This window comes from Vidua chalybeata, chromosome 9 (genome assembly GCF_026979565.1).
Source record: "Vidua chalybeata isolate OUT-0048 chromosome 9, bVidCha1 merged haplotype, whole genome shotgun sequence".
NCBI lineage: Eukaryota > Metazoa > Chordata > Aves > Passeriformes > Viduidae > Vidua > Vidua chalybeata.
The window spans coordinates 9304327-9426222 of NC_071538.1; the positions used below are offsets into that span (position 1 = coordinate 9304327).

Here is a 121896-nt window from a genome sequence, read left to right on the forward strand (position 1 = left end):
TATTTTAGTTGTTCCCTGCATCCTCTTTACCCTTATGAAATTAAGGATAAATATAAAAGAGCTTATTAATTGTAACTCATAGGTACAACAGGAAGCAAAGAATTCAGAACTATTAAGGGAGCAGAACAAAGATGTGTAATTCACTGCAGGGTAAAAAGGCATCCTTAAAACTGTTGCAAACTCTTCAATTAATATCCCTATTACTCTGAATCTCTTCTCTCTAACTGTTGGGTAGGTGCCAGCACAGTTTTTCTGAGAAATATGAAGTTTCAACCTTTACCCCAAAGTGGTAAAGGTGACACAGTATTTCAAAATTCTGAGGTTCAGAATCAAAGATCTTGGGATCCTGAAAACTGGCAAAACAAGAAATAAAATGCCACTCCTTACAGAAAGTGGAAGGACATTCATGTCCACCAAGGACAGAATAGCAACAGTCTAAGAAACAGCTCAAGGAACATTTATTAAGGAATGCTAATTTACTGAAGTCTGTAATAGTCCCAGGCTCTGGACACAGAACTTTTTAAAAATTAAGTACTGCATTTAAAAGCCACAGATGATGTTTGCAATTTTTCTATTTTTTTTTAAGTATCTGCTAAGTGCTGTTTTTACAGTGATCTACTAGCACAGGAAAAAGAAAAAATCAAAGTGTGCCCCTGTCTCAGGACTGAATTCTCACTGCACATGGAGTCAGTATGAAATGGTTTGAATCCACAATGTCCTGCTCTCTCTCACAGCTCAAACCCAACATATGCTCAAAGGAATGATTTAGTGGGGATAGCCTGTCCCACTGCTTCTGCATGAGCTACAGGAAAGAATTTCTAACACAAAAGGAGAAAATGTAGCCCCTTTACTGGCTCTTGATAATAATATTTTCTTTTATTTTCTATAGGTTCTTAGCTTAGCTACCTTTGCAGATTCATAAACCACCAGAGGCTGTGCTGGCACAGTTGCTGACTGGTTTTAAATGGATGTATTTGCCATGCATATCCATGTAACTTCATTTAAATAGCCTGGAATTGGTAGTAGACAGCTAAGAAAAGTAATGGCCCTATCAGAGAAGATGCTCCATTAATAGCAAGGTGACACTTCATATTTTGAGCAGAAGAAATATTTAGGGCCAGATCCAGCAAACCACTTAGCTACCTACAGTTCAAGCTGGATGTGTTACAGATATCAGAGTCCAAGAAGACAAGACACAAACCCCGTGTAACCCGACAGTTTCTGAAATTTGCATTAAAGACACACAAAATAAAGTATGCATGGAGTTTTAAGACCATTGGAAAACAACAGAATGCCTTCTGTGACAGGAGTAATGTTCCTTCTGGTCTTGGCACCTTCAACAGGAGAGCTGAAGAATCCCCTTCCCTCATTCTAAGTTGTCTTCCAGTATGAAATTGGAAGAGGTGGATCAGAAGGGCTACAGGGGGATTAAAGAAGGTTTAACCCTGGGCAAAAGAAGGTTTAAAGTGTACCTCTCCCACTTCATCAGGTTTTACCCTTGTGGTCTGCTCCAGAGGAGCTGTCCCTGCTGTGACCCCCTGGCTGCCTTTAGGAACAGGCCTGGCCAAAGAGCAGAGCAGCACCACGGCGCTCCGGGACACTTTGGGCTGTGGAGCACCTCAGTGAGCTGGCTAAGCCCAGCCTGCAGGAACCCTGAGAATTCTGAAGTAACAAGAAGGGGAAATACTTCAGGCATCCTTTCCTCTCTGCCATTTCTCCTGGCAGCCTTTCAGAGGCCTCAGCAAGCTGGCTGAGGTCAGTGCTGGGGTTGAGTGACCAGCTCTTCTCTCAGCACATAACTCAGTGCCCCACACACGCTAGAAACAGCAACACAGGGGTACTCACTACGTTGATAAATGTTCAGCTGTCACAAATAACCACTCATCCACTCACATCCAAGCTCCATTTCTTCCTTCCAGGGCACTGTCAAGGTTGCATTACTGAGGGGTGTCTAAAGATGGGCTGCAGGAGCAGAAGGACTTTGCCTAACAGGACATAGGAGGCCATTGAAGTAACAGTCATTGCTGACTTCAGTGTACTTAAGTCAGACTTAGCCTGTGGTTAAATATACAAGTCCTTTGCCCTTTAAGGCTTTAAATAAGTTTGCCTGAAACTACTGAATTGGCTTACATTACAAGATAAATTATGAAAAATAAGTTGGCCTCAAAGCATAGTTTTGCTTAGCTGCTCTGGGCATGAACAGTTTCACTTGGCCTCTGTTTTCCAGACCACCTATGTCCCTCACCAGGAGGATGAAGAGAAAATAATCAAGAGGGGCTGGAGCCTATTTAGACAACTGGTCAGCTCCTTGCAAAGGGCTCTTTCTCGGGTAGAAGACAGAAGATCCACCACAGAGGCAAAACAAAGGCTGCTAAAGGCTGGTCCTGGTGCTGATTGAATGCTCTGATGTTACTGGACAGAAAGGACCAGGTTCATGGGTCTGACCAGGAGCACGGTGTATGGTCAGGGTCTGTGCCTCCCTTTTCCCTCTCTCCTCCTCCTCCTCTCTTCCTCTGGCTCTCACCTTGCCTTCTCCCTCATCTTTACTACTACTTTTATGTAAGTGCTGAACACACACAGCGTCCTGCACACTACAACTCTCATCACACCAGTCACTTGACAGTGATGATCCCAGCACCCTTTATGAGATCTGTAACCAATTACAGCTGAAATCAATATGAATCCATCAATATAAAGCTCTTAAGCTTTACAGCCGTGGAACAGTGACAGGCACAGCCTGCATCTTTTCTAATAACACGATCTAGCTGACTCAAAAGGGGAACTGTATTAAAATACAGTACTGCTACAGTATGTCATATATAAAATGTCGTATATAACATGTCATATACAACAAGGGGGAACGAACAAACTACAAAGACACCTCTGTAAAGGTATTATTGCATTGCTATTGAACCGTGCCTTTCAACAGCAAATCAATCACCAGTTCCCTTAAATGTACTTAGCTGCAGAATTACTGCGTTTCTAATTTCTGTTCCCAATATTGGCCCAGGATTGCGCTGCCTGCCCAAGCTTTATGTCAGCTCTGCAAAGGTGAGCCACTCCTCCTGATCTCATCATCAAACCTTCAGTGGCTGCCTTGCTGCTGCCTCTGTTGGTCAATCCAGGCAGCTCTGAAACAGCAGGCGGGGCTGACTGCGCCTCGCTCACATTTCGTGTGTGCCCCGCACTGGGTTCATGCCTAGACTTGAACTATGAAAAAAAAGAAAAATTAAAAAAGAATTTATGATCTCATGAACCTTGAGAGCAGAGGCCCTTGAGCATCTTGTGAATGACAGCAGCACTCCTAAGTCTGGATCCCAGCCCACGTTTTCCATCCAAGAGGACTGAGCGATGTTTGGAATTACATAGCGAGGAATCTAAACTAAACCAGGTGTCTTCCCAGTTTTGCCAAAAAAATAGTTTGACACATACTAGCTTATAAATAGATGGTTCTGCCAGATCAAACAATGATATATTACACTGACCACTCAAACAGCCCAACAAAGAAGCAATTTTCATGAGGATGCAATACTTTTTTACATTTTTTAAATTGAAAATAATAAACAGATTGGTTTGTATTATCATGAAAAATGTGCAAAAGGGTAAGGTCTGTGAAGAAAAATCTGACAAGTCATAGGTCATAAAAGTTTCAGTTCAAGCTTGTTCATATTATAGTGAAATAAATTATTGCTGAAAACTTCTTTCAAAGAGTTCCTTTTTGATTGGCTCTTGGTTTTAAGATGAGCAAGCACTTTAAATGTGAGCTATTTCCATTGTTTTGAGCAATAAATGTCAGGCTGAATAGAAAAGCAGAGACCAGAAGTTATTCCCACTGGTGTAAAAGAAAAGCTGCACAGTGTCTCCTTCCAACCACAGAACACCCTTTAGCTTTTATCTAACTATGATTATCCAGATCACCTGTCCACACACGGGCACCTGGACAGGGAGTTCTCAGCATCATACAAGGCTTTTCTTTCTCCTACAAGTACAAACCATAAACCCAGCTGGCACTTGGGAAAATTCAATTCTGATGTGACTGACTCCAGCACAACCTGACTCCATTTCTAAGATTTAATTCCTTCTGCTGGAACCGTTTGTCATTTAATTCTCATTTTGTTCTTTCTAGAATGAGACTGTTTTGATCGTGATGAGCAGGGTCTCGCTCAGGACAAAAGAGATTTTGAGGGCAGACGTGATGTAGAACAGTAGAGCTGCACAGGACCAAAGGGTGTCTTGCAGAGATGGTGTCTGCAGCAGAATTACTCAGTGTAAATGATTCATGGAGAATCCTCTTTTTGCTGATAGGCTCTGGAAAGATGCCTGGATACAGTGATGAGGAGCTGACAGGGAACCAGCCATGCTCAAATGCCTTTCAGTTCATCTAAAGCTGCAGAGAAAATGTCCTCCCACATTTAAGTCTTTGGGACCCTTCCAGTCATGTCTTTTCCTTCTGACAGTCTTCCAGCTCCTTGGGACTTTCTGGCCCTCCTCAGCATCCTCTTTTGTCTTCTTCTGCTCCCCCAAGGACAGTTCTGTTCTTTTTTCAGCTCATTCCACTTCCACACAGGAAGTTCCTGAGGAAGAGGCCGCAGGTGGAGCAGCCTGTGCTGGGACAAGCTGCCATCAGTTGTCCCTTCTCCTCACTCAGGACCCACTGGATCCTTTCAGAACAAGGTTTGGACCTTTTAGAAGCAGGTTTAATCCAACACAGCAGACTCAGCTCTCCCCCAGTGTTAGTTTCTAGAAGAGCTCTGTGCTCCAGCACGTGAAAGTGCTCTAACACACATCACATATTTTTCCAGGCTCCACCGCAGTGTCAGGCTTAATGAAACACTTAATTATCAGACCTCAGAACTCGGGATTCCCCAGCCAGACAAATGCATCTGGGCCTGGCTGTGCAATCCTTCCTCTGCCCAGCACTTGCTCCTGGGGACAGGTAAAACGAGCATGCTGAGAAGCAAAGAGGCTGCATGGCTATAGATAGGAATGAGCTCACGATGGGAACTTGTTCTGCCAGCCCAAGGAAAGCCTGGTTACAAGATCCAAATAGCTGCTTGGCACCTGAGAAGCACGGAACTAAATCAGAGGCCAGACACCTAAACATTAGTCCAAGTTAGAATAGGAAATACCAAAATCATTGCATTCCTTGACTGAAGCAGTCTTGCCTAGAAAAGGCAGGTCTAGCTGGAAGGGGACAGTCTGGTGCAACAGGACACAAGCAGAGGATGGAGACGAGAAGACACCACTGAAATGACCTGAAACTTTGGGTTTTGTCCCTCTTTCCTCTTTCAGAGCAGCTCAGTGAAGTCCACCACCAGCTCTACCCTAGCTCTGAGACATGGCACCAGCACTTTATATTCTCAGGTACCACAAAAATTTGCATCTTCTGGGCCAAAGAACAAACTCTAGTGGCAGCATGAAGGTTTCACAGTGCCCACATCACAGAGAAACGCAGGGGCTTCTGCAGCACAGATAATTTATTTTGTATTGAGCACAACAATTCACCCAGGAGTCGGTTTCTCCCTCCCAGCCTGCCAGGCACAAATTATTCACCAGCTTCCTTTCCCATTACAGATTTAAGATCTACCTAGAAAACATAAAAAGCCTGCAGCATGACAAACACACAGAGTAAGAGGAAGAGAGCTTTTGTCTGTCCCCACTGTCTGTAAATCTCTTTGGCAGCTGGGAAGTTGTGAGGTGGCAGGTTTTCAGCACTGATTGACTGTTATCTGACATGGATTGTATGCCTCTCTGGATTTTTTTTGTCAGATCTCTAAAGCCATTGAAACAATAGTTCTGGTTATAAGAACTCTTTCAGGGTGGAGTGGAAAACAAGAAACTGTTGCTGGAGAGTGTCTGGTGTTGATCACAAAGAGAATAAGTACTGTTTGCCCAGAGAAAACAAGATTTTTTTTTTTCCACTAACCTCTTATTTTGCTTTCTCAGCAATTTTTTCTGTTTTCTCTAGTCTGCAGCCCTTCTCTAGCCAGTAAATTCAATATCTTGTGAGATCTAGAGAGAACAAAGTGAGTATTAGGCAGACAAACAAGGAAGGGGTCAATTATTGTATTAAAATCCCCAAGTGCATTGTTCTAGCACAAATTTCACATTGGCTTGTGCATGCTTTTAACTGATTCCTTACTTTGTATCTTTTAAATGGGCACCAGATGCCAGAGAGAATGATCAAAATTGCAGTGAAACTCAAGATCAAGTAAGTTTTTCCCTAAACTAAACCTATTTTTAAAATATCCTACATGCTTTCCCTTCCAAAGATTTACCAAGAAAAAGAGCTTTTCTCCCAATCTGTCGCCTTAAGAGCTGTGCACACAAGTTGCAAAATCTCAAAGATTTTGTGACTCCCCTCTTGAGGCACTGGGAGGACTGGAATTATCCTTGTCTCAAACTCACGAATCAGCTTTCCTTTCCCAAACATCCAACAGCTGTAAAAATGGCATCCAATCAACTGCTGACTCTGCCAGTTCTGCAGTGCTCCTGCTCACGTCCATCTGTCTCCTCCTGCCACGCTGCAGCACATCAGAGAGTGCTGAGGAGGTAGGGCAGAACTTGACTTGCTGCCCATGTGTGTGGGCCAGTAGCCAAGTGATTGCACCTTACAAGCTGGCCACAGATCCACCTTTCATGTGGAAACATGGGGAGAAATAGGCAACTTCTTAAATTAAATAATTCTTCAATCGATGTTCTTCTGTTGTTTACTTATTTTCCTCTTGAAAACTTCTCTTTTTTCAATTTTATAATTAGAAACACCTTATTTCTCTCCTTTTAAAACCCTCCTGGATTGAGTTAGGTCAAAGAACAGCAAGTTCTGTACAAGTAAGATCATGTTAAGTTACTGAATCTTTCTGTGAGCTATCTGGCTGCCTGCAGTGTGGCCAGAATATTTTTTTCCCAGCATTTGAACAGAAGAGAGACTGCAGGTCTTTCATCAGACACTGCCTTTTAAGAAAAAAGTCCTTTTAGATATAATCTGTTGCCTCAGATTTACTTCATGCTCCTTCAAAGTTTATTCCTAGCTATGTTTTTAAACATTTGGGATGTTAGAACCAATTTTCTGCTCTGAGGGAGTTCTGTCAGGAAGCTGAGCCTGTCCCAAGCAAGTCCTACACAGCTTTCTAGAATGTGTCACTTCTGTCTTCCTGTAAAGCAAAGAGACACAGGTTTCTCCTCCCTAGAATGTTGTCGGAGTTTCCTTTCCCACACCTTGAACCTTAAAGACTGTTTTTTCTGATTTTTCTCCCTAGTGTAATAGGAACTGAGCCCCTCTTTACAGTCCACTAATTGTAAACTTTAAACCAAATGTGGCAGTTTCAGAACCTGGATTTGTTTGGCTGATCATAAAGTCATCTTCCAACTGTGATCCTCCTTGAAGGACAGGAGCATCCAGTGGTTGAGTGAGCATCCATCCAACCCTTATGGACATGAACAAAAGCTCCAAATTGCAGACTGTGCTATTCCAAGCTGAGAGAACGTGCAGAAAACCACCACCATGGGTCTTGTTCCCTTAGGAAAATGGGATACAGCTCATCTTCATCAGTCAGGAAAACGGGAAGAAGAAATGGTATATGGGCATCAAACTTACAATTTCAGTACTGGCCTATGACAGAAATCTCCCCTCCTTTCTGTAAGGGAAAAATTAATTGAAAGAAGGGAACAGAAGAATCAAGACAAGTTAGAGGAGATGGAAATTGCTGTATCTCAGAACTCTGACTCAGAAATCATGAGTGATTGCAACAAACTACCACAGAGCAGCTTCCCTCAGTCCACATACACACTCATGTCCCTGGGGAGCCTTTTTTTTTTGCTTTCTCATGAGTTACACACTAAAACACTGAATCTAATTGTTTCCCTTTTATTGTGGACTGTCACAGGGTCAGAATACAAGTTATTACTGGGCAGCTGACAGATGCTTACTCCTGTGTCAAACCCTTTAGATCCAAAGCTGAGCTGAGTCCTGCTCCTTTTTAAGTCAACAGAACTCCTCTGAGATCTTTCACTATGTCCTAAACAACACTGCTCCTTATGGCAGCTACGAAACACCAGGGACTGCCTAAATTAGACACCTGGCTCTATATGGATTTCTAGTGGGGTGCTTAATGCCTTTGGAAACCCTGCTCCACGTTTTTCCATATATTTTGATAGTGCAGAAGCACAGGGAGTAAGTTTGGAAAGTCACTTGTGTGATGTCTCACTAAAACTCCAAAGTACTATTTAATAATCCAGCCTTTTGGAAATATTTGCATGCTGCTTACAGGACACTAATCATTCTTTTGACATAAATAGGAAAAGTTTTTTGCATCAAAGCTTGATAGGTTGGAAATTTTCTTCTTTCTCCATATAATGCAGAATAACTTCCAGAGCTGAAGTTGCTGTGGGCCAAACCCTATCAGTGGGAGCTTTGCCATTTGTTTTATTAAAGCCCCAGTGTGGTCCTACAAGAACAGTATATACTTTATAACTGCAATTTGAATTCAGTGTTGTTGCATAAAATATTCTCTCTCCAACTGGCAACACCAGAAAATTTTGCCCTCTGTTGCACATCAATATTTGTATTCTACATGAAAGTCCTTCAGGCACACTGCCTTTGTCGGCTGGTGGGCTCAGCCCACAGCTGGGCCCAGCCCAATTTGTCAGCCCACAATTTTGCAGGTGAGAGTGACGGATTTACCACTCAATCTTAACAAACGTTTGAATTCCACCCCCTGTTAAAAGACTTCTTTATTCTCCTCCTTTAAGTTTTGGAGAGGTCGTCTCAGGATCAAACTCCTCCACCTCTTTGATGACTATTAATGGTGTGCACCATCAGAAGCTGAATTTAGCATGGAAAATGTCCTTGGATGACCCAGCAGCAAGAGGTCATCACTGTTTGGAGAGCACTAAATCCAACACTACACCTCCTATATGCCCTGAACTTGGCATTTCACTCCAGCGTGTAAAATGTCCGGACTCTCTGGAATTCAGACCATTTAACTTCAAAGTTCAGGCTCATTTGGCTGGTGATGGGTAGTCTCACTGAGTCACTCCTGTTTATTCCTAAACTGTCTGCTCCATATCCTGTTTTCTGGGGTGTTTATAAGCACTCTTGGGATGCTGATTGTGTCTCCCCCATTCAGACAGAACAACCTTCCCTGGGCTGACACACTGGGGACCCAAGGCCTGAGCACCTCTCCTATGGAGACACACTGAGTCGTTCAGCCAGGAGAAGAGAAGGCTCTAGGAGACTTTAGAGCACTCTCCAGTGCCTAGAGGGGGTCCAAGAGAAGTGGAGAGGGACTTTGGATAAGAGCCTGGAATGACAAGACAAGGGGGAATGGCTTTGAAGTGACAGAGAACAAGTTTAGATTGGATATTAGGAAAAAATTCTTGGCTCTGAGGGTGGAGACACTGGCACTGCCCAGAGAAGATGTGGATGCCCCATCTCTGAAGTGTTAAAGGCCAGGATGAAGCCCTGAGCAAGCTGGGATAGTGGAAGGTGTCCCTGCCCATGGCAGCAGGTTGGAATGAGATCATCTGGAAGATTCCTGTCAACCCAACCATGATTCTATGACTTGGAAGCTGGACAACATTACAGCTCTGTGGATGCACTTTAAACTCCCTGATGACCAAAATATTGTAGATTAATTGTAATTGACCGGGCTTTTGGTGAGGATTTTACTACATGCTTAACCCCCGCAGTACCACAGCTGGACTGCTACCAGCCCCCAGATTTGTCCACCTGAAGCTACTCCCAATATATCTGCAGCCACAGCCCAACTCCCAATATATCTGCTGCCACATCTTGCTGTGATTGGATCAGCCCAGACTATAACCCTAATGCAAATCAGCCACTGCAAATAATTTCATTCTCCAGTTAGCCACAGCACCCCACTGGTGTTTATCACCAAGACCAGTGTAGGCATTAGCAAGCAGGCAGGTTCCTATGGCAGTGCTCTTCTGAAGGGAAGCAGAATAGTCTTTGCTCCCTGTGGCTTAATTTGCCTGTGTGGAGCCCTGGAAAGCCAGGCTGCTGGAAAAGGGTAGGGATAAAGCCATACTGCAACAGCATTTTGAATGGATTGAAAGGAGGGAGGGAGAACGGGGGTCTGAACAGCCAGAGGCAAGGAAGCTGCAGCGCTCGGATGAGTGAATCCTGGACAAAGGTAACCACCAGGAACAGTTAATAATAATCCAACACACACAAGGGCATGTCAGAGGCAAGCACTCCCATCCAAAATCCTGCTCACAAAAATCTGCAAGTGAGCTGACACTAATGAAAACAAGGGGCTTGGAAGCTGGATGGTGGCGGGAGGAAAGGAGAGGCTGTTGTATAACTTGCCCTTCCTGCCCAGACCTGCCAATGCAGCTGGATTCTGACTTGCAGCATCATCACTTTTCCTGTCTTGGCCTCCTGAACCTGCGAGCAGCCCCTCTCAGTGACCTGCCAAACCTTTGCTATCCAAACTTTTCTCCCTTTGAACAGCTTGATATGGGGCCAGCCTGTGCAGTAGCTTCACACTATGCCCCGAAGGGAGAATACAATGAGGCCTAAAAAGCCAATTGCACTTGTTACCCGAGGCAGTTTTTGAACTCTGCACGGAGAGGCTGGAATGCCCCCTTCCACTAAACAGAACAAAGGGCAGCCAACCTGCAGGGGTTTAAATCTGAAAGTTAAACATGAATGTGATTAATGTGCAGCTTTGAATTTCATGTATTATTGAATTGTATACATTACTCCAGGCTCGGAGGTTTTCCCCTTTTATTCTGCAACACAATTGTAAGTTCTGTTTGGGAGAGGTGCAGAGCAGAGAACACCAGGCAAAAGTATTTCCATATGTATTCCACAAATTCTCTGCCTGAAGGACTTGAGCGAGCTGGGATTTATACTGTGTTCCACTGACCCCGAAAAAACAGCTTGAAACAGATTTAAAGAAGATGCACTGGAGCTCATTGCAATTGAAGCACTGGATACTTACTTGACAGCCTCCAGGAATCCTTCCAGGTCCACCCTTTCCTGTGAATCTCCTAAAGCTCCGGAAGATTATCAGAGTTAAGCGAGTGTGCGGGATGCCGGGTTTTAGGAGATGGGTTGCCTCTCTTAAGACCCATAAAAATGATCATCTCATGTAACCAGTGCTCCCACTCCAAAGTCTGAGTCCTTGATCCCATTTAAGTCATAATCTGCTGATAGGAGCCAGAAGGCTGGACCACACCACTCCTGTGTGATCCTGTTGGTTTTGGGGAAATGCTGCATGACCAGAGCAGCGTCCCAGCTCTCACTGCTGGGGAAACATTTAGCATATTTTTACAAACAGTTAATTAACCCCATTTGTTGCATACAAGGGGCAACTGTATGGCTCTTGGGCAAGTTTCCTCACTGCACCACAACATAACACAAGGCTAACAAAGGTCCTGAGAAAACCTTGAAAGTTTTGTTTTAGGGAATACAGTTCTTCTTTGATTGGAGGGTTTCCCTGGGGAGATCTTAAATAGAGTGTCAAATGGTCAGTATCTGACAGGCACTACCTGCCTTTCTGTGGCATGGATCTCCTCCTGCAGGTCCTGTGCATTTCCACTCACCTGTCCAGTTTGTGCTGTGCTGGGTGCAGCTCTCGTTGCGCTGGTGCTTCCCGATGGAATTGAACAACACACCTGCATAAATAATGAACCGACACAATTGGCCTGGCACTGTTACTCAGTGTCACAATTTTGATGTCCTGAGAAGCACCTTCAGCTTTGCCTCAAGGACAAGGCACTGGTTTCTCTCCTAATGTCTAACTTGACCAAACTCTGTTGAACTCGTCCAGTGCAACCACAGGCCCCAGCATGATGAGTTTGTGGAGAATATTCTTCAGCATCCAGACAGATCTTCAGAGGACTGTTTCCACTTGGATCAGACCATTAAAAAGAGGGATTTTCTATTCTGTCACACACCACCACTCAGCTCACTATGATTACTTCTACAAGGACCACCATTAAAACACCCTGTGAGCCTCCCTTCCATGGCACACCTCTCACATTGGGCAGGGAGGATCTGGAAGGAAATGAGAGATTATATGAAGAGTTCTCATCAGATCTAGATTGCTTCTCATAATTTTCCATGCCAATTTGCATCTGGAACTTCATTTGCTTGTGGAATGGAGCATGACCACTGCAGCAGGAGAGCTCTCTCTTCAGGAACAATTTCTGGATCAAGAGGATGACTGACCTTTGTTTTGGATAGGAATATGAACTCTCTTGCTGTTGGACACCTTTGAATCCTTTCCTCCTATGCTTTAGCCATTACTTTAGCCTATTACTAGCCAGGACATGGATATAGTTTCTCTTAAGAGCACTAATAGCTTCCCTGGCTTGCCAAGCTTGTTACAGAGTAATGCTTCTTTAATTCTTTACTTCCCCACCAAAAGGTCCAGACAGTGGATATGGGAATTGCAGCAGTGATTCTTAGACCTGATATATGTCCAGTCCTAAGTTTCCTAGAGTCTCTCTGAAGTACATACAGAAAAATTACTGACCACTGAGGACATTTTGGGAGCAGGGAAGACCAGAATATTTACCATTATCCATGGCCAGAGACCAGCCCTGCAACTTCATCCCTACTCTGAAATCTGGAAATGCTGTGCACTTTCACTTGCATGGAGTTGACAGAATCCAACTGCAGCTTTGAGCTCTGAACTGCAAAGACTAAACCTGCTGCTTCTCCTGCTCATCTTGGTGCAGTACAGATACAAACCAGACAAAACACAACAGCCACATTTCTGTTAAATGAGTGAAAATTCAATTAATGCTTGGGATAGAAGAACAAAGAAGTTTTGAGCAGGGGGCTGGACAGGGATACTCTTGCAGTTCTGTGATTGTCAAACGTGCCATAAAGCACATCCCCATGTATCAGTCAATAATAGCAAAAAATATCAAATACCTTTTGGGCCAGCCCCCAGAAACAAAATTTTAAAAATCTCTGTATCTCCTCTGCAAAATGGTATTTACAACCCTCACATACTGCTCCCAGCCCAGAGAGCTGCTGGTTTGCTGGGCACACCTGCATCACTTTTGCTATTGCCTGGCAGCAAGGCCTGACCCACATCTGAACTCATTCAGATATTTCAATAAATCTCGGTTTCCCTGTAAGTCCAAAAGTCCTTGGTCAGGACACCCCTGTCCTGTGCAAAATAAACCAGTCCTCCCCGTTTTCTTTTGGCTTGGCTGGTCCTCCTCCAGTCTCTTAATTAACACAAGAGGAAAAAACAGAAAGCGTGACAAGAGCCACCAGTGGCCTTTCCCTGTGTGCTCATGTGTCTCCATTCTTGGGGGCTGACCCAGGGCACAGCTCTGCTCTTCTACATGTATTTTCCAGTGGAAGCATTTCTTCTTTCCTTCCTTGGATTTATTCAGACTCCAAACTCCAAATTCATCAAAACTGTCATGGACCATTTGCAGGATGGGAAGATATTGTGGGTCCAATCAGTGTGGGTGTCACAAACAATTATCCAATGTGGAATGATCCCAATTAGTAAACACCCTGCTAACAGGCCACCTCCCCAAGGACACTGATTGCCTGTGACAGTGTATTTTCAGGATGTCTGCTGGAAAACTACGACTCAAGCCTTTGTGGCCTGGCTCCTGGCAAATTCCTTGTTAACCCTACAAAAGAATCTACACATGAATAATTAAAAAGAGATTGGAATAGAAATTTAAATTACATTTAGCTTTGTCACCCAACCCCCTTTATAACAAGACCTACTTCTCATCTGGAATAAAATGGAAATTCTATTCCCTGTCTTGGCTTGTATGAGGCACTCTGTGTTTTGATGCTTTGCTCTAGGCTTTTGGATTTAAATAAAGATTTCAATATAAACACTCCCTTCCACTTTCTCCTTTCTTCTCTCCTTTTCCTTTGGTGCAACTCAAAGAGTTGCCTGAAGGACCAGCTCAGTGAGTGTTTGAAACCCTGCTGCTTACTCCTTGCTTAACAAAGGCAGCCTTCAACAACCTGATAGTTGTTTTTAGGGAATGAAATCCCAAAGACAGGAACAAAATAAAGACACAAAACTAAGTCTTTTCAAAAGTAACTTTTTGACCACCCAATTGTCTCCTGGAATGGACTGGCTGTGATGCTAGGATGAGGTAGGAAGATAGATTTGGTCAGCCAGGCTGCCTCCCAGCCAGCCCTCTTGCTCCCAAGGAATGGGCTTTAGTGCCATACTCCACTTCCTTTCAAGTGTGCCAAGTCTTCCCACACTGCTCAGTAATACTCTCACACCTCAGAGATTTTGGCAGGCTCCTGCACAGCCTCTCTCCTTCTCCTCTTGCCTGCAATACGGAGACTCCAGTCTTTAAAAAGTGGGGGTAAGTAGACTTATTTGACTCGTCCCTCATACTTTCAGCTCTGATTTCAAACCATTTCATTGCTAATTTCTTGTCAGTAAATTCTACCCCAGCTGTATCTTCAGCAGGGATAAACTGCCAAATCTCTATAATTTCCATGGATCTATGCCACTTTTCCCAGTCCCAGTCCAATAGCCCGACTCCAGTTATCTTGCTGTCAGTCTGTCACACACACCCAAGGGCTCACTTTGCTGTCTCTCACACTAAAGCATTAAGGGTTCCTCCTTCCTAAAGAATTTTGCTTTCAGATGTTTCTCTCATATAGAAAAAGTACTTTTCCTCCTCTAACATTCCATCGCTTTCCTACCAAAATGACCAAACTTCCTGTTTTCTGCCATGCTTCACGTACAAGGTACTCAGTAACGTTTGAAAAACATCACACCTAAACCTGTCATTAAAATGCTTTTTACTGCTATGCTAATGCTCAGGAGGAGCCCTCAGTGAAATGGATGAATCAAAAACTTTCATCAGCCACATTGGTTGAAAATCTGCATGACCAGAGCCATGTATCATTTGTCATTTCTACTAATCCGCACGACTGAGTTTCTATTGAAAACAAGCCAAACAACCTCGGAGGGAGGGCAAGATCTTGTAAGACCCTGCATCAAATGCTCTACCAGGCTCCAACTGCAATATATCTAAGGCAATCCCTTTTTCCAGTGCTTTGCCTTTGCATGATTGAGGGTGAAATTGCATAACCATTCCCTCCCTGTCTCCCTCAGGCACAGCACCCTGTGGTTTGGAGAAATTTAAGTCTTAGTCCAAAAATTTGTCTCACTTTTCTCCCATCTTGGTGGTCCACACTAAATCCCAACTCTTTCTCCTTTGCTTTCTCACTCCTTTCTTCCTGACCCGTTATGGTCCCAGCATCCAGAGCTTCACCATTCTTTCCCTTCACCTCCAAACTGCAAAGTCACAGAGACAAAATATTAGAGAAAATCTCTGGTATCACCAACTCCGTTTACAAAAACCTCAACACTGGCACTATTGCTGTCCTATCCACCACCCTCTTTCCAAAAGAGGTTAATAAATACTCCAAATTCCTGTCTCAGTTGAAGAGACTGTTCAGCCCTCTGTAAAACTGCAAGAGGTATGGACACTTGTGAATTTGGGAGAAAAAAGAAGGCTGGCTCCCTCCCAGGGGAAAGGCTTTACACATCAAGATGCAGACAGAGAATCTGGCCCTGCTTTAAAGAGGAGGGACACAGTTCTATTTCTAGCAGGGACATTGTGTGAGCAACTCCCTCTGAAGCCAAAGGATTTTTGCCCTCAGATATCCAAGGGCAGAAACCAGGAGCCAGAGTCAGTCCTGGTGCCAGCTGATGGAACAAGCACCCTCCAGCTGTAGAAAAATAGCTCCCAACACTAGGATAAAGCTGGAGCCACTGGAAGTGTCCTTGCAGATGCAAACAGATTTATGACCCAAAAATTCAAACAGAAATTATCATGGCAACCACTGCTAATGCCAAGAGACATTCATTCCCTGCCTATCCATCCTGCTTGGCTCACAGATCCCAGTGGTCCTCCCTAGGACAGCCACACAATCTATGTGAAAGCACTTGGCTTCTGGGGATGCCATGAATTTTCTGCGTTCCCTACTGCACACACTCGCCAAGCAAGTCTTGATTTAGCTACAGTAATCTCTGATGCCTGTTCCCACAAAGAGAACTGTTTATTTTAGAGGATCTCAAATGGATGGTAATAAATTGCTTGCATCTGCATCAGAACAAGGTCACTGACCCAATCTGCTGCCCAGCAAATGGGGATAAATTCAGCATGCCCCAGGGCTGCAGTGAGAGCCAAGCCTGCCCCATCACCCTGGGCTGCCTTGTGTTGGTGTAGCACGGGCAGAGAAAGCCTGGCCTCTAAATGTGGCTTGAGAGAGGATGGAACATCAGGGAATCACACCCTTGGAAGGACAGCAGGCCCTAAATGCAGATCCAGTATAAGCTACACAACCAAAAGGGAAAGATTTCACTGCTTGGCCAGCAGCAGTTTCCAGAGTTTTGGAGGAGGGAGGAGCAACAGCACGTTGACCTAAGAGAGAGGTACCCACAGACGAGTTGGAGTGGCTTGAGGCTCCTCTCCTTCACAGGAAAAGGGCACTGACTACGTGCTGCACTGCAGACTAGCTTGAGGAGCAGGAATGCTCTGGAGGAACCCACTTTCAGACCACGACACTTCCAGGCCAGAGGACTCTGATGAATGTCTGAGTTGGTCTTGAAGTATTTTACTGCAAATGGCCACTTTGACACCGCTGCACATGCACAAACTGACAGGTTTTACAGGAGGGCTCGTGGCACTTCCAAAGCCAACAGCTTCCCAAAGCCTCACATCCAGCCAGCCAACAATGTGGCACGTGGTCACTGTGCCTTCAGCAGCAACTCCCTGACCACAGAATCCTGGGATCTTTGGGGCTCTGCTGTGGGACTGTGGTCTCATTTCTGCCCACTTAGCCAGAACTCAGGCAATGGAATTTTGACCAGTTTTATGAGCCTGTGTCACAAAGGAGGCAGGTGACACCTGGCCCAGCATAAATCCTACCACTAACAAGGAAGTCTTCCAGGATGGTCTGAACCAGCAGGGAGAGCTGATATCAAATCAGCATGATCTCTCGTGTGGCTGCAGTGTTTTGGATTCAGTACTAACACCCTAAAGACAGTTTTATGGTATCGCTGTGTGAGGACTCTGTTTGAACTCCTCTGGTTTAAGCCTTGATTTAAGCTAATGCATAATTCATAATGGGGATGATAACAGATGGCAACTTGTGAAGCCACAGGAACTCAATCAGTTGTGATCACATGACAACACCCTAAATAATTTAAATCACATCTTACTGCAAGAGCTGCTCTGCTGGGGCCCTGTTACAGAGATGCTGATGCCACACTGTGGCAATCATCCTGCAAGGCAGGATCTGTTACCAAATCTCCCTCTTGGCAAAGGGAGAAACTGAGGCTCAGAGTGAGGGCCTTCCATGTGCTTGCTCCATGAAAGCAGATCCCTGCTGTCCTCCTGCTCCTCTGCCCCAGATCTCAGCCATGAGGCCCTGGTCTCTCTTTCTCTATATATTGCACATGTTTACAAAGATACTTGCAAAAGGTCGATTCAGACAAAAAGTGTTGCTTTAAAAACCAGCCTGTCTTCCACAGCATGGTTTCTAACTCCAAGAAAACTCTCCAGAGAAGTTTATCCTCAGAGCAGACACTCTCACATCAGAATATCTATTTCTTCTTTAACTACAGGAGGAAACTGCCTTTCCAACACATGGCTTAAACCTCAGTGACATGGAGACCCTTCAGTGTCTCTGAGAGCCAGGAGCCCCTGCCAAACACCTTGGCCACTTCAGGAAGCAATGTGGGATGCAGGGAAGCAGGGGTGCTTCTCTTATGAGTTTCAGCACCTTCCTTTTCTTTCCATCAATTTCCAGGTTGCCACATGAGCATGAAATCTGGGGCTTTGCAGGAAAGTTTCGCTTCCAGTGACTTGAAACAGTTTTCTGAGTGAAAACACTCTTTAGGAAATAAATGTTCTAGGAATAATCCAACGTGCTCTGGATTACAGAAATGCTTCTACCGTCACAAGGGACAAAGCACCATGAAGAATATAAAACTTTAATGAATTGTTATCATCATCTCAGCATACTTTGAGAAGACACACTGAGTTTGAGCCTTCTCTGGAATTTCAATCAATCATAATCAGCACAGTCAGTCCCAGCTGAAGCACTGGCTGCTCACCATAAGCATAATTAACAGAGACTGCTGCCTCCCACCTCCTGACATACTACTGGGGAATAGGGAACATTGCCTACACCACATTCATCCTCAAACATCACTTGACTGCCAGACCATTTTTACTCTTCATTTCTAAAATCACCTTCATTTCTTTTTAAACACTTCAAGTATAAAAGCACTCATGAGCTGAAATTCTCCTACAGTAATTGTTGTGGGCACTTTCTGAAGAGAACATCTCCCAAACAGAAAGGAAACTGACACCTAAAAACAATTCCCAGAGGTGCTTGAAGCCCTGTTGGTCTATGCACAAGGCATGGAGTTCTTCAGCACGCTGGTTCTCACCAAAGCACAACTATGGATTTTCTCTCTGGTGCAATATTGGCACTTGGCAAAGGTGTTTGGAGAAACACCACAACATAAAACAAACACTACACTACAACAAACTACAAACACACAAATCCTGTGTGTCCAAGATGGACCAGATTCTCAGGTGGACTAAAGTCTGAATTCAAGGCAAATATGCCAAGTGACATGAGCAGAGATACAGAATTATATTTCCTCTAAACATGTGTGTTAGCAGTGAGAGACAGAGCAGTGGATGGTAACAACACTGTCCTGATCTTCAGGCAACAATGCAAATCAGGAGATATGCCTTGGAAGATCCTGGAAAATAAGGAACATCCTTTCCAAGATGATAATAATCCCAAAACTTTTTACAGACCAAGCAGTTTTACACTCAGAATGAGGTCCTGCAAAATGTTTCTGTGCTGCCTGGAGCAGGGACAATTCTCCATCACTTTGCTAGGTGGCTCCAAAGGCCAAGAGTAGCTGCAGCCAGCACTGAGGCAGGTCCCAAGCAAAGTTCCAGCCACATGTTTAACTGAGACTCAAGAGTGGTTTTGTCCATTTGAGTTTGGACCTAAGGAAGCCCTGCCTTCGTAAGGAGCAAAATCCATTTTTGCCACCATGAGTGACCAGCCCCAGACATGGCTCACAGTCTCTCCTCCATTCCCTTCTCTCCAAGGCTGCCTGTATGAGAGCCAGCACAGAGAAACTGCTCTTCCTGGGGTGGGATGCTGAGAGAAACCTCTTCCCAGCATCAATGGATGCTGCCCTCCCTACGTGACCTTCCCTGAGAGGAGGCACTTTAACACACAAATTACCCAACTTGCTTTTCTCAGAAGGAAGAGAACCACAACGCTCACACACACACCCACCTGCTCAGGCTCCTTACAGAATGCCTCTTTCCATCTGAAAAAGCAATCTGACACCTTTTTTTTTATTATTATTATTTATTTCAAGCAAGTAAGGACATGTCAGTCTTATTGCACAAACCATCAAGGCACTAACTTCAAAAGCAATGAACCTTACACTTCACGCTTATTACAGGGAATAGAATTATAGAAGTTTTTATTTTTTTAACATGGAGAACTGGAGTGATCTGAACCCAGACTGAACTTAATCTCCTAAACAGGCCCATACCCAAATCTCTACTCCGAGTGCTTCCAAACTTCAGGGCAGGTTGTGTCTGGGTTATGTCTCTTGGTCCCGAGCGTGCCAAGTGCTGCAGCTCCGAGCAGGTCCTTGACACAATCCCAGCAAATTGGCGACTTGGCTACCTGCCCCTGGGGACAGAGACAGAGCAAAGCACCAGATACAGCAACGCGGTGACCTTGGGCGATAAAACTGCCCGAGGAAAATGGCTAGTCGGGGCTGCAGGGAACAGCTCCAGAGGAACCAGAGCCAGAGCGAGGAGCGCCAAGGACAGCAGACCGAGGGAGAGAGGGAGCCTGGGGTTGGGAGTGCGGGATGATGAAGCTGAGACCAACCGGAGTGGGGAAAGCGCCCTGCCGCGCTGGGAGGGATCCTTAGGCTATCCAAGAGTGTCCTCTGGTGGCAGCAGCCACAGCAGCCGCGGTGGCAGGGCTCCCGCCCGGGGAGCGCACCTTCCCCTATCTCCTAATTATGGAGTGACTCGTGGAAGTGAATAAACAATCCTTGCTAAGTCATTTTGATCTTGCCCGCAGCTATAAGGTCAGGGTATGGCTTTGGTCAAGCCGAGGCGTGAGAACTGCAAATCAAATTGTCTGGACTTGCCCGAGGTTACCTGGGGGCTTGACCAGGCTGGCACCGACAGCCGGAGCTGCACAAGCCCATCCCGCTGCAGGGAGGCGGCCGCAGTGTCCCCTGTCAGCAGCAATCCCGGGCTGTCTTCAAATCCTACCTGGCTGCACCGGGAAAAAGAAAGAAAAAAGAAAAATAAGAAGAAAAAGAAAAATAAGAAGGAGAAGAAGAAAGAGAAGGAGAAGAAGGAGAAGAAAGAAGGAGAAAAAGAAGAAAAAGAAGAAGAAAAAGAAGGGGGGAAAAAAAAGAAAAAGAAAAAGAAAAAGAAAAAGAAAAAGAAAAAGAAAAAGAAAAGAAAAAGAAAAAGAAAAAAAAAGAAAAGGAAAAGGAAAAGGAAAAGGAAAAGGAAAAGAAAAAGAAAAAGAAAAAGAAAAAGAAAAAGAAAAAGAAAAAGAAAAAGAAAAAGAAAAAGAAAAAAGATGAAAAATATTAAAAATAAAGGAAAAAACCCACACCTCTCTGATTGTTTTTCCTTTTCATTACAGTTTTAAATAAAGTTCTGGTTCAAAGGCCCAACCTTAGAAACTGTAAATCACTAGAAAGATACCAAGTGAGATTTGGAATGATCCCAGGCTTGGAGAGTGCCTTTCCCTCACGCTGGCACAGCCAGGCAGCACCAGCACAGAGCAGCTGAGAGCCAGCAGTGAGTGTGCAAGGGCACAGGGAGAAGCACCAGGGTTGGAGATGGAGGCAGGAACTTCCCACTTTCACACAGCTGCTTCCTCACCAGAATGGGAGGCAGGACATCACCACTAGTACAGGTGAGCATTCTCTGCATGGCAAACTCCCAAAGAAGATGTCACAAAACTTACAGAACACCGGGGTCACTGCCCAAAAAGGAGGGATGGAGGAGCAGAGGCAGGGAGGTCTAGTGAGACAGAAGGCATTTCTTCTCATGATGGCAAATCTGTGCTGAAATTTTTTTATGGCACTTTCCCTTCCTGGCACTTCAGCTCCTCTCATCATAAACTGATTTCTGGTGGACCACATGGCGAGAATGCCAGGCGTAGGTGCTGGCTTGAGAAAACCTGCAGGCTGCCAGGGGAAAAGGCAGACTCCAGAAAAGGCCATGGGGTGTCTCTCCTGCTCACCAAACCCACATGCCAAGGGTGTTGCCAGTCTGACTGCCCCGTGTTCCCCAGCATCATGGAGGCAAGCACCAGATGAGCCCTGTTAGCCAGCATAGGTTTTCATACCTAATTCTGTGGTTTAGCTGACACGGGACAACAGGAGTGGGCCAGGTAACCAGTTCCACGTTAACCCAATGTCTCTCTGCACCTACCAGCCCCCCAAGATTGCCAGAAAAAAAAAATAGGCACAAATAATATGTTTTTTTGAGAAGAAATTGCCAAAGGTAAGCAAACTGAGACATCATTTGAATGCCCCTTGTTCTGAACACTGTGTGCAGTCAGGCTTCTTTACATCTGGGGCTGGGCATGCTCTTCAAGGACAGGCACTCTCTGCTGTGTGATGCTGTAGATCAGAAGTGATTTTTTTTTTCCCCCCTTTAAAAAGCATAAGAAAGAGTTCCAGCCTGGCAGAGTGCTGAGCAGGTGTCCTGTACCTCAGGACAGTGAGTTTCTAACAGAGACATGTCAGGATTTTTTTCCAAAGCAAGCTGAGAGCACACAAAACTTTCTCATGTGGGTAACTCTGCCCTGCTCTTCCCCTCTGCTTCCAAGGGAGAGTTCCCTGAGCCCTCCCTCAGCCTTTTCCAGCAGCTCATGGATCCAGGCAGTTTCTGGGAGATGTGTATGAACTCCCCAGCAGCACCAAACACCCAACCCTCCCACTGCCTGTGTAGCTGTTAAGATTTTGACTTTGCCCGGAGTTGGACACACTGTGGGCGTAATCCCTGGAGGCTTCCCAGAGCTGCAGGCACACAGGGTGATTTGCAGCCCACAATTGTGTGCACAGTGAGGGGACCTGACCCCATGAGCAAGGCAGGTAAGAGAGCTATTTGGGATCACAGTTTCTTTTTTTTTTTTTTTATTTTTTAGAACTAGCCCTGTGACTCCGTGTGAATATGGAGATATCCATCAACTGGTGGCTGTTCTGAGACACTGTGACCCAAGCACTGCCTGTTTCCAGCTCCTACTCTTCCAAGGGTATGTGCTCTGAGTACATGCACTTCTAAGTCACAGAGAACTTTCTTGCTGATAGTAATTACTTTGATAAGAGACAAAACATAAGAACACTATCATACTGAAAAACAGCTGACTTTTCCTCCCCCTCACCTCCATCTTGCTGTAACATGAAATTTCAGTAATCTAAAAAAGAGATAGAGAATGTTAATGAGGTTCTCCAGGCCATGAAAAAGGTTGAATAAAATGTCAGACTCTGCCAGGACAACATAACCCACACAAGGGCAGGAAGAAGAACAACAAGTAGCAGAAATGGGAAAATGTGGGACCATTACATCCCAGTTGTTAGAACACCTGTATGGACCAGTGCAGAGCTCAGCCTGACACTGAATCACAGCACCAGGGACAGGCTCTGAGCGAGCATAACCTCAAAAGGGGTAAGTCAGAGACGTCTCTTTCAAACAAGTCTCTCTTCCCAGATTGCTCCCACATCTCCATTACATCTGGAAGTACAAATTCTCTGAAAAGTTTATGTCATAATTATGATTTTCTAACATTTACATAAACCTCTCATTTATAAGCAAAACCAGATGAAAGTCTTCCATTGCATGCTCAAGAATCAGTCTAGCAGATTTCTGTGGTTTCTTACATCACTTTCTTGCATACAACGATAAAAATCACTCCTAAGGTATTTTTCTCACAGTTGATTTCACACAGTGCTGAAGCTTCACATAAATCTTGTCATGGACTCCTGGAGGGAATGTTGGAATCACCTACAAAGTCTGCACCTCTGACCGAGTTTATAAATCCCAGCACATACCGGGTTCCAGTAATCTTCCCTTGGCCACAGGGATGCTCAGGAAAGGCAGGTTCCTCAGCCCAGATCCACAGCCCATCCACGGCCAAGGGAGGGCAGTGTGTCCTGCAGATCCAGCCAGCAGGCCAGGAGATCTCAAGGAGAGGATCTCATTTCCTGAGCACAGCCACATCACATTAACCTCCTTACAGCAGTTAGGCTGTTGGGATGCATCCGTGTCTGTGTGATCCCACCTGAGCCTTTTGGATGTTGAGATGCAGGCCTCAAAGGTAGATAATTTCCCTCAACTATATAAAATCACAGAATCACAGAATCTTCTGACTTGGAAGGGACCCACAAGGATCGTCAAATTCCAGCTCCTGGTTTTGCTAAAGTTTCACATCAAACTGATGTTAACAGGGAAACTTCATAATAGGTATGAAAGGAATTTTTTCTGGAAATAACATTAATCAGCATGCTTAACCTGAATGCAAGTTATTTCCAAACAAGTTTATGAAGGCAAGAAAATACATCACAAATAACACCTGGGAGTCAGGAAGAAGAATTATGTTCCCACTCAGGACAGGCTGAGAAGCTTCTCCGTTATATAATAACTCTGTTATTATTCTCTGTTATTAGACCAACAAGTCTTCATGTGGAAATGTAAAAGACACTAAAGGTAAAAGGCACTAATAATCCTGCTACATTAATCTTGCTCTTCAGGAAACTGCATGCTTTAAAAGGGGAGGTCATTTGCAGCTTGCAGGAGAGGAATAATAGAAGCAAATAGCTGTATCTACTTTCAGAAGAATTTTTGAGAAGTACAGACATTAACTCCTGCGTGCCTGTGACTGGACTTCTCCAGGAAAAGGACCATTCCCTCCTGAAAACCAGGGTGAATCTGCTCCAGAAAGGAAAAGTAGAAGCAAGTGAAGGGTAAGGTTGGATGCAGCCCAGGAGAGAGCAGAGTGCTTTTGCTGTTTGGAATAGCAGAGAACAGGAGAGGGGGCTGTGCAGCAGGAAAAGTGCTTCTCTCTGCCCTGAGGACGGGAGATCACGCTGGAGCAGACAGAGCTACTGGGGAAAGAACGTGCTGCTTCTCCATTTCCTCACCTGCCCCCAGAAATCCACCCCATCCTATAGGCAACCCTGAGGCTCACAAGTGGTGGATTATTTCCAGCTCTGCCGTTAACCTCCTTTGCAGTACTGGACAGGTTCTCCCCTCCTGGTGAGGGTTACTCTTAGATCACAAGCTAGAGATGTAAAATCTCTCTGCACGTTTATAAATAGCTCACCTGCACATTTCACAGGAAGGCAAATGTCAATAAGCAGCTTTAATGGCAGCCTTGATTATGACAATGGCAGCAGCAAAAACACTGCCACCTTTCTCCAGCGTGTCCTTTCTTCCCACATCCATCATATTAATAGGGACAATTAAAACCTGGGAGAAGCCCCAGGACACTGACAATTAGTGACTGTAGGCCAGGCCTGAAACATAGTCAAGGATCATTAGTTACAAGTCTGTGAAACAGGCTGGGCAAGTCATGAACTGAGCACACAAATGACGCCTCAGGTCCTCGTCTCGTCCTCCCCACAAGCCTGGACCGCATCTCACACATTTTCTGCACCACGCTGTGTCCTTCTCCTGCCCACGCAGCAGGCAGAGCTTTTAACTTGCCAAACAGTTTGGCACAGATCACAGCATGGGGGGGAGGAGAGGTTTCAAGGCATAAACTAAACAAGCCCAACCTGGCCAATGGAAGGAGAGGGATTCATCACCTAAATCACACCAGGACCAGCGCGCCGTGGTCAGGACTCCAGCGTTTGGGACGTGCTGCAGATCAGGGCTGTGCCACTTGGCTGGACCCCATGAGCAAAGACACAGCCACAGCCTTCCCTGTGCATGAGCTAGTGCAGCAAACACTTCTGTCTGTCTGTCTGTCTGTCCATCTGACTGTCTGTCCTCTGCCCCACAGCACAGCCAAGGCCCACCCCTGAGTGCAGGGACAAAACGAGTTGGATCACTGATCTGCAACCACATCAGCAGGAACTGGCTGCTCAGAAGGCTCTCTGAGGAATGTGCTTGTTATGCTGGAGTTTCTGCCCCAAATCCTACAAGCCAGCAAGGTCTTGCTAGGTCATCTGATAAGCACCATCTCCAGCAGAACCAGCTCAGGTGCTGCTACTGGTTTCTTCCACAATTACTATTAATTTAGCTGATTTTAAGCAAATACATTTTAAATTATTGTGTGTCTCTGCCCATTTGCCACTCTAAAAAAAAAATCAGCTGTAAAATACAGAAAGCCCTTTCAGTCCTTCAGCACACAGAGCACCTTTCTTTCCACTGGGGTCTCTAGTTTTGACAGAATCAGCCTCAAATTAAACTAGATCCAGCCTGGCCAGCAAAAAAGGGACTTCTGCTGGAAGACAGGATTCAGGACTGCTCAGTAACGTTAGGATTTACGGACTGGTCGGAGCCTGGAGCACCAGGTGCTGTAAGGATGAAGTAAACAGCCTCTGCTCCATAGGCTTTTAAAAGCAGTAGCTAAATGCAGCAGGGAGAAGCAAGGGAATAATTAACCATATCATTACACCACCATGGAGTGTCTGATGGAAATTGCCATCTTGAAGCAAACTGATTTCCACCGTGATTGTTTGAGGGCTGAGGGTAATAAGTTTTATTTCATGCTTTCAAGAAAAAGCCTAGATGTACTTGTGAGAGCAGCGTGCAGGCAGCAGAGATTGCAGCATTTGGGGAGGGCTGATGGCCCTGCACAGTGTAATGAAGCATTAAAAAACAAGAAAAGCTGTTATTGCAGTTCGGGAACAGATCAAAGGCCGGGAGCACCCCAGGAGTGAAAAGAGTAGCTGATAACAGGGTACAGTAACAGGGCTGATACATGGGTGCGACTCAGCCCTGAAGCACCTTGCTGGTGCAGATAGGGAGCCTGGGAATGAGTCACTGACAGATCAAATGCCTTGTAAATGGGACAACATGGCTGTGCGTGCCAGCAGGCAGATGAGGCAGGAGAAATCCAGGGCTTTAGGCTCTCACTTTAGCCTTGAAGAACCTCTTAGTGCTTCTGAAAAATTAAGCCTTGTGATGGAACCAAAAATATTCACGTTGCTTGCAAGTCCCACCTGCAGATCCCGAAGCACTGTGCTGAGGCCTCTCGCTGGCACAGGACAGCTGCTGCTTCCCATGCTGAGCCCCAATTCCAGCTGCCCTCTGGCCAGCACTTCATAATCTGCATGAAATGTCAGAATCTGCCTGAATGAGAAATGGAGAAATCCTGTGAAAACGCAGCCGAAGCAATTGTAATGTTAAAAACATTCAAAAAGGGAAAGAGGTTCTTCCATCACAGCCTCTCTGCCTAAATACCTCCAGATTTTTAGTCAGGATAATGGCTTTCACCTCTCTCACCTCCAAACTCCTGCTGGTGCCAAGCAGCTGCAGTGTTCTAGTACAAAACCTTGGCTCCAGGAGCACAACTTTGGGTTTCCAAATCACTGAGGGCAAATAAGGTGGTATTTTGATCAAGAGGCAGAGCTACCCTTTAACAGCAGGAGAGGGTTAGGGACCAGTCTTTAATATCAATCATTATTTAGTGCTGATTTAAGCCCAGCACCACACAAGCCCACACTGTTGTGGAATGGAGTAAAATAAAAAAATAAAAAGGCACCAGATCTGTAAAATAGTTTCCATTTGGTGATTCTCTCCCTCAGACTCCTTCCAACCTATTATGTGTTTTACTAATTAGAGCTTTTAAAAAATCCTGCAGCTTCACAGACTTGTTTCTCAAGCTTCAGTGCAGAATTCAACGAGAAACTGAAGAAGCAGGCTTGGCTTTAAAGGTCAGCACCTAATTCAGAAGGAATCTGCAGAGGGCAAGAAGCCAGCAAGGAGTTCCCTGTTGCTCTATCACATTGCACCACGTTCCAGTGTACACCAGGAAACACCAACTGCTTTTGTTCCTGGATATCAGACACACACACCCCATGGGGAGCAGCCTTCACCCTCAGAGCACTGCGTGTCACTACAGGCTCTGTCACCACACCACACACCCTTAGCCAGACTGAGGGAGTTTTTGAGTACATCCCATCACAGTTGGATTTGCTGGGCTCTTTCTACCTGCCTAAACAGTCTCCGTGCTGTTCCCCACCACAGTCAATGTGTGCTTGCAGTGATTTCATGCTCCTTATTCACATCTTTATTGATTTTAAGACTGCAAAGTCTGTAAGTGTTGGGCTCGTATCACAACACCCAGGACATTCACAGTGTCACAGGTCCCCCTACAGCAGTGTGTTAACACCACTGCCTCTGTGACAGCATTGAGGGACCCCTGCAGGGGGACCAGCAAGCAAGGCTGGGACAACTCGAGCACAAAACAAAAGTACCCAAAGGCTACCCTGTAAAACTGTGTGGTGCCTCACAGACTTGTTCAGTGCAACTAAAAGGTTCCATTTCAGACTGTTTCACTTCTAAAATGTCACTGCCTGAGCTCATCCCTGCACAAACAGGGCTCTACACTCAACTATTATGTCAAGTTTCCTCAGTTAACTTGGCTGCAGGAGAGAGTGAGCATTCATGTTCCTGCCCCTGGGTGGGTCTCTCAGGGTGCTGCTGCAGCTTGACACGGAATATCCTGTTTGTATCATTTCTCCCCTTCACCAGCAGCTCAGCCAGAGCCTCTCCAGCATCAGAAATACTTCTGTACTTGCAGTCCATCTGTAAGTGAACTCACGTGTCAACACATCATTTATCTAAAATGATGGTAAGGAACTGTAACCAATACAGGGAGAGAAATGATCTTTTAAAGAAGTGATTTTACCTACAACCACACACATTAAAAATGGATTAGTCATAACTGCAGGTTTTTTTCAGGGCTCTGTTCCAAATCTGACTCTATTGAACAGCTTCACTCTGCACTTCTGCATCTGAGTATTTTCAGCTTGTTTTGAAGTTCAGCCTTAGCTTTCATTTCCCACAGGCTGCGAAGCTTGTTTCAGGAAGAAGGAACAACCTCCTTGCAGTTGTTTCATTTTCCAGCCCAGAGCTGTGGAGATGTGTTGCAAGACCCAAGATGGTCTGAGCTGAAAACAAACCCACACAGTGAAGCAGAAGGGGCAGATCTGCAGCCCCTGGAGTCAGCTGTTCTCTCCTTTCAGTCCTGTTTCCCTTAACATACTGTTCCACTCTTTCCACGCTCACGTCATGCTGTTTCCATTCAAGGGAAACAGTATGAAACTTCATTTTTGTATTCAGGAGGTCAGCGGGTACCCAGCTTCTGCTACAGTCATGGTTCAGCTCCTGTTCCCTTTGGACACTGGAATAACAACAGGAACAGACTTGCTGGAGGAGGCACAGCAACACAAGATCTGTTCACCTTCTTTCCCTTTCAGCCCCACCGTGGTTTGTAGCTGTTGCAAAAATTAATACATGTTGAGGAGCTAATGGTATCCCTCCATCCCCCAAAAGGCTTGTTAGATACCCATCTTAAAAGCACCGTGTTTGAGCTAAATATTGTAATTATGATTACTAGTTTGCATCCCCCAGCTTGAAACCACGGGAAGCTGCCTCTGTGCAAATCATTGCTGACAGCAGCTTGGTGGCTGCCCCAGCTCAAATCTCCTTTCTCAATGGACAAAAGCTGTGAAGGCAGCAAAAAATCCTACCACAGACCAAGTCCAGAAGTGTATTGCAGGAATCTGTCAGCTGGTGCTTGTGAACAGACTCACACACTTCCTATGCTTGCTAAAATCTGTTTTGAGCAAGGCTGCACAGCTACCTGAGGAGTCAAAAGCATTTGTGCATCTACTTTCTCATTTCTCCACTGCAACTCTGCTTTGGAGGGGGGTTATGAAGTTTTTCTCTACACAAACACTTTGAACCTCTCTGCTAAAGGCAACCAAACACAATTCATTAATACCTACATATAAGAAATGTGATTTTCAATAACTCTGGGGGATTTTCTCTATCTAGTTCCCAAGGCACTTGCTTAAAATCCACCTATTACATTAAGCTATAAATAAACTAGAAACAGGAAACTGGAAGAGACTGGGTGGGACAAGGAATACAAGGAAGGAAGGAAGGGAAGATAAAATCATTCAGCAAACCCAAATTAATTCTTTGCAATGCTGTACAAATACTTGGGTCTGCAATATCCCAGATACTCTTTTTTCTAATAGTAAAGGTATCCTTTGCCCCAAAAGGCAGCAACATTAAACGAGTGCCTTGCCTATCCAAAATATAAGATTAGGGAGACCTCTGTAAACACTGTTTACAAATGTTCCTCTTGTCAGTGTTTGGTGTCTTTAGGGGTACAGGGACAAGACATTTCTCCCCAGCAAGTTACTTCTTGCCTCCAGTGGGTGATGAGATTTCCTGCAAGACATCAATTGCTCTGCCATCTCTTTGGTTAATCTAATTCAAGTCTACAAAAAAGCATTTACCCTGCAGCCTGTGGAGAGTGTTTCTGTTCATCTGGCAGACAGGACAGAAGCCCCTTCTTAAAATCCTGAGATTCAACTATATTAGCATCCCAAACCATTAACATCAGTCAGAAAAAGAATGTTCTTCTCTTCCAAACAAGGGAGGTTGGATTCATCCAGGCTCACACACTCATGCAACAACTGCAAAGGAATTTTTTTCTAGCTACTATAGCCCAAATTTTCATACAACTCCTTCTGTGCTTATGGTAGAATCCTGTCATTAAATTTAGTCCTGACTTCCCATATTTATGCTGAGTAAAACACACATGAAATTGAAGATTTGGTGGCAACATAATGAACTTTAGGTCCCTTCTATAATAATTTCTGAGTATTTATGTAACAATCATGGCTAGGACAGTACAACAAAAAGGGAAACAAAATCAGGGTGGCATTGGTGTTTTCCAAGTACATGGGATTTTGGCTGGAATTTTACAACAGCTATAAACAACAAGGAAACCTCCAAGTTCAATAAGGCAGGGTCGCTTGTTAGTTTGACTGTGAGTGTATGTTCCACCAGAACAATAGAGTTGTTTCTCTGAGGGGAAACACTGCATTCACAGTTTAAATAGCAAAAGAGCTGTAAATACAGGAATGGATTTAAAACAAGTTTATGGAGAAAAGCATAGAAGCATTCTCATTAAAAAGACAAATTATTCAAACACACCTACTGTAACATTGCTGCAGAAGTCATTGCAATTCTCCATCACACTCTATTTTTATTCTACCTGGCCACACCATGATCAAACCAAAAGGCCAGGTTCGATGTCACAGCATGACCACCTCCCAAAACAGTGGTTTATCTTCAAAAAAGTATTTTTTCTGTAACACAGAAGTTTCTTATGTCTTATGTAACACAGAGGTTTCTTATGTCAGACATGCCTCAAGATACACAATATGACACAGTCAGTAGAAAACAACTACCTTCCACATGGTAAGGCAATCAAATAACTTGTAACTGTGTGTAATATCTAACTGGCAACTACACAAACTCCAAGTTATCTAAAGGCAGATCTTAGGGATATTTATTCCCCCTCTTCAGTTTATTTCCTTCCCTTTTCTCCTTGCAGCTCCTGGTGCCCCACAGAGAATCACTCACTGTTCCCTTTCGTTGTTCTCAGACAAGTTTGGTCTCCTTCTCCCTGCAACTTTTCTAGACATGGCAATGCATGAAAAACATTTGCAAACTGGGACTTCCAGGCTGAATAATGTCCAGAAAAGGATGTGCCCATTCCTTCACCAAGCTGGAATGTGTGATCTTGTCCTTCAAGCAGTCTCAAGAGAGGTGCTGTCAGTGAAGTCTGTAAAAAATGCTTTGAGGACCAGCACCCTCACTGTCAGTTATATTCAGCTGCTGTGTCCAGGTGTTATTCTCACCTACTGGTAAATTCAAATTTCCCCCAAACTTCTTTCAGCACAGCTGGACTACAGAGCATGAGTAATTTAATGGCAAAGCATCCTCTTAGTCCTTTGCCTTACTTAGGATTACAATTAGTTCTGCCATCATTTGTGCAGTTTTCATTAATTAGCTCAGCACAAATTTACAGGAGCACTTCCTTGAAATCATTCTAAAAGCAATAATGACATCTAATAAATTTCTTACTTTTTCCTACAAACTTTTTTTTTTTGCAATAGTAGGGGAAAATTATGCCAACTGACTTCATCAGGCTGTCAGGATTAAGCCATCATTTATAATACCCTTTAAAAATGAGAAAGTGTCATTTAAATGTTAGTCACATGAGTAAGCAGTGAGTCAATATTCTGCATATTAACTGAATGCATTTGAAGTGCTGGAGTTTTTCTGAAGCCTGCCAAGATTAAGCCATAACAATTTCTTTTGTAGTTGGAGATCAGCCTAAATAAAAGACCTTCCTAAGATCCAGAAAGTAAAGATGAGAGTCACATGCACATTATCTTCATTCCACTGAATATCAGCTCAGAGAAAAAAAAAAAAAAATCAGAAGAAAAAGGACCCGCGATCACTTTTCAGGAAAGTAAATAAGGAAAATGAGATCACTGGTGCCATACTGCAATCTGGAAATTAATCCAAAATCTGCCAGTCCAACAGACTGATCTATCAGTTTGTCTCTTTCAAAGACCAACACCGAGCTGTGAAAGATCATGTTCTAGACCTAAATACTGCTTGTGTCCCCTACAATTGAAACTTTCCTTTATGCTGAATGTGATTTGTATCTGAGACAACAGACATGTGTTTCTGGATTCCTAACCCCAGAGTCAGTCACTGTTAATAGAAAATAGTTTGCCTGAAAACATGAGCCTCCGAAACCAAATGTTTATATGCAGATACCAGCACTGATCTTGACAAATCTTTTATCTGTTTCCTCCTCCCTCCTCTTCTCTGGACACAGAAAATACATTGTTACAATGAGGTAATAAATTTGGCCTGGGAGAGTGCCAGGAGATCCAGATCTGCTGACTTCTGTGTAGTACAAGAGCTCACCAAGTGTGTTTAAGGAATATATACAATTTCTCTCTGCTTTGGGCACTAGAATTTTAATTTTTCCTGATGTACTCTGTTTCATTGTGTATATACAGAATGGTTTGGGTTGGACAGTACTTTAAAAGATCATCTAGATCCAACCCCTGCCACGGGCAGGGACACCTTCCACTGTCCCAGGTTGCTTCAAGCCCTGTCCACCCTGGCCTGGGACACTTCCAGGGATCCAGGGGCAGCCACAGCTGCTCTGGGCAATCCTGTGCCAGGGCCTCACCACCCTCACAGGGCTGAATTTCCTCCTAATATCATATACTTAAAGAAGGTAATTCCAGTAACTCCACGACGTGCTCCCGGGAGCCAAAGCATCCTCCCAGCACTTCCACTCCACTCCCACCCGTCCCTCCAGGGGCAGGAGCTGCCGGCGGGGCCGGGAGCTCGCCGGGCCGTGGAACCGACCCCATTCCCTCAGCCAAGGGCACAGGTGCCCCCGCCAGCCCCGCCGCTCGCTCCTGCCCTCAAACTCCCCCCGGCTGCGCTTTGCCGCCCCTCCGGGCCCGTCGTGCTCCGCTGTGACCGCGCCGGCCGTGCCCCACCGGCACCTGCCCACGGACAGCAGCCGTAATTACCGGCGGCACCGGCGGCAGCGGCAGCGCCGGGAGGCCGGGCCCGCTAGCCTATCCCGGGCTGCCCATCCCCGGCACCCCATCCCGTGGAGCCCAACCCCGGCAGTCCGTGAGATACCGCCAGGTCCCGGCGCCGGTCCCCGCCCTGATCTCGACCGCAGCCCCGATCCCCGTCCCCATCTCCATCTCGGGTCCTAACTCTGGTCCGCATCCTCGGTCCAATCCCCATCCCCGGTCCCGATCCCGGTCCACATCGTCGTCCCGCTCCCCATCTCCGCTCCCGTTCCCATCCCCAATCCCCATCTCCGCTCCCGTTCCCGTTCCCATCCCGGTCTCGGTCTCGGTCCCGGTTCCCCGTCCCCGTCCGCGCTCCCCTCACAACGCCGCCCGCCCTCACGCGCCCCCTCAGCCACGCCCCCTTCCCCCGCCGGTCCATTCATCCCCCCCAGCCTCCCCCGTCACGTGACGCGGGCCCGGCGGGCGCTCCCCGGCCGCGGCTTCGCCGCCGCTTCCGGGCCGGGGGCGGGGCCGGGGCGGGCGCGGGGGCGGGGCCGGGCGGGGCGGGGCGGCCGCCGCGGCGGCGGCGGCGGCGGGAGGGGAGCGGCGCTCCCGGCAACATGGCGGCGCGCGGGGCGGGCAGCGCCTGAGCCCGGCGCCTCTCGGTCCGCGGGGGTTTCCCCCCGGCCCCGGCCTCCTCTTCTCCCTTCTCCTCTTCCTCCTCCTCCTCCTTCTTCTCCTCCTCCTCCTCCTGCTGCTCCTGCCCCTGCCCCGCTCCCCGGCGCGGCCATGGAGAGCGAGGAGGAGCAGCACATGACCACGCTGCTCTGCATGGGCTTCTCGGACGCGGCCGCCATCCGCAAGGCCCTGCGCCTGGCCAAGAACGACATCAACGAGGCCGTGGCGCTGCTCACCAACGAGCGGCCCGGCCTCCACTACGGCGGCTACGAGCCCATGGAGAGCGGGCAGGGCCCGCCGGGCGGGCACGGCTCCCCCGCCGGCGGGCAGGGCCCCCGCGACGGGGACGGCGGAGGCGGCGGGGGCGGCTTTGACCCGCCGCCCGCCTACCACGAAGTGGTGGAGACCGAGGTGAGAGCTGCGGGCGGGCGGTCCCGGGGCCGTGGGAGCCACCCGCAGCCTCCCCGCTGCCGGGGCCCGCGGGCGGGGGTCGGCCCGGGCGTGGGGCCGGCGGGAGGTGCCCGGGGACCCTCCGCCACTCCCCGGGCCGGGGGCTCCTCATCCTCCCGCATTCCCCGCCTGCCGCCCGCCCGGCGCGCTCCCCAGCCCGTTCCTTGCGATCGCTGCAAGGTGAAGCGCACCCAGGGTTTTCCTTGGCATTTCAGGAATGTGTGGCTACCGTAGGGCTCTGCTTTTCGCTCCCCCTCTTGTGCCTTCTTGCATAATCCCGGTGACTAAGGGCTGTCTGTTTTTTTTTTTAAGCTGTTTGCACAATGTGAAGGAAAGCGCAGTGTGGGTATGAGTTTACGTAGAGTTTTATTTGGGTAAGCTGAGTGTAAGTTCTGAAATAGGAACCCAGTGAGGTCAAATGTTTTTGAGAACAGAGCTTTAACTCATGACTTAGGGCTGTGATATAAAATAAAACTGAAGTAGATAGAAGTGCTGGAGAATGTCAGCCTTTCCCAGGTTCTTTCCCTCTTCCTTGTTTGCCTTTCTCTCTCTTCCATCCTCTTCCAGAACTCTGAACCCTTTAGCCAGCAGATACACTCAGGGTGCTCTCCTTGCTGTCTGGAACAGTCTTGTAGTGCTTTCCTGTAAAAGCCTTCTCCCCCTCCTGGTCTTTTTCCCAAAACTTCACAGAGTGCTCATAAGAAAAGAGGCAATTAGTAGTGTCCAGACTGTGGGACTCATGGGGGTGAGAACAGCAGAAAGCCCCTCTGTGTGATACCAAAGGGCCACCTTGCGCAGTGTCTGTCTCAAGAAGTGGTCAAGAGCAGATGCTTATCTCATTAATAAAACCGGGGAACCTCTTGTGCCCCCTCCCAGCCTCCAGCAAAGAGTATCCTGAGGGTTTTCTGTGCCAGAAAAGTGCTCCCTTTCTATGCATGCATGTGTATGTGTCCATAAATAAATTCATGCCGAATCCACGGGCGTATCTGGTGCGTAACTACCCTTGCACAGATCATCCGTATCCGTAGCCTCGGCGTATTGACGTCCAGCCCTGCGGGATAAAGATAGGTGATCCTGCTCTCTGAATTAACTGGGTTAGATCCTGAGCTGCTCTGAGCTGCTGATGTGTGCTTGTGGAGTAAGGTGATCCATGGGATGGCACGTGTGTCATGCAGAAACGGAGCCGTTCCTTAACTTCCCTGACCGAAGCACCCGGGAACTGGTTTCCAACCTTTCCTGTGAAGGATTGAGAGTGAATGAGAGTTCTTGTTGGCATTTGGGTTGGATGTAGTTAGAGCTGGGACAGTCTGGCTTGTCAGTGTGACATTTCAAGTGAAGCTGTCAGTGTAAACTTCAGAGAAGCACTTTTTTCCCTGCTCTTGTTCCCGTTACAAATGGCACTTTGACAACTCTCAGAGGATTCTCCCACCTCTCATTATTTCATCCTGTATTTCTGATCAAATTTACTCACGCTTTATAATAGTTTCCTTTGCCACTCACATTCTTGTTTGCTCTGACTTGTGTTCTTTTTAACCCACAGGAGGGAAGTCAAAACATTTCAATGTAGGTAAATCGCTGCACAAGAGCCGGCATTTCAAAAGGATTGTGGTGCCTTGCTACATGAAATTTTATATAAATTCATGCCTCAATTTAGTATTTGGATTCATTTGCATGTGAGCATCTGTCAGCTCCTGCACGTGTATGCAAAACAGTAATTTTGTAATAAAAGAGTTACATCTATAAAGGTCCTGAGACTAGAATTGTTGCCTGTGCATATTTGTCTAACACTGCAGTACAATTTAACAGCTCTTGATGTACATTTTATGAAGGGGGGAAAGTGATTTATGGTCAGTTCTTGGGTTTTTTTATTCTTCAGCTGTAATCTAACATTACATTTAATAAGCTACAGCTATTCTTTAAGTGGTTAATCAGTAATTAATCAGGTTAATCAGTAGTTTTCCATTCAGCAGAAGCTTATGGCATATGAAGCTGTACAGAAAGCTATTGCAGAAGCAGCTATATTATTCATTGTAGTCATACACATTATGGTGAAACATATTGTACCCCATGCTGTCTTGTGGTAATTCAGATGTTATTTCTGGTTTTCTTCCTCTCACTATCATTTCTCTTTCTAACAGCTCTTCAAGTGTGTATTCTTCCTTCTCTTCATAATACCACTTTTAACTTTTATTCAGTGGGGAGGAAGTGGTGTGTTAGATTTTTGGATTTTATATATCAGCAACAGGAGATAAAGAGAAGATAAATCGCAGGAGAAGAATTCTTAGACATTTTCCCCAAGTAAAATGTTCCAATCTAATGCTTCATGAACAAAAGTTAGGATTAGATGTTATAATTTAAAAATAAAAAGAATGCTTCAGTCATTTTTCAAAATGCATATAACAGGTCTGTACTTTGAATTTATGTGCTTTTTTTGGGTGAGCACACTTTAGCATGCATATAAGAATAGGTCTATGAATGATTAAACACTTTACATTTTTCCTAATCAGTAATGAATCCATTATGTGTGCATATGCTTATTTGGTCTCTATTACATAATGTTAAAATCTGTTCAGCATTCATGTGGATCAAAGAAAGGCTTGTCTAGTGGTTTTCTTTGAGAGGAGCACAGCAACCAAATACATATCATACCAGTTAAAACATGTTTTCTTTAGATAAGATTTTAAAAATCAGTGTGAAACTTTTTTCAGTGGTCCAGGCTGCTGGTCTTCAGGGCTGTCTTGAAAGTGTTAAAGAAGCTTGAATTTGGAGTAACTGGCCCAGAAGCAAGATATCTGCTGTGAGCTGGCTCGACATATGCCCTTTGCTTTCTTTCTGTATGAGGCTTGAGGTGAAGGTGTGCATAAATTTCAATTTCAGCAGGGTGGTGTTTCCCAATTGCTTCAGTTTAATTCTGATAGCTGTGGTGTGCCTTTTGGCATTGCTGCTGTTAGCATGACCACACTTAACTGTCAAAAGGAAAAGACCAGACAAACTTGGAAATGCAAAGGGGGCTTTAGTTCATTTGTGCAGTCTTCCTGAAACCACGTGAAGTTCACCTTGAGGTTTACAGCTGCTTGGAAGTTTTACCCTTTGTAGCACCAAACCACACTGATAGACTGAGGTCACCTGCTTTTCCAAGAGGTGACTTTGTGTGTTTGACATAACTTCTGTGTTTATGTCTGTTGACAGAAGTAAATCTTGCAATTTGGCAAGAATGTGGGGTTTCTGTGTTTATTCCTTAGGCAACATGCAGATTGTCACAGTGTGATTCTGTGCTGAGGGAGGCGGGTGAAGGATGTTATGCTCATCTCTTCATCTGACTGACAGATAAGCTGCTTTATGAACTGCTGCTGAATCCTTATAATTTAAGACAAGACTATAAATGAGCGTGATGACAACGTCTGTCAGTGTGTCCATGAATTGCCACAAGTGCCACAATTGCTGGCTTTAATGAGTTTCAGAGGAATGGGGTGGAGAAGAAGCAGGCTAAACAAATGTGGGGATTGTGACTAGAGGACTTGAAATTGTGGGGAGGGACAGGTAAAAATATTAAACATATACCAATGGTTTGTATAACCTTCAGTAAAACAACCTTAATTTGCTTTTAAAACAGCTTCTGAGAGCCATTACGATGACCTTTTAGCTAAATTGTGATGAACAGATTATATTACCCTCGGGCTATTCCTGTCCCCTTCAGCATGTGCTCTTTTGATTTATGTTTTTTAGTTGAACTGGATCAAAAGCTCATACATGCCAAATTTTACTAGGTAAGGTTTATTATAAAACTTGTCCAAGATTGTTTTTGAGATGCTGTTTGACTGCAAGAAGAAGGGATTTTGTGAAAAAAAAAAACAGGCCAGTGACCGTAGTGAGTGCCAGTGCCAGGAACATTCTCACTAGTCATGCTGCAGAAGTGTTGTGTTCAAACCCTACCTCTCCTCATTATTAAAGCTCAAGACTGAAAGCAGTTCTGCCACAGATGTGCTTTAGCTTTTAATTTGTAAAATGAGGATAATGGGGTGTGCTTTATTAGGAGAACCATGGACGTTAGGCTTGTGGAGTTCTTTGATCTTTGAATGGAAGGAGCTGTATTTATTTAAAGACAAAGAAGGTATTTAGCCTTCAAGGAAATTAGATGGATTTCATGCTACAATTCTGCACATTTAAAGTCAGTCTCCTCTCTTGTAAGTAGTCTTGAGCTTTGCAAAAGTGAGTATTTCTTGCATTCTCATGTGGAAGTTTTACAGTGTGGCTTGTCTACGAATTGGCCTTGTAAAACAATTAAGCAATCAAATAAAGCTCTGTGGTGGATTCTGGCATTGAGTCCCTGGCTGGATGCCATCAGAATGTCAAGTGGAATTAGTATTTTAGCACTCTTGGTTTTCAGCATCGCTGTTTTCAAAAATGAGTGGCCCTGGTGTGGAACCTCTTTCTATATTCTGATTCCATTAACACTTCCTTGAAAGCATTTGAAAGAAAATACTCTGGGTTTCATTCTTGATATAACACAGACTAATAGGGATTCTACATGAAGTTAGGGAAGTGGGGGTGATACTGAGAGATGCAGCTGGTTAATTTTAAATGTAAGCTTTGTTTTGAATAACTCACAAAGTCATTATCATGTAATGTGATCGTTAGAGTAATTGCTGGATTGAGAGGAGCACTCTGTAATTACTGGTTCATTGGTGAAGGTGATGCCTGCAGGGTCAGTGAAGGTGGGAGACAGCTCTGTACAGCCAAATTCTCAGCTGGGCAGGAAGTGTTTCTGGTATAATGTCCTCTGGAAGCATTTTTTGGTCATCTTCCCAGTTTACAGTGCTATTCTGTGGCAGCTGTTTAATAAGGAAGTGAAATACTGAGGAAGAATGAGAATAAAAACAAATTAGCCAGTGTTAGAAGTTAATTCCAGCAAATCATTTGGATTGCTTTTGGATTAAGGAACAGTAGCTCTTTGTATGAGGAGGGCAAAGAGGAAGTGCCTGTTTCTTTTGTAAGCTTTTGTTTTGAAAAAAACACGTATTTGTGCTGCTGTAGGAATAGCTTTTGTATATGTTTCAGGTGCCAAATTAAAAATTAATTTTAAAAGCCAGTGTTCCCAGTGTTTTTTGCCACTTGATCTTCCTGCCACTACTTTACAACAGTTCTGGCCTTTCTGATGCCCAGCAGAACGATCTTGAGAGGCATTTAAAGATTTTTTTCATATTAGTTAGTCACAATTTTGGAATTATGCACTGTCAAAATCAGCTGCTTTGTCAGTTCTGGTTTCTGTCTCACTATGCATCAGTAGAACAGAAGTATAGATGAGTGTTTAGCAGCATTACTGAATTAATTTTCCTTTCCAGAGCCTGACCTTTGGTCACTAAAATGTTACAGTAAATACTTTATGTAGTGGTTCTGCAGCACTTCTCTATTAATTCCTGGTGTTTTGTCAAAGGAGGATACAAGTATTGACTTAATTTTAAGTACTGAAATGTTAAGCATTTGTGATTCATTGTTTTATTGTTTTTAAGCACAATGTTTATATGATATCACACTAAGTTATTCTGAGTTATTTGGAACAAGCATGAGGTTTTGTGCTTATGAAAACTCAAGGGTTGGGAGTAATAATGGTGTTGACTCCGAGTCTGGCTGTTTGTAGTTACACCAATGGAGTAAGTTTTTAAATATATCTACGGACAATAGTGAAAACACATGGAAGATAAGTGTTTTCCTTGGTTCCTTATGAATGGCATTCCTAACAGTGCTTTCCATGACCTCTCCCTCACCTACAACTGATCGGACTTCAAAATACATTGCCAAAAGGGATTGTAGTGCATCTCTGCCTCAGATTTCGATGAATACGGTGGTGATAGCAGTATAAAAGGGCAAAGAAGCTCCTTGTATTTTTGAAGTTAAATGGAGGTTTTAATTCAAGTGCTATTTTTACAGAGCCTTGGTTGTTTTTGTTTTGCTGTGATGCTCAGGACTATGTTTATCTTTGAGCCAGCAGGCAAGTACAGGGAGTATTGTCTGGTAACATCACACCATCACCCTGGAAATCAGAGAGAGTACAAGCCATGTTTTCAGAAACTCTTGAGTTAATTCTCAGTTTTGCTGAATTTATTTTTATTTTTCAAATTCATATTGTCTTCTTATTCCCAGTCTTACACAGTTCTTGGTTGTGAGAGATGGGGGACAGAGGGAAGGTGGAGCCATAGGGTTTTTGTAGTTATAATTTGTTATAATCCTTTACAGCTACTAAGGGTTCAGTCTAAGCATGCATCCTTGATGGTGTTCCAGTGCAACTCTCAGTTAAAGTCAGTGTCTAAAACCTTCTGTGAGAAAGTTCACTAAATAAATTGGGTTTTTCTATGATGGGATGAGAATCAAGCTCAACTTCAGTTAGGCGGAGTCTGTAAAAGAGGATTTATTTTCCTTTAGTAGTTGATTAGTATCATCCTTTTATATTGGCATGACAAAATACTACCATTTTTTTTCTTGTGACGAGACTGTATTTGTTTGCATAAAGTAGTCCACAGTAGAAATTTTAAGAGCTTCATTTCTATGAAAAAAGAACAAAACATCTGTGTATCTCACCAACAAGCTTATGTTCTCTTAGCAGAACATAAACAACAAAAAACATTCCTGTCTGTTGCTGCACTTAAAATTTTTGCATCCAAATATGTTTCTCTGGATGAAAATGCAAGGGTGAGGTGCTGTATCTCTTTAGGACTTAAAACATTTTAAAGCTGTGACAATACTTTGCAAGTGAATGTCTGTTTGTCAGTAAAACATTCAGGAAATCACAGTGGGTTTTCTTATTGCCAGATAAGAAACATATATGGAAATTCCATACATGACACCATTTTTTGAGTCTTACTAATACTGACATGTTCACAGGAGGATTCCAAGCTTGCTTTTAGCAGTGTGGGTCCAATGGATTCAATCTGAGCACAGGCACAGGCAGCTAGGAAATGCTCTCCAATTTTGTTCCCACATCTGCCACTCAACAAGAGATGAAAGTTCTTTAACCATCTGGAATACCAGTTTATAAAAAGCAAACAGGTTACAGGTATGAAAATGTGACAATTTTTTTAAACATTGAATACCTTGTTCTTAGTGTTTATGTGTAAGTGCAAGGTGGTAGCTTTGAGGTTGTTTGAATTCTTACACTTGTGTTTGAGTTCTAGGTAACAGAATATCCCCCTTTTAGCAGTTAATTAACAAAAAAAAGGTTTGACATCCAGGCGTGAAAGGAAAAAGTGCTTTAATCAATAGTCTGGCAGGTGGAGGGACTGTCAGGTCATGACTTCAGGATTCATAGCTTCTCCCACATATTGATGGGCACAGTACATCAGAACAGAGAAATGCTCTGGTTTTATGGGTGTTTGATGTATTCCTCTCACCTTGCCTCCACCTGAGCATTGCAGTGCTCTGCAAACACTTGTGAGTAGTACAGCAGTGCTGTGGAGAGGGCAGCATCCCTGCTGACACTTGGCAGCTGGAAAAGCTGAAGCACTGGAAAATTGATTTCTTTATGTTGACTATGTCTGTGATAAAAACTGAAAGGTGGACCTAAAATTTTTGTCAGCTTGTTCTGGCTTTATGCATTTTTTTCATTAGTGCTTTTCAGAGCAGTTAAACTTCGTCCTGTTTGTAGGTACATGCTAACAAGGTTTTGTGGTTGTTTTTTTTTTTTTTTAACAATGCAATAAAACTTTAAAAATCTCTTTTCTTGGCTAAAAAATGATGGTTATTTTTTGAAAATGACTTATTAGAGAGGCATGAGGTAGAGGTAGCTGCTTGGTCTGCTGGTGTCTTAGAAAGTCTGATCCTGTTGCTTGTTGAAAGAAACAAGACTTTGGGGTTTTGTTTCCTGAGTTATACTGGATTCAAGAGCACATAATGTGATTTAGTTATGGTGAATAGATTCTGTTGGTAGCCTCTTGTCAAAATCAAATTAACTAATTTAAATTATGATTTGACTGTAATTTCATTACTAAGGCTGCCAATTAGAATCAAAACAAGTCTTAAACTCCTTGTTATTTTATGTAAAGTGACTGGTATGGGGACTGTCAGTGGCTTTAGTTAAACAGTGTTTGATGAGTTAATTAGCTGAATACTGCATGAATACATTTTGAAGCTTTAAACTGTGACCTTTTGGCAATTAAAGTTAATTCATATATCACTTTTTGTGCTAGTCTTTGTTCTGTGTTACTCTTCAGTAGAAGGTTTTATGCTACAGATTTAAGCAATTCTTTATTGATCAGATGTTGAACAATTTTTGTTTATTCAGCCTTGCAAGCAAATCTAGGAGGTGCCAGGTCCCCAGAGAGGGTATCTTGAATCAATGCTTGAGCCTGTTCCTGTGAGGGTATTTCTCCTGGGAGCCTGTGTGTGTGTTTAGCCATAACTGCATTTTCACACCTTGAAAATAAGCCAGAAGAGTCAAGACTGTTAGAACGTGGGGATCTTCAGGGCTTTTGTGCAGTAAGAGATATATCAGAAGTCATGGAAAACCATATTAAAGGTTTGTCAGCAAAAGTTCGTTAGTCTCACTATTTCAGCTGCAGAAATATTCGCAGATTTATGATGTGCACTATGACTTCCTACTGCAGAAAAGAGTGATTGTAACAGCCTTTTAGACAGTTTATGTTTGGATGACCTGTTGGTTACCAGGAATAGAGTTGGGTTTTTTTTTGCTATTCTATGGAAGAACATCTGTACAAATCCCTACCATGCTGGGGGCCAGTCTAAGTCTGTTCAGCCAGAATTGCAGAGTCCTGATATAGATCATCATCAACTGGCAGACAGCATTCTGAAGTCACCTATTTGAGGGGAGGAAGATAGCTCTTTTTATATATTTATAAACAAGCAAGCAAACCCCATGTAATTCCCCAAAGCCAAGACTGAGAAATCACTTTTTGGGAGGCTGACATGGCCTTGGATCCCATTTACTTCCGCATATACCATAATTTTTCTTCAAAATCCTGTATTTCCTCCATGGACCTTTGTCGGTCGAGTTTGCAGTGACATTTCCTGAGCTCCTCAGTTACAGAGCATTAATTGTGGATATGTGTTCAGGGCTGTGTTGCATTTGTGAATGTCAGCAGAGAAGTGAATTCTCCAGGCTGTGTTGGAGCGTGAGATCTGTGTGCAGATCTCCAGCCAGCATAAGATGATGCAAGAACTGAGCTGATGTTTCACCTTGCTGCAGCAGCTGCTGGTAATAAATCCCTCACTTTAAAGACCAGTGCCCAAATTGATTTAAAAATTGGGTGGTGAACAGTCTGGGCTTTTTCATGTGCAGAAAGACACTAATTATGAAAGAGCAGCAGTAAGTCTTTAAAGAGACTGTTTCTTGTAGTGGATTTGATTTAAGAAACACAACTCAGTCTGCACTAATATAATGTGAACATAGCTGTAATCTCCCAGAAATGCAGAGTGTTAAATTTATTAATGGCTTGGAGGGGAATTTGGGTTTTAAACTGCCTGGGGGTGTGTTTGAGGCTGTCACAGGTTTCACAGTAGCTGTGAAGCTATGTGGATGAGATGTGTTCTAAAATTAATAAATGAACTTGATACTTTCTGCACATGGTTTTAGTAGCAGAGCACTGTCAAGCAAGAAGCCTCATTGCCTCTGATTCCTGGAAAGTGCCAAAAGCATGCTCCTTCAATGCAAATAGTTCCCATTACTATTAGGGCAATATTCCAAATACCACACTCATTTTTTGTGTAAAACCATCTTTTCACTGCACTATTGGTAGACTCAATCTAGCAATAGTCCAGATGTGTTCTAAGCATAATTTAGGATAATGTGGGAACTGAATGTACAGTGAAGAACATGTATTATTTCACTTTCCATATGAATTTCTGTGTCATGGACCCTGGCAATCACTTGTGTGGAAACAGGCAACTAATGAGCAGCATTGCTTGGATGCAGATGGGAAAGCAGAACAAGAAGTGGAGTTTTTCTTCTACAGCTGAAGGTCTGCATTACTATTCTGCACCTCTTTAGATACCAGTTGCTGTCGCAGCGTTTTGTTAATGTGGACACTTTCCTCCAGGGAATGAAGCAGCTATTGCTCTCTTTCTGTAACATTTGTTGAAATGTTGCTTTCCTTGGCTACAAGTGGAGGCTGAACTGTAGACCTTAAATGCCCAGCAATTGGGTGTTTAGGTTATACTCAGTCTGTCTTTACTATACTAAAAGTTCATTCCTGCTCTGTTACTGTGAGCACTTTCTTTATAACTGCACACTTGTTTTCTATAGGAAATGGTTTTGTTTTCTGCATGGGTGTTCTTTACAGCAGCTTTATAATTAACAGTTTAATTCCTAAAAAATGCTTCTGAATAATTTCAGTGTCTTTTCATGTAGAACTTCAAACAACCCTTCTCCAAAACCTGAAGTATTTAAACAGGGTGTGATTTGCTAGATGGGAATTATATCAGCCTTCCATGCACAGTGCTGGATCAGGTGACCACAGTTTCTGAAGCTGACATTCAGGTCTGCTAAAGTACAACCTCCCATAAAGACAAACTGAGGACAAAGTGTTTCGTAGGGGATTGGAGAAAGGCAGTGCTTTATTTCCCCAACACCAATATGTGTTTTTTCTAAGCAGTGTTCTGATCCTATAAATTGTCCTGCTGCTCTGTGGAACATTAGTAAGTCCAGCCTGCGTGCTGTCCATGAACTTTAAAGGTTAAGCTCTGCACAATTGCTGTTCCCTTGGCTTAATAGTTTTGAACCATTATGAAAGTGAATTACACATTTACTTTTTTAAAACGGGTCTAAGCCTACAAATAGCAAATGCAGTGAGAGAGCTGGAAGCACACTTGTGTGCATACCTTGACTTTGTTCTTGGTATACCATCTCCTCCAGAGTTCAGTTCTTTCTTTTGGTTTATTCCTTTCCAGTTGTTCCATTCACTTTCCTGACACTGTCTGGTTTTTACTTTGGAATGTGTTTCCTGCTTGTCCTTTCTCCCTCCATGTCCCTGGCTTCTTTCTCAGTGGGTTCTTGTTAACCATCACTGCTCTTGTTTTCCACTGTCTGACAGTGGCTCCTGCTCGCTGCCAGGCCTGATCCAGACATTCTGTCCTTTCTCCTGCTGGCTTTGCCTGCTGTTGTGGAGACAGGGAAAGGTAGTCCTTGTGAACTCTTTGACACATTGGGTGCCTGGCATCTATGGGAGGTTAAAAAAGAAAATAAATGAATAACTTGTCTACTCTTTCTGTGGCACTGCTGAGGCAGTTACCTCATATGGCACTTAGTGGAGAGCAGGGGTAATTCTGTGTCCTGTACACAGAAATAGCTGCTCTTTAGTGCCACGAGCAAGGAAACCTCTAAAGCTTAGCTGCAGTCACCTGCTTGCCTTTTTCCTCTTACCTTCCAGAATATTTGCCAGTAACTCATTATGACTTCAGGAGAAGGATAATTATATTAACTTGTTGGACAACTATATTTGATGTAGGTTTTTCTTTAGATTATTAGTTAGTAAAAGAAAATCTTGATGTACTGAAACAGTATCCTGTATTTCTGGTGTGTTGGGGTGCAATGAACTTCCCTTAGAGTAAACTATTCCCGTATTTTACAGGAGTTGTTGAACAGAGGATTAATGTGCAGATCCATGGAGATCAAAATTTGTACTCTACAGTCTCCCAGGGACTGAAAATACTTATCACCTGGTTCTAGGATCTGATATGCAATGGAACAAGATTTGCTGCTTAAATAGGCAATTAGTTAGCAATTAGTTATGTAAACACAGTAGTTATCACCTCCTTGAAATATATCCAGGTATGTAATCCCTTCAAATTGAAATATTCAATTCTGCTTTGAAAAACACAAGCAGCCTCGGGGTTGAGAATTTGACATGCTTGTTACAAGCACAGCTGCCTTTTCTAAACCCTTTAATGTGTCTAGGAAACTGTTTTGCTTGAACATTTTTTTTTTCACCCGCAGAAAAATGATGAAAATGGGAATTGCTCTGGTGAAGGGATTGAGTTTCCAACAACCAACTTGTATGAGCTGGAGAGCAGAGTTTTGACAGATCACTGGTCCATACCCTACAAGAGGGAGGAGTCTCTAGGCAAGTGCCTAATTGCATCCACCTACCTGGCAAGACTGGGTAAGTTCCCTTTCACAATTACAGATTATCTGTTCAGAGGGTGTTGCAGACAGAATGTTGGGCAGTTGTGTCTTTCACTTTAATCTTGCTGCTGTTTACTTACACCCTGCACAGCAATCACATCTCTGGGCAAGTGTTTAACTAAAGTTTTTTTTCAAAAAGTGGTACACATGTTTCTTTATGTTCTAATAATTGTGGGAATTACATATTTTCTGAGTTAAATTACTGACTTTTTTTTTCCATTCATAAAAGCAAGCTGTCATCTCCATCCCTACTGTACCATTCTTGTAAAAGTGGTTGCTTTTCCTTGGTGAAGTGCTTATATTGCATTAGATTGATTTTGACTCTTCTTATTCAGTACTTTGGCTGGTTAAGAGTGTTATGGAGGCACCACGCCCAACAACTGGTGTATAATGAGAGTACAAGATAGTTTTTCAGTGGAGCCTGATGGCAGACTAAAGGAATGTTGTCATCTCTTGGAAGAATAGAAGTTGTTAAGTGGTTCTGGTTTGCTTCTCTGTTTCCAATCTGTGATAAAAGGCTGTGCTTTAATTTGGTTTTGGAGGGAGGCTGTGAAGCATCAGTAATGTATGAATTGTAAACTCTGAAGTTTACAAGTTACTTATGGTGCTGATAATGCTTGAAAAACCTGTAAAAGGTATTGGGAAATTAATTCTTACTTCTGAAAGGCAGGTTCTCTGAAGTCATGCTTTTTGTGGCTTAAAAAGCATGCTAGTTATGAAGGAACAGTAGCACATTTACTACTGCTAGTTTGGCTTGGTGTTCCCTCAAATTTGCAACAAGGTCTCTGAGGTCATCTTCAAAAGTAATTTTTTAAAAATACTGTTAAAAAGCACTCTCTCTCCTGTAAAGGTCTTTCTGATTCTGATGAGAATTGCAAGAGGTTTATGGACAGATGCATGCCTGAAGCATTTAAAAAGGTAAGTAGGTACAGTAGGCCAGTTCAGTGTTTCTTTGTGTTGTTCGTGGTGGAAACAGTGTTTTGTAATCCAGACTTCAGGCAACTACTGAATGGGTTGTTAGATTAAAATCACACTCAAAATATTTTCCTAGATTAAAATCACAGAAATTTAAATTTAAATCATACAAGGTCCCAATTCTGTAACTCTGTCCAGCTTCAGCACTTAGCTTTTTTCTTTTTTTTTTTCTTTTCTCTTAAATGAAGAGCCCTGTAGTAATTACTAGAGCCCAAAGAGAGGTTTAAAGACCCTTGGATATGGCCACTGGTGGCAAATTCATGGTCAGATGTCCACTAACTATACTTTCTGTTATTTCTTCAGAGGGTTGCTAAACTCTTTTCACAATCCATTTAGAATTTTATCTTTCACCTCAGTTCTCAATGCCCTGTGTTTCTCTGGCTGTTCTGAATTTGTTCTACAGAGCTCCCCAAGCTAATTGACTTCCCACTATTCCATCCACTTTAGGTGCTGCCTAAATTTCCTGCCCAGTATTTAGACCATAAGTATAAAAACATGTACATACCCTTTAAAAAGTTGCTTTGTCCTATTATTAAAATACTGAGAAATATAACTTCATTTAAGGAAGGCAGAAATTTAAGGGAAAAATTAATTTTCCTTTTAATTATCAGAGTACTAATATTACATAAAATAGTTTTATATCACTTGGTATTTTTTGCATATGAAATAAACAATGTAGATTGTTCTTCCAGAAGGATAATCTGTAGAAATCTAAGTTCAGGATGTGCTGAATTACACTTGGCGGAGATGTTTACAAGAAACTCTATTAATGGTACAAAAAAGTGACTGTATTTAAACTATTAAGATTTTTATCTGCTTCTGTTCAGACACAGCAGAAATTAAATGAAATTTGCAGATGGCAGCCAAGTGTCCTTTATAAACAACCATGAAACCAGATTTAAAGAACATGTTTCAGTAGGTGGAAGCAGCATTAAATACCTCTTTCTCCTGGTACATGTGCTTTGTTTTCCAATAGTAGCTGCTCAAAAAGTGTGAATTGGTAAATGGTCGCCTCAGCTGAATCAGTGCAGCTTTATGGCTGCCTCTTTCAAGATTTAATAGTTGTGTGTTCAATCTGCAAACAGATTTGTTTCATATTAGCTGTTCTTTGCAAAGGTTACGATCTCTCCTAGTGCATGCAAATGGAAAACACTTCAATAGATTTTATTTTCTGTCATAAACTGTGATTTAAGGTGTTCTTCCACAAAATTACAAATTGAGTTAACTCTTAAGCCATTAGTGCAGAAAGAACAGCTGAAAAACACACCAGATAGTGATGAGTGCATTCCAAGGAAACATTTACTCTGAAAAAACAGTCTCAGGAGTTGATCATTGTGTCCTTGTTTGTGATTGTGCTCAGACTTTTAAAAATTGCTTTTTTTTTTTTTTCCTTGCTAGCTGTTGACATCCAGTGCTGTTCACAAGTGGGGAACCGAAATCCATGAAGGAATCTACAACATGCTCATGCTGCTGGTGGACCTGGTTGCAGAGAGAGTCAAACAAGATCCTATCCCCGTGGGCCTGCTTGGTGTGCTTACAATGGTATTTGACCCTCTGATGCAGTTTCTAATATCTGGGTATTTGGCATTTTGTATTCATGCAGTTGATGCTTTTTCCAACTTTTTAAGTTGTAGTTCATTATCTTAAAATCTGCAGCCATTACCTGCTGCAGATATTTTACATCCAGTTTGCAATTCAAAGGAGTGGGTGCTGTTCAAAACTTCTGAAAATTAGCAGTTTAAAAAATATATCACATTTTTGTCACTTTGCTCTTTATTTTTTAAAACTGATACTTTGAGTTCAGTTCTCTGTTTTATGGACCTCTGGCTCACATGGTTATTGGATATTGTCTATACAGAACAAAGGCTTCAAAATGCTTTATATGTTGAGAACTGAGAGGCAGGAACAGGGGGCTTGTATTCAACTTTATTTTTTGCTAGATCTTTAACTGTCAGCCAGGAGAATGCTTAGCTGAAATGATAAGCAAGATAAGTTCTGAAAGTGGCATAAGGCACCTGTTCATTGCCATGGGCTTTTCTTTGAAGGCATTTAATCCCGACAATGAATATCATTTCAAGAATCGAATGAAGGTGTGCCAGAGAAACTGGGCAGAAGTCTTTGGGGAGGGGAACATGCATGCTGTCTCACCCATATCCACTTTTCAGAAGGTAAGCATAGCCATGCCCTAAAAATTAATTTTAGGGTGGATGTCTTTGTCTCAGATAATATTATTTGTTTAGTAGGTATTTGTAACACAAAGTTTAAATGCATCACCAAGAATTACTGCAAATAGATGTGGTGTGTATGTTCGCCTGTAGACATGAATTTGTGCTCTCAAGTTGTTCCAATTCTGTGTTAGAGGCTGCATTTAGAAATGGGTGAACTTTAATGTCTAAAGTAGCACCACAATCTGTGTGTTGCTTTAGACATGAAGCACACAATGTGTGGATCTGTGTATCTAAGGACTGACATCTGTGTGGTTGTTGAGTGTGAAATGACCAGGATAACTCCCAAGTGTTTGGTTCTGGTAGAGAATTCAGGCTTTTCTGACAGCCAAGGATAAAATATCTTCAACTCAAACACACTGGCAAGGAGGCAGTTTTTGAGGTTTGCACTGTCTTGTCACAGTTGTTCCAGATGGGTGGGTCCAAAACAGCATCATGATTTCTCCTTCAGAAAACAAGTTTGTGGCCATAGAAAGAAAATTCTACATCCACTGCTTTGGGAAAGTAATGTTCCATACTGCTACAGTGCTATAAATACAGTTGCTTGTGAGTCAGCAGCCACAGTGTGATCTGTTGCCACAGCACATGGGCAGTGATGTCAGGCAGAGTCCAAAACAGGATGATGCTCAGGAGAGCCAACCAGAGCTCCAGCTACACTTAATACAGGAGCTGTTACAATCATTGTTTCATTTGTGTAATAGTGCATCCATTTGAGCTGTGGGTTAATGGGCTGAACGTGTCTGTCCAAATGTTTGTTTCAGAAGACAAATGTTTAGCATTGCTGTTGCAGCTGCTAATTTGTTTCTATTCTTATTGTTCAAGGAACCTCATGGGTGGCTGGTGGATCTGGTAAACAGGGTAGGTAAATGTAGACCAGAAATGTTGTTTGTCACTTGAATTCATTGGTATTTGGAGATAATTTCTTCTCCCCTCCCTCACCTAGCCCTGTCTTGTTTTTTCACTCCTCACTTTTCTGACAACCATAAAAAAATTAGTTTGAGATTTTAATCCTGCCTTGTAAAATATAGCTTGTTGAGTTGCTGCCTTCTTCCTTGAGCACCTTTACCCTAACGTGGTATCTATGACTAGGGGAATTTGAGAGCCCAGCTGAGGCTGCAATAAAAGGTTTCCCAAGCAAAAGTGCCAGTCCAGTCAGCTGTTGCTGTGTGTGCTCTGCCTTTCTTCCCTCTGTCCATTTTTACTCAAGACAGAGTTTCTAGCTTGATGCTTACCCTGCTACTGTGTATAATTGCATTGCATTCCCCAGTGTGCCCCTGCATTCCCATGAAAATATAAAGCTTTGTTTGGATGGGATGTTCCATGGTAAAGGACACTTGTTGGCATCTCAGGAGACGTCAGTGGAGTATTTTCTATAATCTCTTATTTAAAAGGTAAATACTGTCGTTCACTGTGTAATACTGATTATTTTATTTCAGTTTGCAGAGTTGGGTGGATTTTCAGCAATTCAGTCCAAACTCAATTCTGAAGATATTGAACTTGGGGTAAGTCCATCTTCTGTCATGAGACTTCTCCCTTTCCATTTTACCCTTCATGTAGAACCAGCAGTGTCCCTTTTGGCAGTGCTTTTACCTTTTCTTTGGTACCAGAGCAACACTCCCACAGAGCCCTGGAGAAGTGCTGTCAGGCTGGAGGTCAAATGAGGTTGTACATAAGAATCCTGACTGAAGAGCAATTAAGACTTGTCAGAGAAGAGGAGAAATTAGTGTACCTTTCTGCTAGCATTCAGCCTTCTGGTTAGACATCAATCAAAGTAGTTTTGTTGTATTTTCACCAGTATGTCCCTGGTTTTCTGTTTACTGCACCCATAGCTGCATTTAGCTGCAAGTGAATTGACTTCTGTCATTTATTACAGAAATCACTGTTTAAGGAAAAAAATCCTTAGGAAGACAGACAGTGTCTAATCCTAAACAACTTTTCAAGAGCAGTGTCTTAAAACTGACTGGTTCAACAGAGCTAAGCTATTTTTGGTGATGAAGTCTAACTTGGTTAGTTTTAGCTTCCTAACCTATATTCAGGAGACTTCCAATTCTTTCAAGCTTTGGAGAATGAGGAGGCTAAAGGAAAACTATGTCATCTGGAACCTTGTCCTCCAGTATAAAATCAGTCTGCTTTCAGTGACATGCCACTTGGAGGGTATTCAACTTCTTTTCTTGGGGTATTGATATTTTCTGCTTTATAAAGAGATAGGTTCATATGTGAGCTTGACAGAGGAATAAGGAAAACCTTGATTTACATGCCAGTTCTGTAATAGAAACTTTGACTTGACATTGTTTAATGATTAATAACTGTTTGCTTAGGAAGGAAATCTGGGTCAGCGTCACTTAATTTGGGCCTTGGATTGCACTGCTGCACGCTCATTTCCACAAGTCTTGATCCAATGTGAAAAGAAACTGATTTTGATATTATTTATTGGCAAACAAATGCTTTTATAAATTTAATTTATTGGTGATAGATACCACTTTAAAATCATGCATTGAAGAGATCTTGACACGTATATGACACATTTACAAAAGCTTTCTCCCACTTTTTGCTTTGGGAAAGAAATTTGCCATATGGCTTTAACCTTAAATTTTGCATTCACACTTCTGATTGCTGTAGAGAGCAAGCAAAATGTGATATGTTCCTTTCCGTCTGTTTATTTCTGTGACTGAAACAGGATCTGTCAGAGAACACTGAACAGAGTGATGAGAGGACCAAGATTAGTGAAAACTGGGAAGGCATTTTTTATTTCAGACAAAAATATCTAACACATACTGTATGCCATATATAATATATAGCACATACTCTACTGTGTGCCATAGAGTAAATCTTTCTTAAACCATGTGTTGTTGTAAAGGACTTGCACATCAAAAACAATCCTTGCAAGTGACTGGAAACACATAAGTGATATTTGATCACCTTCATTTGCCTTTTAAGCTATGGATTACTAACTATGAAAAGATTCCTTAAATATGCACCTAAATATTTGCTCTCTTTCTTTCAGGCAATCTCTGCATTAGTTCAACCATTTGGAGTTTGTGCAGAGTATCTTAACTCTTCTGTAGTACAGGTAAAATGTCTTTATTATGACTTGTAAGAGGACTGAAAATTAATTTCCAACTGTGTTGGTGTGAAACTGGTGACTAATTTGAAAAGCCTTCAAACCTCACGTTGCAGAAAGTACAAGAACCATTTTGAGCATGCTGAGGTGATGAGTAAAGGGCTCAGACAATGTTCAGATTCATTTTCCAAGCAATCATCTGTAGTCGTGTATCTACATCTGCAGCAGTGAGAAGCTTTACCACTGCTATTAGTAAGCCACATGGGGAAAGAATCCAGCCTGAAGGATGAATTTTGCTTTTAGTTTAACTTTCTGGCTGAGATCAAGGACATGGATATGAGAGTTTACACTGCAAAAAATGTGGCACAGGAAAAAAATTCGCCAGGATCTTTTCATATATGCAAACGTACTCCAGGCTTCACTCCTGCCCTCACCACCAAAAACTGTTGACTTAAGTGACTGAAAGACTTTATTTGAAGAGAATGTAGTTTAGAAGCCCCTGGGAGTAAGAGAGGCACATGTACCTAATAACTGATGTGTTTTTAGAGGGCAGTTAGTCTGTCTCTTTTTGCAAACCTGCATTTCAGACCAAACAGTGGTCTGAAATGGGTTCATACTGTAATTGCTTTTTATTTTCCTGGACACAACTACCATGATAGCTTTATCTTTGGTGTAGGTGTTGCTTTATCTCTATGGTAGTGGTGAGCTTTCAGCTAAATATTTCCTTTTGCTGCAGTCACGTCCTTCGAGTAATGCAATTGATTTCAGGAAACATTAAAATGATTGTCATGCCTTTTCTCACGTTCTTTAGCCCATGCTGGATCCAGTCATTCATAAAATGATTAAATATGTACAGAATGTAGAAGAGAAGGACTTGAAAGACAAGGTAATGTTTTACATGTTAAATATTTAGGAAGAACTTCTGCGTGTCTTGGAAGTGCTGTCAGTGTAAATTAGAACAATAGCTTTCTTCTCACTGGCAAGAATACAGCCTGTTCTGAATTCTGACTGAATGACATAATGAAAATGCATTTATCCAATTCCATTCAATACCCTTTTCAGTAAATATCTGGTTTATGACTCTTTTTTAAATATTTTGCCGCTGTTGCTATGAAATTTTTGGTTTTGTTAGGCCCCTTGTGCAGCATGCTGAATGCTCACTTCTTTGACTCAGATATTTACTGACTTGCCGTCTGTTAAATTCATATTACTGTTGCATTAGCTGTTTGCTTCTGAGAATTTGGTAGTAAAGTGTCTGTGTAACTTGTGGCTACTTCCTGCGTTACCCTGAATTTGGCATTCAGTTCCATTAAATTGTGTTGACTTTTTACTTAGTTATAAATCGTTAATTTTAAACAAGAAAGTATTCATATGTTGTCGAACCAAAGGAGAGCAATTTACCAAATCTGAAGCTTTAACCAAAGGTTTCATTGTCTTAAAATTCCTACTGTACAAGTAATACTTTCAGATGTACCAGGTACTATGTTTTGATTAACCAGTCTGTTGGGTCACTAAACCTACTCTTTGTGAATCACTGACATCCGTAGTAGAATAGCAAAAATACCAATGCCTCTGTTTGTCCCTTTTTTGTTGTTTTGTTTCAAACAGAGACTGGTGAGTATCCCTGAGCTCTTGTCTGGGATCAAACTGCTGTGTATGCGCTTCCAGCCTGACCTGGTCACTGCGGTCGATGACTTGCGGCTGGACATTCTGCTGCGCATGTTGAAATCCCCCCACTTCAGTGCAAAAATGAATTCCCTCAAAGAAGTAGGTTGGCTTTTTGTCTGTCTGTGTGTGTGTGCATGAGAGCATGTGTTTGGGTAGGATGAGTTGTTAATAAGCCATTGAAACCATAGCCTTTAAAAAAAGAGATGGCGCAATATCTCCTTGCAAGCTATGTTGCCTTAGCAAAAGCTCGGTTCAAAATAAACACCAAAACAAGTTAATATAACAGGAGTTGTTTATAGCATTGGTAGCCACTGCAAGGCTTCCCAGTTAGACACAGTTTGAGAAGTGCACTATTCTAAGAAATGCAATTTTAGATTGATTTATAAGCACTGGTCTATGCTATTCATTGAACATTCACTCTGGGATAATCCTGAGCATCCTGAGGTATATCCCATTTTTTCTCCTTTCACTGAGAGGAAACAGAAAAAAAACCAAATGGGACTTAAAATCTATATTGATGTCTCAATCCACTCATATCAGGTCACTGTACTACATAATTGTAGTATTTTATATTGTATTTTTTATTACAATTGTATGTGGACAATGTAGTGTTTTAGAGTCCATCTTTGCTGCTTTTTTCCTTCTCTATTTATGAGAATATTGAGATGTTAAACCTCAGTGCTGTTTGGTTCTTAATCATAAATGCTATGTATCCTTGGTGAATTTATAAAAGTGCAGCTTTTGAAGATGTTAGCAGAAATGTGCTTTTTCTCCCTCGAGTGAGGAGCCTGTATCAGTTCAGTACTGGATTAAAAGTAGGACACTGATTTGAGTGTAACAAGCAGAAGCCTGAGATAACCTACTTCTGGCATATCTGTAGAAAGATACCTGGCAGCACAGGCCAGCTTTTCTATGTCAGACTGAGAATAAGATTCTGCTGCATCAGAGGCTGATGACATGGTGTTTCTGGTTAGGAATTTGCCTTTAAAAGGCTTATTAAAAAACCAAAACCCCACAAAAAAACAAACAACCCAAAAAATCCCAAACCCCTTCTGTACTCAAAGTATTTCAGGATTCACACTTGAGCTTCATCATGAGCCTTTTTGAATAGATTTCACTGTGTGTGTGTGATGCAGGTGGGAATTTTTTGTTAAAATCTTGCATTTTGCAATTTTTAGGTAACGAAATTAATAGAAGACAGCACTGTGTCCAAGTCGGTGAAGAATGCAATAGACACAGACCGACTGCTGAATTGGCTCGTGGAGAATTCAGTCCTGTCAATTGCTCTGGAAGGTAAGAACTCCCCCAAAGCCTTTTGGCACATGCTTTGAATGACTTAAATTGAAAAATCTCATCTCTCCCTTTCAATAGACTTTAATGAGAACTATTAACCAAAGAGTTCAAGGTTTTTGTTGTCTCCAAAATAAAGTAAAATCCTGCAAATTCTGTAACTATCATCTAGTCCTCTGTTTGACATCTGTGCAGATGTCTTCTGCTGTGCTTGGGGTATTTTACTCACAGTTTGTATATTGTTAGCCTCTAAAAAAGAAAGAAAAGAGGGTTTTTCTCCTCAAGTAGTAACATTCAGTAGATGTGCTATCAGATGTAGGAAGCAAAAAAAATAAAAATAGAAACAGCCTTGTTCTTTTTCTTTGTACTGATACTTGTGTGTAACAGTAAAGAAAGATCTTCCAAATGAAGATAGCTTTGTTCTCTTTTAAAATAATTACTTCTTTTATATAAATTTAATGTATCTAATACTGTTTGAAATGTATTCATTGAGTTGCCTTTCTTTGTTTCACAGGTAATATAGACCAAGCACAATACTGTGATCGTATAAAGGGAATTATTGAACTACTGGGCAGCAAATTATCATTAGATGAGCTCACTAAAATTTGGAGAATTCAGGTAAGCAGTCAAGACTAGGCAGGTGCTTTTAGACTCCTTACAAACAAACATTCAAATGAAGGGATTTTTTAAAAATAAGCTGTACATCTGTATTGCAATGTGGAGGTGTTGAGATTTTAATTAATGCAAAGACTTCCTTCTTCTTTTACCATATGAAATCAATTGTTCTGGCAATTTCTTGTATCACAGCTGCTAAATCCTGTGATGAAGTTCAATTCTTTGCAACAAGTGTTAAGGGACTGCAAAAGTATTTGACTTGGCATAAGAGGTTGGGAGCCTGAAACAGGTGACAGGAATATTTGTCTAGACCAAACTAGGATATTAATGTTTGTGGCTGGAGGTATGGGTTTAAAGTCAGAGTGTGACTTTAAAGAGAGTGGTCTCCATCTGTATGAATTCCAATCTACCTTCCTGTACAGACATATAATTGACTGACAAGTCATCTTTTGGCCTTCAATTTAAGTATATTCAACTTATTACTGTGTGGGGAAGGTGGTTTGAGTGTTTATGTAAGTGACACATGGAAACTTTGACAAGAAACTAATCTTCCACTGCAGGAAATGGTTTTCTTCTCTGTGCAAATGTTGATATTTTAGACTAAACTCACTGAACACTGTCAGCTCTGCAGTTTGTGTGGCATGGTAGCAAGTCTTTAATGCTTATCAAAACTGAAATGTGATTCTAGTTCCCTCATTTTTATTCTTTAATAAAAAGCAATACTTCCTCCCCCTCTCTGGCTGTTGTTACCATGGTGCTCCCATCCGTGTGGGAGGAGATTTTGTATTGCTCATTTTTGAGTAAAGCCTGGAAGAGTTTCAAAGATTCAGCACCTCACACATGAACCTCACCAAGCAATAGAAAAGGTGATGTTTGTACTGCTGCCACTGCAGCAGCTTGAAGCTGCTGTAATCATGGCAGACTTGTAGTTTTCTGCTTTAGAATGAATTCCAAAGACTTCACAGCCAGGGAAATGAGGAGCACAGACAGTTTACTCTGAACTTGTGTTTCTACCATGTCAAAAGCTGCTCTTCTCACTCATTAGTGTGAATAGTAGGATAATGCTTATATGAAGGTTTTTCTCATGAAAAGGCTCATATGAAGGCTTGTTTGGGTTGAAGACTTACCTTCTGTTTTCCTCCTTTTCAGTCAGGGCAGTCCTCCACTGTGATTGAGAACATACACACCATTATTGCTGCAGCTGCTGTGAAGTTTAGCTCTGATCAGCTCAATCATTTATTTGTTTTAATCCAAAAGGTAAGTTTTCACATGAATTTACATTTCTTAGGAAGAGAATTGGTGAGATGTACTTGTGCATCCAGCCTACTGAAAGGCAAATACCTTGAATACATTTGTATTTTCTATATAAATGGAAAATTTGCAATTAAAAAAACACTTTTACTACTAACTTTTATGTTAACCCAGAGCCTAATCTGCTACTATATTGCTAATTGGCTTGGATTTTAAGTACATTGGGTAGCCAGTCCTAAGGGACTTAAAGTGAAATTTTATTATTATATTTAATCCCTAATGGTATTTGAAAAAGAGTTGAGCAAATTAGTGCTGTAACTCCCAGCAAGAGAAATAAGGAAATACTTATGGTGGAAACATACTTGTTTATATTTTGATTTTCCTGCAGTAAAGTAATTGTGGATTGTATTTTTGTGTACACTTGAGATGTAACAGCCTGACAGAGGTGCTCTAACATTGATTTCTTTGCTGTCCAGAGCTGGGAGACAGAGAGTGACCGAGTGAGGCAGAAGCTGCTGAGCCTCATTGGGCGCATTGGCCGAGAAGCACGAGTGGAAACAACCACTGGCAAGGCAAGTGGATGGTTTTCCTTTGGAATTTTGATTTATTGAATGTAGAGTTGTAGCCACTGTACTTCCTAGGTCCTGACTATCTTTGCCCTTCTTCCTCCAGGTTCTGGAGGTACTTTGGGAGCTGGCTCATCTTCCAACGTTACCGTGTAGTCTTATCCAGCAGGCCTTGGAGGAACACCTGACAATCCTCAGTGATGCTTATGCAGTGAAAGAGGCAATCAAAAGGAGCTACATCATCAAATGCATAGAGGATATTAAGAGGGTTGGTTTATTATTTTATCTTTTCCACAATGAAATCTTATCTAGCCTCGATGTTGCCCTTTTCTTTCAAGATGCACAAATTGTGTGTCCCATCTGTAAGTTCTTACCTTGGGGAGTCCTCGAGAGGGGTAGGCTTTGTGTGAGCCACTTTGTTGATCATGAGACTCATAGTAAGTCTCTTGCCTTTGTTTTAAGCAAATTTTCAGCACAAGGAGTGATCAGTTTATGGGAAACTACCAGGATGGGCCCAAGGTTAGAATTTGCAAATGGAACCACTGTAAAGGTATGTCAGTATTTTAACTGTCCCTTTCATGTGAAAGCCTAGATTAGTTTATTTTTAGTAAAGCATGTGTTCTGGCATGACTGTTAAGTCTCAAAATGCAAATCAGTATTTCAATTGTAGTAGTTTTGTATTTTAGTTAAATACTTAACTCTTTTCCTGTAACATAAAGAAGCCATTCCAAAAGCTGTCTGTACTGTTTCTTGGTAGCAGCAGAGATGTGCATGGCTTAAAAGACTGCGTATATTCTCTCCTGCACTGTTCACATAGCAGGCAGTTTTTCTTCAGGCCTGCAGGAATGCTCCTGTCTTTTTTTCAGCCTGTAGTATGCTGTAAATAAAGAAAAAGGCTTGTACTTGTTTTGTTAATTTCTTTAATGATAAATTAGGTTTTGTCTGTGTTGCAGCATCTGTAGAGGATTTAAGATGTTTAGGAGGTATCATATGTTGATTCTTGATACTGATCACACTTCTGTGTGTGTGTTCATGGATATGAATTTCAAATCTTGGGTTCTCAATGTCTGTAAAAGTTATAGGTTTTTTTCTTTTGGATCTTCTCTTATGCTTTCTTAATCTCATTCCTTTTCATTATATTCTGGCAAGGGCTTTTACATAGGTGCTGCAGTGGGAAACACTAACAAAAGCTGTAATTGTAAACTAGAAGGCATTGGGGTAAGCATACAGCAGACTTGTAAAATACATAGTGTTCTTATTTCCCTTCATTAGGGAAATGAAGACATAAACTGGGAGGGAATGTAATGTCAAGGCAGCTTTCTCATATTTGTGAGGGAGTCTTCAGTGGACAGCTCTCTGTTATGGTTAGGTTCCTTCAGCCTCTCTGAGTGTGTAGGTGGTTTTGGGTGTTGTCAGTATTTAAATCAGACATCACTTCTCTGAACAAGCAACCTCAGTACTGGTCTGTGTGGTCAAACTTTACAGAAAATGAAGCCTCCCAGAAAAGTGATGAGCAGTTCTAAAAATGAGGTAGGAGGGTTATTCTTTGTAGGATCTCTTTCAAAATGCAGCTTAAGTATCCTTTGCTTCCTATCAGGGAGCTGCTTGCAGCACCAATCAGAAATTTCTTGTCTCTTAAGCCTCAGTAGCGTTTGAAATTCCTCCTTCTTTTGCTCTTGCTTTAGCAGTAAGTAACATCATTTGACTGGATTTGCCCTTTTATGCCCTTTTAGACCTGTTTCATATCCCGTAATTGAGGAAGGTGGTGGTTATCTCTCCCTGGTGCAACTGAGCTCTTTTTGGCTACTTAATTTGCATGTTCTCTAGCAAGGAGCTGGCACTTTGGGCTTAATCATAGGGATAGCAAAATGACATATGTGTGTATCAAGGGACTTGTTGTAGAAAGTGAAGAAGAGCACTTTGAGTGTGTTTGAAAAGGGAGCAAGAACAAATACCTGAAGCCAGCAGAGGTGGTAGCTGTTCTTTTGAAACAGCAGCCTTAACAGATATCATTAGGTTTCCAGAAGTCTGAGAGGAAGGTTAATCTGTTGTTGAGCATGTACCAGATGTGTAATTGTTTTTACCTTTCCTGCTACCAGTCATCCCAGCACAATAATCCTCAGTTTGTGTGGGTGGTGCCAGCCTTGCGTCAACTCCACGAAATCACGCGTTCATTTATTAAGCAAACTTACCAAAAACAAGACAAGGTAAGGATATATGCTGACAAGATTGTTGAAACTTTTGTTGTGTCTGTGTAGCTCAGCCAAACATGGAAGTTTGAATTTAGGAAAATAAAAATTAGCTAATAAACAATTTTAAAAGTAGTTTAGTGATGTAGCATAAACAAACTGTTGGAGTAGAGGTGCTGTGCTGTCCCTTTGTGAGAGTGTGTGTGTGTATGTATAAATCTGTTTGCTGTGTCAGGACTAATTTGTTTTATTCTCAGCTTTTTGTAGAATAATTAACAGGCATGTTTGTGTTAAGAAATGAACAATGGCTAATGTTTAGACCAACTGCTTTGTAATTGAATTGACATTGACTTTTGGAAAACAAACTAAACTACCAGCAATCATGTGTGCTGTAGAGTGGCTGTGTGGAGGTGTGGGACGTTGCAATCTGCTGCACTTGTGTTTCAACACATGCTGAAAACACCAGCATCAGGGGGGCTGGGTGCTTGGGAGGGAGCAGCTGACTCTGAGTGGGGGTACATGACTCCTTCTGGTAAGACATGCATGTCTGTAGAAAAGCAAATTGCTGTACGCAGGCACCTGTTTAACTATTGTTTTTAAAACTTCTTTTCTCTCTTTTATTTTATTGCCAAGAGCATTATTCAAGATTTAAAGAAAAACTTTGAAATAGTGAAGTTGGTGACAGGAAGCTTGATATCCTGTCACCGTTTGGCTGCATCTGTGGCAGGCCCAGGAGGGCTGGTGGGAGCAACACTGGTGGATGGCCGATACACTTACCGGGAGGTACCGGATTTTTCTACCTTCTTGTTTCATTTCTGAAATTCACTGGTGAATAATGATTTCTAGTTCTACTACTTATACATGAAGGCTTGTTTTACCCTTGTTATTATATAGAAGAAAGCTGTGTAAACATTACACAAAATTACACAAGTTCCTTAGCAATATCTTTACCTGGTGAAGAGTAGATCTCCCCATCCTAGGATCTGTTGTTGCCAAGCCTGTGCAGCTTCCAGCTTCTTCACCAGCTTCAGTTCCTGGTAGAGGTGATAGCCTTGAGTGTGTTGTGAAGCTCTTAATACCTGCAACAGATTTCTAATTAGCACATAGAAGCCACACACACAAATAGCAGTTTGTTGCTAATCCTTTGATAATTATTTTTTCCACGCTGGTTTTGACTTAGTGTCAAATAATATCACCACCAGCAAAGTAAGAGCAAATCCAAGGAGATTTCAGTGTTTATTTTTAGAAAGGTAGCCACAAAGTATGTTTCAAATAGACATAAATCTCACAGTTTCTGTTTCTAGGCTTTTCAAAGTGTACTGTTGTTTGACAACTAAATTTGCAAAAAAAAAAAAAATAGAATGCTCAGAGCACTTGTTTCAGAAAGAAAAGTCCTAAGCTTGAGTTTTTGTTTCCTCTTTCTCAGTATTTGGAGGCACATCTAAAATTTTTGGCATTTTTTCTGCAAGAAGCCACCCTTTATTTGGGCTGGAATCGTGCCAGGGAGATCTGGGAATGCCTTGTAACTGGCCAAGATGTTTGTGAGTTGGACCGAGAGGTAAGAAAAACTTGAAAAGTTGGTTTCTGTGGTTGCAGAAGGAATTTTAATAGATCATGAGCAGCATGTGTGTTTGTTGAGACATGTGGAGTGTGAGTAGCAAACACAAACTAGTCATGCATTTTATGCTTTGTGTAGGCTACAGCAGCCACTGTTAGGAGTTCACTTATGGCAGGATGCTCTTTTAACATTGACAAGCATTTAACATTTTTTGTTAACATTTAACAAAATTTGACTGGAAGAGGGACATTGGCTGGGAGATTAGTTGAAGATGCTGGTTTGAAAAGGGGTACCTGGAGGTTGGTGCAGACATAAGGATACATTCATTATTTGGGTGAAAGATGACTATGAAGTACCCTGAAGCTGCAATGCAGCCTCTATAACGTGTGAGGTTACCAGGAGATGAGATTTTGAACCTCTTGCTGTAGATAAAACTTTTGCAAGATGAGTTCCTGTGATATCTGACATAGTTTGCTGTATAAAACTAAAATATTTGATGTGACAGCGGGGTAAAAATTATGTCTGCCTTTCATTCACAGATGTGCTTTGAGTGGTTTACAAAAGGGCAGCATGATCTGGAGAGTGATGTGCAGCAACAGCTCTTCAAAGAGAAAATTCTTAAACTGGAATCATATGAAATTACTATGAATGGTAAGAAAATGGATTTGGTGAACAGATTTGGGGTTGAAATATATCCCAGAAATTTGCTTCCTAAGCCTTCAAATCAAACATCTAACCAGTTCTATAAATCAACGTAATAAAGGGATCTATAATTTTGAGCTTTATTAGTTCTAGAGGGAAAAGTTCATCTCCTGTATTTGATAACTTTACTTTTTGAACATTGAAACTAAGCCTGACCAGGAAAAAAAAAAAAAACCAAACCACCAAAAAAAAACCTACACTTTTTTTTTTCACTTTCAGGTTTTAGTTTATTTAAGACATTCTTTGAAAATGTGAACCTGTGTGACCATCGGCTGAAGAGGCAAGGAACTCAGCTGGTGAGTGTGTTCTGGCAAGTTTGTTCCTGTGTCCTACCTGTGTCCTCTTAGGGACAGGAGGAGGTGGGACAAGGATTGTGCAGCAGCTGTTTGACATGGTCATGTTTGTATTAATAAGCAGATTGTCCTTGTAGCATTAACACATTAAATTCTGAAGCTAAAATTCTGACAATTTGAACAGTTAAAGTTCAGCAATTGAAAGCTGGAAGCTGGTTTGTAGCTTGTAAAACTTTGCAGGAGGAAGGGCTGAACTATTTTTTTTAAATAATCATGGATTCTAGTGTGCAATTTTTTTCTTCTCCCTAGCAGTGAAAGTCTTTTTTTTTAATTATTTTTTATTTTTCTTCTTTTCATGGGAGTTAGACTTAACATATTTAAATTCTAACTACTATAATTTTTAACTATAATCCTTCAGTGGTTTTGTTAAATTAATGGTTATATGTTAAATAGTTTTCTGTAGGCATTTTAGATCTTTATCACAGAGAACTTACTTCAAATGCAGAATTTTTTGCCAAGTATCATAGCAGGTTTTGTGATGGTTTATTGTGTGGTTAGTTACCATGTTGACTTTTTTGAAACTAATTCCATTCCAGATTCAATTTCTCCATGCTTTTAATTTTTTTAATTTTTCAGTTGGCTTGACTGAGATTGTTCTTTGGAACTTGTTTATCCATCAGTAAACGATTTTTTTTTTCTTGTATAAATACACAAATCTGCAGCAGTTGGTTTAACTTCACACTGTGCCAAAGTTTGGCAGCATGTTGGAAAAGAAAATTTTTAAGTTTTAATCAAAAGAGGCTTTTCCAACAGTTTTGTCCCTGTAGTTCTTGTGTAAGAAATCCAGTCATGTTTTACTGTTGTTCTTCCTTGTGTAGAGCGTAGAAAAACTGGAATTAATAGGAATGGATTTCATTTGGAAGATTGCAATGGAGTCACCAGATGAAGAAATTGCTAATGAAGCTATTCAACTGATAATAAATTACAGCTATATTAATCTAACTCCCAGATTGAAAAAGGTAGGCATATATTTGTACATAAATGTGCTTTGACATTCATAAAGTCTTGATACTCTGCATGTTCAACTGTGTGATTTGTTGGGTTCTGTCAGTTTATGAGTAGCTCCCATGATTTTAGTTTAAGTTCTAATTAGCTTTGTACACTTTATCTTTAGGATTCAGTATCACTGCACAAGAAATTCATTGCTGATTGCTACACACGATTAGAGGTAAAGGATAAATTTTAATTATTCTCGTGCCTACATCCTTTTGGTTCTCTTTCTTAGAATAAGAATACTTGTCTATGACAGTTCCATTTAAAGAAAAAAATTCTTTCCACAAATATTTTTTTGTCCTCTGAGCTTTCCAGGACATCCTGACTGTCCCTTGCTCTGCTCTGTGTTGCAGGCAGCCAGCTCTGCACTCGGCGGTCCAACATTAACACACGCTGTCACAAGAGCTACAAAAATGCTCACAGCAACTGCCATGCCTACAGTGGCAACCTCAGTTCAGTCTCCTTACAGGTAGGCTAACCTTTTAAGGAATAAATATGACAGTAGATATTTGCTCCCAGCTGCTTCCCACAAGATTTTGAGTGCTAATTGAAATTCTCGGTAATTGTACACTCTGGTGGTTCCTCAACTGAATATTCCAATTGCTATGCAATAGGAGTTCCAGAGATTTTTGGGAAAACTGTGTTTAAAAACAAAAGAACAAGGAAACAAAGAAAACCAAAGCCAAATAGACATTAAGAAACCCCAAAACAACGGGTCAAAACCAAAAAAACCACCCTGCCTCCAGCCTGCCAAAAACCAAAACCATCCAACAAAAACAAAACAAAAAACCCCACAGGTTATTACCAGCCTATTAACCATGAAATATTTCTGAGACAGTGGGATTTAGGTGTGGTTCTTCTTAAATTAGGAAAGAAAAGGTTGTTTTTTCAACCTTAAGCTTAATTTAGTCATACATGAATATGTGTAACTTAAATATAAGAGCACAGGGTGGGACCTTTAGAAACATGAGTCTTCCTCTGAAGCTGGCAGCATCTCAAGCAGTACAACAGGAGCCTCTTGGCCTGTTTTCCTAGTTCATTTCTGCTGAATTAACTCCCAAGTTTAAGGAGGTACCTTCAAAACCAGACAATTCATGGTAGTTAACCGTGGGCGTTGGAAATTAATCTGCGAGACAAGTTACTCTTGTTTTCAATGTTTATCTTTAGGTCAACTAAACTTGTAATAATTGAGAGACTGCTGCTGTTGGCAGAGCGTTATGTGATAACAATAGAGGTAAGATGTGTAATTTCCTACTAGGCAAGGCTAAGAACACAACTTCCAATTTTATTAAAAAACAGTACAAGTTATTTAAACATGCAGTTCTAGTTGCCCACCATCACAGAAATGTCTTTGTTTTCAAGAGTGATGTTTACTGTCATCCTTCTCTTCCTGTAGGACCTCTACTCTGTTCCCCGAACTATTCTACCTCATGGTGCCTCTTTCCATGGACATCTTTTAACCCTTAATGTTACATATGAGTCTACCAAAGATACCTTCACCATAGAGGTAGGTGTGCCCAGCCTGTGTGTGCTGTGGACTGTTGGTTATGTAGCCACTCTTGGTGGGTTTTATGCCTGGACTGAATAGAGTAAGATGGTTATAAAGATTCCAGTCAACCTGAAAACTCTTCTTGAAAATGTTAAAAATATATACATGGAAGTGTCTGTGGACCAAATATATTTAGATCATTAAATTCCAGGATGGAAAAAGTAAGTTTTTTGCTCACTATGGGTGTTGGAGCATTTCTGTGCTGTCCTATCCTGACATTCTTATGAACAGCACTTTTACCACCCTATGCAGGAAGACTCTTTCAGAAGATTTTAATTTTTCTTGGCATTTACTGCTCAAGCAGACTTACTGAACCAGTGTTGTTTAATTTCACAGGCTCATAGCAATGAAACTGTAGGAAGTGTCAGGTGGAAGATAGCAAAGATGTTGAATTCACCTGTGGAAAATATACAGATATTTGCCAATGACAGCCTGGTATGTTAACCACAAAGAATTCCCTTTCTTTATGAATGAGTCTTTTCCAGAACTAAACAATAAATATTTTCTTGCAGCTAACAGTAAACAAAGATCAGAAACTACTCCACCAGCTGGGCTTCTCTGATGAACAAATCCTTACAGTAAAAACATCAGGAAGTGGAACTCCATCAGGGAGCTCTGCAGATTCCTCAACCAGTTCCAGCAACAGCAGCAGTGTATTTAGTTCATCTTATGCAATGGAACAGGTACAGCAGAATATGACCTGAAGCCTTCCCTCAGATTTTTCCTGAAGCAGGGACAGAGGGAGGAGAGAGTAGGAGCTCCAGTAAGATCTTCCAATCTTTAGTAATCTGATTTTGCTTTCAATCTGCAATTGAAGCAAATCATCTGAACACACAACTGCCTTGTGCATGCAGGTTGGATTTTATAATCTCTACTGTCACCTATGGTGTTTATTCATCTCTCTAGGGACTTTTAAACAAACAGGACCCATCTGGTTTAGTTTTGAGACTGTGTATTTGTTGAGGGTAAAGATTTCCACATTTTCACTACTAAAAAGCTACAGTATGAAAGTAAATTAAGAAGCATCAACTGGCACGTTCAGAGCACTCTTGGTCTCCTTTGTATTTTGCTTGTCATAACAGCTGACTTCAAAAACTGACTGTTAAAAGGGAAATGGAATGATGTAAATGGTGTCTCAGCCTCGAAAGTGGCTGGGATTTCTGTGGGTCGGGTTGGCATCTGAGCCACTTGCTTCCGTGAAGAACTCTGTGAAATTTACGTGTAACAGAGAAGGAAGAAAAAGACCTTTGTATTTCTGCTTAATTCTCAGGAGAAATCCCTCCCTGGAGTCGTCATGGCTCTTGTGTGTAATGTGTTTGATATGCTTTACCAGCTTGCCAACCTGGAGGAGCCAAGGTAAGCAGATTAAGTGGTTGCTAAATATTAAAGAATTGCTCCCAGTGCCCACTTGGAGTACTCACTCCACTGTGTGCAGGCATCCACCAGGCCAGCGTGGCTGAGCCCTTGTTTTGTGCATGTAACTTCTGATTTCTTTTCAGGATAACACTGCGAGTGAGGAAGCTTCTGCTCTTGATTCCCACTGACCCAGCTATTCAGGAGGCTCTTGACCAGCTTGATTCCCTGGGAAGGAAGGTATGGATTAAATAATTGATCATGGTGAGCTACACAAAGGATTTTACTACCAGGTTCCTTAAATTTCCTGTCAGATTATTATACACAGAGGGTTTGAAACTATAGCAAAATAATGTTCATTAAGTCAATGTTCATTATTGACTATTTCCAAGCAGCCAGAGGTGAGAGGGTTATTACAGAGGTTGTAGGAAATGGATTCCCAATTACAGCAAAACGGAGGAGTCTCAAAATATTTCTTCTGTGGCTTTTTCCTCCTAGAAAACACTGCTCTCAGAATCCAGTTCTCAGTCCTCAAAATCCCCATCTTTGTCTTCAAAACACCAACATCAGCCCAGTGCCAGTTCAATTCTAGAAAGTCTTTTCAGATCTTTCGCTCCAGGCATGTCCACGTTCAGAGTGCTCTACAATTTAGAGGTAAGAAAACAAATTTGCTGCTTTCTGTGTTTCTGAGCAGCAAGTGTTAAGTATTTCTATTTTTTTTGGGCAGGAGTCCACTGCGATGGGGTCATTATGAAAAATGCAAATATTGTGACACATTCTGCTTTTATGCATGTGGTAAATTTTACACAGAATGAAAGGGACAGAAAGTTTTCTTTCAGAGACTTTACTGAGAAACCAGGCCCTTCTTTGTGTGATTTGTAAGGTGGAAGAAGTGTTTGAATTAAGTGGAGAGGAGCAAAGGCACATCAAATTCTTACTGTTTAGATAAAATTCCTGCTTGAATCTCTAGATCTCTGAGTATGCAATTTTTAGTTTGTGTGTATATAAGTATATATTTTTTTTAAGTTGGCCCTTAAAAATTAATGGCAGCTATTATAAGTTGGATTGATTATACTTGATTAAATTTGTCAGAGCTATTATAAATTGGATTGATTATGCTTGATTAAATTTGTCAGAAACTTCTGTGCTGTGTAAGTTTCCCATGTTCTGTCTAAGGAGGAATGTTTTTACAAAGCATTCAGCTGGGAAGAATTTTCACTATCCAAATGTGCAGGGCTTTTGCCAAGAGGCCTTTGGCCTGTTTTGGCTGCAGGTAGAGTGGAGTACATGGATCTTTTTTACCCCTAAGCATTCTCCTAAATTCTTTAGCCAAAATCCTGGATAGGGCCCTGTAAAGATTTTTTCCTAGAGTTCAGAGAAGAGATTTTATGGATTACAGGAGTCCAGCTGGTGTTGTTGGTAGGACACAGTAACCTGCACACTAAAAGCTGGACAATGTTTAGTTCTGCTTGCAGGTCCCACTGTTTACAAGGACCCACAACAAATGTGATTTGAACAACTTGAGGTTGGAGGACCAATTACCAACTGCTTCCAGAACATTAGATAAAATTATTCTTTCCTTCATGGTGTGTGCCAAGATGACTGTAGGGATTTTCTTGTGGTTGCTTCCCTTTAGGTTTCCACAGTCTAATGTTAGCTCTTCATCTTCCTACACTGTCATCACACTCCTGCCTTAGGATTCCCCCTTCTCTGTACAGCTGGAGTGAAAAATACTTAATTATGTCTTTGGAATATGTTGACAAGTTCTACAACTCGAAGCAAATGGTTTAGGGTGTCTTGTTGAGCTGACAGGTTATATAGCAGTAGGATGGGACAGTTATTTGCTGCTTCTGTGCCAGAGAAAATAATAAAAGCAAGTAATAAATTGCCTGCTTTTCTGGCAAGGGATAAGAAGTAATAAATTGGATTAGATGTGGAGATTATATGAGTGGACTTGTTCCTCAATTCCAGTCAAGCCAGTTGGAAGATTATTTTTCTCAGGAAAAGGAATATGTACTTTTTTATCCTCTCAGCTGGTGATCTGGTGAAAATATGAGAACCAGTCTGAACTGCATTCTGAAAAAAAAAATGTGCACAGGAAATTTGCAGAACATATGAAAGAGATGAAAATTGAATGTTGCAGATGTCCAGGGGGTGATAAGATTTCATGCCTGGAACTCTATAAAATATTCTTCTGATCTGTGAACGTGGAAGGAGATGTACTTTGTTGGCAGCATTGTTGGCTGTACATGCCAAAGAGACTTTTCAAGAAAGTAATAATATCTGTGGAGTTTTCTGGGATTTTGGGAGGGCCCAGGGTTTGTTTGGTTGATGGCTTTGGGGTTTCTGTGGGGTTTTTTTTTTGGTGGGTTGGTTTGTTTGAGTGTTGGGTTTTTTTAATGTGAAGTGAAACAGATTATAAACATAAATGAGAGCTGACCCACAGAGACCACAGACTTCCTTCTGGCTGTGTTTCTGAGTGTATTTGCACTCTGAAATTTAGTGCTGATTTAAAACAGGAGGCATGATAGAGTGGTGATGTTCATAAGGCCTCTAGAATTGCCTGAGCCATCTTTTACAAAGAAACACCAGAATAATAGTAATACAACTATATTTCAGAAGGTGTGACTAATAAGTAAGCCATCTGTAGGATGTTTTATGGGATACTGTGAATTGAAAATCCAGAACCAAGAAGAGTTTGGGCTCCTTAGCACCAAGTGAACCAGAATATGACATTGCATGTACTTCATCCCTTAACATGTAAACTGCAGTGAGAATAAAATGCTTTGATTCAGAATAAACATCTGTAGTTGCCATGGTTGTTCTAAATATTTGAGATTTATTGAGTATATGAGATTTCTCTTACTGACTACAGTTTTGAGTTAGTATATTATTAATTGCTTCATTTGTAGTGGATTTTTATTCTGTTACACTTTCAAACTTCAGCAGGTAAATAACACTAAGAGGAGTGGTAGTTTACATCTGCTTATTTATTTATTTATTGTAGGTGCTGAGCTCCAAGCTGATGCCAACTGCAGATGATGAAATGGCAAGAAACTGTGCCAAGTCTTTCTGTGAAAATTTCCTCAGAGCAGGAGGTTTGAGGTTAGATTTCAAAACCTTGACTCGATTTGTAGCACTTTATTTGGTTAGCAGTTGTGTGTGGTTTCCTATTTCCACACTGTAGCACACTAATACACCTGTCAGCTTTTTTTTCAGAGAAAAAAAATCCACCCAAGGCTGTTTTACCACTGCCCGGTAGCTGTCATATTTAAGAGAGTAGATGTTGTTAAATCTCAAAATCAAGCTAGGCACAAATAAGCTTGTGAGGTGTAGCTTGTACTAAAGTAGTTGATATTTGGGTAGTTCTTGACATTTAAGTGCTTCAATTCAAATTTGCAAGTGTCTGCTTTGTACTCTTCTGTGTAGACACCAGTGGACATTTTAAGCAGTCACAGTATAGGTCATGCAGTGGGAACCAAATTAAATTTGTAATTACAGTCTTGAAAATTCAGACTCTTCAGATAGGAGTTGAGGTACAGTGTGAGTGGTTTGGAAGACCTGACAATACTGATTGTATGAGATTTATCAAGTGTACTTTGCTCTTCTGTCCAATTCTGTCCATGACACTCCTCTACCCAAGAGATCTTGAAGCATTTTCCAGCAGGAGCAGAAAGGTTCCATCTGTAGATATAAAAGGAGAAAATGAGGATGTTGGCCTCCAAAGAAGTCAGTTTGAACTGGGACTCAGCTGAGTGGATAGAAGGAAGGAAAGATAGACACAAATTAATTGAAACATTTCCAAATGGAGTCTGTCTTATCGATTTGTTTTTAAGTTTGGTGGTGAATGTGATGCAGAGAGATTCCATCCCATCAGAGGTGGACTATGAAACAAGACAAGGAGTCTATTCCATCTGCCTGCAGCTTGCAAGGTATGTAATTGCTTCTCATTAGAGAAAGTGCTGCTTTCTTGGCTTTTAGCATGCAGCTTTTAATATTTAAGATTAATTGGTACTTTGAGTTCTGTTTCATTCACTCTGCGAGCGTTCAAATAGAAGCCTGATGTTTTTACTGTGTGAATGCAGGTTCTTGCTGGTTGGGCAGACAATGCCCATGATGTTTTTACTCTGTGAATGCAGGTTCTTGCTGGTTGGGCAGACAATGCCCACTCTGCTGGATGAGGATTTCATCAAGGATGGGGTGGAAGCTCTGTCCTCGCGGCCCTTCCGCAACGTGAGCCGGCAGGCGAGCAGGCAGATGTCCATCTGTGGGACTCCTGAGAAGTCCTCCTACCGCCAGCTCTCCGTGTCTGACAGATCCTCCATCAGGGTAGAAGAAATCATCCCAGCTGCAAGAGTTGCCATACAAGTAAGGAAGTGTTGGGTGGTTCTGATGTAGCAGTGTCATCTCCAATGACACCTGTATAACTCTGAGGTTTTTAATCAGTCTTTTATACAGGATTTTGCCCTGGCTCCTTTTAAAATCTTGACCATCAGTGTGTCTTCCAGTCTTGATTTGAATTTTAACATATTCTCATAAATTATTTTGGCACTATAAAAGGAAGCAGTACCCCAAAAGTGCTTACAAGAAATAGATGTACACAGAAGTCTTACTTGTGATTTCTCTTCAGTCACGCTTAACTCTTAAGGTCTTACTCTTGTTCATTTTCTGTGAATTGAAAGGAGGAGGTTCCTGCTTGAACTTGTGGCTTTATAATCCATGATACTTTGAATTAGAAAGAATTGGACAAACTTCCTCCAAATAGGTCATTAAAAATTAAATTTGCTTGATGGTATTGTGGAGAAGAAGGAAATTTTTTCTTTTCAGTACCTTAAAAAAATGTTGTTTGAAAACCCATTGAGTCCAGATGAAAGAAACTTCATAGTTAATGTGACAAGTATGCTGTGTTAGTTTGTTGGGCAGTGCTTCCCAAATGGATTGAACTATTGAAATCAGCATGCCTGCCTCCAGATAGGTGGCAAGGGTATCTATCCTTGTGGGGAATTAAAAAATTAATTACTTCTCCTAAGATAGCAATACCAGTCTCTCATTGGGAACAAAAAGACTCTTGAATCCTTGAGCCTGTGTAGAGAAGAGAGAGGAAAACAAGTGTAAATGTCAATTTGACACAGTCCAGAAAATACATTCCTCTCATCCCTGTGATTAACAAGGATTGTTGAATATCACAGAAGTGACTGCTGTTTCTTGTTCCTCCAGACCATGGAGGTGAATGATTTCACCTCCACAGTGGCTTGTTTCATGCGCCTCTCGTGGGCTGCTGCTGCAGGACGCCTGGACCTCGTGGGAAGTAGTCAGCCCATCAAAGAGAGCAACACTCTCTTCCCTGCTGGGATTAGAAACAGACTTAGCAGCTCAGGTGGGTTAACTGTGTCCCTAAACCAATCTAAAAGCATTTTGTTTAATCTTAACCGAACACTTTTAGGAGCTTGAAGCTGAATTGAGTGGATGTTCATCCTCTTGGGTGTCCCCCAGCTTGGGACATTATACAAATAAATTAGAAAAAATCTGAGCAAATTTATGTATATTCATCAGGCATTCAGAGAAGTTTTTAAATTGCAGAGAACTGACCAAAAGCTGAAAACATCTGAGTAAAATGTAGTGAATTACAGCACTTGTTCTTTTTTTTTCTTTTTTTTTTTAATGCAGGAAGTAACTGCAGTTCAGGAAGCGAAGGGGAGCCCACGGCGCTGCACGCTGGGATCTGTGTGAGGCAGCAGTCTGTGTCCACCAAAGATGCTCTCATTGCTGGGGAAGCCTTGTCTCTCTTAGTAACCTGCCTTCAGCTACGTAGTCAGCAGCTAGGTATAGAAAAAAAATTAGATTATTCAGTATTTGGAGTATAAGCCAGGTGGGAGGAGGCTTTTGGAAACAGTCAAGTGAAAAAAAAATAATGAGGAACTTGTAGCTTTGTTAGCTGAGACAGCTCAAGCTAAAAACACAACATTCCATTAAAAATTACAGGGATTTTTTTTTTCCAGGACTGAAATAAGGCATGTAGTGCTATTCTTTGGTGAAATGTTTTGGGGAAACTGACTTACTGCCAGAATATAAATATTTGCACTGCCTTTGAAGTCTGTAATTCTGTAAGTGCTGCTGTTTGCATAGCTCCTGTTAATACTTGAGTCTTTGTACAGGAAGTGTAAACACTGGTGGTGCAGGAAGGCAAGGAAAATGCTGTTATATCATGGTGGCAGCCTCTAGTGAGGAAAAGAAATCAGGAAATAGCCTTTGCTGTTTTTCTGTATTGATGTCCTCTAGGTCCTGTGGTATTTTAATGCAAGACTGTCACTGACTTCTTTTAAAATATTATTTTTAATAAGATAGCCTGGTACTCTTCCATTTCAGGATCTTTTTACAATTTGCCTTGTGTTGCTGATTTCATCATTGATATTCTGCTTGGATCACCAAGTGCTGAGGTGAGGATCTTCCTCTGAAAACTTTCTAAAGGCTTCTTCTGAAATGTATATGTTTTGATAATTTCATATGGTCTGAACATAAAATTGTTTATTGCAAGTATTCCCACAGATTAGTATTTGAATAAATAACCTTTGTATAATGGTTAGTAATTCCAATATCTGCTGATGGGTTGATAGAAAATGCTGTAGTATTACATTTTCTAGGCTTGTTTCATCATGAGATGCACAGGACTGTGCTGTGATTAGTCTATAGAAAACAGTCTCATTTTGGTGACACAAATTCTGTAAAGCTAGTACATTAGGGAAAGTTTCAAGTAACTTTGATTTGGGTAAAATTTGATGGATACCTGTGAAATTTTGAAAATTTATTCCAAGTGTCAGAACCCTCCTAAAATTCATTCTTCTTAAGTTTATCTTGAATATTCTAAAACCTATTGACTTTTATGCTTACTTCATTTCATCATGTGTCATCTATCTATTTACTTTGCATCTTACCCCTTTATCTGGATTTATAATTTGTGTTTATCAGAGGTTTTCACTCAGGGATGAGCAGGGTTTGTTAAATTTCTAGAAACCAGCTCATAGCCTGGATTGCACCATTGTCCACTTTTTCTGTTGGATTTCTAACATAACAGGAGTGTGGGGATTTTTTTGCAACCTTTGAGTAACTGCTGGTGTTTGACAATGACTCTGTTGCAGATCCGTCGCGTTGCCTGTGACCAGTTGTACACCCTGAGCCAGACAGACACATCAGCTCACCCAGATGTACAAAAGCCAAACCAGTTCCTCCTGAGCGTTGTTCTTGGGGCCCAGCTGCCTCTTTGGTCACCAACCAGCATCATGAGAGGAATCAACCAGAGGTAAGTCACATGTGTGTTTATTGAGGAAGAAAATCTGACACATTTTTATATGAGCAGCACTACAGAAGCTCTAGGAAAAAGGGATTAGCACTTTGCAGGCGTTGGAAGCAGACATCCTGCAATTTCTAGAGGAGTAACTGAGAAGTTAAAGCATGTTGTTATTTTATTGTCAACTGATAGCTAACTAGAATTGCTATAAAGTGAGGGAAGAAATGAGGATTAAATATGATTCCTAACATTCAGAAGTAGCTGTTGGAAAGGAATATTTTTTTAAAGCTGCAGCATGCAGAAGCACACCTAGATGGTTATGCTGCTTTGGGTTAGATGGACAGAGCACACAGACTTTAAAGACAACTGGTTAGAGTAAAGTTTATGATTTTAAGTATACCTTTCTTCTATTTATATCTGTTTCAGACTTTTGTCCCAGTGTACAGAATATTTTGACTTGAGGTGTCAATTACTGGATGACCTGACATGTAAGTATGTGCAGACTCCTGATTCCTTCATACTGATGGCAGCTTCCAAGCTTACCTTCCTTCTGTAGAAAAGATGTAGAATTGCCTGCAAAAGGGGATTACTACAGCTTGAGCTCAGAGTGACCTGCCAGTGTGCTGGCTGTCCTGTGCTAGTGCCTGGCATGGTCTGTTCTTGGCATTGGGTAACTGCAGGCAGCTCATTCCTTCTGGAAAGTGAACTGAGCTCCCTGGTGGAAGGTTTACTTGATACACATGGGGGCAAAACTAGACCATTACCAAACTGTTTGAAATCCTTTGTATTTACATTATACATTTCCAAAGCTGCTGTTTTTTACTGTGTTCACTTTTTTTTTTCCTTGCAGCATCAGAAATGGAGCAGCTGAAGATAAGCCCAGCTGCCATGTTAGAAGATGAGATCACTTGGCTGGACAATTTTGAGCCCAACCGCACGGCCGAGTGTGAGACTAGTGAGGCTGATAACATCCTGTTAGCAGGACACTTGAGGCTCATCAAGACTCTCCTTTCACTCTGTGGGGCAGAGAAGGAAATGGTCGGTGAGTATTCCTCTTTAAACTGACTAGAGTGCTGTGAATTCTGCATTAACACATGACTAGACAGTCATGTGAAGACAGCAGTAGAAGTGATACAGAGCTATAAGGACTGGTTTTAGCACTACCTTCAATATTTGATAAAATATTTGTTGATGTGGTGCTATGAAGTGGTTTTGTTGTTATGAAACACCTTTTTGACATTTGCAGTGATAATGTAAGTATTTAACAGCAGATGTGGATTGCTGTGTTGCAGGTTCATCTTTGATTAAGCCACTGTTGGATGATTTCCTGTTCCGAGCATCCAGGATTATTCTGAACAGCCATTCCCCAGCAGGCAGTGCTGCAATCAGTCAGCAAGACTTCCACCCAAAGTAAAAACTTTTTTTTTTTTTTTAATGTTGAGTTTTGTCTTCAATGTCATGAATGCAAATGTCAGTATTAAGTCCTGCAGATAGTAGGATTTAATACCAGTGGTGGAGCATTTCTCCAGTTTTCTACACTTCCTACATAAATGCCCAAATGGCATTTTCTGTGTTTTTGTGTGATCCAATATCCTTGCATTTCTGTACTTCAATGGTAGATCAATTATGAATTCAGGCACAACCAAGTGCTGATTTCATGAGTCCAAAGAATATTCCTTTAGCTCGTTACCACTTGGGAAGTTGGCTAAATTGGAGCATGAGCAGGAAATTAACTTCCCAAGCTCCTTGTAAAAGAGAATCTCAAAAGTTCCACTACTTCCTTTTTCCCTTCTCCCTGCTTGTTTTGTAAAAAAAACTGACACCAAGCAAGTCTCCTTCCACCTGAGAAAGCTGATATAGCCCAGAAAAGATCAACTGAAGAAAAAAGAGTGGGCTTTCTCCTTCCTGTCACAGCTGTTATGGCCATACAATATCTGAAGGGGTGGGTGTAAATTAGCTCATGTGGATTTCTGAGCTAATGCAGCTGGATTGTTTGTGTTGCACTGAGTAGTTGGTGTTAGATCAGGCATATCCTCACTGCCATTCCACAAACCCAAAAGAAGGTTCCAGTGGAGTATTTAACAACCCCTGAAATGAATGGGACTTGATCCACCTTAGTGCTTTGTTCCATTGCAGTTCATCCCAAGCTTGCTCTTTTGCTTGCCTAAAGTAAATAAAGCCTTTTCTTTGGCCTTCAGAAGAAAGGGCTGCTGTGTTTAATTACTGCTGAAAAGAGCTGAGTTGGGAGGGTTTTGTACTAATCAAGCCCAGGTCTAAGCTCATCTCTTGTAGCAAGGATGTTGTCTGGTCTAGCTCTTCCCACGTTTCCCTCCCTGTAAAAAAGTCATTTTGTCTCCATCAGTGTTACATGATGGAGAGTGTCTGCTTGTCCTCAGACATGCAACCAGTTCTGTGTCTTCTTTCAGAGCACCTCCTTTTCCTTCTACTGAATGTTAGCAAGTGTATCTGTGTCAGTAAAGGAGGCTTGTTTAAAGGAGTATTCCTCTTGCCACTCTTCTCATTGGATTCTTCCCCATTCTCCTACCCTAAGAAAATAAAAAATAAATAGCACTGTGCAGTCCCTCAGGAGTGTTTGATCACTCAAAGCGTTCTTCAGAACATTAATTGTTGCCTGTTCTGAGTAATACAGCTTTCTGGAATTAGAAATAATTGAGTCATCTAGCCAGTAGACCTCAATGTGTTTTTCTTTGCAGGTGCAGCACAGCAGACAGCAGATTAGCTGCTTATGAAGTGCTGGTAATGCTGGCTGATAGCTCACCCTCCAATCTCCAGCTTATCACAAAGGAGCTGCTTTCCATGCACCACCAGTGTGACCCTGCACTCACCAAGGAGTTTGATGTAAGCAAGAAGCCTTTTTTTATTTGTGTTAGCATGGTTTGGAGTGCTCTGCGTGGTTTACTTGGTTGCTTCATTCATGAGATTTCCATGGTCTTCAATTTAAAATGCCACGATGCAGCTATGGGTAAATGCAGATACATTTGATCTTCCTCAGAAGCACATACTCCAGTGTGTCTTTGTCTGTTATTATCTGAGTAAGAAAGAAGTATTTCCTAAATAGCACAATTTTTTTATTACATTTTAGTCCATTTTCAACACTGTTGTGCAATGTGTTAAATATTTAAATGACTGCATATAGTGGTCTTGCAGTTTTTCAGAATTTATATTCCTGGTTCTCCATTAAATTGTTCTTAACAGCTCATATACAAGGAGGGGTGGTTTCAAACTGAAAGAGAGTAGTTTTAGGTTACATGTCAGGAAGAAACTCTTCCCTGTGAGGGTGGTGAGGCCCTGGCACAGGCTGCCCACATCAGCTGTGGCTGCCCCATCCCTGGAAGTGCTCAAGGCCAGGCTGGATGAGGCTTGGAGCAACCTGGGATAGTGGAAGGTGTCCCTGCCGTGGCAGGGGATGGAGTTGGATTAAGGTCCCTTCCAACTCAAACCATTCTGTGATTCTACAATACAAAGGTAGTTATAAAAGCTATAGAATGTTGTTGGAGTCTGATGTTTTTTAAAAGTTATTGGGACAAAAAACGTATTTGTCGTTCTAGTACCTTCCACCAGTGGACAGTCGCTCCATTTCTGGATTTGTAGGACTGAAGAATGGTGGTGCTACTTGTTACATGAATGCTGTTTTCCAGCAGCTGTATATGCAGCCTGGTCTCCCAGAGGTAATTAGCTCAGCATCCAATAAAATCCTCTTTTGGAATTACTTTCACTTGAACCACGCCATCTTAGCACCATTTGTAAATAAATTGTAAAATGAAAAGTCAACTGTGTATGTATAAATATGCACAATAAATGCATAAAATTTAAGTTGTAGTGCTGTGGGCCATGACAGCTTATAGTAATGATTTTTCCAAAAAACAATTTAATAAGGTTATTTGTTTCCTTCCAGGCCTTGCTTTCCATTGACGATGATACTGACAATCCTGATGACAATGTGTTCTATCAAGTTCAATCTCTTTTTGGTCATTTGATGGAAAGCAAGCTACAGTATTATGTACCTGAGAACTTTTGGAAGGTATTGCTTTTTTTTTTAGAATCTATAGCTTTTCTACTTAAAAAGTAATCATTTATTCAGCCTTTTTCAATTGCAGAATTTATAGAGTAAGCTCTAATTCAAAAAAACCCAAAATATGTTAAAATAAATTTATATTAAAACTACTTTTCTTAGTCATATATATATATATATGAAACAACAACCCTTTAACTTATATTTTATACAGATTTTCAAGATGTGGAATAAGGAACTTTATGTTAGAGAGCAACAGGATGCTTATGAATTCTTCACCAGTCTTATAGATCAAATGGATGAGTACCTCAAGGTAAAAACCTTGGCAATTTCTTTTCTGGTTCATATGCATATCCTTGGTACCTTTTTTTCTCTTTTTGCTTTGATCTTTAGAAAAGAAGGCAGAGAGACATTTGGCTTATTTTATAATCTGCACAGTATTCAGGAGTTTAAAATTCCTACTGATTTCTTCGTCTTCCACCCTGCAATATATCCAACTGATGTCTAACTTTTCATCTCCAACAGAAAATAGGAAGAGACCAGATATTTAAGAATACTTTTCAAGGAATCTTCTCTGATCAGAAGATCTGCAAGGACTGTCCTCACAGGTAATGTCACATTTAGTGTATCAGTTACCAAATTATGTGCTCCCAGAACTATTAAAATATGTAGGTCATAGTAGCACTGGAAAGTAGATAAATGCCCTTGTGAGCATCACAGCTTTGATAGCTGTGGGGCAAATGCAATATTCTTTCCTAAACATCTGTCTGGTTCCTGCCAGTTGGGTAAATCCTAATCTGTTTTTCTTCTTGAGTTTAGGTATGAGCGTGAGGAAGCCTTCATGGCTCTCAACCTTGGTGTGACTTCATGTCAAAGCCTGGAAATATCTCTGGATCAGTTTGTTAGAGGAGAGGTTCTGGAAGGAAGCAATGCATACTACTGTGAAAAGTGCAAAGAAAAGGTATTGATTCTTAATTTTTGTGAAAGAAGATTTGTGTGCAGTTTGATGTTTTCTAAGCATTACATGGTCATGGCAGCTATGCTTAGTTGCTGCTCATTCTTGCTACACTGAAGATCAATTCCTGTAACTCATGTTGTAAACTAAAAATGTAGAGGGATGGCAGGATGGTAAAGTTCTGTGTAACATATTGAGATGTATCCCAAGTCATCCTATGGACACCCTGCTTCCCATGGCTGGATTTTCACTGTGAATCTCTAGAAGGATGCTGCAGATTGCCTGGGGTATCAGATAGAGGTGATATTCTTGTTTCTTTTCAAGAGAACTACAGTGAAGCGCACCTGCATTAAGGTCTTACCCAGCCTGCTGGTGATTCACCTGATGAGATTTGGCTTTGACTGGGAGAGTGGCCGTTCTATTAAATACGATGAACAAATAAGGGTAAGAAAACTTTATGGTGCCTTTCCCAGCTACTTCGTGTAGTGGACTCTAATTCTTTCTGCTCATTTTTCCTTCTTTTCCTCAAATTTTGAGCAGAGATTTTGAGTATGTCATACACTTGCAACATGGTAGTGCTACAGAAAATAATTGTTTTTCCTTAGAGTTTTCCTTGTTTGCAACATTCTTGGGGTTCTTTCAGAAAGCAAGGCAAAAAACCTCCTTAAAAGGAGTTTTTTATTTAACATCTGTGTAACAGGCATAAGAAGTTGAAGTTCCATATTTTCCTTTGGTGTTCCTAATGTGGGAAGTATTGATACCATTCTCATAAAATTACATGAAGGATGTACACACTGCAGTGCCTTGATTAATCCAAACTATCTCTTCAAACAGTTTCCCTGGATGCTGAACATGGAGCCTTACACTGTGTCGGGGATGGCTCGTCAGGACTCGTCCTCAGAAGTGGGGGAAAACGGCAGGAACACAGACCAGGGAGGAGGAGGAGGCTCCCCGAGGAAGAAAGTTGCCCCTACAGAAAACTACGAGCTCGTTGGTGTGATTGTCCACAGTGGCCAGGCTCATGCAGGGCACTACTACTCCTTCATCAAGGACAGGAGGTAACGGGCAAGAAGGTTCGTGGGGGAGGTTTGAGAGCTGTCTAAAGGCTTCTTGTTCTGGGAAGATGCATGGAGCCATCCAGAGCTCCTCTGGAACCACTCTTCCCTTTCTCAACACCTACCATGAGGCAATGACACAGTGATATGGGACAACACAGAATAAAATCCTCATTCATTCCTATGTACCTTGTATTGCAGTTTGAGGGCTTCCTGACTTGCAGGTGATGTGCCTCTCACAGTTTTAATCAAGGTTATTTTTTAAAATGCAACTTTGACATCAATTGAGCTAAGCTTTCTTCTTACTGTCAAAACAAATGTGAGTTCAAGCTTGTCACTTCTAGGCTATTCAGGGTGGTTTGTTTTTTTTACTGGGACAATCAACTAACTTTTTTTCTGTTGTGTTTCTGTTCTGTTTTGATCACAGAGGATGTGGAAAAGGAAAGTGGTATAAATTTAATGACACCGTTGTTGAAGAATTTGATTTGACTGATGAAACCCTGGAATATGAATGTTTTGGTGGAGAGTATAGACCTAAAGTCTACGATCAATGTAAGAAGTGCAGACTGATTTACAGTAGCTTCATATTTCATACTGATTTCAGTAGCAGTAGAGCTTAGACCATTATAGGTACTTTGAGTTACTTGAACCTTTTTTCCTTCTGAACCATTCTGAATCCTTCTGAACCATTTTTTCCCTAAAGCCTTCCCTTTACTGAAGGATAGAACAGCTTGTGGATGGCCTAATATGAATGGAGCCATATTCACTGTTATTCAGCACTTTGTAGACTTTATAGCAGAGGTTGAAAAGCAAAATGGCACCTTGTTAATATAGTTTGGAAAAAAACCCCAACCAAACATAAACCAGCCCTTATTTTAGGCTAGTGAGAATGACTTCATAGAACACTGTGTGGCATCATGTTGTTGAACTTCTCAATGCTTTAGGGAATTTATTCCGAGTACATTTCCAGTATTCACCTGTTTCATAATTCAGACACTTCTAATCACTGACACAGTCTGATGTTTAGATCTGACAGATTTATCCTGCTGCAGTTCACATTATTTGTACCCCCGGTTTTGCTTCCATACAGGAATGGGAAAGGTATTAAACCTTCAAGGGCCTTCATGGGCTGCCTTTTGTCCCCACAGCAAATCCCTACCCCGACGTGCGCCGGCGCTACTGGAACGCCTACATGCTGTTCTACCAGAGAGTGTCCGACCAGAACTCTCCTGTGCTGCCAAAGAAAAGCCGAGTCAGTGTCGTTCGTCAGGAAGCTGAGGACCTCTCCTTGTGAGTTCCTCTTGTATCCATGAAGGTTTTTCTCATATTGATATCTAGACCTCCCTCTGTTGGAATACCAGGCTCTTTGTCGCTCCAAGGTCAGGGCGAATAAAACTCAGGAGATGTTGTTTTTGAAGTCTCACTCTGAAGTTTATTATCCTTATCTATTACAAACTCATGAGATGTAAGCTCTCTCTAACAAGTCAAGAAAGTGAGCTAAAGTGGTGTCTATTCAAGGCTTTTTAAGTCTCAGTTATCTAATGAACAGTTGACATCTATATTATTTATGCTTCTAACCCAATTATGATCGCCTGAAACCCACAACGTGGACATCTTTCACCCAATTAGAGAAAACCACCCAGATTCATGAAGAAGGAGGAAGAAGAGGGTGCAAAAAAGACAACTAACCCACACCCAAAATTCTCCATCTTGGCTCCCATGTATCACCATATACTAAAATCCCAAATCTAAGCTTTTTCACCCTGTGAGATAACACAATACTATCCAAACTACACACACTGTTTCTGTCCTATCACTCAATTTTTGAAGCCTTTTCCAAGGTCTCAGGTCAAACAAGGTGTTTACTTGACGGTTGGCACCCTTAAATTCAGAAAGCTCAAAGTTTTCAGCCATCAGAGTTCCAACATCTCTCCACAACTAAGAATTGAGTAATTCCTGTTCAGCAAAGCAGTGTATTGCTGTTTTTTTGGGTTGGTTTTTAAGCTGCTTGTTTAATATTGTTATTGCAGCAAGTTCAAGCTGACTGACAGCCTCAAGAAATATTCAGGCTGTCTTTCAAAATTGCCATAAGATCACTCTGACTGCAGTGGTATTTGATACCTAAACTATAGATTTGTTATAGGATTTCTTTATTCACCTTCAGCTTGTTTATATTTCAGATCTGCTCCCTCTTCACCAGAAATTTCACCCCAGTCATCACCTCGACCCCACAGGCCCAACAGTGACCGTCTCTCCATCTTGACCAAGCTGGTTCGAAAAGGAGAAAAAAAGGGACTCTTTGTAGAGAAAATGCCTGTGAGGATATATCAGGTAGAGAGCACCCTCAAAGTGGCAACTAAATTCTGCTCACATAGAATTTGAGCATAGTGAGAGAAACATGGTAACTTTTAAAGGTTACCTTGAAGTAATTCCCTTGTAGCAAAGCTAGGAAGCAATTCTGGATTCTGACATAAAGTTACTAACAAGCTCTTTAGTAATACTTATTTAAGTTTCACTGTACCTTCTCACAAAATTGGCCTATCAATTCTTTGCTTTGAAGAAACTGCAGGCAGAAGAATCAAACATGAGATCTGGCAGCAGTCAGCATACAGGCAGGGAGAGACAACAGCAGAGAAGGTGCTTCATTACACTCGAGGAGTAATGGAGATGATGGCAAATTACAGTGATCCTCAAATTCTTGAGTTCACAAGAATGTAGAAAGAGGAGGAGCAGTGAAGAGAGCCTGCATCACACACACAGGGAGAATAAATTCTGCAGGCTGTGTCTGGCCCTCCACATGGGCTGTTTCAGGGCATTAACAGCCACTTTGGGCATTTGTGGATCTGGGATTGTCTTATTACAATGAACAGAGCTCGGCTCAAATTTATTGAGAGTCTTTCAGCAAAATCTCATTTGAAAAAGGAAGGGCTTGGCATTTAAATACCTTATTGTGGCTGCAGCTTGTAATTACACCAGGACTCCTTGCTCTCTGCATCTAAATTTCTTAGGCAAGCCTTTTGGTTTGAGGGGTGTTCTCTTGGCTTGTTTATTAAAAACAAGTGAAAAATAGAACTTATCTGCAATTTCTTCCTTTTCTCCCTTAATGGCCAAATTATTAAATCCCTCATCTGTTGTTTTGTAATGTCTTTGAAAGTAAATCACTGGTTTTATACCAGATCTTCTAAATCATACATCAGTATGTATTTTTCCCTCTGCTGAAATAGTGAGTCAAAAGAAAACAGAGTAAGTTTGACACTGATTTTTAAACACCACACATTTACATAAAAGATGAAGTTGTAGTTAGAGAAGTGTATTTTGACAACATTTTAATTTTTTTTTGCCTTCTTTTACTTTTATAGATGGTGAGAGATGAAAACTTGAAATTTATGAAGAACAGAGATGTATACAGTAGTGACTACTTCAGTTTTGTTCTGTCATTGGCTTCCCTGAATGCTGTAAGTACCTGGATTTTAATCTTAGAATGTTCAAAGCATATTGGGTAAAATGGCCATGGAAAATATTTGGGTCAAACCAGGAAAACTGTAAGAAAAGAGTTGACATGATTTTGCTTTTCCAGACAAGCTATTCTTTGCCTCCAGTAATTTTGGATGCTGATGGTAACATCTGCCTCAGAGCAAACTTCAGCCTCCTTTTCTAGTACTGGGAGAAACATCATTTTGCCCCAGTAAAATGTATTTAATAAACCATACCTTTAATAATGATGCAAACTGAGCCTCTAGAGGGATAGAAATCCCTCTCCATATGGAAGGTCCAAAAGTTGGTGTTAATTACTTCAAAGTTGATAGAGCTTAATTGGTTATAGTTTCTTAATTAAGTTTTTCTAAATGGAGTCATAAACAAAGAGCATTTATTAAATTTTTGAAATCCACAGATCTAGTTGGCCTTAAAGTAAGTTTGCTCCTGTTTTAGCATATTTATTAAGTAGCAAAGTCAGCACTGGAGACTGACTTAGCACAGAAAAATGTAGTGGTTCTTTTTTTCCAAGTGAAGCAAATCACTTGAATAGAACATGTTGATGTATTTAAGAGACAGCATGTGTGCTGCAGGCCTCCTTCTGCTGTGGAGTAAATTTGATATTTCTTTCAGACTAAGGTAAAGCATCCCTATTATCCCTGCATGGCAAAGGTGAGCTTACAGCTGGCAGTCCAGTTCCTCTTCCAAACCTATCTCCGAACCAAGAAGAAACTCAGGTATGCACACAAGAAACATGGTTTTGTTTTGGGAGGTGTTTTTTCCTCCTGGACTACTGATAGCTGTCCCTGTTTTGTTGAAGGGCTGATACAGAAGAGTGGATTGCCACCATAGATGCACTGCTCTCCAAAAGCATTGATGCTTGCCAGTGGCTGGTGGAGTATTTCGTTGGGCCAGAGGGCCGGGAGCTTGTAAAGTAAGTCCTGGTATTTCTGTCTGAGGTGTTTTGTGTCTCAAGTGTGGATAAAGCTTCCTCAGAGCATGATCTGGCCTGTACTGATGTATTCCCAAAGAGTTGACTGTGCACATTCTTTAAGCAGACACTTTAGATAATGACTTGGAGTTTTATTTCTAGTATTTTCTCTGTGCAGCTTTCTGAGAATGTTGAAAATTAAATTAGATAATGCAATGTGCATGGAGGAGGATGCAGGTGATGAATTCAGTGAAGAGACTTGGAATGTGCTTAAGTTTGTGTGGTCAGCACTACAAGTGGTGGGAAAGGAGAATATGGTGAAAGTGTTGGGGTAAGTTAAATACTTACCTGACGAGGATCACAGATGGACTGGAAAGATGTTCTTGGTAAGCTAAGGATCAGCTGATAGGTGCTTTGAAAACAAATTATTGGAGATCTGACATGCTGAAAGAAGTGTGTCAGTGTAAAGAAAATGTTATCTTTTAATTTGCATTGAAAAACAACATTTTATAAGAGCTTTTAGAGCTTTTTTTTTTTTAATTAATAAATATATTGATAGGGATATTACAGGCCTTACTACAAACAGGAATGTATGAATGTAAGTTAAAACCCACAAAATTACAATACAAAATGTATGTGGACTGTTAAAACAATAAACACTAAACACCACATTTAATCACAGCAGCTGTGTGTGCATGTTGATTCCAGTTCTCCTTGCAGCTTCACCTTTTATCTTCCAGGACTTTCCTCCTGGAATGCAGCGTGAGGGAGGTGCGAGTTGCTGTGGCCACTATCCTTGAAAAAACCCTCGACAGTGCCTTGCTTTATCAGGAGAAGGTCAGTGAGTGTCACCTCCTCTCCAGACATCCCCTTGCTTGGCTCTCCCTGGTGGCTCTTGCTCTGTTTGCTGTGTGAGCTGATCCTGCCTGCAGCTCTTCATTTCTGGAATAGGTTAATGCTCATCTCTTCCTGCCCAGGAGGTATTTGAAACACTTTGGGTTTTTAAGCAGTAGACAGCTCTTTACATTCAAAATCTTTTTTTTTTTTTTTTTTTTTCCCCACAGTTAAAAACTCTACATCAGTTACTGGAGGTGCTACTTGCTCTATTGGATAAAGATGTACCTGAAAACTGTAAAAACTGTGCTCAGTACTTTTTGCTATTCAATAACTTTGTACAGAAGGTAAGAAAGCATTGTTTTCTCATGACTATTTAAATTTTAAAAGACATTAATAAAGCATCTAGTGATCTTTATTCATAGAAGAGTTTGCAGCACAGTGAAACTCAAACATTTTATTAGGAGTAAACAGGTTTGTTTTGTTTTTTAAATAAATGGTTTTGAATAATGGATTAGGATAAAATCACACAAAAATATACCAGCAAAGTATAGCAATGGAAGATGTCATTTCCAGCATCTGAATATTGGTTGTCTGTTTTGAAGGGTTATGTGGCGTTGTTCTTAAAAAAAAACCAATTATATATATGTATATATATTAAAAAATCAAGCATTCAGGGTTTCTATTCCATGGGGAGCAGAATAACTGACTGAATTTACTGTTTCTATTTCTCTATTCTTTTTGCCTTCTTTTTTTTCTTGTAAGACATTTATTGTGCATCTGCTGATTCTGCTCTGGTTTGTGTCATGTGCTGTGTGGAATGAGACAGCTCTTTAGCAGTTTATCTTATTGATCTGTGTTGGGATACTATGGGGAGTTTAGAGTGGAAAATGCAGGTTTTAGCCTGTGCATTTACTTTTGTTCTCTTGAGCACTAATTCTTCACCTGCACAGGAAGGTAATTTGTTGGTTTTTGTCTTCACAGCAGGGAATAAGGGCTAGCAGTCTTCTCCTCAGACACTCTGCCCTGAGGCACATGGTCAACTTTCTCCTTGGCCCCAACCGGCAGAGCAATCAGGTACAGGGGATCCCCACGTTTTTTATGATGTTTAAATTATGAATAAATACTTTTCATATGGTAGAATAGACAAATCCTTCAATTATTCTATAAACATTGTGCAAATGTGAGCCCACCTATGTGTAGTTAGTGTGGAAATAACTGTTTTGACAGAAGTGAGCATGATGGTTTTGATAATAATAAAATTTTTACCCACTCCAAAGTATTAGACCATGGTGGTGGACTGTAAGAACATTATTTTGGCTTAACAAAGTTGATTAAATAAGCCAAAGTTAATTAAATCTGTCTTTGACTCAAGCAGAACCGCAGGTGGAGTTCAGCACAGGCACGTGAGTTTGGATATCTTCACAACACTGTAGCACTGCTTGTCTTGCACTCTGATGTCTCCTCACAAAGAAATGTTGGTAAGAATTGTGGTTTTGTCTTTTAGTGACTTGGCATTCCAGTTACATTGATTGGGAGTAACTTAATATTAGTGAGGAAAATACAGCAATTTTGAATTTAAGGCAAAAATTGTTAATACAAGTTCGATTACTTCTGATTTTGCTGTAAATGTATTGAGAGGCTGTGACAAACAGATAGTATTTTGGGAGGGATGAAAATCTTGATGCTAACAGTTTTATACCTTCTTCCCTTCTCCATGTGCCTAAAAGGTCTTTCCTCATGTGAGTGAATTGACCCATGTTGTTGGCTGAACAGACTCACAGGCAATATTTTGTTTAGACTTGTACTGTCTTTTGCTAATCTAAAGGGGAGTATTTAGACTAACCTACTGAATAACAAACAATTAAACACTCTCCTAGTTACCTCTTACAAGAGGCAGAAATATCCAAATAAAGATAATAAAGGAATAAGTTAAAGTCTTTCGTTTCCTGAAGGAGGAATTTGATGTTGTCTTTTAAAAGAATATCCTAATTTATGTCTGAGGTCAAAAGCAGTCAAAAATCAGAAGGTAACAGGAGAATTATAAATATTCTGGATATGATGAATGTGCAAGAGTGATTGGGAGTAAAACTAAAGCTCAAAGTACTGATAGTCTGTGGACATTTTGCTTTGACCTTCCTGCAGTTCTTTTGTCTGCTGTCACTAAAATAAGTGACACTTCAGTGTGCAAGAGATCTGTTACTTGGAGTAGTAGCATCCAAACTATAAACTAGTTGAGATGAGTGTCATGAGGGATTTCATGGTGCCAAATGAGCAGCAGTGTCTTCAAAGTGTGTTAGAACAAACTAATCTATGAGTGGATTGTTTTTGTATTTGCTGTTATAGCTCCTGGTCTCTTTAAGCAGCGTCCACCTCTCAGCATCACCGCTTCAGGGCCGCTTCTGGTGCTCCATGAAGAAGTGGAAGCCTTGCTATTCCTGTCTGAGGGAAAACCCTACTTAATGGAGGTATCTGTTCTAAATTCTGCCCTGCTTGAACCTAAAAACTTACCTGATGTAGTCCTTTGACAAATCCTTTCTGAATATCCAAAAACAGTGGTTATTTTGAGCCTAAACAAGAAGGCACCTTTAGTTTCTTGACCACTTCATATTCTAGTATATCCCTAAGCTTTGGGGCCTGGTTTTATGCACGTTTAGCAAGGGCCTATGCAGCTTTTTACCATGTCAAATGGAGGTGCTACCTTGAGTTGATCTGACTCAATGGATGATGCTTGACCCTTGGAGGTGAGCATCAGGAGCTGAGGAAGTGCAGTGTGGGCAGGGGTTCAGCCTCCTGGGCCATGCAGGCACCTGGGAAGGACAAACATTGTGTTACAGACTGATTTTCTGGAAGGCAGCCGTGTGTGAAGGGTGTGCTCTGCCCACAGGTGATGCACGCGCTGCGGGAGCTCACGGGGTCGCTGTCGGTGCTCATCGAGATGGTGGTGTACTGCTGCTTCTGCAACGAGCACTTCTCCTTCACTGTGCTGCACTTCATCAAGGTACACACCAAACCAGGACAAGCCTGTCCCATAAGTGTTCTCACAGGCTTTGGTCATCCCGTGTCTTGTGCGTTATAACAGCGCCGCAGAACCATCAGTGCAGATTGTTGGATTTGGAGGGGCTGTTGGGGTTTAGGTTTTCTTAGGCCTTCACTGTTTAAATTATTAAATTTTCAAAAATCTGTAAAGCTGTTTTGAAATTCTTTGCTTTATCAGCATATTTTGCTATCATAGTAACTTTGTTTCTTACACACAGACTCAACTGGAAACTGCTCCGCCTCATGAACTGAAAAACATATTCCAGTTACTCCATGAGATCCTGGTAGGTGAAGGGTAAAACTTGTACAGGATACATTTTTTATTGGTGTGTAAGGAAAAAAGTTGGGGCTGCATTGGTTATTTCAACATCCACACATATTTTAATCCTTCAATTTGAAGTTTTATTACTTCCTAAATTTCTGTCTTGATAATCCAGTGATACATGAAACTCAGTCGTACTTGTTTTGCGTGTGGGGGTGGGTAAAACCATTCAATAGAACAGATACAGCATCTCACACAACTTACCTATGTTGATATTTTTCTTTCCTAACAGGTTATTGAAGACCCATTGCAAGTAGAGCGCATCAAATTTGCCTTTGAAACTGAAAATGGATTAATAGGCAAGTAAGCCAGTGGGTGAACACTCCTGTACCCTGATGGTGGTGGTAGTGGTTCACTCCATCTGCTGGTTCCTAACCCTCCTAAATTGTTCTACTTCTCAGGGTAAAAAACTTGACACATTTGATTTAGCCACTGTCACTCCATAAATGTATTAAAAAATCCAAAATAAGTATTGGATTGTTACAGTGACAGCAAACTAGAAAGGAATTGAACTGAGAAAGAAAGCCAACTTATTTAAATAAGGGGCAGATCAGAGTGTATGTGTAATGGAGAGAGAGAAAAGTACCTTTGATTACCATAACAGAGGAACTGTTTGAATCCTGAAACCTTAAAATTAATTTTTATTTCCTACATATCTCAAGAAACTGCCAGTCTTTTTGTTTTGTCAGCATCCTAATTGCCATAAAAAGACACTGGTTCAGCCCAGCAGGCTGCTTGCCCTGCTGACTGCAGTAGTGCCTCACAGTGGGACAGGTGGCTCCCACCTGTTGCTGCTCATACAAAGTCTTGTCCCTCCATTAGATACAAAACTTTACTGAAGTGAACTTACTGAAGCATTCAGAAGCAACAGAAAAAAAAAAAAAAACAGAAGTAATAAGATAGAAGTTATATAAGGAAATAATTTATTTCATGTGCATCAGGAGAAGCGGCTTTGTTGTGTAAATGAAATGTGGGGTTGCACAGAGAGCCCCTCTGATGGGTTAGTGCAGCTTGAGCAGCTCCTTCATGCCTGTTTGGGTGAGGAGCTGCTTCAAATTGTGGCTTTCACCTTCAGTTGTTTTGGATTCTGATTTAGTGAGAAAGAGTATTTAGCTTTGTTCTTCATTTCTCTCATCACTACTCCCCTGTTTAGTAGCTTCCATGCATGGCTGATGGCAGAGAAGGAAATATGCATCAGTGTAGGAGAATAGCTAAGTGATTATTTTAATTTCTGGATAAATTGGTCCCAGTTGGACCAATTCTGTGCTGTAACTTGGGCAATACATGACCTTTTTTCCTCTGCAGAGGAGAAGTGCAAGTGTTCAATTGGATTTTTATATTGAAGGCTTTGAGAACTGCCCTGAGGTTTAGGAGTGAAAGTTGTAGTTTTTCCTTGAAGTTTCCTCACAACGGCATTGAGCAGCATCCCTCACATTGACTGGTTTTAATCCAGGAAAGGGAAATCAGCACATAATAGGTTTTGGTAGTCCTTAATAGGATGTTTGTGCATAATTTGTAGTACAGCAGTGCTGTAATTTTTATCATTGCTCTGCTTCAACAGTATTAAAACTGGCGATTTGCAGTTCCCAAACAATTTTTGCCAGCTTTGGAGGTTTCACTACAGTGTTCTTTGCTGACTGCTATGGACAGAGCAACTTTTGAGTGGCAAATCTAATTGGGGCAGCTCCGTGGAAATCTTTGTGCTTCTCCTCAGTCAAAAAATTTTGTTAAAGAAGTGGGAATTCATGGTATAGAAAACGTGCTGGTAGGAATGGCCTGAGGTTTTGCCTGAGTCTCCCATGGAACAGTTTCATGGCTGTTGAGTTCTGCTATGCTTGTTTATGTGAAGAAGCTTTAAACGTTCCTCTGGCTTTGCAAACTTTGATCCAGGTGGAAGCTGGTGATCTGGTTCATTTATGGGGGTTTCAGACTATTTTTTTTCCTTCAGACAAATGTAACCATAGTGATTATCTAACATAGAATGGATTATAGGGGAAGAATAACTGCATTAGGGCTGTTTAAAATTCAGGTACTGCATTTGAAAGATCAAAGAGAAAATGCAGCAGTTCTATTTTTAATCCAGTAGAGTTGTGGAAGTACTCAAGACTACCAGCACTTACAGCAGTGTGTTTAACACAAATACTCATGCTTACATCTGTAGAAACAAAATCTATTCCCTAACTTAAAATTTTAGCTTCATCTTTGTTTCCAGACTGGCTGGTACGTGGAAATCTGGATTGTGGTTTCTAATCCATGTGTTTCTCCCCACAGCCTTGATGCACCACAGCAACCACGTGGACAGCAGCCGTTGCTACCAGTGTGTCAAGTTCCTGGTTACTCTGGCTCAGAAGTGAGTAATGAAGGTTTCAGGGTTTAACCTCATCCCTGCCTTAGGTCCCTCTGTGACTATTATAAAACCTACTACTCCTGTTTTTGATCAGTTTTATCCTTTGTTACTGGTGCAAGGTCTTGGTAGTACACGTGCCAGTATGAAGTGAAATCTTTACTGGTTGGTACCTGAAGGGATTTCTCAGGTAACAAATGGTAATTGCTGTTTATAAAGAAAAAGGCCATTCTGCACAGCAGGAGTCTGACATTAACACCAGATAAACATAGGGAAACTGTTCCAGATTTTTGAAATATTATGAGTCCTAAATTCTCTTTGTTTAGAACTTGGCATATGTCCAGATAAAGCATAATTCTGCAATACATGAACCTGTGGGGTAGACTGCTTTGAGTAAATTTTACTAGGCATTATTGCTCTTGCTAATACAGTTATCAACAGGGCTGTAGAGTTTAAGTCAGTTTGCAGTGATAACAGAGCACACAGAGGGCAGCAGTGCAAAGAGAGAGGAGACTTTGTATATTTTTTTTTTTGTGTTGGCCAGAATGCCTTCTTCCTGACTAATGAATATAATTTCAATTCCCAAGGTGCCCTACTGCAAAAGATTACTTCAAGGAGAATTCACACCACTGGAGTTGGGCTGTGCAGTGGCTACAGAAAAAGGTAATTTGGCTGTAACAGGGAAATTGTCACTTTTTTACAGCAATAATCATGGATGGATAATCTCCATCCTCTGCATGGCTCTCTGAGATGGCTCTAAAGACAAAACACTTCAATTTTTACAAGGACTACTTGGATACAGCTAATTGATGCAATGCCAGAACTTCAGTAGCCCCCCACATGTTTCAGGCATAAATGCATTTACAGTGAATAAAACCAAGTGTGAATGGTTGCAGTGATTATTCTTTGCTATGTGGGAAGCTTTCAGTGCCACTGTATTCGTGTTGGGAGGTTTCAGCTTTTTTAAAAAAGCAGTTTTCCATTGCCTGTGTGTTGATGCAGGAGAATGTTTAAATGATTGGATTCCTTACAGAATCATCACAGCTTTGCACAAAGCACAGCTGTCGACTGATACAGCTTTTCCTCCCACACATGTAGTGTTTGTTCTTCCCTCTAAACTCAACATAGTTTGGCCAACATATCTTTCATAAATATCCAAGGACACTTTGGAAGCTTGGAGCTCAGCAGAAGTTGGTTGCTGGTTGGCAGCTGAGGGACAGTAACCTTTGTGGCTGCATTTTAAGTGTCTGTGCCCCAGATCTCCAGTTCGCTGCCAGAGGATTCATCAAGCTTGTTCCAGTCTTAGTTCACCACCATCACAAGTGGTTGAGGCTTTACACGAGTAAAAATCAAATGGCAAATTTATGGCTTCCTTGGCTTTTTATGCAGATGTCTGAACATTACTGGGCTCCTCAGAGTAACGTGTCCAATGAAACATCCACTGCAAAAACCTTCCAGCGCACTATTTCAGCACAGGTATGTGTCAGTCCTGGCAGAGGATGTTAAACTTGCTTACTTCTTTTCTTGGAAGCATCTTTGGGTTTGGCAACTTTAGTCACCATCCCTGGAAGTGTTCAAAAAATACGTGGATACAGCACTTGAGGCTGTGGTTTAGTGATGAGCATGGTGGTGGTGCTGGTTTGGCAGTTGGACTTGATGATCTTAAAAGGTCTTTTCCAACCTTAATGATTCTGTGGTATTTCAGTGCACTTCAGGCTGTTTTTCCTTTAGAAGCTCAGCCCCTGTGGTTGTTCCTGGAAAAAAATTACCCCTTGAGTGCTATTAGTGAATACTCACAATTACCTGTGGTGACTCGGCTGTCTCACTATAGCAGCTATTGTTTTAAAACAATAATAATAAAACAATAATCATTCCAAAAAATAATAATTGTGAAATGAAGGGATCACCATGAGTCCTGACACTCTCTTGGACTGTTTGCAACTCAGGACACTCTGGCCTATGCCACAGCCCTGCTGAATGAGAAGGATCAGTCTGGAAGCAGCAATGGGTCAGAAAGCAGCCCTGCCAATGAGAATGGAGAGAGGCACCTGCAGCAGGTAAAATAAGGGCAGATTTACCCCCTGGTGTGTGCCTCTGTGGGGCAGCTGGGTCAGAACCATCACTGACCATACTGTGAACAACTGTGCATCTTACAAAATGACTGTGTCCTTCTCTCCCCATCTCTTGTGTGTTTGAAAGGGCTCAGAGTCTCCTATGATGATCGGGGAGCCTAAAAGTGACCTTGATGATGTTGACCCTTAGAGGAGATCCCTGTGAACACAAGAACCAGCTCAAACATTCAATGCCTGGTCCCTGCTGGAACTGCAGTCGTGTTGCTGATGCCATTGGGAGTCGGGGGAGCAGTGGCTTCACAGGACCAGAGGAGATGCTGGAGGAGGTTGTTTCCCTGAAAGACACAAAGCCACAAAGGCTTCAGATCAACAGATGCTCTAGAAAACTGCATCTTCACCTGCAGTAGCTTGTGACAGTCCAAACACCAAAACCAAGTTTGTCAAGAAGATTTTATCAAATACACAAACGCTAGTGGTTGAATTTTTATGTGAACATTAAATGAGTGAATGTAAAACTGTTGCTTTTCTGTGATGCTGCAAAAAAAAAATTCTTTTGGTTTTTATACAGGAAAAAAAAATAAACAGATTGCCCTTATGTATGGAGGGCAAATTTTTAATCTTTCTGATAATATTGAATAGGAATATTCAAATTTCTGTAAAGATGTGTGATGGCTTACATTTCATTGTAAAATATTAGTTAAAGAATGGGTTTACATAAGGACTTCTGTATTTAATATGTCTCCCTGCTAACTTGTAAAGCTCTTGATGAGAAAGATCAGCAGGATTGCTCTATAAGAAGAGTGATTCCTTACTGAATGATTTGGTAAAGGAGCTGTGGAATGAGTCATCTTTCCCAGTACCCTTCCAAAAACCCTTCAGACAACTGGGAAGGGCAATAAAAGAAAAGCTTTGTTTTCTAGGTATGCAAGCATTTATCATTCAAGGATGTTGGTGAATTTAAAAAAAAAAAGGAAAAAGTTAATGAGTAGTTTAAAAGAAAAAAGCACTTTAAGAAGGAATTCTGTTGCAGTTTTACTCATTAAATTTTTTTAACCTTTGGAGACATATTGAATAAAATGTAGTCTCAGTCATGGATCTGCAATCACTTGCTTATGCTTTGAAATTACTGAGAAAGTTGGTATTGGTTGTATATGATGAATAATTCCTGGAGTGAGCTGGGAACACTGTTGTGCAGATTTTAGAGCAATTTTAACACAGGGAAAGAAAGAATTGGCTTTGTTTGTATTTTCACTTGACCAGGCAACGTTTAAAATATCACAGCTCTTTTAATTTGCTCACAAATAACTGGAAACCAGTTGGGATGATTTGAGCACAGTTTTGTTTTCTATGTCAAGTGCAGTTCAGTGATTTCTGGCTCTGGATTCAAGCTTCTTCTGTGCCAACTAACTTCATCTTTTGTACATTTTGTGTTTGTCACATTTTCTGCACTGCTTTTTGCCTTTATTTATGGATTCTGCCTTACTTTTAAAAAATTATATAAACAAACATGCACAGAAACGGGGGACATCTTAAGGAGTGCCTGGGTACCTCCAGAATAGACAAATTTGCCAAGTTAAAGGCACAACCAGCCAAAAAGTGCCTTTTTTTGTTTCTTTTCACACGCTGCTGCCAAAACACAGAGCAGCAGACAGCTTTTCACTGTTGTGCACTAATATTGAGAGTAACCAGTCATTTCACTGTTGGAAGGAGCCATGGGATGTGATGTCAGCTGTACAGCTTTATAACTTATTGTGGGGTAGGATGGATTGCAGGGGCAGGGGGGACACCGTAGTGAATCTCTCACTTTCCTTTTCCAAACAATGTCTTCACAGACACAGGGCAGAGTTAGCATTTTGTAAATGTTTCTGATGATGTGCTGGGACGTTTTAAATGTGACACCTTTTAAATTAATTTCAAACTAATCATTTCTTACAGACACCCCCTTCCTTCCTTCCTTCCCCCACCCCCAAATGCTTTGGTAATGGGCCATGAATCTTCCCAAGGAGTCAGTACACAGCGGTGATGGTGATGGGAGGAGAAGCTGGTCATGTTCCCATGGGTTGGCACCACTTGTCACTTCAGGTTCCTGTTATTTCCTATGGAAACAACATCCTCGATAGCCTCAGGCCCAGGGAAGCATTGGTGGGAATTGCATCAGGATGGCTCATCACCACTGTATACTTGAAACCAATACAAACTTTTTCACGGTTCTGCTCACGCTTGTACAAAGTCAGTGGTTATAATTTGCAATAAGATGATACTTGGTCACTTATTTTTGTTTCCAGCTGCTGTCATTTGAACCTGCTGAAGATTATTTTTTGGAAAATAGAGTTCGACAAAAAAAAAAAAAAAAAAACAAAAAAACCTAGTTTTTGTGTAAATTGTGATGCATTTATATGTTGTAATTTTTACTGCCAATCTTTTTGGATGAAAATGTTTTTATACAGCTTACAAAATGTTCAGTGAAGAGCAGCCACAGCCTGCCTGTGGGCACTCGGGGAGATATTGTCCAATTAATGCATAGACATTTGGCACTGGAAAAATAGGCAGTCTTGATGAACAGTCTTGGGATTCCTGGTCAATGGAATAAAGTTATTCCTTTCACAGAAAACTAGTGTAATCTTTAGACTGAGCACACGCTGCTACACTCTTGTCTTGTTGATCCTCTTATCCTGACCCTCCTCGGGCCAGCCCTGCAGATGCTGAGCTCCTCAAGGGTGCCCTGGTTGCTATTTTGGCTCCTGTCCAGAGTCAGTGGAAGCAGCTGAGTGGCCCTGGAGCTGCCCTGCTGTGTATCCTTATGCCACATCTGGACCTCTGTGCAGCTTCTCCTGACCTCAGCAGAGTGATTTACCCTGGCCACGCTCACAGTGGCGGATTAGAAAGGATTTTGTGTGTCAGAGCCGAGATTTGTGGGCGAGCTGGGTGTGAATTCATCCTGCCTCCCACGGGCAAGGGCCAGAGAGGTGCACACAGAGCTGGTGTTCCATTACACACTTATTTGGGAACCAGGAGCTGCAGCTGGGGCTGCCAACCCTGCTCTGCCTTTGTTCCCTGCTCTAAGAACAAGGACTTCTACTTTTCCAGCCTGACCCAGCCTCTGCTCTCCCCTGGTGGTCCTGTGAGCATGGACTGGGCATTGCAAACTGCTGCCAGGACTGGGATCAGCATCCCTGGGATCAGCCCTGCTCTCCTGAATGTGAGAGGCTTTTCTGCCTACCCCCGTACAAGGCACAAAGCAAGGGCTAATCTTTTAATATTGTTTCCTTCCACCAGGCTTATGAAGGCTTGAGCTGAGCTGGGGGAGCTCTGTCTGGCTTATCAGGCGTGGAACATGCTCACACCTTGTGCTGGATCCTCCCCTCTCACAGGGAAGGCAGCAGAGCTGAAATCCTGATGTGTGTTTTGAGAGGTGACAGCCCAAAACTGCTGAAAAATCACCCTCAGTGTCAGAGCTGTCCAGGAGCTCTCAGGCTGACATCCCTTTTTCTTTTCTGCCTCTTTGTGCAAAATTCAGGTTCCAGCTAAATGAAATTATGGGTTGTAATTATGTCCATGTTATATAATTACATGTTTAGATTAGGGTTGGGCTTTTGCCAGCTTTAGTTGACAAGTTAGAATTAGTTTCACCCTTTCAAAGTGGTGTTTTGTGCTGGGTTTGTCTTCTATTGCCAATTAAAGCCGGAGCAACAGAGCTGCAGGGGACTTTTGGATTGGGAAAAACACCCAACCCAGCCAAGTCTGACAGGTTAACCTGGAGCTTGTGGTATCAAACTGCATTTTTTTTTCATCTATCCTCAGATAACACCACAAAAATTATACATTGTAGTACCAGGAGGCTGCTAAACACTGAGAGAAAAGTGAGACCCAGCTTTGGTGGCTGCTGGTGCTTCTCAGCCTTTCCCTGCTGTTGGCATCTCTCTGAGCCAAGCTTTGTCTCCTTCCTGCGGCTCCAGCCCTTCCTAAGTGAAGGAACAACAGCAACCCAAGTTCAAGGGCACATTCCCAAAGCTGGATGATGTTTGTTTCCACAACTGGAAGCTTTTCCCCTGCGCCACTGTTGTTAAAACAAACTTCTTGTGTCTTGTGTGTGTGGGGACAACACAGTCCCAGAGCACAACCCAGCTGTGGGCAAGGGTGCCTGTGCTGTCTGTGCCAACTTCCAAAGGTGCCAGTCATCATCCAGGAGCACTTTGGATCCCAGGCAGGGATCAGATGCGACGTGGGGGCCTGGGGCTGCTCACTAACAAAGCAGAATCCCTGCTGGATGGGTTCCCCTTCCCTTTTCCTGTTCCCCATGGGGATGTCCGTGAAGCCAAACAAAGGACCACAAGAGCACAGATCTATGAATTTTATTTTAAAAAGACATTTATAAAATGCTCATTTATAAAACTCCAAGTAAATATTTAAGGTACAAATGTAAAAACTAAGGTGCTTTGAAAGGTTTTTCTTAATTCTGGGGGTTTTTTAAGGAATTACAGCTTCCTACAGTTCTATGTGTTTTGGGAAGACCTGAAACTGTTAACACATAACACCAGCAGATCATTAACTTCGACTCAACAACAAAAGAAGCACTAATGAAGCAGTAACTGACTGTAGCAATGCAGATAAAAATCTAATTAACCAAGCAGGCTGTTTAAACTAAAGCACTTACACTTGACTCAAAAGTAAAGAAATCTCCTAGGAATACGATTAGGCAATTAAAAAACTGCCCAAAAATGGCTAAACTAAGATTTTCCAGGTGCTAAGCAGCATTAGCTGACAACTAATGAGCAACTAAGCAGGAAAGGAGGGAGCAATCCTGACAATACTTTATTATTTAAAAAGTGGTGGATTTTTCCTACGTTGGGTGACAACACCACGGCTTGTTCTGTCAAGGTGTTTCTAGGAAGACCCGGTGCATGGCAGGGAAAGGATTCTGGGATGACTCCAGTGATGGGACAGGGCTCCAGCTGCACGGGGGATGCTTGGAGGGTTCTTGCAGAACCGCTCTGGGTGCTGGCCCTGGATCCTGACCCCGCTGTGTGCGAGGGGGACACGCGTTCATCCCCACCAGCACGGCGCGGAGGTCATCAGCTGCATGTCGGAGCATGGATTGTTCTGGAAAGGCACCGAGCCAGGGACACACCAGTCCAGCAAAGCCTCCAACCCTGCTGTGCCACAGGAACCACCCCTCCAGCTCAGCCTGTCCCTACTGCCGGCTCCGGCAGCAAATGGCGATGGCCACGGCCGAGCTGCTGCCAGGGCCAGCGGCTGCCACGCAGGAATTGTCCTCGGCGTAGGCTCCCATGGAGCCAGGGCTCTGGGAAAGGGCGTTACAGCCCGTCAGCATCCAGCCCTCCTCACAGGACACTGTCACCTAACGGGGAGGAGAGGTCATCATCCATGGGCCAGCAAAGGGCCGGGGGGCCTGCCCATCCCCGAGGGCCCCACAGTTCAGGGTGACGTGACTGCTCTCACCCAAAAACCATCAGGGTGGCAGAGGGACAGGCAGAGACAAAGACAACACCACAGCAGGGGAGCATGGCCCATCCCTACCTTCTCCTCGTGTTCCAGGCCCATGTGCTCCTTCAGCCGGCACTCGAGGCTGGCAGTGGGGCAGCACAAGGCGTGTGCCACCGCCTCGCTCCTGCTGGCACAGCGGCTGGGCCCCCTCCCCAGCCCCACCACGGGCCTGCCACCAGCACCCAGCACCGCGGATGGGGAGTGGAAACTGCACCCTGCCCGGGGGAGAGGGGGTATTGGCACAGGGCAGCCATGGCAGCATCCCAGCGCACACACTGGTGCCAAGGATGTCCCGAGAGAGCCCTGAACCTTCCTCCCTCCATGCACACAGCACATGCACCCCTTCCCTGCCACCCCAGCAACCACTCCCACCCTTTACCCCCAAATCCCAGAGTGTTTCTGGAAGAAACACCCTTGTCCCTCAGGCTCAAAGGCCTGTAGCACCACGTTGGGCGTTACCGGTCAGCACGTGGTCTCCTGGGGAGCACTCGGCCCCCTCGGACCTGGCCTTGATCCGGCATTCAGCCCTGGGCCACGTGCAGCACCTGGCGATGGCATAAACCCCCTGGCCCCGGAAGGCGTTGTGGGCCACGCACTGCTTCTGCCCGTCCTTGTCCTGCCGATGGGGCAACACAGCGTCACCATCTGGGGACACCCCTCCGAGGCCGGCGGGCACTCCAGGGGCAGCAGCTCTGCCCCGCACGCTCTGCTCACCTCCATGTGCTCCCCCAGCCGGCTGCCGCTGCGGGAGAAGCTGGAGCAGCTGAGCATCTCCTCGGTGCTGGCGCAGCGAGCCACGGCCGTGGCGTGCCGGGCGAGCCCCGAGCGCGCCGACCACACCGAGCGGCAGAGCAGCCGCTCCTCTGCAACGGGGCCGGGGCGTCAGCGGCGGGGGACACCCACAGTGTCACCCACAGTGTCACCCTCAGTGTCACCCAGCGCCCGCGGCACCGACCAGGCTCCGTCTCGCCCGTCCATGCAAAGGGCTGCAGCCAGGCTCAGCCGTCCCCGTCACAGCCCGGGGGACATTCCCTGCCCACACAGCGTGCTTTCACCCCGGCACTTCGTTCCTGGTAAGGGCAGAGCTCTGCCGAGCACCCAGCAGGCAGCGAGGTCCTCACCTGCTGCCAGCCGGGTGGGCAGCCCTGCCACGCTGTTGGGTGTCTGGAGGCGCTGCTCCTCCGGGATCCACGCTGTGTCCATGACGTTCTTGGTGGAGAAGCGCAGGAGGCGCTGGCGGAGCTCAGCCAGGCTCAGCCGGGGCTCGGCGCTGAGCAGCACGGCCGCGATGCCTGCAAGAGCCCGGGAGGCCGCAGTGACAACCAGAGGGGACGCAGCCACCTACGCAGCGCTCCCATGGGCAGCAGGGCCCCAGAGACACGGCAGGAGGCATCTCTGCAGCCCATCGCCCACACGCGCGGGGTGCGGGAGCGCTGTGCGGGCTGCAGCGCCCGAATGCGACAAACCAAACCCGTGAGTCATGGAACACAATCATGCCCCCAGCTCAGGCATGCCTGAAGCCCTGTGCCAGCATCAGCAAGCGGAGGGCCAGCCCTCCCTGCCCCTCAAAGCGCAGCTCGCCTGCCACATGTGCGGCCGCCTGCGACGTCCCGCTCTGCGCTGTGAAACACGTGCTGCAGTCGCTGGAGGCGCCGATGATGTCGTCCCCCGGGGCAAACAGGTCCACGCAGCGGCCAAAGTTGGTGCCCAGGGTGCCGATGGAGGCAGGATGGTCCTCGCTGTCGGTGGCACCGACCGTGATGACCTGACAGCGACAGGGGAGCACGGGAGGGATGGCACGCCCAGCCCCAGCCCACGCCGCTGACCCGGAGCTGCAGGGGATGAGGTGGCACCCAAGCCTCAGGGGTCCCCCACAGCCCGTACCTCCGGCTCGGACGCGGGCGAGTAGAGGCAGGCATCGTCCTTGTAGTTGCCGGCGGCCGCCACCACGACCGCTCCCATCCGTGCCAGCCGCCGGCAGCCCGCGTTCAGCGCGGGGCTCTGCGCGCCCGCCAAGGGCAGCAGCACCACCCGCGGCGCGTAGGGCTGAGCCTCCAGCGTCCTCCTGATGAACTCCAGGGCTGCCAGGGACAAGACACCATCGCAGGAAGCTCCGGGAGGGATCCTGCTCCTCCCGGGGCATGGGGTCACTCACCCATGAGGGTGCCGCTGACGGTGCCCTTCCCCTGGCAGTTCAGCACGCGGAGGCTGCGGATGTTGGCGCCCGTGGCCACGCCGGCGTCGCGCCCGCTCAGCACCCCGGCCACGTGGGTCCCGTGGCTGTCACACTGGCTGGCCTGGCACGGGCACGGCAGGTTCATGCCCCAGCCCGTTGCATCAAAGCAGGTTTGCAATGCCACGGTGTCCCCCCCCCCCGCCCCCCACCCCTTCCCACCTTGATTCCCTCTTACCCGACACAGACCCGTGCTACCCTAGAACACTTTCCTACAAAGTGCCCGACTCAGCCATATATCCAAATAGACCACCTGGAGGGCCTCAATATCCCCCAGGACCACAGCTCCTGTTGCTCATCCTGCCCAGTATTTTGGTCCGGGCCAAGTGTCTCCCTTGTCCTGGAAAGCCTCACAAGCCTGGCCAGGATTTGGTGGATGCAGAGGGGTGCTTTGGCCAGGATGCAGCATGTGGCACCTCAGGACTCACCTGCCTGTGGAAGCGGGTGCCATCCTCCTCGGGGATGCTCTCGAAGCCAGTCACAGTCACCCTGCCCTCGATCTCCCGGTGGGTGCTCTGCACGCTGGTGTCCAGCAGGTAAACCTCAGCCAGGTCACCTTTATCTGCCAGGGATGCAGCAGGGGAGAAAGGCAACCACCATCACGGTCAGCACAGGCCACTTGGTTGCTCCCAAAATGCAGCTCCACAGCCGCAGCACCGTGGGACAGAGGAATATTCCCATCCCTCAAGTTAAGGAGAGGGGTCCTGACTCTTCCTGAAAGCGTCGCCACCCTCACACACCCCAGCACTTACTGGGAGGGCGGTAGGTGCCCGAGCTGGGCTGTGGCGGCACGATCCTGCCCAGGTTCCAGGGAATGCCCTGGGCAAAGACATAGGCATCCTCCTCAATGTACTTCACGTGCGGCAGCTTCAGCGCCTGCGGGGAGGACACAAAGCTCCTGCTTCCCCCCAGAGCTGGGGCTGCCACTCCCACCAGCGCCCACCGCAGCTGCTGTCCCCTGCCACGACCCTGTCCTCCACTCCACGTACCGTGTCCAGGACGTCGCTGCTCATCCTCACCAGGAAGGCGGGCAGGAGGTGGAAGACGTGCAGCAGCTCGGCCAGGTGTCCCCGCCGAGCCGCCCGGGCCTGCAGCCGCCGGGCCGTGCCTCGCAGCGCGGCCTCGCTGCCCGCCCGCAGCATCACCACGTAGCGCCCGGGCAGCTGCCACGACGCCTGCGGGGACACGAGCACCGGGCTGGGGTTCGGGGGACACACACAGGAGCGTGGCTGTCCCCCCGCCCCACGCTCCTCACCTTGGCGGCGCGATGGAAAGCAGCGGGTCCCGGAGGGGCGGCCCCGACGGCGGCTTCCCCGTCCTGGGCCGGCCGCAGGGCCAGAACCAGCTCCGCCAGCGCCAGCACCAGCGCCAGCTCCAGCGCCCGCGGGGACATCCCGCGCCCGACGGGCAGCGCCGGGAGACGCCGGGACCCTCGGCGCCGGGGACGGCACCGGCAGGGACCCCTGCGCGACCGCCGAGGGGCCGCAGCGCACCCGCGGAGCCGAGAGGCTGCAGCGCACCAGCGGAGCGCACCCGCGCAGCTCCCGCAGCGCACCCGCGGGTCGGAGCTCCCGGAGCGCACCCGCGCAGCTCCCGGAGCGCACCCGCGGATCTCAGCTCCCGGAGCGCACCCGCGCAGCTCCCGGAGCGCAGCGGCGGCCGCGGCTCTGCCCGTCTCGCCGGGGCTCAGCGCGGCGGGGCGGGGATCACGCCACGGTCGCCGGCCCCATCGGGCAAGCCGGGCGGGTTAAGCATTAACGGGGCTGCGGGGCGGTGGGGCCGCGGGGAGAGGGCAAATGGGGCCGCTGCTCACCCCGAGTCCCGGCGGATCGCTGGGGGCTCTGGCGAGCAAAGCGCAGCCGCTCAAGGACTGTTTTCAGAAAGGGCTGAAAGCTTTAATGTGCCTCCTACTGCCTCACTCCACGAATAATTTCCCGTGAAATCCTCTAATCCTATTTGGGCATTTTTTGCAGAGTCGTCGCACATCGCAAATGCCCTTTTTGCGGGATGATATCGGCGCTTTCCCGCGAGTCTCCACGCCGCTTCCCACCTCTGCCCTCCCACAGCATCGGGATCCCACACTGCCCCGCATCCCCACTGACCTTCGGCAAACCCCGTCCCTGCTCCCGGCTTTTCGGGGAAATAAGAATATGTTTGTGGTTTTGGCTGGTTATTTATAAGCTCCTCAGAGGTTAAATGTTTATATGGATGCACACGTTTTATACAGATGTGTGTGTTTCGTGTGGATGTGTATGCTTTGTGTGAATATATGTTTTACATGGTGTACGTGTTATAATTATGTGTATGGTTTGTATGCACACATAGGTTTTATATGGATGTGTGTGGTCTGTATGCACGTATATGTTTTAAATGGACGAACATGCTTTATAATGATGTGTATGGTTTGCATGGACATTAATGTTTTACACAGGTGTGCATGTTTTATAAGGATGTGCATGGTTTATATGGGTGCATGTGTTTAATATGGATGTGAACAGTTTGTAGGGGAAATGCTGAATTTTTAATGAGACCTCAAGTGGATGCCTGAGCTCTGGTTCAGGTAACTGCAGGGACACCAGACCCCTCTTGTCACCCACTCTGCTGCGGAGAGCTGACACTGGAAGGGGTCAGCGTTCAGGACACTGATCGTGGGGACAAGTCTCACTCCTGATTTTTGGCTCAGCTTCCTCCGTGCTGCTAAGTCCCACAGTGAGCCACTGGGGCCTCAGGAGGCTTCTGAGACAGCTGAGCACGGGAGGACCCCGTCTCCAGGGGGACAGTCTCCCTCTCCATGCAGCCTTTCCCTTCGTTTTTCCACAGGGGACAGTCTGTGTCCCAGGAAAGGATGGAAGGAGCCCGAAGAGGAAGGAGGGGGTGGCAGAGGTCTCCCAGTTCCACGTGCATCCCCACGTGCTGAGGAACCCATGGAGATCTCGGAAGCGTGGGAAGGGATCCGGCCCAGCTCTCACACTCCAGGAGTGGGTATCTGCAGAAAGGTTATTTTTTTTTAAATTGAGAATTATTCAGAAATAGCCCAAAATTTGCACCTTGTACAGAAGAGCTCTGTTTCAGTCCTGGCTCTCTGCGGGGCTCCCAGCGTGTGTGTCTGTGTAGAGGGCGGGCTCGTGTCGAGGGGGGAGGAAGGAGAGAGCAGAGGAGGCATCAGAGAAGACATCAACAAGGGGGAAGGGCTCCTAAATCCTCAACAAGGGGGAAAGGCTCCTAAATCCCTGCTGCCGTCCCTTCGCGGGGAGAGATGGAGCATCACGTCGGTAAAAGGAAGACTCTCCACGCATTTTGAAGACCTCTGCGTGTGTAAAGGCTTTAACACTGCAATGACTCAGCCCAGAGGTGCTCGTAAAGCACACCCTGCACCAGCCGGGAATCGAACCCGGGTCGCAAGAATGGGAATCTTGCATGATACCACTACACCACTGGTGCGCTGCTGCCGGCTCCTCCCGCGGGCCACTAAGGGTCGAGCCCGTCCCGTCCCGTGTAGGTGGCACTGCCAGCCCCTCTCCCATCCGTCGGCTCCCGGCGCGGGGTCCCTGCGGAGGGTGACACGCGTGGGCAGCGGGCGGTCCCCCCCTGCACAAGCTGAGCCAGAGCCGGGGCTGCTGGCGGCGCTTAATGCCATGCAGGAATGTCCCGGCTCCCACAATGTTTAACCTCGGCCGGCGCGGGAGCCGGGTCCTTCGGCTCAAGGATGCTGTGCCGGGGATGGGGGGATGCACGTCCAGCTGCGCGAAGGGTTCCACGGGGTCCAGGTCCCGTGTCAGCCCCCTTCCCTGCTTCTGCCTGGAGAAATGCTCCCGAAAAACAGATTTCTTTTGCCAAAAATGAAAGTGAGTGCCAAGCCATGAGGTAGGAATCTCTTCTGTGAGGAAATTCTGGGAGAGGGTTCAGCCTGGAGAAGAGAAGGCTCCAGAGAGACCTTGGAGCCCTTTCCAGCACAGAGACTACAGGAGAGCAGGGAGGAGCTTTGGACTGTGAAGCCCTGGCACAGTTTTCCCAGGGTGGGAAATGTGTGGATGTCCCATCCTTGGACACATTCAAGGCCAGGTTGGACGGGTCTTGGAGCAACCTGGTCTAGTGGAAGGTGTCCCTGCCCATGGCAGGGGACTTAGAACAAGATGATCTTTAAGGTCCTTTCCCAGCCCAGACATTCTGTGGTTCTGTAGGTAAAAGCTTCTGTGTCTCCACCAGATTCCCACACTCCACAGGAGCAGTGACATCCTGCCCTTGGACGAGGGTGTGGCTCCATCCAAACAGCATTCCCAGAGCCACCACACTCCCTCACCCTGGGAAGGACAGGCAGGAGCTGAGTCCATGCAATCAATCTGGTAATGCTTCCCCCTGGAGAGCGTCCCACAGCCCTGTGGCAATGTTTAGCCAACACTGGAGCCTTCATTCCCCACCCTCCTGTTGGCCATAAACACCCCAAGTGCGTAGGTGCTCCCTGACCTTCTGCCTGGCTGCTTTGGTGACACCAAGGTGAGTGAAGGGTGCAGGAGTGTCACAGGGGTGTGACACCTCAGCTACAGCCTTTGCTTGCGGACCCTGCACTGCACCAGCCAAGTGGCAAGTGGCACAGGGAGCACAGGAACATCCCTGCAGGGCTCTCGTGCCCCATCCCCCCGGGGTGCTGGGGGACAGCTTTCCCCACCTTTTGTGCTTGGGAGGTTGGAACTGCAGGGGTTTTGTGCTCCCTTCCAGCTCAGTTCTGTGATTCTGTGGAATTTGCTGAAGTCTCTGCCAGCAGACGTGTGCTCCCAAGCCTCCTGGGGCCATGCCAGGCACAGGCAGACCCAGCCCATCTTTCCCAAAACGGAGCAAGGGACTCCCAGCATCCCGGTGCTGTTGGATGCACTGATGCTTTGATCCAGACCTGGGGAGGCTCAGCCTCACAGATCCCTGCAGTCCCGAGCAGCCAAAGGCTGTGGCTCCCACCAGCTCTGCCATCTCTGTGTGCTGGAGACAGGCTGTGGAGAGCCCCTGTGCTGTCCCTGTCATGGTGACAAACCAGGCTGAGACCCATCCACGTGGTCTGGGGCAAACACTTTTTATTCACAGGAAGTTTGGGGACGATGGGAGCCAGCGTGCAAAGCCACCTGCAGCTGTTGACACCGACCCAGCAGACAGCGTGCAAAGCCACCACCTCAAGTGCCATCACCAGGCTTTTGGCTCAGCTGTGTCCTCCTCCCTGTGCCCCCAGGAGTGCTGGAAGCTGGTCCTTGTGCAGGAGATAGGGGACAGCACGATCTGTCACCTCCATCACCCCTCTCCCAGCCTGGAGATACGAAGGCTGCCTGCTGCAGGAGACTCAGGATCAAACTTTAATTTCATCAGAGCTTGGGTAAGTGGGAAAAAGACTTTCAGGACATCTCTGCCTGATAAAACCCACCTGCACTGAGCAGGTTTTACCTACCTAAACCTGATCCTATTACAAACAGCACAGTCAATCCTTTCCCTTCCCAAGCACAGTATTTAACCCAGATCCTGCCCAGCCCAGCTTCTCTGTGCCCACCCAAATGGCTCTGGCAAAGAGGCCTTGTCCCATATTCTGTTGAATTCAGGAGCTGGGTGTTCCCCCTTTGGGTCTGGGGGAAATTACAGCCTCCTGAGTGGCTGGGTGTGCACAAGGGCTGCAGCACAGCACAGGGACAGGCAGGACCCTGGGGCCACTGCACTTTTGGGGACAGCCCCCTTTCCTCCAGGCTGTGACCTGTGTGTTCTCTCCATGAGGTGAGTCCATGCCAAGTGGCCACTCTTCCCAGGAAATCAGTTCTCGGGCTCAGAAAGGCCATCACTCTCCTTGAGCAGAGCATCCGGCTCCTCCTGGAGCCCGTAGTAGAGATCATCCTCCTTCCCAGGGCCTTTCCAGGGGGATCGGGGCTGCTCTCCCCGCCCCGGGGAACTGCTCGGGGGGCGGCCGGAGTGGGTGGAGCAGGGCAGGGTGCGGCTCTGTGGCGTGGGGCTGCCGGGCACGGAGCCCTCCAGCGACGGCGTGTCCATCTCCTCCAGCAGGGATGCCAGCGGGGCATCCCCCGGGGCTGGCCGGGCGGGGCTGCGGGGACAGGGTTACACCAAACGCGGCTGGGCAGGAGCTGCGGTGCCCCCGGAGCGCCGCTCAGGCAGCATCCCAGCATCACCAGTCCCCTTGCTGGGTGGCTGGAGAGACCTGGGATGTCTGTCCCTATCCCAGCCCTCTGCGCCTGCTTTTTTGGGGACGCCTGCCTGCCAGGTTCCTGCTGCCCATGGGGTGAAGTAGTGGCTGTCCTTGCATTTCCTGAATCTACAGCTGGGATGGGAAAGCACTGCACCCATCCCGGCTGTAGCTACATTTTGGCAAGTCCTATGCCCTGAGCCTGAACAGTGATCACCTGCAGAGCCCTTTGGGACCTCCCAAACCAAAGCTTGGGCATCATATGTGGCACCTGGTTTGAGGGTCACGTTCTGTGCATCTCATTTCTATCAAAGTCTGACCAGGAACTTTGGCGTTATTCTTGTGAGGGACGCCGTTTATATTGATAAAATGAAATAAAAGCAAAATGCGAAAACGCAAACATCAAAATGCAAATTACAACCAAAGCCCATCTAAATTTCCTCCTGGGAAATAATTTGGTTCAGAGAATCCTCGTGGGTTGAGACACCACCCCCACCATTCAGTGGGGCCAAGGGTGTGGAGGCTCAGTGCTGTGAGGGCAGCAAAAACCCCTCTGCATCCTCTCCCTCCCCCCGTGCTGGGGGTCTGATCCCCCCATTTTCACCCCACATCCCACCAGTGCTACCCCAAGCCCGCAGGCACCACATACCAGCTGCCTGCTGCTGTTTCCAGGCGAGGTGCCAGATCCTGGAGGGGCTCTCCAGCCCCTCCCAGCTCCCGGTGGATCTCTGCCGTGGCCTGCACGGCTGGCTGGGAGCAGCTGCGGGATCTGGGCTGTGCCGTGCCTGGGGGTGGGGCCGAGCTGACCACCTGCTTCTGTACCTGCTCGTAGGATGGCAGGCTCTTCTCGTAGGTGCTGCTGGCCTCTTGGCTGGGGCAGGGGGCAATCAAGCTGCAGGCAAAGGGATAACAGGGTGCTGAGCAGACCTGGACCCCAGGGAGCTGGGAGATGCTCAAGCACATGCACACAGGGCTCCATCACCTGAAGGAGTGGCTTTAGAGGCCACCAAGGCCATGTCACTGCCCACACCAGCAGCCAGGGGATGCCTGCAGGAACACCACTGGATGCTCTGCATCCCCCAGCATCACTCGGGCTCAGCCCTGGGAGGGGGGGGCTCAGGCAGCCCTTGCCTCTCCCAGCCTGATCCCTGCCTGGCATTTTGTGCTGCACCAGGTGCAGCTGGCCCCAGTGCCAGACCCTGCCCTCAGGGCACACACATCACCCTGCTGTGGGACCCACCCGGTGTCCTTCTGCGGCAGCACCATGGGTTTGTGGTCCAGGAACCGCTCGGCCTCGAGGTCCGCAGGGATGAACGTTATCTGAGGGGAAAAGAGAGGCAGAGCCCAGGGGCTGTGCTGGGCATCACGGGGACCCCCGGGCCTCATAGTGGGAAAAGGGCCAGAGTGTCCCTTCAGCTGGGTTTAGGGTCTCTTCCTCATTTGGATGTGTTCCTCATTTTGATGTGTTCCTTGGAAATGGCTTTTTTGAGGGAAATCAGTAAGGAATGAATGAATCCAGCAAAGCCCTGCTCTCGGTGCCTTTCCCCCTGTGGAGTCACACGTGTCCCCAAGCCCAGAGGGAGTCCCAAGGCCCACACAGGAGGTCAGTGGTCAGGGACCACCCTGAGGGTGTCCCATCCTTGAGCCTCAAGCACGGTGGCAAAGCCACATCTCCCTCCTAGCTGGGGCTGAGCTCAGCTTTGAGGGGAGCTGGTTTCTGCTCCACGCCAGTCCCAGAGAACACAACTGCTTTCAGAGGTCCCAGCTGGTCCTGGGTCCTGAGGTGGCTCCCCCACATTTTGGAGGGCAGCCAGGCTGTTGATGGGCCATCCAGCAGCGCCCAGATCAGTCCTACAGATGCCCTCTCCTTGGAAACAGCCCTTTTCTGCCAGAGCCGTTTCCCAGGGCAGGGACGCGTGGCTGCGCTCCCTGCCAGCAGTGCCCTCTGTCAAGGAGACTGGCAGGTGAGGGCTGGGCTCCGGGGGGCCGGGACCCTCCGACCCCCATGGCCACCACAATCCCTTCTTGGAAGTCCTGGGAACCTGCCAAGCCCCAGACCCCAAAGAAGGGGCTGCGTGGGAGAGATGGACACAAGTTTATTTCCTTGGGATTATTCCCTGCTGCCTGTTTGAAAGCAAAGCCCCAGGCTCAGGGAGTGAAGGAGACAGGGCGCATCCTGCAGGCATCAGCAGGGCACAAGCCTCCCAAAACAATTCCCCTTCCAGATTGCTGCAGCTGGCTTCCCCTGGGGAAACTGAGGCACAGCCTGAGGCTGCACATCCAGAGCAGCCAAAGCCCCCCAAACCCAGCTGAGCCCTCGAGCCCCGCAAAGTGCTCAGCAGCAGGAAGGATCCTACCTTTGGGTAGCACTGGCACATGCTCCATGTGATGCCCACGGCTACGAGCAGCACACCCAGGACACAGAAGGTGATGTAGTACTGGGGCTTTTCCACGCTCATGATGAACATCCCCAGCATCACCAGGAAGAAGCCCAAGATGATGAACCCATAGCGGAAGGTCTTCTCCTCTGCCATGGGCTCCGGGCAGGGGAGGCAGGAGGAGAGATTTTGGGAAGCCCGTTCACCTCGGCCGCTGCCTGCTGAGCACACCTGCAGCGTAAGGCGAGGAGTGGTTTCTCTCTCCAGAGGCTGCCAGGAGCTGCACGTCGAGCTGGTCCTGCCCAGGGCTGAGCCAGCCAGTTTTTAATGGGTTTGTAATGAATGCAAACACTGCCCCGCCGTTCACACTCCAGTGGAGACACCCGGCACGTGTCCGGGTAACCTTCCCTGCGGGCACGCTCAGCCGGACCCCACACCTTGGGAAGGGACAGGGGGGGACAGGGAGCACGGCTGCAGGGATGGGGACCCAGAGACCAGCTGGTGCTGTTGGGATTTTCCCAGCCCTGGGCACTGGAGCTGGACTTGGTCATAAATCAGAGCTGGCACAGCCCCAGATAGGGGGGATGCCAGGGCCCAGCGTGTTCTCAAGGGCTGCGGGGCTGCAACAGGAAAAGAGGGAGAGCTCCAGGATCTTTTTGGAGGCTGAGGGGTTTGGAACAGACCCTGCCTTGCTCTGGCTGAGTGCTAAGACTGCCTCACTGGGCTGTGAAGGAGGAACTAAAGCCAGAAAAGGATGGAGTGAGGTTGGTCCACCCAGGGAGAGTAAAAACAGTATCCCTGTGCCCTGTGTACACTTAAGTTGGAGCTGGTGTGTTAAAAGGTGTCTCCTTCCCACCACAAATCCGACAGCCAGACAGTATTTCTTTTATTCCCTTGATTTATTCCCTCATTTTATTCCCTTGATACACCTGGTTTATAACAAATAATTATATTATAAACAGTATGTTAGACGTGGCTGTGGCTCCTCAGCCACTCTGCAGCCCTGCAGGGCCACAGGGGGCCCAGGGCAGCGCTGAATTTCGGTGGGATGCAGGAACTGGCAGCAGCCCCTGCTGCAGCTGGCCTTTCCTCTGGGCAAGGCTGCACACCCACCCGTGGAGGGCAGGCAGGGAGGGGGCTGTGCCACTCAGGATGGCTCTTCTAGGAGGCTGCCTGAAATGCCAAGTGCACTTGGATGCTCTGACCACAGGCACGACCCACTGAGCATCTCTAACACTAAATGAAGTGAGGCGTGGGGAGTCGGTGTTCAGGGAAGAAAGGTGGAAGGGATGGAGACAGGGCTGGAGGGGCATTGCAAAGGCAGAGAAGTGAATGGTGCAGGCAGAGCTGGGCTTTGTCTGCCCAAATTACTCGGTCTGTGCTGCAGATTTATTATTGAGTGGGCAGCTCCTAGCCTGACAGGGGCTCCCCAGGGTGAGCAGGGAATGCAAAGGCTCTGAAACCAGCAGTGGTTTTATTAAAAATATGAAAGCTTTCAAACATGCCAGCTACCCCCGACGCTCTGAACACATCTCCCGCGGGCCCCACAGCCCCCACAGCGCCGGACGCACCGCTCGGACAGCCAGGAAAGCCGGGCTGACCCTTCCCACTCCTCGCCCACCCTCCTCTCACCCCCACCACGGAGAGGCTCAGTTTAAAGCTGAGGGACTGGGCAGCCACCCGCAGAGTCCCGCCCGGGCTCAGAGCCCCCGGACGCTGATGTTCTCATAGCTGGGGGGAGGCGTTGCCTGCGGCTCCTGGGGCTGTGCCGCGTCCAGCCAGGACGGGCTGGGGCGGAACAAGGCGCTGTCGGAGGAGCTGCGCCGGCGGCCGCCCTGCCAGCTCTCGTCCTCCTCCAGGTAGCGGTACAGGGGCGGCGTGAGCTCCTCCTTCCTCCCCGGCGGCTGCACATAGGCCGGGGCAGCGTGGGCAGGTCTGCAGGTCAGGGCTTCTTCATAGGTGGGGATGGCACTGGTGTCCCAGGTGCTGCGAGGGGAGAGGAAGAAACCCAGCAGCGCACACCATCAACATCCCAGCACCCAGCTGGAGCATCCCAGCACCCCTGGAACATCCTAGCACCCAACTGGAGTATCCCAGCACCCCTAGAACATCCCAGCACCCAGCTGGAGCATCCCAGCACCCCTGGAACATCCTAGCACCTCTAGAACATCCCAGCACCCAACTGGAGCATCCCAACACCCAGCTGGAACATCCCAGCACCCAACTGGAGCATCCCAGCACCCAGCTGGAGCATCCCAGTGCCCCATTAACTGGAGCATCCCAACATCCCATCAACCCCATTGTCTGGAGCATCCCTGAGCATGATTAACACTTGTACTGGGGACAGCACATGGGCAGGTTTTGCTGAAGTGTCATGTGTCACAGGGCGACCGTGTCAGCTGCTTCCTGGCATCCATGAGGTTTTGCAAGAGGGTCCCATGGGCAGAAGAGCGTCCTCATCATGCCTAACCCCAAATTCACCCCCTGAAGAACAGAGGCTGCTGACAGCTGAGGGAGCAGTTTGGCACAAGAACCTGGACAAGCGCCAGGCACCCCAGGTCACCGTGGTCACACCCCGCTCCCATGCCAGCCAGAGCCCTCCCTGCACTGGCCAAGCCTGCTGCCACTTCCAGCAGAGTTTTCCTGAGCAAACACAGCTTGTGTACAGGGAAAACCTCTGACAACCTTTGCCCTGCACATGGCCCTGCTGTAAGGGCCAATCAGCCTCAGCTGGCACAGGAATGCTACCTTGGAAATGTGGAGAGGGGGATTTATCCCAGCACAGGATGCTTTGCTGGGACTGGAGGAGCTGCTGCAGCACCAGCACTGCCAGGGTGCTGCATCCCATCCAGCAGGGGAGTTGGCAGCTCAGGGAAAGGGACATTCCCCACAGGGGCACAGCAAAATCCCTCCCTGGGACAAGGACTCTCCTCCCAGATAGTCAGACCTGCTCAGAAGCTCACAGATATCCAGAGATGGGCACTGAAACCCCTGGAGAACCAGGAGCATGCTTCCCACTCCAACTGTGTTTTTATGGTTTAATGTTCTGAAGAGTTTCTCTTAGTGCTGCTTTTCCCCAGAGCCCGATTTATGCCGGAGCCAAGATCTTTGCTGTGACCCCATAAAGCAGCACTGGGAAGGGATGGCTGGCCCTGCTTCCACAGCAGTCTCCAAATAAAAACCACCTTTTTATCAAAAAACTTTTAAATGAAGAAGTGGGAGCAAATCTCAGGCTCACGCTGGAAAATTCAGGTAACCTGAAAAGCAGCAGTGGTGTTCAGGGCAGGGTAAGGAGTCCTTCTATACCCTGAAATGGACTTCATAAAGGACCTTCTGTCTGCATTTCTATCTTGATGCCATCCTAAGGATTATTTTCTTTTTTTTTTTTTTTTTTTTTTTTCCATTTAACTCCCTTGTAAGAAAGACTTTGCTTCCCTTAAAGACATTATAAACACCCTCATCCTTACAGAGCACTGCAGACCTGGCAGACCAGCACTGGAGCTCTGAGTGACCCCTCCCCACCCCCACATCCAAACCTTCTGCCAGAAAACCAATGTGTTCTTCTGCTTGGTGGCCCTGCTAAGGACACGTGTCCCTCGGCACGTGATGGCCCTGCAGGGCAAGGAGAGCTGGATGCAGGGCAAGGAGAGCTGGAGCGTGGGCACGGAGGGGGTGGGCACGGAGGGGACTGCGGGGCTCGGGCTGACATTAATGAGCAGGAGCATCCGCTCGGGGGGCAGGAGGCGAGCACAGAGCAGTGTCGCCACCTCTGTGAGTCCACCAGCCAGCAAGGCTGGGAGCAGGTTTAGGCTCAGCGACAGCCAGACCCATCCTCCACCTCTGCCCACCCAGGCGCTGGCAGGGACGAGGCTCCCACCTGCAGTTCCACTTCTCCGGAGGCTCCGCCGTGAAGTACTGCAGGTCCCTGGGGAAATGGTACTGGTAGCGCCGGGACACCACCCTGGCGTTGGCCTTCACGGACCACAGGAGGCCGAAGATGAGCAGGATGCCGCCGATGCCGCAGCAGAAGAAGCTGACGGAGCGGAGCAGGGCGCTGGAGGAGGAGGAGCTGGGGACGGCCTCGGCTTCCCGGGGAGGCAGGAGGCGAGCCCCGCTGCCGGAGCCCACCTCGCCGTCACTCCACCAGGCGAAGCACAGCGTGCCCGTCACCAGCAGCACGGCCCCCGTGATGGTCAGGCCGTAGCGGAAAGAGGCGGCTGCCATCCTTCAGGAGAAGGGTTTAGGAGGGGAGAAGAGCGAGGCAAGGCATGAGAGAGCCTGTAAGACAAGAAAGGTGCCAGGTTTGAGAGGGAGAAGCTCATGGAAGACCTGCCAGAGGAGAAAATGACTGAGCGAGGAGGTCCCCGGGGCTTGCAGCCCCTTTAGGCGTTATTGTTATCCATCAGAAGGGGCATTTCCACCATCTCAGATGGGAAGCCCTTGGGAAGAGCAAAGTCAGCACCAGGCTGGACCCATAAACTTCCCAACAGCCTCGTAAAAACATCCCAATTTTCAAGGAACAGCACAAAGGCAGGATGGACACCCCAGCTCCAGGCACTTTCATAGCTCTTCTCTTTGGGTTTTATTCCAGACTTCCTCCCAGGCTTGGAGGAATGCCAGCTGGGTTTCCTGGGTTTTCTAAGCATGGCTTATGGAAGAGGTCGGAGAGAGGAACATAAATTTAAGATGTCATCACTTCCAAATTATCAGTGTGCCTGTTTTCTCCTCCAGAACTGATGACATTGGAAAAATCTGCTCAATCTTTATCCACATGAAGTTTGGCACACAAAACTTTGCTTGCCTGGGTCAGCTCCAGTGCAAACTTTCTCAAGTTCCTGTCAAGACTGATCCTGCAGGTGTTATCACCAGCTTCACCTTCCCTATCAGGGTGGTTTGGAGTTGGTTTGACAACCAAACAGGTGAGGTAGTGCCACATATTCCTGCTGGGTGGCCCTCCTCAGCTAAATGTCACATGCAGAGAGATTCCCTGGTGCTGGAAAACTTGGGGAGGGGGATTTGGTTACTGATCTCAGTCCCCATTGCTTTCTCCAGCAAACAGCAAGCATCTGCTCCCTCAGCTTGTGCATCCCCAGCTCCCAACTAACCAGGGAGGCAGAGAGGTCCCTCCCATGCCCTCTGCTCACTGCCCAGCAAGAAGATTCAGGTTCAGCTCCCACTCCTCAATGGACAAAAAGCTTTGGGCCACGTGGGAATTAAGCACCAACACCCCCAAAGAGATTCAGTCCTGAGTGACTCCTCTGTGAAGGTTTGTCATGGTGGCAGGGCCAGCAGAGAGTCTGCACTTGAGGGATGGCCAGGACAGAGGGGGAGCTCAAGCAGAGGTTGGTGGACAGATGGATGACCCACACTCAGCTGTCACCTTTGCCTTCATCACTGTGCCTGTGTGTCAGTAACAGGACCATCATGTGGTGCCTTTGGTCTCCATTCCTCCAGGCAGGGCTCATCTCCTACAGAGGGGTCTTAAACTGTACCCTGAGATCTGGAAGTGCAGAGCCAGAGCCAGGCAGGGAGCAGAAGTCCAGCATGGACTTGGTGTCATCAAGGTCAGGTAGAATTATGTTATTTCAAGCTGGTATTTATCAGATGGGCCCACTAAATGGAAAGCCAAATTACCTTGTAGTGAAAGAAACACTACCTGATCTAATCGACATTTAATGAAGGAATCTGATGAGAAGTGAGATTTAAGAAAGCTGAAGGAGTGGGAGCCCCAACAGCTCACTCCAGCTTTTGTCCCAGGGGTCACAAGCCCAAAATGCCACCTGGGCTGGCTGTGGCCAGTGGTCATCAGCTGTGGCCACCTGCTGGGAAGGCAGTCATGTTCCTGGGCTGAGAAAAGGCAGAGCTTCCTTCTGTTATGGGGGGCATGTTTGGATGCTCCCTCCTGAATGGCAGGGGCTTGGCTGAGCTGAGATGGAGACGAGACTGTTGGAGATGGTATCAGATGCTGTCAGGGATCAGCATCCCCAAACCATCACTGAACATGAACAGGACACAGCAGAAGAGCTGGGCTCAGGTTGCCTTGCAGCAGGAGATGCTCAGGAGAGCACTGACCTATGAATGAAGCTCCTTTGGACAGCAATGTGTTTTCATGTAGAAATTTCAGCGTATTGTTTAGAGAAAGAAAAAAAAAATCATCAAAAAAAAAATCCCTACAGCAAAGCTTTCAATCCAGCTGCGTGCAAATGTCAGAGCACTCCAATCTGAAACACTGGACTGAACCCGCACCAAGAGTTGAAACGCTCACCTCCTGCAACAAACACGCTCCTCACTCTGGGGTCAGACTGGAGAGGTGCTCTGAATTCCCCGGTGAGATTTAGGAGATGCTGTGATTCCCCTGCCTGGGCACGGGGAATTTTGCAGCCTCCAGCACTGAGCACATCTGGGAGAGCTGGCAACGAGGGGGAGGCGGAGGGAAGGTGGAGAAGCCTCCGACGGAGAAGCCTCTGGGAGGTGATGGATTGACAGCTCGAGAGAATAAACTCTTCTCTCTCTTGACAAACCCAGCGCAGCGCAAGGAGCTCCCCCAGCCTCCCGCACGTGCTCCCGCAGCGCCTGTGCGGGGGCAGCTCCGCCGCGCTGGTGGCATTGCCACCGCTGGGTGACATTGCCACCGCACCGTCCCCTTGCCAAGCCCCCTCTCGGGCTGCCACAGCTCTCCTGAGCCTCTCTGAAAGACTCACGGTGCTTTCTCAGCACACCAAGCGCTGGAAGAAGAGTCTGAAGGAGCAGGGAGCGAGGTGCGAGGCTGGGGCAGGACCCGAGGCTCCCGCAGCCTCTCCCGGCTCCACTCCCCGGGCACTCAACATCTGCACAGCAGCTCTCCCTCCCCATGAGCATTCCCAGCACCCGTTTTCACGGAGCCACAGCAATTGCCGGCTCTCCAATACCCTTCTCCACTCCCCGAGCCCCCCTGACATTTTGTTCTGCCCTGTCTCCTTCTCTGACCTGCTCTGAAATAGTTTTCCGGGGAATAGATTTGCGCGTTGCATGTACAAACAGATAATGTTGATAGTTTACATAGTTCCAGTGAGCCGCTGAGAATAGCAGCCCCCATATAAAGTTATGCAGATGGTGATTCATAGGGTCTACTAAGCATTACTCAGAAAAACGCTCTTTTCAAGCAACACGAGAAAAGAGTTTTGAACCTCTCCCACCGCCATCAAGCAGAAATCCACCTCCACACCCGTCCCTCCACGGCACTTACAGACCGTCCTTCCGCGCGGGGCTGGAGACCTTTAATCACAGAAGAAGAACGCCGGGCAGAGAGGCACCAAACAAAGCGTGAGCGTGTCTTTAGGGAGATCCCTTCCTGCCTTCATCCAAATTTGCTATTTTGTTGTGATAATTATCACTGAGGGTTTGGTCCCCATTCAAAGCAAAGTAACAGCGATGCCTTGGAAGAGCTTCCAAGAACTCCGGTGCGCTCAGCCTCCCGAGGCAGGTGCGGACGGAGCAGAGCACATGTGTCCCCTGAGCCAGGCTCCGGGGCCACGCCTGAGCCCCGCGTCCCCTCTCCGGCGGTGGCCGTCACCCCCGTGGTCTGTCCCGCGGCACAGCCCCGTCCCGCCCGGCACAGCGCCCAGCCGGGGGGTGCCCGTGTCCCCCCGCCGCCCCGGCCCCGCCGCGTACTCACCGCCGCCGGCAGCCCCGCTCCGGCCGAGCGGCGGCTCCGCCGAGCCCGGCCCGCGGGGCGGGCGGGGCCGGGGGCGGGCGGGGGGCGGCGGCGGCTCGGGGCGGGCAGGGACCGGCGCTCCCTCCCGGCACGGCGCACAGCCCGGCCCGGCGGCTCCCGGCTCCCCGCAGCCCGCTCCCGTTCCGTCCCGTCGGGGCGCGGCGCTCCCGGGAGTTCGGGATGCAGAGCCCGGGAGGGTCCCCTGCGGCTGGGACAGCCCTGCGCTGGGGACATCACGGCTGTCCTGTGTGTGGGACAGCCACGCTGCAGCACAGCAGCGTCTCTGCCCCAGTCGTGCTTTGTGACCACTGTCGTTCTCCTCACCTCTGTGTCAAACGCTAATATTGTCCCTTTTCCTTATCCATGGAATTAGAACGGTTAGGGTTTGGAAGGACCTTTTAAAGGCCATGTAGTCCAACCCCCCTGCAACCAGCAGGGATATCTTCCACTAGATCAGGCTGCTCAGAGCCCCATCTCACCTGGCCTTGAATTTTTCCAGGAATAGAGCATTCACCACCTCTCCGTGCCAGTGTTTCACCAACTTCACTGTAAAAAAAAAAAAATTCTTTATAGCTAATCTAAGTCAACCCTTTTTTAGTTTAAAACCATTGCCCTGCAGCACTCAGGACACCTGGATATTAAACGAGCTGAGGGTGCTGTGATCTGAATTTCAGGGTGGTCGGTATGACAGCATCTGGATTCAGGCACAATTCCTCATCACGGAGCTGGAGGGAGATTCGATCAAGAGCTGCTGTACCATGCTGTGCTATGGCTGTGCATCTCACACATCCACAGATCCACAGATGCACCACGCTGCCCTTGGGCTACAGCTGAGCATCACTGGTAGGCAGAGGCATTTCTATGGATACCCTGGGCTGCTGTTCCCGCACTGCTTGGAGCTCCTCATCTCACCAGCTCAAAACCAGCTCAAGGTTTACCTGCACATGCTGCAGGGACTGATGCAAAGCCCTGCTGTGGAATTCATATCTTCTTCATACATGATTAGAAGTCACTCAACCCACCTGAGAACGTGTGGGTGTAGAGCTGCTCCATTTACCTGCAGCCACTGTGGAGTTTTACAAATGGCAAACTGAGGCACACGGAGGGCTGGCTCACACAGGAGTGGCTCTGCAGCAGGTTGGGTCTCCATCCTAGAGGAGCATGGGGCAGAAGTCCCCAAGGCCAGCACCTAGTGATGTGGAGGCACTGTGAATCAGCAGTCACCCTGTTGAAGGACAATAAGACAACTTTTTCTGTTCCTTACCTGCTCAGATATTGTATTTAACTGAAATTTGATTGTCAAACAGCATCTGAAGCACTTTAAGGTGGTGTCAGTGCATGGCTCCATGCTATTCCCAGCACAGGGCTGCAGAGTGACATGGCTTTGTGCCAGCACACTGGTTTTTCAGCCCCATAACCATCCATAACCTTCTGTCTTGGCCTACAGGCAGCCACAAACGCATGGTAAATATTCCAGCACAAGGTAGAGGCTGGACGTGCTGAGTGCCACCAGCACCTCTGTCTGCTTACTTGGCAAAAATGTGTTTTACCCTTCTGAGAACTTTTCTGCAGGTGGACAAGGTGCTGCAACACAGGGCACAGGGAAAAGGCTTCTCCAGAATAAAGATAGAATATCTGTGCAAAATATGTGAAACATCCCATGTACGGTGAAACTGCAGTGGAGAAAACAAGGAGATATAAAAGACAGCTACAGCCCCTGCAAGAACAAGAACAAAGGAGGAACGGGGAAGGAGATTGTTCCAGTAATTGCCTCCCCCAGGTAAGGATGCTGAGCCTGAGCAACACTGCTGGCACAAAAATAATGCTGCTTTTTGATTCATTGTTCACCTAATTTTGCTGCTGCAGCAAATCACATGTAAAATAGTGCATTTCACTGTATAATCAAGATAAATAAGCCAGCTTTTTCATTAGAGGTGTGTGTGTGCAGATGCATGCACTCTGTGCCCTGTCACGACAGGATGGGTGGTACCAAGAGCACCAAGCCAAGAATGAATTTGGATGCACCAAGTCCAAGGAGCACAGGCTCCTTGACAGAATCCTTATTTGTGGCACCTGGGCCAGGCCACAGGTGTCCATCAGTGATTTGGCACACAGGACACTCACCCCATGCCCAGCTGCCCCCAGCAAGCACCTCTGGTCACATCCCCTGTGACAGAGTCACTAAAGATCCACTGATGTGGCTTCAGGGGTCACATCTCTGCAGGCATGAGGTGTCCATGTTGTCCAGATCCATGGAGAAGCCATTCCCAGGGGCTGGCACACCTCGTGTTTTCCTGGACTCTGGGTGCAGCCTGCCAGGCTGATAAGAGGCTGCAGCACATAGCCATGAGGATGTGCAGATGGGAGAGAGTTCCTGCATCCAGCACGTGGAAAGCAAAGGAGAAACCTCCTGCTGTTTATCTTTGCCTTAATTTGCATCTTCTTAAAATGCCTAATTAGTCCTGCTAGTTGATATACTGGCTCAGGCACTCCCACTTAATCCAGTCAGCAAACCCAGGCTTTGAAAATATTTGCCCTACATCTTCACATGAGGCAACATTCACCGGTGTCCTTTGCGGTTGAACCTGCAGCTGGACATGGATCTCTCGGTGGAGGTCCTGCCGCATGGGCAGCTGGAGGGTTTGGGAGCCCTCCCTTGTGGTCTCCATCAGGAAATGCCAAGCATTTGGATATGAAAGGGGATCAGCCCCCTGACCTCAAAGTGGGTTTTTTTTGCTAGTTCACCTAGAAGTATTCCTTCTGCAGATCAGCTGTGGTTTTGACCCAAGACTTTACTGAATGCCAAAGTCCTTTTTGTACCATAATATGTACTTTGTAATGTATCTTATTATTTCGTTCCAATGGCTTTACTGAGTTCGAATTATAAAAGGAGAACAAGATGTGTATGAAGTTGTTTAATATCAGTTTCTGTTGTGGTTCCTCCACTAGCTATGTCCATCATCTAGCAAGCCACTGGACCCAAAACCTCTGAGTGTTTTAAAGCTTAAATGTTTGCTTACTCAACTGTGATGATGTCCCAACCAGCACATCTGGTGTAAATGTGCACCACACTGAGGAGCACAACTGTGGTGGAAATTTTGGAAAGGGACTCGGAAAGTACAGATATCATCATCCACAGAGGGCTTTGTGGACAAGCAATGTTCTCAAATTACTTCAGCTCCTTCTCTGGGACTTATGTCAGTGCAGGAGCACCTGGCTGAGGTGCCAACTCCTCCTGGGGCTGTTGTGTAGAGAAATGGGTTTGATAAAGCTTTGGGTTTCCTTCTGTGTTGCAGATGAGGGCAGAAGGAGCTTCCTAGGAGCTCTCCAACAAAATCTGCAAAGGATTTGAAATTTTGCCAACATGGGGTGGGGGAAGAAAAGAGTTAAATCCTGCTGCCTCAGCTCAGCCTTTAGTCAGACAAAACTTTTCCTGAGCTCCTGGAGATTTTTGCTTCAGGGAAGCCCCGTGTCTGAGCTTCTTTCTTTCTCCATGAAGAGGCAGCACGGTTGTGTTACACATGGGTAACCCACCATGCAGCGTGTTTTACATGCCACAGCTGCTGCAGCTCTGCTGGAGTGTGAGCTGCAGTGAGGAAACATTGATTTCCAGCCCTGTAGGCTCCTCAGTCAAGCTTGATGTCGGTCACATCCATCACACTTGAGCAGAGAGAGCTATGGGAGACATGCCCTGGCTGCTGAAGCACAGCAGCAGCTTGCTTTACTCCACACATCAGATATCTGAGCTCCTGTGTATCCTTGGTTCCAAATGCTGATGTTCAAAGGAGCAGCAAGCACTTTGATTAAACACAAAACTGGCTAAATTTGCTTCCCAGTGAACTCAACATGAGGTGTGAGATGAACCACAGCTATGCTGACATCCCCAAGACCTGGTGCTTCTTCACGTCTGCTGCATGCAGCCATTACAGAGCTCTCCAGGGAGCAGGGAATGGGTTGGGCTTTGTTTATTTTTCAGCACAAAAATGCAAAAGAGAAGCTCAAAGCAGCATTAATTACCAATGTTAGAGAAAAAGGGTGGAGCAGCCATCTAGCTCTTCTGGTTGCCACCACATGTGAAGCCCTTGGTGTCCAACACACATCTGTCCCAGACGTTCCACAGCTGTTTTCCTTTTCCAATGCCCCTGCCTTATCCCACTGCCTGCCTTGGCATCAGACTGCCCACAAGCACTTGTTCACATCAGAGTGCTGTGCTGGGAGGTGGCTGAGGGTTATAATGCTGCCAGCAAACCTTGCAAACATTTTGTTGGAAGCATGACAGCCTGGGAAGAGATACAAGGAATGGCTGAGAGAAGGAGAGTTTCGAGGTTTCTTAAAGAATCAGCAGCTAAGGTATCAGCAAAAACAGATTTAATATAAAAGCGACAGCACAATGAAGTTTGTTGGCAAGGTTCACTCTATTGCTTACTAATAGTTAAAGCACACAGAGAAAAAAGGCAAATAAAAAATCCAATATCAATCAATCCAAACTGATAGAAACACAGCATTATCTATGTGAAGGCTGGGCTGGGGAGGGGGAGACAAAATGACAGGAGACAGTAAGGATAAAAAGGAATACATCCTAAAAGCACAACAGTTCTTCAATAAACAGCTTTTAAACTTAACAACATTTCAACCTAACAGATTTAACTTATGTTGTCAGTTAAGCCAAACAATACAGCAAAGGATTAATATAGGATTTACTATACCACAACAGTAACTTACCTACAGGCCTAACTTCCTTCCAAATCTAAAGTACTTAAGGATCCAGGAGAGCAGCATTCCCAGGACATTTGATGCAGCATATGCACACTTGCATGCACACTGACATCAAGAGTCTGTACAAGACACCTGTAAGGAATTCCCTTCTAATTCAGTGAAATACTCACCTGGGATGCCTTTGGTGCCCTGCTGTGCCCAAAAGCCTGCCTGCTTTCTTCACAGCTCATCTGCAACATCAGCTGTTGACCTAGTAAGAGCTCTGTGATTTCTGCCCGCACACCTTGCCTCGCTTTAACCCAGAACATTTACATCTCCTTACACGGGTTTCTAGGTAACTGAAGACAATTTGGAACTCTGCAAGAAATAACAGGAGGTGAGTTTGGGAAATAACAGGCTGCAGCTTCTCTGTAATGGCATTAAAAGAGTCAGAGGATATCAACACTCATCTCCAGTGCCGCAGCTCCCTCAATGGGGAATTTGCCTCGCCCTCTGGTTACCTCTGTGGTGTCAGGCTTTGAGGAGACCCCGCTCCTGATGTTCTCCTGATTTCTTCCTGAAAGGAGCAGCACTAGCA

The 121896-nt window shown here is 44.9% G+C and overlaps 4 protein-coding genes and 1 non-coding gene across 8 annotated transcripts; 1 reads left to right on the plus strand and 4 right to left on the minus strand.

Moving 5' to 3' along the window:
• The first annotated feature begins 33297 nt into the window (after positions 1–33297).
• On the plus strand, positions 33298–94900 carry USP24 (ubiquitin specific peptidase 24). Its single transcript, XM_053950350.1, has 67 exons — positions 33298–33767; positions 45748–45913; positions 46787–46854; positions 48310–48453; positions 48957–49079; positions 49959–49994; positions 50573–50638; positions 52141–52206; positions 53009–53083; positions 53806–53964; positions 55044–55158; positions 55670–55773; positions 56920–57027; positions 57498–57593; positions 57694–57855; positions 59687–59794; positions 60410–60559; positions 61203–61334; positions 61874–61985; positions 62256–62332; positions 63208–63348; positions 63504–63557; positions 63736–63851; positions 64550–64616; positions 64779–64889; positions 65268–65366; positions 65444–65614; positions 66202–66287; positions 66431–66524; positions 66783–66938; positions 69292–69389; positions 70121–70216; positions 70424–70652; positions 71502–71661; positions 71952–72107; positions 72651–72721; positions 73421–73581; positions 73996–74057; positions 74420–74611; positions 74862–74979; positions 76284–76428; positions 77139–77258; positions 77486–77611; positions 77817–77915; positions 78128–78210; positions 78422–78563; positions 78882–79001; positions 79392–79615; positions 80040–80164; positions 80761–80902; positions 81793–81943; positions 82972–83067; positions 83720–83823; positions 83907–84020; positions 84758–84854; positions 85082–85198; positions 85836–85928; positions 86227–86332; positions 87198–87319; positions 87739–87852; positions 88109–88174; positions 88445–88511; positions 90484–90562; positions 91144–91219; positions 91946–92032; positions 92503–92613; positions 92756–94900. Exons 1-67 carry the CDS (start codon positions 33468–33470, stop codon positions 92816–92818), a joined length of 7794 nt encoding a protein of 2597 aa, XP_053806325.1. The 5' UTR covers positions 33298–33467; the 3' UTR covers positions 92819–94900.
• Positions 94901–97417: 2517 nt separating this feature from the next.
• Positions 97418–101844, minus strand: PCSK9 (proprotein convertase subtilisin/kexin type 9). Its single transcript, XM_053950348.1, has 12 exons — positions 101622–101844; positions 101356–101541; positions 101119–101242; positions 100795–100928; positions 100289–100430; positions 100018–100214; positions 99715–99898; positions 99255–99425; positions 98848–98996; positions 98593–98749; positions 98167–98348; positions 97418–97987 (listed from the first exon to the last, which is right to left on the minus strand). The coding sequence occupies exons 1-12, from the start codon at positions 101757–101759 to the stop codon at positions 97820–97822; spliced, it is 1932 nt and encodes a 643-aa protein (XP_053806323.1). The 5' UTR covers positions 101760–101844; the 3' UTR covers positions 97418–97819.
• Positions 101845–103736: 1892 nt separating this feature from the next.
• TRNAG-CCC (transfer RNA glycine (anticodon CCC)) lies at positions 103737–103807 on the minus strand. The gene has a single exon. It is a non-coding gene; the product is annotated as a tRNA-Gly (tRNA).
• A 2340-nt stretch (positions 103808–106147) lies between these two features.
• Positions 106148–109066, minus strand: BSND (barttin CLCNK type accessory subunit beta). The gene is made up of 4 exons (XM_053949804.1): positions 108890–109066; positions 107773–107852; positions 107182–107424; positions 106148–106433 (listed from the first exon to the last, which is right to left on the minus strand). Exons 1-4 carry the CDS (start codon positions 109064–109066, stop codon positions 106148–106150), a joined length of 786 nt encoding a protein of 261 aa, XP_053805779.1.
• A 1299-nt stretch (positions 109067–110365) lies between these two features.
• On the minus strand, positions 110366–121661 carry TMEM61 (transmembrane protein 61). 4 transcript variants are annotated; one of them, XM_053950477.1, is made up of 3 exons: positions 121490–121661; positions 112788–113188; positions 110366–110896 (listed from the first exon to the last, which is right to left on the minus strand). In XM_053950477.1, the coding sequence occupies exons 2-3, from the start codon at positions 113132–113134 to the stop codon at positions 110611–110613; spliced, it is 633 nt and encodes a 210-aa protein (XP_053806452.1). In that variant the 5' UTR covers positions 113135–113188; positions 121490–121661; the 3' UTR covers positions 110366–110610. The 4 variants fall into 4 exon arrangements, with proteins under 4 accessions (XP_053806452.1, XP_053806453.1, XP_053806449.1 ...); XM_053950478.1 differs by lacking the exon at positions 121490–121661 and adding an exon at positions 117083–117100; XM_053950474.1 differs by lacking the exon at positions 121490–121661 and adding an exon at positions 116565–116635.
• Between the last annotated feature and the right edge of the window lie 235 nt (positions 121662–121896).

Excerpts from the sequence above, each read along its gene's own strand:
- BSND (XM_053949804.1), bottom strand. The coding sequence starts at position 109,066 with ATGGCAGAGGAGAAGACCTTCCGCTATGGGTTCATCATCTTGGGCTTC. Across the intron at positions 107,853-108,889 it reads TGTGCCAGTGCTACCCAAAG|ATAACGTTCATCCCTGCGGA; the intron begins GTAGGATCCTTC and ends TTTTCCCCTCAG. Across the intron at positions 106,434-107,181 it reads GAAACAGCAGCAGGCAGCTG|CCCCGCCCGGCCAGCCCCGG; the intron begins GTATGTGGTGCC and ends CTGTCCCCGCAG.
- USP24 (XM_053950350.1), top strand. The coding sequence starts at position 33,468 with ATGGAGAGCGAGGAGGAGCAGCACATGACCACGCTGCTCTGCATGGGC. Across the intron at positions 52,207-53,008 it reads TTAACTCTTCTGTAGTACAG|CCCATGCTGGATCCAGTCAT; the intron begins GTAAAATGTCTT and ends CACGTTCTTTAG. Across the intron at positions 72,722-73,420 it reads TTGGATCACCAAGTGCTGAG|ATCCGTCGCGTTGCCTGTGA; the intron begins GTGAGGATCTTC and ends ACTCTGTTGCAG.
- TMEM61 (XM_053950477.1), bottom strand. The coding sequence starts at position 113,134 with ATGGCAGCCGCCTCTTTCCGCTACGGCCTGACCATCACGGGGGCCGTG. Across the intron at positions 110,897-112,787 it reads CCGGAGAAGTGGAACTGCAG|CACCTGGGACACCAGTGCCA; the intron begins GTGGGAGCCTCG and ends CTCCCCTCGCAG.
- PCSK9 (XM_053950348.1), bottom strand. The coding sequence starts at position 101,759 with ATGTCCCCGCGGGCGCTGGAGCTGGCGCTGGTGCTGGCGCTGGCGGAG. Across the intron at positions 98,997-99,254 it reads GCCCACCCGGCTGGCAGCAG|AGGAGCGGCTGCTCTGCCGC; the intron begins GTGAGGACCTCG and ends GCCCCGTTGCAG. Across the intron at positions 98,349-98,592 it reads AGGAGACCACGTGCTGACCG|GGTGCAGTTTCCACTCCCCA; the intron begins GTAACGCCCAAC and ends TCCCCCGGGCAG.